The 144,179-nt window shown below is 43.4% G+C and overlaps 2 protein-coding genes across 2 annotated transcripts in view; both read left to right on the top strand.

Annotated features, from left to right (window-relative positions):
• Positions 1 to 31,137, top strand: part of LOC311223763 (exocyst complex component 3-like protein 2) — a 158,382-nt gene extending 127,245 nt beyond the window's left edge. Inside the window, exons 8-10 of the mRNA XM_084308532.1 lie at positions 385 to 540; positions 23,779 to 23,900; positions 27,874 to 31,137. Coding sequence (XP_084164658.1) covers positions 385 to 540; positions 23,779 to 23,900; positions 27,874 to 28,159 — 564 coding nt within the window. The 3' untranslated portion in view covers positions 28,160 to 31,137. The remainder of the gene's footprint in view (positions 1 to 384; positions 541 to 23,778; positions 23,901 to 27,873) is intronic.
• A 25,116-nt stretch (positions 31,138 to 56,253) lies between these two features.
• On the top strand, positions 56,254 to 133,733 carry LOC311230796 (uncharacterized protein). Its single transcript, XM_084317172.1, has 6 exons — positions 56,254 to 56,323; positions 56,714 to 56,860; positions 88,306 to 88,519; positions 92,434 to 93,113; positions 98,665 to 98,725; positions 131,746 to 133,733. The coding sequence occupies exons 2-6, from the start codon at positions 56,729 to 56,731 to the stop codon at positions 133,278 to 133,280; spliced, it is 2,622 nt and encodes an 873-aa protein (XP_084173298.1). The 5' UTR covers positions 56,254 to 56,323; positions 56,714 to 56,728; the 3' UTR covers positions 133,281 to 133,733.
• The last annotated feature ends 10,446 nt before the right edge of the window (positions 133,734 to 144,179 follow it).

The raw sequence follows: 144,179 nt of genomic DNA, 5'->3' as shown, positions 1-144,179 counted from the left end.
CACAAACAAACACACACACACACACACAATCTCTCTCTTACTCTCTTGCCTCTCTCTCATCTCTTTCTCATCTTCCTCTCTCTCCTCTCTTCTCTCTCCCTCCCCCTCTCTCTCTCATCCTCCTTTCTCCTCTATCTCATCTTCTCCTCTCTCTCTTCTCTCTCTCTCAACTTCTCCTCTCTTTCTCATCTTCTCCTCTCTCTATTTTACTCTCCCTCCCCCTTTCTCTCATTTCTGGCTCTCTCTCTCTCTCTCTCTCTCTCTCTCTCTCTCTCTCTCTCTCTCTCTCTCTCTCTCTCTCTTCTCTCTCTCGCTTTCTCATATTTTCCTCTCTCTTTCTCATATTCTGCATCTCTCTATGTCTCTCTCTTTCTCTCTCTCTAGGTTCTGGTAGCTGAGGTCCACAGGCGTGTGTTAATGGAGTATCTTCGCTCTGTGATGCGAGGCAGAATCATCTGTACGTCTCTGAAGATGAGGAAGAGGATGGCAGGAAGACTCAGAGACGAAGGCAAACTGATCAAAACACTCTTCAATGACCTGGTAAGTGTGTGTGGTGTGTGTGAGAGAGAGAGAGAGAGAGAGAGAGAGAGAGAGAGAGAGAGAGAGAGAGAGAGAGAGAGAGAGAGAGAGAGAGAGAGAGAGAGAGAGAGAGAGAGAGAGAGAGAATGTGGCTGTAACAAGTTTAGCTGTAGAAAAAGTTGTTGGTTACAGCAGTGTTAAATCTGCTGCAAGGATGAATAACGCTGGGGTTATTGTAACTGAGGGGTACAATTCCCTGACTGTATTGATAAGTATGGTATTATTAAACCACTACCGCTTGTACTTTAACTTCTGGCCATCCAGTACATGATATAGATATGATGAACACTTTCCCACCTGATGAAACGAAGTCCACACAAATGTATAAATCGAATATTTTATATAGCAAAGGGTATATACAACGTTCACTTAATGACATTTATGATTTGAAATGCACTTGTAAGGCAAATGAGTATTCGTAGGTAAATCAACATTGAATGTCCAATCTCTGGTTACGCAGGGAGCAAGTAAACAACCTGGTTCTTTAGGGAACTATAGCAATGGTACTTAAATGATTATAGCTGGATACACTAAAGGGGGGGGGGTCCCGCTGGTTGTAAGACAGTAGGGGGGGGTTAGGAGAGCCGCTGGCGGTATCCCATCTGGCCGACGATTTCTTGGGAGAATTCAGAGTGCTGAACACGGTGCCCACAGAACCTCGGTCCGCAGATGAATACAGCTGGGCCCTCTGGTGGACGGTAGCTGCCGGTCCACAACGAAGAGACGTGAGGCGACCTCACTCGGGGTAGAGCGCCGTCTCACCTGGACTCCTCTCGGGGGGTAGTTCCAACACTCAGCAGTGTTGGCCGTTATCCATGGCATAATCAAAGCACCCAAAGCACGTAGATAATCCAAGCCGTGGAAGGCTCGCCGTCGTCCGGGTAAAGTAATCCAATGTACAGGTCCACTCGTCCTGGCCCGGAGCTCCTCGGATGCAAGCACCACACGTGGTCTGCCCAGCCTGGTTAAGACTCCAGATAACGTCAGGAACGATGGGGGTACTGCTCACTTTATAACTCTAACCGAACGATGCACCATACATAATAGACTATTATTAACTTAATAGAAATACGTCCCACTCGACGGTATAGTGCCAAACTATGACAATTCAACTATTAATCCACACGATGTCTCAATGCCTATTCTGAGGCCAAGTAGGCCTTACTGCACCACACGTGCGTCGTGGGTGAGGCTTCGCGTCTGTTACTAGGTTGGAGGGTAAAGGACTAATGGACTAAAAGAAAGTTCTACTTTACTTGCGCCATATATATATGCGCTGTGAACAAATAGTACCATTCGTATTTCGCCAGACGTATTCCTACGCGGAACCGGGCTTGTAACGACAAGTCGGCACGATTGAACTTGAACCAAGGGGCTTGGCTGCTGGCGCCAGGTTCTCGTCCAATGGTAGAATGAAACTATTATGGGCTGTTAGTAGACTAAAGGGATATTCAGTGTATATTGTACAAGGAATATACAGGGGATATCAACGATATACAAATACTATTAAATATATATCCATAAATAAATATATATATTCAGTTTAATCTGATCCTTCACAACAGCCGCCCCCTAATTAGTCCCACCTAATTAGCTAAGCAGAGACAGATTAACCGCACTGTCTACCACTCAAGGTCCGCTGTAAGGGTCAGTCAACTCACAAAGTCATGGGGTCATGGTCGTCATCGATAGTGTCTGGGAGTCTGGGCAGTTCTATTAGCCTCGCCACGGGTCGTGTGTAAGTTCGCCCTTGGACGAGCACTTCAGCTGCTCGGACCTTGCCATCGGCACCGGTGATCACTTTGCTTACGCGGCCAGCCGGCCACATAGCTCTGGGTAGTGACTGGTCGATAATCATGACGACTGTTCCTTCTGTCAAATTGTCTCTCTCTTTTACCCACTTCTGGCGGGTCTGTAGAGACGGTAGGTAGTGGAGTAGGAAGCTGTTCCAAAACTTGTCAGCTAGTACTTGACTGTACCTCCACATTCTTCGGCCGTTCGCTTCTTCAGGCCTGTACATTGTCTGGGGTAGCGCGGGGTCTAGCCGCCCCATCAAGAGTGTGTTGGGGGTGACTGGGTCGACATCGGCTACATCACTGGAGACGTAGCCGAGGGGCTTGGAGTTCAATACTCCCTCGATCTCCGTGAGGACTGTCATTAGGACTTCCTCCGCCACAGTCTGGGCCCCAAGCACGGCGTACAGGGCTGTCTTTATAGAACGTACTTCTCGTTCCCAGGTTCCACCGAAGTGGGGTGCGTTCGGGGGATTAAACTGGAAGTCAATCTGGGATGGAGCGAGGTGGGTCTTAAGTTCTGGGCCCATAGCTTGGAAGCTCTCTCTCAGCTCTCTTTCTCCGCCTTTGAAGTTTGTCCCGTGATCAGACAACAATGTAGACGGTTTTCCTTTCCGTGATGTGAATCTTCGGAAGGCCATAAGGAATGAGTCTGTGCTCATGGTTGAAAGGAGTTCGATATGTATCGCTCTGGTGGTCATGCATTTGAATACAATACCCCACCGCTTCTCGGTTCCTCTTCCTTTCTTTATATACAACGGGCCAAAACAGTCCATGCCTGTGGAGTGGAATGGCTTGTCGCCGAGTCGGAGGCGACAGGGAGGTAGGTCAGCCATCCGGGGTATGCTGGGCTGCGCGCGCCACTTTCGGCAGTCTAGACAGGTTCGCTGGAAGTGTCGCACTGCTTCTCTTCCTTGAAGTATCCAATAGCGACGTCTGATCTCCGCGAAGACTCTCTCTGCTCCTGCGTGGTGTACATCCTCGTCGTATTTCTTTATGATCAGCTCTGTGACCTTGTGTCGGCTGTTCAAGACTATCGGGTACTTAACGTCATCCGGTAGATCGGGGGCTCTCCGCAGACGACCACCCACTCTGATGAGATTATGGGCGTCGCTCTCGGGTGCCAGGTGGAGCAGTCTGCTGTCTGATGGGACGGGCTTTCCTCCCTGTAGACAGTCTAGCTCATCGGGGAACGAGTCTCTCTGGGCTCGTTGTAGTAGAAGAAGCTCTGCTTCTTCGTAGTCAGCTGCTGAAATGTCAGTGGTGGACTGAATCTCTGGGTGGCGCCACAGGAATGTCTTTAGCTGCGCACTCTGTAGGGTAATGCAGTCATCTATGTTGGGGTCTGTGGAGGCGACTGTGCTCAGTCCACAGAACATAGGTTTCTTGTTCTCAGCCTCCTCTTTACTTGCTTCCCGTGGGGTGGGCGTAGGCCACTCTTCTTCCGGGAGCTTGAGGAATTCTGGTCCGTCACTGTAGATGTTGCGACGGGTGAGGTCATCCAGGGACATTCCCCGGGTGATGACGTCAGCTGGGTTGTGTTTGGTGTCCACATACCGCCAGCTCGCTGCTTCTGTTAACTCTTGAATCTCGGTGACTCTGACTCCCACGAAGACTTTGTATCTGCATGAATCAGACTTGATCCATGTGAGTACTGTCGTGGAATCTGACCACAAGATTGTTCTGTGCACCGGAATGGTGAGTTCACGTTGGATTAACGTGGCTAGATGCGCTCCTGCTAGGGCTGCGCAGAGCTCTAGACGCGGGATAGATTGTTGCTTTCGTGGGGCTATTCTTGAGCGAGCCAGGATGAAAGCAGTGTGTATCTCTCCTCCCTCTTGGGCACGCAAGTAGGCCACCGATCCATAGGCTACTTCGGAGGCGTCACTGAAGACGTGTAGATCCATCTTGCATGTCTCTGGCCTCACTGTGGGTGGGAAGTAGCTGCGGCGTATATTGACGCCTGGGAGTGAGCGGAGCTCCGTCTCCCACTCTCTCCATGTGGAGGCAAGGTGTGCGGGTATTGGGTCGTCCCAGCCCTGGTCCTTGTCCCATAGTGCTCGTACAATCATCTTTGCCCTGGTGGTGTAAGGTAGAATACATCCCAACGGGTCATATTGTCTGGCGAGTGTTCTGTACACACTCCGTCTGGTGGTCGGTATCGCCGTCGACCTTCCCTGCTCTGTGGTCAGGGGTTTGTGTCTATAGTGGAGCGAGTCTGTTTTGAAGCGCCAGACTAGTCCTAGTGTCATTTCTTGGGCTTCTCCTGGGATGGTCGCCATCCAGGTCTCGCTGCTGGCAGCCTTGTCCGCGGGGGAGAGGCTGCGCAATACGTGCGGGTCACTGCTGGCCCACTGCCTGAGATCAAAGCCGCCTTTGATCAGGGAGGCGCGTAGCTTGATTAGGAGAGCCTCGGCTTCTTCTTGAGTCGAAACGCTTTGTAAACAGTTGTCCACGTAGAAACTGTTCTTCACACTGTGTCGGACCTCTTCATCTGCTGCTGGGTCCTCTGCGACGTGTTTCTGTAGTGCAAATGTAGCACAGCACGGGCTGCATGTGGTTCCGAAGGGGAGGACTTCCCACTGGTAGATGGCTGGGTTCTCATCTCCGATCCTCTCTCTCCATAGGAACCGCAGCAGGGGCTTGTCCTCCTCCACTAGTCTCACCTGCAGGAACATCCCTTTGATATCCCCGCTGATAGCCACCTTGTCCTGGCGGAAGCGTAGTAGCACGCCTAGTAGAGAGGGGCCGAGTGTGGGGCCGGGCAAGAGCTCTTTATTCAGATTTTGGGATCCGATCTGGTAGCTGCAGTTAAACACAATGCGATCCTTGCCGTTGTGGTGGACCTTGTGGTGCGGCACGTACCATGATTCGGTCGTCTGATCGGCCTCTTTAATGTCAATCTTTGTCACGTGTCCCGCTGTGATTAGCTTCTCAATCTCAGCGCGGTACACACTCTTTTGAGCGGGGTCTTTGGCTAGGCGCCGCTCTGTGTTCAATAGATACCGCTCCGTGGCGTCTTTCTTTGCGTGAAAGGTGGGCATTCCCTCTCGCCTCAGGAGTGGAGTTGCGTATCTCATCACTCCGCCGACTGTGACTCTCTTTGTCCCTTGCTCGAGTAGGTTGATGGCGTAAATGTCTTCTTTAGAACGAATGTCTTTCTTTTCGTTCTTAAAGGGCATTGTCTCTAGTGTCCATAGCCTCTCGACATGCTGCAGGAGAGTGGTGTCTTCTTCTGTCGTTCTGGAGTGGAGGCAGCTAGTGGCTGCTGTTCGGTTGAGAGATTTAGCGAGGGGGCCTTGTAGTGTCCACCCTAGGCGGGTCTCGACTGCTGCAGGACAGCCTCGGGGTCCTGTATGGACCCGGTCTATCGGGACGATGAGGTCTGCATGGTCGGAGCCTATCAGCAGGGTCGGGGTGGCGCCGTCTATGAGCGGGATAGGTAGTTGACGCAGGTGCACATATTTATCCATCAGCTTGGCGATGGGGTAGGTGTACTGCGATAGTCCTATTTCTTGGCTGGTGAAAGCATTTGTAATCCTATACCGTCGCTCTGGCTGCCCGCTTGCTGCGATAGTGAAGGAGACATTCTCGCCCTTTATCGTCTTTAAATCTCTTCTTATTGTCCGAATCGTCATTTGGTTCTCACTCCCCCGCAGTCCCAGCTGGGCCGCAGCGGACGCGAGCAGAAGGGTCTTCTCTGACCCGTCATCAAGGACGGCGTAAGTGTCCATGACTTTATCTTGGTAGCTCAATGTCACACGGACTACCTTTAAGAGCACTTGGGCGCCACTGCTGCTGGCGGGGTCAATGTACATGACACTTGCCTTGGTGCCGCTCGATGGTGCAGGTGCAGGCCTTCTTCGGTTACTGTCGTGTAGTACATCTAGATGGGCTCCGTCACACCGACTGCACCTTTTCTTTAGGCGGCATTCGGCTGCCATGTGACTGCGCGCACATCGGTAACAGCGCCTGTTGGACTTTATCCATTGACTCACTTCTTCTGCATTCATCTTTGTGAACAGGTCACATTGTGACAGCCAGTGTTCCTTCTCACAGTAGGGGCACACCATCTTCCACTTCTCTTTTCTCGAGGGGGTACTGTGGCTCTTACTGCTCGGTACTGACTCTGATTGGTGCATGACAGTCACCGATCTTCTTCCATCGTTTATTCTCCTGGGTCCCTCTCTGGAGCTTGGCGTGCTCCGCACGAACGTATCCAGTCTTAAGCTGCTGACTTCTCTCGCCAGGAAGTCGGCTAGATCGAGGAGGGATGGTTCGGGACCGTTAGGATCACGGTGGTCTCTCTGCCGCCTAAAACGCTCTTGTCTTGCGGGTGGCAGCTTCTCTAAAATCCTCTCGACGTTAGAGTTGGCGTATAGCTCGTGCATACCCTTTTCTCGTTGCGCTCCCAGCATCCCTACCAGGGACTGCACTTTTATCGACAGGTCGTCTAATGAGCGATTGTCTGTTGCTGGGGGTAGGCGATCAATATGCCTTATCTCTTGGATTACGTAATCCCATATACGTCCATATCTCTGGTCCAGCGCTGCTAGAGCCGCGGTGTATGGGGTCGTAGAGGTGGCATAGGCTAGCGCTATATTGTGCGCTCGCGGTACTTTCAGGTGCTTCAGTAATATTGCATACTTGTGGCGTTCATCAGCGACATCCACCATCATTGTCTCTAAGCACATCCGGAGCTCCGTGTACTGTGCTCGATTCTCATAGGTGAAGTCTGGAAACGTCGGCGTGGCAATGTATGACGCCGTGGATGGCTGATACATCGGCGAGCGTTGGGGGAGAGACTTCCTAGGCGAGTCTCCTCTTGCGCCTCTCTGTGGGCTGGTACCGACAGGGTACCATGGCCCGCTGGTCCAGGTGCTATTCCTCTGGGCTGGTTGTGCGTCATGCTCACCCGTGAATAGAGTCGGGGGTCTGTAGCGCAGCGCCGCGGGGGTATAGCCTGGGCTGTACTGGACCTCCTGGTCCGGTGGAGTACTGTGCTGTCGTCGGGCTTGGTTCTCCTCCTCTCCCTCTTCTTCTTCTATCAGGTCCTCTAGATCCTGTAGTCGTTTATTTAGCTTCTCCGCAGTGTATGCCGCTCCTTCCTTGTAGCTGGGTCTCGCTTGGACCGGTCTGGGAAGGGGGTCTGCGGGGGGTATAGGCTTGGTCTGTTGGTCAAGTTCAGGGTCGCTTGCTCGGTTAGGAGACGCTGCCCTTGACTGTTGTCTCGACGAGTTCCTTGAACCCCTGGCGGAGGGAGAGGGTGTTGCCTTGAGGATCAGCTGCTCCATTAGCTGCGCTTGTAACTTGTCGCGCTCGGCTTCGCGCTTGGTGAGATCTGCTTCTCTTTGGGCACCGGCAGCGGCGCGCTGGGCGTCGGCCCGGTCTCTTGCCATATTCTCTTCCGTCTGAAGGCGTCTCATCTCCAGGCGTATGCGCTCTTCTTCGCTCCGTTGCTGCGCTTGGAGTTTTTCGCGCTCGATAAGCATCTGTGCTTGGAGTCGATCGCGTTCACCCTGAAGTCGATCGCGTTCGGTAGCGGCTGTCAGGCTGACGAGGAACGCCTGTGATAGCATCCTCTCCGCTTCGCTGGGGGAAGACGGTTGTAGAGGTGAGCCGCTCCTGGGTGAGCCGCTCCTGGCTGTACTCGTTGGGGAGTCCTGGCGCTCTATTTCCTCGGCCCTCTCCTCCTCTTCTTCCGTGCAGAGTTCTCTCTCTGTAGGATTGTCTTCCTCCCGGGGCTGGTCGGGGACTACTTCTTCGGTATTGGCGGGGGGTAAAGGCATGTCAGCTCCCTCCTGGTCCCCACCGTGAGCTTGGTCAGTTACATTAGAACCCACTAGGGCCTCTGTGGTCGGGGAAACCTGGTCGTTAAGGTCAGACATAATTTTACTTTCTACTTTTACCGCGTTTACCGTTTGTAGAAGGCTAGGTAGTTGACTGACAGCGTAATCCTCTAAGTACTGAGGTGGCTGTTGTCTGCGCTGCGGGCGTTCTACGTTAGGAGGACCGTTTCGTGGAGTGTTCATCATAGGCCATTTCAATATTAATAACACTATATTAATATTACACTAGTTACCATCCGGCTCGAAGGACCAATTGTAACTGAGGGGTACAATTCCCTGACTGTATTGATAAGTATGGTATTATTAAACCACTACCGCTTGTACTTTAACTTCTGGCCATCCAGTACACGATATAGATATGATGAACACTTTCCCACCTGATGAAACGAAGTCCACACAAATGTATAAATCGAATATTTTATATAGCAAAGGGTATATACAACGTTCACTTAATGACATTTATGATTTGAAATGCACTTGTAAGGCAAATGAGTATTCGTAGGTAAATCAACATTGAATGTCCAATCTCTGGTTACGCAGGGAGCAAGTATACAACCTGGTTCTTTAGGGAACTATAGCAATGGTACTTAAATGATTATAGCTGGATACACTAAAGGGGGGGGGTCCCGCTGGTTGTAAGACAGTAGGGGGGGGTTAGGAGAGCCGCTGGCGGTATCCCATCTGGCCGACGATTTCTTGGGAGAATTCAGAGTGCTGAACACGGTGCCCACAGAACCTCGGTCCGCAGATGAATACAGCTGGGCCCTCTGGTGGACGGTAGCTGCCGGTCCACAACGAAGAGACGTGAGGCGACCTCACTCGGGGTAGAGCGCCGTCTCACCTGGACTCCTCTCGGGGGGTAGTTCCAACACTCAGCAGTGTTGGCCGTTATCCATGGCATAATCAAAGCACCCAAAGCACGTAGATAATCCAAGCCGTGGAAGGCTCGCCGTCGTCCGGGTAAAGTAATCCAATGTACAGGTCCACTCGTCCTGGCCCGGAGCTCCTCGGATGCAAGCACCACACGTGGTCTGCCCAGCCTGGTTAAGACTCCAGATAACGTCAGGAACGATGGGGGTACTGCTCACTTTATAACTCTAACCGAACGATGCACCATACATAATAGACTATTATTAACTTAATAGAAATACGTCCCACTCGACGGTATAGTGCCAAACTATGACAATTCAACTATTAATCCACACGATGTCTCAATGCCTATTCTGAGGCCAAGTAGGCCTTACTGCACCACACGTGCGTCGTGGGTGAGGCTTCGCGTCTGTTACTAGGTTGGAGGGTAAAGGACTAATGGACTAAAAGAAAGTTCTACTTTACTTGCGCCATATATATATGCGCTGTGAACAAATAGTACCATTCGTATTTCGCCAGACGTATTCCTACGCGGAACCGGGCTTGTAACGACATGTTCGTCGGCACGATTGAACTTGAACCAAGGGGCTTGGCTGCTGGCGCCAGGTTCTCGTCCAATGGTAGAATGAAACTATTATGGGCTGTTAGTAGACTAAAGGGATATTCAGTGTATATTGTACAAGGAATATACAGGGGATATCAACGATATACAAATACTATTAAATATATATCCATAAATAAATATATATATTCAGTTTAATCTGATCCTTCACAACAGTTATCTTTCTGGACCGAGTTGAGAGAGTTAACGAGGTAATTGAACGCGTATTATTGTTCAGGACCTGCACGTTCCCGCTTTGCCACCTGCGCAACCGTCAAGTCAAGTTGCTGAAGCATGTTGTTTCTCATAGAAGTTTTTTGTTCTGAATAACAGGAATGATGAGTTCAACATGAGATACCATGTTAACCTGTTAAGCTGTAGCCCTATTTTCAGAAATCTCACCTAAAGGTACATGCCTAAGTAAATGGAAGATTGCTCCACTTCTACAAGGCCAATTTGCATGTTCTTGGTATCTAGGAACATCTAGGGACCTGGGCTGGGGGTATGTATTTCCAGTGTCAGAAATATTGTGTCTGTTACTAGGCTTGAGTAAATTTTTATGAATAAAGGGAGAATATAAATTATGATTTATTTTTGCATCTGTGCCGGTGAATAACACCATGTTACAATTGTGAGCAAACCAAGCTCGTTCACTGAGCTCATTCAGCACCTTCTTGAGATCAAGTGTAAAAAAGATCTAAGCAAATGAATAAAGGGAAGATGATTAAACAGAAGGATTTGTAGATACAGTAATAAATGATAAGATAATCGATTTAATTATAAATTCATATTTGACCTTGAACTTGACCTTGACCTTATTATGGCCAAATCATACATCTATGGATAGGGAAAATGCTCCTCTTTCCAATGGCAGGGTTGAATCTGGATTTAGTCATTTCCTTGCGGTTTTACGATAAAAGAGATATAATAAGCATTTTTTGTATTTTTGGTAAATCGTATAAAACATCGGTAAAAATGAAAATATACACTTTGACTACTGTTTTGATAGGATTATGGTCTTTACTCTTGGCTACAAAAATAATTATAAAAAAAACATTAACCTCTTAACATCCAAGGGCCCACATGTGGGCCCTCATGAGGACGTTTCGCGATGCCACTTTGCCGACCTCTAGCGGCTCGGGTGTGCATTTATTTTAATACAATATAGATAGAATTAAAGCCCTATTTGTTGCCTGTCGATTGCCCTTTCAGGTGACAAAATCCGTTCAGCGGTTCTCGAGTTACATGCCGATATGTGAGGCATGCGCCAAAGTACACATTACCACCCCCGACCTCCGGGGGTTCTAGCTCCGTCAATCATTTGGCAATCTCGAAAATCTTTCGACAGGGTTGTAGCCAATGAGTGTGGCTTTCCAATGATACCCCATTATATGATAATTGGGGATCTAATACGGTCTATTGATCGATTTATGATAAAGAAAAGCAGGGTCCCCCAATTGGGGGACCTACACGCTTAACAGGTTTTAAAGTAGATGATTATGATTATGTATTGTATGCATCATCAGATACCATGAAGTATTTTGGTTGTGGAGAGGGGGGGCATGTTATTAAAGTTATTTTTTGTTCTTGATTTATTGTGATGTTTCTTCTTGACTTGTTTAAAAGAAGACTTGTCTGGCCCATGGGGACATTGACTTGTGATTTCGGGTATTACAAATACATTTGATTTTATTTGATTTAAAGCATGTCCTAAGAAGCAGGCTCAGGAGGCTGACGCTGAAGCTGGAGAGGGAACTAGTTGACAGGGAAAGGCTGGTGAAGCTGCTTACAGCATTGTAGCTGAAACTAGTGGACAAACAGATGGAGGAAGAAAGGAGTGGCAGGACGATAAAGAAGTGTCAAATAATGAGACTGTTGGAAGAGATAGTAGTGGTGAGGAGAAGGTAGAAGTGGTCAGTGAGGAACCAGTAGAGACAGACAGTGTTGCAGGTGACCTGCAGACAGAAGTGGCCAGTGAGGAACCAGTAGAGACAGACAGTGTTGCAGGTGACCTGCAGACAGAAGTGGCCAGTGAGGAACCAGTAGAGACAGACAGTGTTGCAGGTGACCTGCAGACAGAAGTGGCCAGTGAGGAACCAGTAGAGACAGACAGTGTTGCAGGTGACCTGCAGACAGAAGTGGCCAGTGAGGAACCAGTAGAGACAGACAGTGTTGCAGGTGACCTGCAGACAGAAGTGGCCAGTGAGGAACCAGTAGAGACAGACAGTGTTGCAGGTGACCTGCAGACAGAAGTGGCCAGTGAGGAACCAGTAGAGACAGACAGTGTTGCAGGTGACCTGCAGACAGAGGTGGCCAGTGAGAAACCAGTAGAGACAGACAGTGTTGCAGGTGACCTGCAGACAGAGGTGGCAAGTGAGAAACAGACAGGCAGTGCTGTTGTGTCTGAGAGTAACACACAGGAGAGTAGCAGTGGTCTGTGTGGCAAACAGAGCATGGACAACAGTGCTGCAGTAGGGGAACGGTGGAAATGGAAGATGCTGCTGTTAATAATAAGAAGGGGTCAACACAAGCAAAAAAGGATAAAAATACGTGTGATAGCCAGACAGAGCAAATGGCTTCACAGTCAGACCTGAGTGATAGCGAGGCGTATGAGTCAGTTGGTAGTGACATATCTGAGGTAAGGAAGTCACTTAGCGAAGAGAAAAGATCACTGTCAGTCATAGCCATCAAAACTTTGCTACAAGAAACAAAGAATGTTCGGGGCTTGAAAGTGGAGGAATATATTCCTGATACAGAGGCTTTCTATATGTCTGTCAGGTTTCACATGGGAAACAACAGCTTTACTAAGCAGGAGGTGTACAGACTAAGAAAACTACTGCCAAAGGTTAAAAAAAACTTCATGAAAGGAAAACAAGTGGCAACCTTTCATTTTCTGTTATTGTGTGTTTTAGTCACTCCCCATGGGGCATTTTAAGGTTGGAACTTTAAATTGGAACGGGGCAAGAGATCGGAGAAAACATGCAACATTGTATGAACTGGTAAAGTTGAAGCACATTGCTGTTCTTTTTATGCAGGAGACACACAGTCACCAAGAAAATGAGGTAGAATAGAGGAAGGAATGGGAAGGAAATGTAGTGTTGAGTCATGCCCACGGTGCTGGTCAAGGCCTGCCTTCCCACCCTCTGCCCCATCATAATGGACATCATCAACTCTGTCATCTGGAATAGTTCCCTCCTGTTTCAAAACCGCCTCCATCACTCCCATCCTAAAAAAGCCTGGTCTGGACCCTGAGGTGCTGGATAACTACCGGCCGATCTCCAACCTTCCTTTCCTAAACTTTGGAAAGAGCAGTCGCCGCCCAGCTTCACCAACATCTGTCCAACCATGAGCTCTACGAACCCCTTCAGTGAGCCTACTGAGCACATCACAGCACAGAGACCGCCCTCATCAAGATCACAAATGACCTCCTCCTTGCTGCAGACTCTGGACACATCAGCCTCCTCATCCTTCTCGACCTCTCTGCGGCGTTTGATACAATATATCACCCAGTCCTCCTCAAATGCCTCTCCGACAACCTTGGCATCACCGGTACAGCTCTGTCTTGGTTTCACTCATATCTCGCAAATAGGTCTCAGTTTGTCAGCGTCAGCGGCTCATCCTCCCCCCCTGCCCCAGTCAACCACGGTGTCCCCAAGGCTCCGTGCTGGGTCCCCTACTTTTCACGATTTACATTCTCCCAGTCAGATCATACGTCACTACGGACTCAACTTCCACTGCTACGCTGATGATACTCAGCTCTATCTCAGCACCTCACCTTCATTCTAAAAGAAAAATGGCTTTAGCAGACCTGCTAGGTGTGAAGGCTCAAGGAGCTTTGTTAAGGTCCCATTTTATGAATGCAAATGCTATGGATGTGCCTTCCAGTTACTCCTTCGGTCTGGAGAAGAAGAATGGACAGAACAAATTAATTCACTCTCCTTTGAGAGACGGGACAGGAAATCACTGATGCCAGTCAGATCCGAAGACAGTCTTATTCGGCTTTGTATAGCAGTGAGTATGTTGAAAATGATGTCCTTCTACAGACCTTTTGTGAAGGATTACCTAAGGTGTCCCAGGATTCTAATGTGCTGCTTGAGAGACCTTTGGACTCATCAGAGCTATATTCTGCCTTATAGAGCATGGATGGCAGGAAAGCCCCTGGTATTGACGGTTTGACTGTGGAGTTTTACAAAGCTTTTTGGGACATTGTGAAAGATGATCTTCTTGAGGTTTTCAATGACAGTCTGGCTGAGGGTGCTTTGCCGCTTTCTTGTAGCACTTTGGGATCCTAGTGAACAAAAAGTGGAATACAAATTCAATTTATTATTTTTATTATTATTGTTGCAGAGCAGTGATAACCTTGCTGCCAAAAATTGTGGCAATTTTATGTAAGCTACTGTGAAGTGCCACAGAACAAGTGACACTTTTGGAAATTGACATCCTGATTCGTTCCTATATGACCAGTATAATCTTTAAACTGAACTCTGGAGGATAGCTCTATGATGGCTCTACTTATAAAAAATGGAAATGAGCCTTTAATATCTGCAGGAAAGGTGCCTGTTGTCTGTGAAGAAAAGGGAGTCAACCTGGAGAATGTGCTTCAGCAGAAGAGAGAAAGCTATAAAATATTAACCCTTACAGACGAGAAGGGAATTCAAGGTTGAGGGTTGAGAACCAGGGAGTCCTGAAACTATAGAGGGAATCTTAAAAAAACTATATAACAATTAAATGTTTAATGTGTACAGTAAAGGTTTTCATAAATGGCATGCTTATAATTAACTGTCAGTAGAGAATAATACTAAAAGAATGATGTGTAAAACTGTTTTTCTGGAGGGGATCTTTAAGAAATCTTGATAAGAAATCCTATGGATGGCCTCGTGCATGGTACCATGTCACGTGGCCACCACAGACAAAGCAGTTGTCTGTTCTGAAGGAATAAGGGACTTTCTGTTACTTAAAACCACTAGGTAACTAGAAGTAACGTTAGTACAAAGAAGGAGGAGTTCATACGAATTATGTATTGTATTTTGGTTTGCTAAACAAAAATGACATCCCTGTGACATCACTGTGTTTAGACCAATCGGAAATATGGTACAATGTCGATATAAAAGGGACGGTTGCCCATTCAAGAGGCAGACTTTTTTGAGAGATGAAGATGCTGCTGCCAGACACGGGGCACAAGCCGTGCAATGATGAGATGTTCTGTTTTATGCTTATTTTAACTGAAGTGGAAATTTTCTAATTCAGTCTCTTCTTGTAACTAGCCTTTTCTAATTAAAAATATATAAATATATCCTTTGTATCCTTTTTTCTGACCAGACGGCCGGGTAAGCATTGAAATGTGTTTTGCATTGTAACTTCACCCTTTGCGTTTTGATTAATGATGTAAAAACTTTAGAAGTGTGGCTTTAGCCAGACGGAGTAAAAGGAGAAATATGTCAACCACGCGGTCCAGTAATGTGCCTGATTTATGATGTAAAAAACCTCCTGAGTGTGGCTTTCCCCAGACGGAGTAGAAGGAGAAATAGGATTATGCATTAAGGACTAAAGGTGGGTTCTGTATACCTGGTTTTATCAAGTAATGCCATACAGTGATAATACGTGTAACGGATAAGGGAAATGGACCTCATCTGAATAAAGAGAGTCCGTCCCAGTGCAAATAAAATAAAAGATTCTGCAACTTCAATCACTCGACCTAAGGTCGATGACTGACGGGGGTCGGAACGGTGCATTCGCTATCTCTTGTCGGTCAGTAGTAACAACAACATTTTGTAGACTCGTTCGGTTCTGCATGTCAACCACTTCGCAGTAATACGGCCAACCGAGTAGATTAAAGCAAAATAGAATAAAGTAAATATACCCCGCAACTCTAATCAATCAACTGTATGACTGGAGGGGACGGGGGGGTGCCTGTGTGTGAGCCGAGGTCGGCTGAGTTTAAGCCCTGAAGTTTATAGACACAATTGAGTCCTAGACGTCCCAAACTTCGCAGGACGCTGCTTGAACATGGGGTGTTTGGACCAATGAGTTATGGGATAATCAATCTGACATCGGTTTACGACTCGTACTTAACAGCTACCGAATATAAGATTCTGTCAAAGACCATAGCCAACCGGCTGAGAGAAGTAATGGACCAGAACAGGCATCGGGATCAGACATATTGTAGATAGATAGATAGATAGATACATTATTCATCCCCTAGGGGAAATTCAGGGTATCGCATAGCTCACACAATAGACATATACAGACAATGACAGTTTCTCAGTCGTTCACAATTATGTCCGCATCATGAATTAAAAAAGTAAGCACATGATAAAAATTCAAGTACATTCAAGATTCAAGATTCAAGATTGTTTATTGTCATATGCACAGTTAAACAGACAGTTTACCATACAATGAAAATCTTACTTTGCTAGTCCGCCCTTCACACAAAATCACACAATACTTAACTTAAACATATTTAAATACAAGCGAGTGCTAGAAAATAAGGTAAAAATAGATAAATATATATATACAAGGCACAGTGAGTAACATTGCACGTTCATCATATCTACCAGTAATAATAATTAAAACGTGATCAAATAAAAACAGGTGTATAAACAGGTATATAAAAACAGATGTGGGGAACAGGAAACAAACAATCAAAAGCCACAGGTCAAAGGTCCCCCGCACTAGACTGAGCTGTTGAACAGGCTGATGGCTGTGGGGACAAAGGACCTCCTGTGCCGCTCAGTCCGTGAGCGCATGGAGATGAGCCGTCCGCTGCGGCTGCTACTCTGCCCCACCAGGGTGTGGTGGAGAGGGTGGTTGGCATTATCCATGATGGCCAGCAGCTTGCTCTGTGTGCGGCTCTCCACCACGGTCCCCAGTGGGTCCAGTCTCCTCCCCACCACTGAGCCAGCCTTCTTGACCAGGTTATCCAGCTGCCTGGCATCCCTGGCCGTGGTATTGCCACCCCAGCAGACAGTGGCATAGAGAAGCACACTTGCCACCACTGCCTGATAAAACATATATAACATTTCCCCACACACATTAAAAGACCTGAGCCTCCTAAGGAAGAACAGCCGGCTCTGTCCCTTCCTATAGAGCGCTTCCGCATTTGCAGACCAGGCCAGCTTGTCGTCCAGGTGCACACCTAAGTACTTACATGTCTGCACAGTCGCAATGGTGTTTCCAGGGATGCTGACTGGCTGCAGAGGTAGTTTAGAACTGCGGAAGTCCAGTAACATCTCCTTGGTCTTGGTTGCGTTCCTCACACATGCCACAATCGCTGTCGTCCAAATATTTCTGGATGTGACAGAACTCCGTGTTGTAATTGAAGTCTGCCATGTAGAGGGTGAACAGGTACGGAGCAAGAACAGTCCCCTGTGGAGCCCCAGTGCTGCTGACCACCGTCTCCGAGACACAATTGCCCATCCTGACAAACTGTGGTCGGTCTGACAGGTAGTGTGTACCTGGCAGCTCAATATTATATAATGTATATTTAATTTGTGATGTTTTGGGTGTCTCTGAATTATTGGGCTTGAATACTGGTCTTATTTCAATAGATCAGGGGAAAGCATTTGACCATGTTGAACACAATTATCTCTGGAGGGTTATGGAGAGTTTTGGGTTCAGCGATGGTCTGATTGCTATTGTTGTATCAGAACATTAAGAATGTGTCAAAGTTCAATGGTGCTCTATGGGCTCCTTTTGAAGTACAGAGGGGCAGTAGACAAGGCTGCACTCTGTCTGGAATGTTATATGCAATTTCTTGAAGAATTGAGGAATGAGATGAGGGGGTTAGCTATACCTGGCTTCCAAGAGAACATTGTTTTGTCTGCTTATGCTGATGATGTAGTTGTTTTTGTAAATAATCAAAGTTATGTAAGTATATTGGAGAGAATTGCTGACAATTTTAGGGCTGTGTCCGCTGCCAAAATAAATTGGAGGAAGAGTGAGGTTTTAGCTGTAGGTAACTGGTGTAGCAGATTACCTTTGTTACCTGAAAGCATGACCTGGAAAAGGGTTGGTTTTAGATATTTACGAGTGTACCTTTAAAAATTACACGTTTGTTCACAAGAATTGGGATAATGTGGTGGAGAAAGTATAGGGCAGGCTGTGTATGTGTACAGTTTTTCCACAGCTGTTATCACATGCTTCCACATGTTTCTCAAAACAATAACAGCTTTCTCAAAACTGCACACAAAATGCAACTCCCTTTGAAAGATGAATATTTGCCATAAAATGTCTTAACTGTTCACAAAATGGAACTTGTGTTTTCATTTGGTACACACAGCCATATTTTCAAATGACACACACATATAATTCATTGAGTACACACTACCAAGCATTTACAGCACACTGAAGTGTACAATTTAAAACACAATCATAGAAATGGAACACACCATATGAATGACAATGACTCTGGAGAATGAGCCATTTCTCCTTTTGTAAAATGTCTCAGTGTAGGCCTACTTCTTTCATAGTCAAACATAAAACAGCACACAAATATGCAGCAAAAAAAGTTTTATTTCGTTACACACAGAGAACAGTGCAGTACTGTAAAACTGTACACGTGTTTCATCCACATGGCATTCCTGCGAAGAATACGGTCAATGTAGAGATGCTGAAGGTCTGGACGTTCCTGAATGAAGCATGGTCAGCCAGGATCCTAGTTTGTATTTGTCGGAGTGTGATAGCGTTGTTCTCAAAATTAACCAAAGATTTAAGTATGGTATGGATTTAACTGTGTAAAGATAATCAATAAGAAATGGCTAAATAACAGAGTGGACACTGTTTGCAGGCAGTGAAGCTCAACCTGTGTGGAGGGTTTTATACAAGCCTCCTTTATAATAAAAAAAACTGCGAGAATTCCACATGGTGCTGTAGCACTAGCAGTGAACGCTTTTGTTTCTATCAACAATCCAATGGTAGAGAATAAATGTCCTTTTCCTGTGGGTTAACTGAGACTGTTTTTCATGCGGTTTTAGAGTGTAAACAGGCTTTCAGGGCTATTTGAGCTGCTTACCAATGTTTTCAGACATTTTGGTTAAACCTTTTCTGTTATCAGTTATATTTCTGGAGCAGGATATAAAAAAAAAAAAAGACAAAGAGAAAATGGCAACTGCTTAACTTTCTGGTGGGGGAAGCAAAGCTTGCAGTATTAGCTTTCTCCCCAATGACATACGGACAGACACAGGTCGGTTCTTTATAAAACGGCGTTTATTGTCTTGGACTCATCATCACAATCCTCATCCCTCTCGCGCCGTCAGAACTATATTTATTGGATGAACACAGCCACAGTACAAATGCAACGGTTACAATTTACATTTACATTTACATTTAGTCATTTAGCTGACGCTTTTATCCAAAGCGACTTACAAGTTCTGTACGACAAGCCATCAGGAAGGGCACAACTCTATCAGCTGAGCAACAATGTTCATCAAAGTGTTGAGTGCTACAGTGTAGGTTAGTTTATTAGGACAAGTACGGTTAGTTAGGGTTAGATATTTGTTTTCTTTTTTTAAATTCAGATAATGGTTGAAGAAGTGCGTCTTTAGTCGACGGCGAAAGATTGGACGTGTTTCGGCTGTCCTAACTGGGGTGGGTAGTTCCTGCCACCATTGTGGGGCAAGGACTGAGAATAGGCGACTTCTCTTGGATGACCCTCCCGGAGCTTGGATAGGAGTAGGTCTGAGACGGCCAGAAGATGCAGAGCATAGGGGTCTTGAGGGTGTGTAGTTAGAGACCATTGACCGGAGGTAGGCGGGAGCGGTTCCCTTTGCCGCACGGTATGCTAGGTCGAGGGCCTTGAAGCGGATTCGTGCAGCAATGGGGAGCCAGTGCAGGTCCCTAAGAAGTGGGGTGACATGGGCCGACTTCGGTAGGTTTGAGATCAGGCGGGCCGCTGCGTTCTGAATGAGTTGAAGAGGCGTAGTGGCAGTGGCCGGGAGGCCAGCGAGCAGTGCGTTGCAGTAGTCGAGGCGGGAGATGACTGTTGATTGGACGAGGAGTTGGGTGGCTTCTTTTGTCAGGAAGGGGCGGATCATTCTGACGTTGCTCAGGAGGAATCGGCAGGTTCTGGTTGTCGCTGCGATGTGAGCAGAAAAGTTCAACTGGTCGTCGAGGACAACACCAAGGTTCTTGGCGGTCGGGGACGCGGTCACAGCTGCATTCTCGACTGTGATGGAAAGGTCGGTCAGGGGGGAGGATTTGGCCGGCAGGTGGAGCAATTCTGTTTTGCTTAGGTTCAGTTTGAGGTGGTTGGTCGTCATCCAGGCGGAGATGTCGGACAGACAGGCCAAGATCCGCTCAGAGACGTGGATATCTGAGGGAGGGAAGGAGAGGAAGAGTTGAGTATCGTCGGCATAACTATGGTAGGAGAAGCCATGAGACGTGATAATGTTACCCAGTGATTTAGTGTAGAGGGGGAAGAGAAGGGGTCCTAAAACCGAGCTTTGGGGGACACCCGTCCACAGGGGGCGGGTGGCCGACAGGGTCCCTCTCCATGACACTTGGTAGGAGCGGTCATTGAGGTAAGATGACAGCCATGTCAGCGCAGAGCCAGCCACTCCCATTCCTGCGAGGGCCGCGAGGAGGATCTGGTGGTTGACTGTGTCGAAGGCTGCAGATAGATCTAGGAGAATCAGGACAGAGGAGAGGCCTTTCGCTTTTGCTAAGTGAAGTGCCTCTGTGACCGCAATGAGGGCTGTCTCTGTGGAGTGACCAGTCCTGACGCCTGACTGATTAGGGTCTAGGAGGTCATTCTGTAAGAGATAAGCAGTAAGTTGGTTGGATACAGCACGTTCAAGTGTTTTAGAAAGGAAGGAGAGAAGAGAGACAGGACGGTAGTTGCCTATGACGGTAGGGTTCAGGGTTGGTTTTTTTATGAGCGGCGTGACTCTGGCTTGTTTTAGGGAGGTGGGGACCACCCCCGAGTTGAGTGAGGAGTTGATGGTTGCAGTTAGGAATGGGAGGATGTCTGGTGCTATGGTCTGGAGGAGTGGGGAGGGTAGCTGGTCCAGCTGGCATGTAGTCGGACGGTTCGACGTTACCAGTGTCAGGGTCTCGGCTTTTGTAATGGGAAAGATGACAGAGTGAAGGATGAGGTTCTCGATTCAGCATTTGGAATGGGTGGGGGTTGGGAGAAGGAGCTGCGGATGTTCTCCACTTTTTCCTCAAAGAAGATCGCAAAGTCTTCGGCAGAGAAAGATGAGGGAGGTGGGGGTGGGGGGGGGAGTGAGGAGGGAGGACATGGTAGCATGCAGTTTGCGAAGATTCTTGGCAGAGGCCTCGATCCTATGGTGAAAGAAAGAAGCTTTGGCATTAGTAATGGTTTTGGAGAATGTTAACAAGAGGTTGTGATATGTGTCGATGTCAGCAGTGAGGCGTGACTTTCTATACTTCCTTTCAGCTGCTCTCAGGACCTGTCTTTGTTCTCTCACTGGATCTGTCAGCCATGGACTGGGTGGGGAACGGCGGGCAGGTTTCTCAACGAGGGGACAGCTTGTCGAAGGAGGTTGCAAGGGCTGAGAGGAGGGTGGAGGTTGCCATCTCTGTGGAGAGAGCAGAGAAGGTGTCACTCAAAGGTAGAGCGGATAGTATGTCAGAGGAGAGGGTGGAGGGGGATAGGGAGGGCAGGTTGCGTCTGAGTGAGACAGTTTGAGTTGGGGTGAAGACCTTTCGGTTAAGCATGAGAGTTAATGAGAAGGATATGAAGGAATGGTCAGATACATGTAGGGGAGTTACCGTGGTGTTAATGATGCTGGAGTTACGGGAAAATATGAGATCCAAGGAGTTGCCTGCTTTGTGGGTGGGAGGCATGGCAGTGGGAGTCAGGTCAAACGATTGTAGGAGGGAGACCACTATGACTGACTGAGATGAGTCAGGCAGGTTGAAGTCACCCAATAGAAGGAGAGGGGTACAATGCAACGGTTACAACAATACAACGGTTACAATACAATGGCGCATCAAACAAAATGCATTTACTTGTCCTATGGAATACCTTTGTTTTGACAGTCTGCTACAACACCAGACACAATATCAAATAAAGACTGGTCGAGCAGCGTATACTCTTGCTCAACTGTCGCCCGCTCTCCCTGTCTACGGTTAAATGTGACGGTTAAATGTGACATACTCTCGTGACTTTGTGCCTATCACGTTTAATTGTTGACCAATGAATTTAGCTTTTTACATCAAATAATTTATGCATCACATTATTTATCTAATTATTACTTTATACATGCAAATAAGAAATCAATCATTAATCAATGAATTATAAAATATATAATATGTATGCAACAGCACTTACACTATGTTACAGTTTTTCTCAATTGCTTTGGTGCATTTCTCTGATCAGAATTAAAGTTCTCATAACAGTTAGTGCATTTATCAAAACAATTAGTACAAACTGCAAAACCTAGGTGATAACCTGCAGAAGCGTGTCACTTGCTCAAAATGGATAATTCATTCCTCAAAAGCAAGTATTCATGTCAATGAAAGTGTCACTGTCATCAAAATGAAAAGTCCTGACACCATTGTTTATGAACAAGATAGTCAAATGGCTTTGCCATGTTTTCGTTATGACAGTTCACTCTGTAAGTGTTTTCCAATGCAAAAAAAGTCAGATCTTGGTGACACTTTCTGAAAATGCTCAAGACAGCACTATACACTATTTTCACAGCCATTTGAAATCTACAGTTACACATTGCTGTATTTAGTGAGGTAAATTAGTACAAGACACGTATGTTTCACATTTTTACTGCATATGCTCTTGCAATTTTAATTTGTTCACAGCATTGTGCAAAAGAAAAATACAAACTAATTTACAACAAACATAAGAAACACCCTTTGGCCTTTGGGTAGAGCTGTGCACAACTGTAAACAATATTGCAGTACATATTGGAACTGAATTGGAACATACAACATACACAGTACTGTAAATAATTCATTCACATCCAGACGTTCCTGTCTGTCTGGCTATTGGATTCAGGAATGGGGAGTAGGGAGGGAGATATTCCACCAGCATCCTTTCATGTGCTGCAAACCACTGTGTGACCAGAATTGCGTAGTGAAAACGCACATTATCCCATACAACAACGTACTTGGTCAGATGGTCGCCATTTAGACCCCTCTCATTCTCAGGGATTATGTCCCTGTAAAGAGTGTCTAAAAAAGTCAGCAGATGTTGTGTGTTGTATGGACCAATGCGGGGCATATGGGTGAGGACGCCGTTTTCTGATATGGCTGCACACATTGTAATATTCCCTCCTCGTTGGCCTGGGACATCCAATCCCAGTGTCCAATGCGATTCCTTCCACGCCTTCTACCTTTTGCCAGATTGAAACCCGCCTCATCAACATATATGAATGTGTGCAGCGATTCCCTGGCATCCAGCTCCATTCAGGAAAAAAATTATAAAGAAATGTATAAAATTTGTTTGACAGATTTTGACAACTAGTTCAACATATTTGTATGTAATGACTCAAGCAATGAAATGAGGACTATTAGTTTTATAGGGAATGACTATTCAGCAGTCATAAGTATAGTTCATTTTGACTGACATGACCTAAGCAAATGATAATGTTATAAAACAGCAGAGAATTGTATGAAAGCAATTGATGCATGTCCAAAAGCATTTGCAATTTGTTCGGAGGAATGAGAAACTGCTACTATGATGTGCACAAATTACAAAATGTTGTGGAGGTTGAACTAACAGTTATGAGAACTTTAATTCTGATCAGAGAAATGCACCAAAGCAATTGAGAAAGTAACAGGAGAAATAGAGTGGAAGATAAGCCGGACCAGGATACAGTATTAGTGTGGTGCAGAAGGCTAGAGTCTGGCTGGAATTCAGGTTTTATGAAGCTATGTGCAATTTAGAGGTCTTTGTTCAGGAATGGTGTTTTGGAAATGTAATTTGTGATGTCATTGATGATGAATTGGTGTATAACAACATTGTGATTATTTTAAATGGTTGTGTATTTATTATTATAAAAAAAATTATCTTGTAACTGTAGTCTTTAAAAAAAAGTATTTTAAACGCTTTTGATACAATCTCTCTCTCTCTCTCTCTCTCTCTCTCTCTCTCTCTCTCTCTCTCTAGGAGTCTCCTTCAGTCTGGCTGGACAGTGCTCTTCCTCACCTATCAGAGATCATCGTACTGGAAGACATCCCTTCCATTCAGATGGAAGTAGGAGTCCTGGTCAGAGAGTTCCCTGATATAAGGTATGGAGGGGTGGATGGAGGGAGGGGGGAGGGAGGGAGAGAGAGAGAGGGAGAGACACCAAAGTCTTTAGAAAACCATCAACAACAAAACAATCCGGCAAACTATGCTGGAACTCTAAAGTTTGGGATGAATGTATGGATAGACTGATTGATTGATTGATTGATTGATTGATTGATTGATTGATTGATTGATTGATTGATTGATTGATTGACTGACTGACTAACTGGCTGACTGTATGACTGTGTGACTGACTGACTGACTGTATGACTGGCTGACTGACTGACTGATTGAATGATTGACTGACTGACGGACTAACAGTGAACTGAGAGAGTTCTCAGATAAAAAGCTTTTTTTCTTTGACAGCGTGGGCAGAGCGTTCTCAGAGCTCTTTTCTTTGACAGCGTGGGCAGAGCGTTCTCAGAGCTCTTTTCTTTGACAGCATGGGCAGAGCGTTCTCAGAGCTCTTTTCTTTGACAGCGTGGGCAGAGCGTTCTCAGAGCTCTTTTCTTTGACAGCATGGGCAGAGCGTTCTCAGAGCTATTTTCTTTGACAGCGTGGGCAGAGCGTTCTCAGAGCTCTTTTCTTTGACAGCATGGGCAGAGCGTTCTCAGAGCTCTTTTTTTTGACAGCGTGGGCAGAGCGTTCTCAGAGCTCTTTTCTTTGACAGCGTGGGCAGAGCGTTCTCAGAGCTCTTTTCTTTGACAGCGTGGGCAGAGCGTTCTCAGAGCTCTTTTCTTTGACAGCGTGGGCAGAGCGTTCTCAGAGCTCTTTTCTTTGACAGCGTGGGCAGAGCGTTCTCAGAGCTCTTTTCTTTGACAGCGTGGGCAGAGCGTTCTCAGAGCTCTTTTCTTTGACAGTGTGGGCAGTGTTCTCAGAGCTCTTTTCTTTGACAGTGTGGGCAGTGTTCTCAGAGCTCTTTTCTTTGACAGTGTGGGCAGTGTTCTCAGAGCTCTTTTCTTTGACAGTGTGGGCAGTGTTCTCAGAGCTCTTTTCTTTGACAGCGTGGGCAGTGTTCTCAGAGCTCTTTTCTTTGACAGTGTGGGCAGTGTTCTCAGAGCTCTTTTCTTTGACAGTGTGGGCAGTGTTCTCAGAGCTCTTTTCTTTGACAGTGTGGGCAGTGTTCTCAGAGCTCTTTTCTTTGACAGTGTGGGCAGTGTTCTCAGAGCTCTTTTCTTTGACAGTGTGGGCAGAGCGTTCTCAGAGCTCTTTTCTTTGACAGCGTGGGCAGAGCGTTCTCAGAGCTCTTTTCTTTGACAGCGTGGGCAGTGTTCTCAGAGCTCTTTTCTTTGACAGTGTGGGCAGTGTTCTCAGAGCTCTTTTCTTTGACAGTGTGGGCAGTGTTCTCAGAGCTCTTTTCTTTGACAGTGTGGGCAGTGTTCTCAGAGCTCTTTTCTTTGACAGTGTGGGCAGTGTTCTCAGAGCTCTTTTCTTTGACAGCGTGGGCAGAATTGACAAAATTATTTAGGAGCACATGTGACAGTCCGATGACCTAAACCAGGGGTCTCAAACTCGCGGGCCAATTGCGGCCCGTGGGATGATATTTTGCGGCCCCCTACTGGACATCAAAGTGTAGTGTTAATGCGGCCCGCGCGCAACTGTTTGCTGAGTCGTTGCGCGAGAGTTGGAAGTTTTATTTATTTTATCACTTGTAGGCTACCATAGCGCAGGCTCATGACAGCAACGTTATGTTAGTGACTTGGTTGAAACGTGATTCCGGAGTGATATCAAGTAAAGTGGAAGCAATGCATGTCCGGCAGCACTGCCACTGTCTGTGTGTACGAGTCTGGTCCAATCACATACGCGTCCCGTCAGCGTTTTTCCCCCTCACCCACAGTCTGCGAATCAGAGGCAGAGTAGGGGAGTAGGGCAGGTCTTCACAGACTGCATGTCGTCTCTCTCTTTCAGTTCAAGTCGGAGCAGAGTTGACAGCGCATCTATAGTAAACTCGCTCCCAGTTTTATCTCTGTGAGATAAATGTAGCTATTAGCCTATTTTCGCCAGCAGGCAGCCAGCAGAAAAATATGGCATTTTCAAAGATGGTCAGTAAAAGAAAAGTCGACTGCAATTCAAAGGTGAATGGACGGAAAAATATGCGTTCATCCTGAGTCCCAGCCAGGGGCGTAGCTGGAGATTCTGGGCCCAATGAAAGAATCAATTTGTGGGCCCCCAATCTATTAAAAAATGATTACCTATTCTTTTAATAATACAGGCAATTATACTTTTGAGTCATCTACATTAACTTACTTTAGGATAATAATAAAACCATATTAATAAAAAGATAATAATAGTGTTCTCTGGGCCCCCCCCAGTGCTGGGCCCTTGGAATCATCCTAACCTCCCCCCCCCCCCCCCAGCTACTCCCCTGGTCCCAGCACCAAACCAATTATGTGACTATATGCCAAGAAACGGTAGCTATTTGAAAATAATGTATGACTGAAGTGATGGAGATCATGTTTGAAGGCAAACAAAAGCAAATCCCCCTCAGATCGCACAGCAACCAGAATAACTGAAATACTGGCTGGTGATTTGATTAAACAGCTTTGTGATAGAATAAAAAAAATGCACAGTGCATTTCCATAGCTGTGGATGAGTCCACTGACACCACTGAGAAGCCTGAAGAACCGTTCATGTTCTGAAGAACTGTTCATGTTCTGAAATGTTATTGCTAAAGATTGAGAAGATTGGATCAGTTGTACTTTTTTTTTGAATACTTGAAACCCTTTTTTTGTGGAATATTTGATGCGGCCCAGCCTCACCCAGACTCTACCTCCAGCGGCCCCCAGGTAAATTGAGTTTGAGACCCCTGACCTAAACTAACGTTAGCTGCTAACCAAGCTGGTCCCCAAGAGGTTACTTTCTACTACATTGGTGGTTAGTGTGAGTGAGTCTCTCTCTCTCTCTCTCTCTTTTTTTTGCATGATTAAAAACGATGGTTCGAAGGTCCGTTCGAAAAACCCTGCCAAAGTTTGAATCCTAAACACACAGACAGAGTGGGAAGAGCGTTCTCAGATATATTTTCTTTGACAGCGTGGGCAGAGCGGATGGAGAGGAACTTGTTAAAAAGCAACACACAGCCGTGGAGCAGTTTCCTTGTTTTTAAGGGAAGTCTTTGCTCCTCTTGACCCTCGCTGGTTGGCACATATTAAAAGAAAACATGTGTGTGTGTGTGTGTGTGTGTGTGTGTGTGTGTGTGTGTGTGTGTGTGTGTGTGTGTGTGTGTGTGTGTGTGTGTGTGTGTGTGTGTGTGTGTGTGTGCTTGTGGCCAGGGCGAAGACAAAGCACAAACAGTTAGCTTCCTCTCAGAGCATGACACATAGGTCAACCTTCTGCCTGTCGAGCAGCTACTCCGAGAAGCCCTGTAGGAAACTCTGTGTCGTGTAGTGCATCCGTGCATGCTGGCATGTGTGTGTGTGTGTGTGTGTGTGTGTGTGTGTGTGTGTGTGTGTGTGTGTGTGTGTGTGTGTGTGTGTGTGTGTGTGTGTGTGTGTGTTGGCAGGGCAGTCCTCAGTGGAATGTGTTCTATATTAGACCCAGAACTCGTGTTATTGTATTCCCACTACTGAAGGTTGTGGGGTCAGATCCCAGGATCAGCAGGAAGTCTGGGGATTGGAATAAAAAAAAAAATTGAAATAGAAAAAAAGGTTAAGGGTTGAGATCCATTCTTTTAAACAGTAGCCAGTAGATAAACATCTCTCTCTCTCTCTCTCTCTCTCTCTCTCTCTCTATCTCTCTCTCTCTCTCTCTCTCTCTCTCTCTCTCTCTCTCTCTCTCTCTCTCTCTCTCTCTCTCTCTCTCTCTCTCTCTCTCTCTCTCTCTCTCTCTCTCTCTCTCTCTCTCTCTCTCTCTCTCTCTCTCTCTCTCTCTCTCTCTCTCTCTCTCTCTCTCTGTCTCTCTGTCTCTCTCTATGTCTCTCTCTCTGTCTCTCTCTCTCTGTCTATCTGTCTCTCTCTTTCTCTCTCTCTCTGTCTCCAGGAAGAAGCACGTGTCAGCCATCCTGAACATCAGGGGTATGACCCGTCAGACGGAGCGTCAGGAGATCCTCAACGTGGTGAAGGACATAGAGAACAGCGACAGCGTTCCGACCTGCCTCTCCCGCGACCACACCCTATTCTCCGAGATCCCGGTGACCTCCGAGGTCCACTGCCTCAACCTGGGCTTGAGCCGCATCGCTCTGACCGCCTCCTCCTGCTTCACCGGGCTCCGTCCACGCCGCAAGAGCAGGACCCCCGTCCGAGAAAACCCTGATGATGTTCTCTGAAGAGCCTGAAGAAATCACCTGACCTGTATTATTCCAACCTACCCCCCCACCCCTCCCCACACACACACACACACACACACACACACACACACACACACACACACACACACACACACACACCCTCCACACACACACACACACACACACACACACACACACACACACACACACACACACACACACCCTCCACACACACACACACACACACACACACACACACACACACACACACACACACACACACACACACACACACACACACACACCCTCCACACACACACACACACACACACACACACACACACACACACACACACACACACACACACACACACACACACACACACACACACACACACACACACACACACACACCTAGTATGTCCCTGGCTGGGCTGATGTTTTAATTGTTAACCCCTTAAGCCTGACGGGCTCGGTACTGGGCCGAGATTAATATCACGTCATAAATTGATCAATACAGTCCGTATTAATTAATGTTGCGTTTGTTTTTCAAATGTAAAGAGTAAACACCCTAACCCTATCAAAACAGCAGTCAACGTGTATATTTTAAGCTATTATTAGCAAAATATGAGTTTAAATAATTATCTGTGCATTGCATCGGAAACCAGTGGATATAGACATGAGGAAATTACGCCATCATTCATGTTTGTAGTCCTATGAAAGAGGAGACCCAGGGCTTCCGATGGGCTTTCGGATTTCATAAAACTACACTACCCAGCTCACACCAGCCCCTGTCAAACTTCTGACGTCTGAAGTGAAAGTTATTTTTGAACGTTATTTTCGTGATTATATCTCACAGGTCGAACAAACCTGAACGCTATTGCCATAAAATAGAACGTATATTGTTTCTTTAGCTTTCTGTGAACGTCTAGAAAAAAACGGGTTGCAATCTGGTGAAAAATGGCGGAGCTATTGACATGCAAAAGTAATGCAAAAGTAACTGTATTTACAGTAGATTTCATTCACAGTCTTTGCTGCCCTGTAACGGGAGCCTGGTGGTACTAAATCCAGATTTAACCATCTGCCATTAAAAAGAGGAGATTTGGCCCAATCCATAGATGTATGACTTGGCCATAATAAGTTATTTTATAGGCCTGATATTCTATATTCTATATTCATATTTCGAATTGCATGTGTCCGGATGGCAAAATTCAGTACTGTATCTATAAAAAACCCTGTAAATCATCTGCCCTTTATTCATTTGCTTAGATTTTTTGGACACTTGATCTCAAGAAGGTGCTGAATGAACTCAGTAATAATTCACGTCTGGTCAATGTTAGCATGGTGTTATTCATCATCAAAGATGAAAAGATTATAAATAATAATAATAATAATTTATATTCTCCTTTGGTTCATTACAATTTACTCATGCATAGTAACAGACACAATATTTCTGACACTGGGAATACATTCCCTGAGGTCCATAGATGTCCCTAGATACCAAGAACATCCAGAAGTGGAGCAATCTTCCATTTATTTGGGTATGTACTTTTAGGCGAATTTTCTGAAAATATGGCTAGGGCTTAAAAGGTTAATGAAAATTATCCTTAACATTCACATGTGTATAGCTGCTCTATCATTGTCAGTCAAACTGACCCTTTTGAGTTTTCTATGAAAGAGGTGAAAAGAGGATAATAATAATAATAATAATAATAATAAAAATACTACATTTTGGGGACGGAATAAGCCGTTCCAGCTTCTGACTGAGAACGATAGAACACATGCTTTGTAGCAAGGCTACACTTCACGACTCCAGTGTCTGATACGGTAGAGAAGCTTTGGGAAGCCTTGCTGAGATACAGTACAAACTATAGCAGTCACTGACCCCTCCTGGGTTTCTGTTCCTACTATAGCAGTCACTGACCCCTCCTGTGTTTCTGCTCCTAGGTACTGTATGCACCAGAAGTGTATACAATGTACAGTACGATGGAACCATGGTTCTAGAATAGAGTGGAGAACACACATGATGGAACCACAGTTCTAGAGTAGAGTGGAAAACACACAGGATGGAACCACGGTTCTAGAGTAGAGTGGAGAACATACACAGGATGGAACCACGGTTCTAGAGTAGAGTGGAGAACACACAGGATGGAACAACGGTTCTAGAGTAGAGTGGAGCACACACAGGATGGAACCACGGTTCTAGAGTAGAGTGGAGAACACACAGGGTGGAACACAACACTACGATACAGCCCCCTGTCTCATTCTGCCTGGTGAGGACACCTGGACACGAGCCCTGACTGAAATGAAGGCTTCCTATTGGCCCAACTGGCTGGGAGGATGTGCATCCCTATTGGCCCAACTGGCTGGGAGGATGTGCATCCCTACGCAGACAGAATAAGAAGCCTGGCTATTGAAAAAATATCCTTAGTATTTCAATATGATCATTTTGCTCCTTTGGAATTCCAATCAGAAGAGATTTTCCGTCTGCTATACGGAAAACCAGGAAAACCCTATCCTTTGCTCTGTTATAAATATGGAATTTGGTGCAGAATTCCAACAAGACACTACAGTATATCATCTCCAGCCGAACAATGTGAGGAAGAGGAGGACGGCCTGGATCACATCACGAGTGAAACTGGAAATTGATAGTTTTATTATTGTTGCACATGATAAATATGACCATTTCAATCCAAGGTACTATGCAATGTTGATTTACCTGTACTCTCTCAAACAGGAAGTGCTCACTGTCAACAACACACCTGAGTTATGTACTCAGGAACAACACAGATCTGGGGTCAGTTCTGGACCCAACCTATTAGATCAGGTGGTATAAACACATTACCAGCGTGTTGTGGTGAAACACTGGTGTGTTGAGAACCGCACGCCCCTATTTTATGCTGATTCTGTCTTTGTATTTAAAGGAGTGATTATTGTTAGTATAGTTAGTTAGCTAAGTATAGCTATTTAGCTAGGTAGGCTATAGCTAGTTAGCTAGGTTGGTGTAGTTGAATGCTTGGGTGTGATGGGATTGGGGAAAGGGGGGGGGGGTATTGATTTTGTGATATACTTCATATGTAAATAAAGTACTAATCCACCACAGGACAAAAGGTACATCATGTATGTTATGTTATCCATACGTAATAATAATAATACATTTAATTTATATAGCACACTTTAAACTCAATGAGATCTCAAGGTGCTTCACAGCTAAAGGAAAAATAAAAGGTCTAATAAAAACATTAAAAACTAATAAAATAAAAAAAAACATAAAAACATAGGAGCAGTAAAAACAGGCAGCGTAAAATAAATAGGTTTTAAGGCTGGCCTTGAAGGCAGCAAAGGAGTCTGAGGCCTTGACGGATCCTGGCAGCTGATTCCACAGCCGTAGCCCCAGTGCGGAAAAAACATGGTGCCCCATGGTTGACAGCCTGACATAATACATGTACGTATTGTATCGAAATTGTAAAGTGTGCACATATTACAAATAGGTACATATATTACATATTCAATCAATGTTTTACGTTTTCAGAAAACGTTTAATTTCCCCTGCTAGAGAACCTAGGAACCTAACCTTAAATGTAACTTTATGTCTTAACCAGGCATGCGTTGTTCATGGGACGGGGTTGCACTCCGTGCAAGCACAGATAAGTACTCGCTATTTGCATATCAATAGCGCCGGTCGTCAGGTGTGTTAAATACGTTCTCAGATACATTCACACCTAACTTGTTGTGAAGACATGTGTTACATTCCATTCGTAGAGGCAATTAGGCACTGTCTTTAGTCTGTGCCCAAGCGAGGGGACATTAAATGCGCATTCGCGGGAGCGCGCCGGGAGCGCGCGTGCACGTGGTACGTGCAAGCACAGATGATTTCAATAACGCACCACTGGTCTTAACCATAACCATTAAGTGAATGTTAAAACTAACCTCAACTCACCATAGTGGTGAGAGCACCACGACTGCAATGATTGTTGGTTCAACTCCTGGTCGCAGCATTTGTTTTGGACTTTTGCCGATACAATATGTAAATATTACTTATGTGCCTTTTTTCCTGTGATCGATTAGAACTTTACGTTTTCTGATACAGCGTTGCAGCCACGGCAGCAGAGAACGAGAGGTGTGAGACAACACTGAATTATACAACACACATTTTGAGAGCTAATTCTATGATTTCAACTCAAAAGACGTGTTTTGGACGTTGAAGTAGAGTTTACCTAAAAAACGAAGGGTCTATAGAGTATAGCCACTTAAAGGTAGAATCTGCAATGTCATCAAAAAGCGAACTCTAGGCAAAAGAGCCCCTCTTGGTATTGTGCTTTGTTTACGTTGTTCTGTTGTGGTCTGATGTGTGGGTTGAGTGGATAGGGGTGAGGGGTTACTGCTACCTCACATCGGACTCTGCCAAGAAACGTCTGGAGAAATTCACAATAAGTTACTAAACTCCAACCCACACGTCAGACCAAAACGAAACAACAGTAAACAAAGTGTAGTACCAAGTGGGGCTCTTTTGCCTAGAGCTCGCTGTTTGAAGACATTATGATTCTACTGTACCTTTAACCCAATAGATCATGGAAATACAGGAAGGTGGTTTCCCAATTCGCCCACCTCCTCAACTATCATCTAATCAGCCATCTGGCAAGTCCAGGGTTGGAGTAAATTACTTTCTATTTAGTCAACTCAGGAAAGTCTTTAGCAATAAAAGCTTCTTATATTAAGTCTAAACAGAAATGATGGGAAACAAATGCTCTATCCTTAAAGTTAATTGTAATTTCTATTTCTATATTTCCTGTATTGAAAGTGAACTGAGCTGAAGTTTGTTGTACTTCTTTGACCCAGCTCTGCCTTGTCCAATCAAAACTGCCTATTTATAGAACAACTTTATGATGATGAATGTATTTATTGTAGTTTGATTTTTTTGTAATCTCTGTCAAACTCTAAAATGTCACTCCTATGAATGTATATTAGCTATAGTTATTTCAAGTTAACAAGTGTTTCCTAATCAACGATGATGACGATGACTGATGAAAAAAGGACATTTATAGACATTTAGCCTCTTAAGCAAATAATAATTTGTAATGTCTGTTGTGTGATTTGAGTTCTGTGAAAATATCCTGATGACTGATATTATTACTGCACTTATAGATGATTGGCTGAGACTAAACAACTCCATTCAGTGTTTTCAATACTGGGGTCTGGGGCCTTACAAAAACTCTGTATCTCGGAAAGTCAACTTATGTTTGGGGTTGATTTCCTCATTGGTGACCAAGGAATATTGGTATTTACAGTACAATTGATGGTTTGACATTCATACACGTCCATTTGGTTGGTAGACATCATAAGATGGGTGCCGTTGAATGTTTGATAATGTCATCGTCAATGAACATTCTTTCTTTTGAGGGGGGGGGGGGGCGCATGAAACTCGTAAAGTCAACTTCTCACCACGGCAACGGCATAATTTGGATGAACATTCCAGTGGCGGTTGAGTTTAGCATTTGGACTTTCTGAGTCTCATTGTCCACACAACACTGAGTGATATTCTTGGCAGCCATCTTGTAGTGTGACAGTAATTGTGTGGTTTGGGGGTTTGTTCCATTGTGGCGATCACTTCACAACTACTTCACAACTGTCAGTTATGGTGGAAGGGGGGGGGGAGGCAGAATAGAAAGCCTTTCACTGAATGTTTAGAATGCCCATTTGTCCTCCATGTTGGAAGAGACGGCGGTTGCTATGCGTTGCTATATGAGAAATATGTCAACAAAAGTCCTTATTACTGGATCTTGTAAACAAGTCTCAGTGGAACAGTGATATCATGCTTTGCCAGTGTTTTACCTGCTCTACCACTGCACAGAAATCTGTAATTTTCTTTTGAAAGTAGTTACCAATGGTTACGCGCAGCCATGTTGGAATAAATAGAACTACGCCAACATTCTGTGCAAAGGCCTCTATTGCAGATGCAAGGTTGTTGGTTTTGTCATGGCTCGTCTCTTTTTAATCTCCTTATCTTAAATGTTTCTAGTGAAACAACATATTGTTCACAAACATCTCTGTTCTCAAACAACACAGACACATCTCCATCGTTAAGGTGGACAGATATAGATATTAGAATCAAATCATTTAAGAATATTCTATTCTATTCCACAGTGTCTGGAGTGTTTGTTGTGTGGTAATCTGGACGTATGAATTGATCATCTTTTAATCTGTACACTGTAGTTCATCTAATGACACAACAATAAAATTCTGATCGTATGCTAGTGTTGTTGGTGCTTGTTTCAGAGTCACAATACAGGGCCGACATTGGCTCAGGAGGTAAAGCGGTCATCTGGCAATCGGAAGGTTCCCGGTTCATTTCCAGCTCCTCCCAGCGGTGTATCGAACCCCTAACTGCTCCCGATGAGAGAATGTGAGGCATAAATTGTAAAGCACTTTGGATAAAAGCTCTATATAAATGCAGTCCATTTACCACTGAGAAGAGGCAGTATTGCAGAATATGTAACGCTATGATAATGCAATAAACAGCCTAAATCCCCCATTCAAAAAGATGCTTGTAAAGCGCTTTGAATAAAAGCACTATAGAAATGCAGTTAATTGACCATTTACCATCTTTTCTACAGGGATTAGGACAGAGGTTCTAATTTTTTTTTTATTTGTGAAACCTAAAAACAGAGGCATGCCTTTTTGTCACCATGTTTTATCAACATAGTCAAGCATAGAAAAGATTATGAACTTTGGCCCCTAATAATTACTTGGACTTTTCCACCCCAGGCTATTTAACTTGATTAAAGGGGAACACCAGCCAAATTAAGTTATTCCAATCTGTTATTTCCATGGCCTGAGACAGTTCAATTGATATTTGTGAACATGAGCTACTCTTCCAAAGCCAGAAACCAGAGAAGTAAGAATCAAACTTGTGATGTCATCAAGTATAAAATCGCGTGAGCCGTTCAGCCATTGTGTAGCGTGATGTGTGCCTGGTGCCAGTGTATGGCAGCCATTGAGCCTGCATGCGTAACCCAAGGTTGGGTGCTACCTGTGGTGCAGGGGCGGGGCTAGGGGGTGGCTACTTGGGCTCAAGCCCAGAATGTTTTCTGAAAAGCCCAGAATCTATTTAAAAAAAATAAAATAAAAAATAAAAGAAATGTTTTTTTTTATTTATTTTTGACAATTCATCATTGTTACATGAAAATATGTTTGCACCAGATTTAGCAGAAGCTAATTTCCATCTGTGGTCTATCCAGCTGCTAACTGTATTTGAGTGAGTTAAGTCTTGGTGTAATGGTAGACTCAGACCTAAGCTCAAAGCTCAAAGCTCAAAGCTCAAAGCTCAAAAGGCTGGCTGCCACAAAACAGTCACATCTAGAGACCTTAAAACCTACTCTAGCGAGGCCTTTAACCTTGAACTGGAGAGCCTGGACTGGTCAGATGAACTCAATGGTACACTGGTTGAAGAAACATGGCTTGGTTTCAAAACCAAATTCTCAACAATACTAAACGACATGGCCCCCCTAAGAACCACCAGGGTAAAAAATCGCGCTGAGCCGTGGATGCACTCCGAAATACTGGCCGCTATGAAAACCAGAGACAAAAAATGCTCTGAGTTTCGTAAAAATCAGTCAAAGCTTACTAAAAGCACGAGCAGTGAACTCCAAGCCCACGTGACTGAACTCAAACTAGAAAGAAACAGACTAAGAAACGACGTAAACTCCATGATCAAAACTGCAAAAAAGAATTTCATCAATGACAAAACTGAGGAAAACAAAAACAAACCACGTGAACTTTGGAAATTACTCAATAATCAACTAGGATGCAGTAAAAAACTTAAAACCAGATTCTCAAACATAAACATAAAAACGGACAACACGCTCATCACAGACAAGCTGGATGTAGCCAATTACCTAAACATTTTCTTCACAAACATAGCCACAACACTGGTAAACAAACTACCCTCCCACTCAGGGCTTTATGGGGTAGAACACATAGTAGCTTACTACAAAAACCTAGGGGTCCGCAAGGACGACTTCAAGCTGGAAATGGTAACAACAGATGAGGTACTCAATAAACTGAGCGCCCTCCAACCTAACAAGGCCACTGGCCATGACAACATCCCCTCCAAATTCCTCAGAGACTCAGCAGCCGCCATCACCCCAATCATCACACACATAATAAACCTCTCCATAAAACAGGGACACGTCCCCAAGGACTTCAAAATTGCGAGGGTGACCCCTCTGCACAAAAAGGGCAGCAAATTAGACCCAGGCAACTACCGCCCTGTTTCTATTCTCACCTCCATCTCGAAAGTCATGGAAAAAATAGTCTACGAACAGGTCGAAAAGTACCTAGCGGAAAAAAAATCTAATCTACGAATTCCAATCTGGCTTCAGAACATCCCACTCCACTGACACATGCCTTCTCTATTTGAATGACCACATCAAACAAGAGGTGGACGCAGGCAAATACTGCGGCATGGTCATGCTGGACCTACAAAAGGCCTTTGACACGGTAAATCACTCCATTCTGATTGACAAGCTAAAAGCAATTGGTTTTGATAGTCTATCAGTGAGCTGGATGCAATCCTACCTTGAGGGGAGGGAACAGATGGTGGAGGTAAACGGTACCCTATCCCCCCCTCTCACAGTGAGCTGTGGTGTTCCACAAGGAAGCATACTAGGACCGCTACTGTTCCTAATTTATGCAAATGACATGTCGTCAGCTTGTGACTGCAACTTGTTCCTGTTTGCGGACGACTCAGCCCTGCTGGTCTCTGACAAGAACAAGTTACAGGTTGAAAAAACCCTCAGCTCGGAACTAGGCAGAATCTGCATATGGCTCGCTGATAACAAACTATCATTACACATGGGCAAAACAGAGTCCATTCTCTTCGGTTCAAATAACAAACTCAGCAAGACCGACGGCTTCTCAGTTGCAGTGGGTGACAATATTGTCACAAGGAAAGATGAAATTACCTACCTGGGTTCCATCCTAGAGGCTAATCTCTCCTGTGACAAAATGGCATCCAATGTAATAAAAAAAGTCAACCAACGAACTCGATTCTTGTACCGGATCTCCTCTCTGGTAAACAAGAATACCCTGAAGACTCTGGCAGGAGCACTCATTCAGGGGTACTACGACTATGCTTGCACCTCATGGTACCAAAGCACCTCAAAGGCGCTAAAAACAAAATTACAAACATCTCAAAACAAACTGGTCAGACTACTGCTTGACCTTACTCCTAGAACCCACCTCACCCCTGCCCACTTTGACAACCTAGGATGGCTTAGAGTAGATGACAGAGTACAGCAACTTGCAATGGGCCTGGTCTACAAGATACACTACACGACCAAGGTACCCATGTACATGGCAAAATACTTCCCAAAGGTCAGTGAATACCACGATCACAACACCAGAGGGAGCTCCACAAATCATGTTAAACCCAGATTCGGCTCAAATAAGGGACTAAACACGTTTCGCAATTATGCCACATCAATGTGGAACGCCCTACCCAAAGCTGTAAAGGAATGTGGATCACTACCCACTTTCAAAACCTCTCTCAAGAGACACCTACGGGAGACTGCAATTCAACACTGGCCCCTGTAAATATCCTAACCCAACCCCCTCCAATGTACAGTCATTTACCTAGTATGGTTTTGTCAATAGTCCAATGTACAATTTTGTTTGTTTGTACAGAGTCTCCCCCCCTCAATGTACAGTTTTGCTTGTTTATACAGTGTGCCCCCCCCCCCCCAACCACCTCCAATGTAAATTACCCAGTATGGTTGTCAATATCCCAGTGTACCCAACCCCCCCCACCCAACCTCCTCCAATGTACAGTTTCTACATCAAATGTATATACTCCCTTTTCTTGACTCCTTCTGTATCACAAACAGTACTGTATTTGCAAAACTGGTATGTCATAAATGTATAGATGTAGCAGTACTGACTATCTGTATGTCATGTATGTCATATATGTCCTGATGAATTGAAAATGGGGGACCCTGGTGGAAACAAGACGAAAGTCTTTCTCTGGTCTGCATCCCCTTAACAATTGTGTGTATTGAGCTGTACTGTATTGTACCCATTCTGCAATCTGTTAATAAAGTTTTCAATCAATCAATCAATCAAAGCTTTAAATCACAATCAACAAGTTGACAAAAACTTAATTCTTCCACCTTAGAAACATAGCTAAAGTACGGCCATTTATAAATCAAAAGGACGCTGAAAACCAGATCCATGCCTTTATCTCAAGCCAACTCGACTACTGTAATGCACTCCTTACCGGCCTCCCGAAAAAATACGATGATAACTATTTTATTGCAATGCACTATTGCATTATTTTATTCAATTTTACTAACTATTTTATTGTACTGCACTATTTTACTTTGTATCAGTGAATCATAGACGCCTGGCCATAAGAGCATTCGGAGCATCTCTGCTCTCCCACTATTGAACTTGGGGGAGCAAAGGTATGCTCTTGCTCCACCACTTTTTGATCATATGAAAAATATGATATACCCCTCCCCAATATATAAATCTAACCATAACTACCAAATTGCACGTACAGGTTAATTAAATTCAAAAGAAATCTGCCGTGGAGGGGGTCAGGCACGAACCACCCCTTGCCTGCAAATAAAAAAAACAAAAAAAATTGAAATTAAAAAAAAATAAAAAAGCCCCGGATCTCCTATAATCCTAAATCCGCCCCTGCTGTGGTGGTGAAGGAGGCAATTTCCACCCTACATTGTAAATCGCTTTGAGTGTCTAGAAAAGCGCTATATAAATGCAAGTAATTATTAAGTATAAAATCTGGAGCTGCTCCATTGACAGTGAATGAGAGACTGATTTTGTGGACCTACACAATTATCTTTTTTATACCCAAATTAGCTGTATTCTATAATAGTGTTCTCAGTTCTGAAACAGAAAATGTACCCATATACTCAGAACATTCTCCTGAGTGCTCTCAGTCTCATCTTTACCATCATATCAGAACATTATCCTGGTGTCTCTCAGTCTCATCTTTACCATCATATACTCAGAACATTATCCTGGGTGATCTTAGTGTCATCTTGACTTTACCATCATATACTCAGAACATTATCCTGGGTGTCTCTCAGTCTCATCTTTACCATCATATACTCAGAACATTATCCTGGGTGTCTCTCAGTCTCATCTTTACCATCATATACTCAGAACATTATCCTGGGTGATCTTAGTGTCATCTTTACCATCATATACTCAGATACATAATTTTATTTTACTAAACATTGCACAGTTCACAATGAAAAGGACAGTAGAAAACAAAATGGAACAGATTTTCTATTAATTTAGACACAATCCACTTATCTTCTTCTAGATTAAAGGAACATGCCAACTTTTTGGGAAATTAGCTTATTTGCCATCTACCCTGGAGTTATCTACCCTTTTCTTCTCTGTGCATGTGTAGCAGGGTGGATTATCCCTGCTTTATGGGAGTGGTTGTACACGGCCACCGGGTAGCGGGATGCAGTAGAGTTTGATCTAACTGAACCCCCATCTTTGGGCCCGGAACGTCGAACTGGAGGTCGGGCAGCAGGAGCGGATGGGGCCCAGGATTTACTAACCTGGGGGTGGTACTCTGGTCCTCCTCGCCCTCCAGGGCGGTCAGCAGTAGCTCCCCACACACTCTCACTTCCCCCAGTACCTCCGTTAGCCCTCCCACACCTGGTGACTGTTAGATGACTAATGATTTTCGCTCCCCAAAGCAGTACCCTTCCTTAATGACCTGTAGAGACCTTTAACCATGAAATACGAGTGGGGCGGCTACGTGGTGTAGTGGGCAAGGCGCTCGCCACGAATGACGGAGACGCTGGGCTTGCCTGTTCGAGCCCTGCGCTCCACATTGCTTTCAGTTTAGCTGGTCGTTCATACTAATACACATTGGCCGTATTAGGGGGTGGGAAACTGATGGGTGGGGATCGGGCGTTGTGGACAGCGACTCCTACAGGTCGGTTGGTGCGCCTGCGCAGTAGAATCAGGAAGTGTCGGGGGCAGCGTGAGCCTCCCACGCGTTACTCCTCGCCACTGAGAGATCGAGCTGCGCAGGTGAAAAGATGCGACTGCTGTTACCTCAAGTACCGGAGGGGACTTGTGCTATGTATGACTTAGTCCACATTGCAGCCAGCTTGTGGGAGGCAAGAAACAGCATTCGTGACAGGGGAGGGTTGAATTGGATGATACGAAATTGGGATGGGAGAAAATATAGAAAAAATGGGAGAAAAAGTGGATACAAAAAAAAACATGAAATACAAGTATGGTGGGGAAAGGGTTAAATAATAATAATATTACCCGGACAACAAGGGTTAAGACACGGGCTCAGTAACAGACACACACACCATGTTCCCATCTACGTCTCCTTTATATAATACCTGGTCAAGTCTCAGATACAGGGTTATATCTTAATACACGGGTAATATACAATATGTTCACACTAGGCACCGGGTGCTCTCACTCAACAATACAGGGGGAACGTTATTCCAAAAAAATAGGCACCTTGTGCTCGTTCCGTTAATACTACTGCCCCGCTTTGCGGTGGGGAAGACCCAGGTACATGTTAAAGGAGTTCAATGGGAAATTCAATGCAGGAACACAGTTATTACACTCAAAAGAAATGACATGTGGGCCCACGTTACCAAATAAAAGGTCCTAGCTAAAGCCGCTTAAAATGGTTGGGGTACCCCTAGACGCTGCTGCTAGCGTTCGTTTCGAATTGATATTGTTTTGGCACTCGGAGCGCCGCTGTACTTAACAGAGATGGCGGGTCCACTCTCACCACCACTCGTCCGGGTGATAAGATGGCCGTCGGGCGATCCCGCGATAACAGCCAGCGGGCCGGGGTAGACAGCAGGGGCTGGAGGAACGTGCTGTGCTGTGGCGGCCTCTGCTGGAAGAAGAGGTGTCCTCGGCTGCGTCGACGAGACGTCCACTGCGGGGCTGAGGGCTGAGCTGGCGCGCGCTAATCTGTGGGCTAACCTAAACACAGCTAAACTGTGGGTCTTGGTGGACCCTCCTGCTGTCGCCTATATAGCTAACGCAACGTGGCTATGTACACCGCCTGTCTTCGGCGACGCTCGCCTAGTGGTACACTCAGAGTCACTATAGCCGTTAGCCACCGGCTAATATACCGCATAAACTTCTAGGATAACCCGAGGTATTACTGAAGTTTGTTCCTCTTTCCGTTTCACTATTCCCACACCTCATTATCGCTTGTAATTCTATGATAACCCGTTTTATAGCAGAGTTTCTCTATCTCTCCCGTTGCTCTTCAACGGGGCTCTTCGAGAGCACACGTCTGTCCATGTTCGAGTTCACTGTCGAAGAGGACTTCCTCCTGTTCCGCCCTCCAGGTAACCAGCGTCTCGCTCGCTCATCTCCTTCCTCCTCTGCTCCGCCTGCTACCACCGCCCCCTGCTGGCGACCGCAAACTGGTCCCACAATGGGACACTCAAGACAGGAAGAAGGATGATTTAGTGTCACGTTAATAATCCATATTGAAGCCGGAGGGAAGAAAGAGAACCTTGCGTTATTGGTCCGGGCGAGGTATCAAAGAGAAACACTGGTTATCATGTCTTTGTGCACACAGGGGAAGTAAAAGGTTACGTCAGCACTTCTGAATAATAGAAGAATATTCAGGATGCTACATTTCCCCCCACTTTAAACTTGCCAAGTCCTCTGCAAGTTACCTCAATGGAACACCAGTTTAATACATGCATGAATACGGTCCTTAGACCAACAGTTTCACACACTCATAAATTGCACACACTGTTCAACAAATACGCTCTTCAGCACGTAGTCCTGGCGATACCGAGCGGGTAGCCGACCTCTGGTGCTCCTCTGGGGCCGGGTTGGCTCGACCCCCCTCATGTCTGACCCCGTGTCAGACTCGTCGGTCCCTGACGGCAGGTCATTTGCTGTGGCCTCGCCCTCCGAGGCCACCGGTTGGCCGCCAGCGGCGCCCTCCTCGCCCCTGTCTCCGCCGTCCTCGCCGGCCTCTCCTCTCCTCGTCCGGCGCGGCTTCAGCGATGACCCGAGGGGGTCCGGGTGGGTTACACGCCCTAGGACGCGGTTCCCGAGGATAATCGAAGGCGCCTCCCACGTCTGATTTGGATGAGCTCCGCGATCCCGTAGGGGTCCTCCGGGGAACCCGCGCCCGACTTCTTGCCCTCCCGGGTAGCAACACGACAGGATGTAGGAGGGGTGGAGTAACCAAGGGGGGAATCATCAGACTCGGAAGAGCTCTGTGCAGGTTCATGCATCCTCCGGGGGATCCGCGCGCGCTCCCCCCCGCCTCGGGCAGTCCCGTAGGTGCATGTCCTGGGGCCCAAGCCTTCGGGACCACGTCTCGAGCCGGGGCACACCGTTTACACTGTTGCCTCCAGCCCTTCACCTTGGCCGCCATCCCTGTCCAGTAATAGCCCCGCCCCATTAACCCTAGTGTCCCGCGTTCGCCCAAATGTCCCCCAAGGACATGTTGAATCTCATATACGTGCCGCCGCAGCACCCCCGGCACCACCAACTGTAGTATCTCTTCTCCATCTCGAGGGTCACTAACTCGCCTGAATAGCACCCCATTCTGCAGACGGAACCGTTCCCACTGCCCGTAGAGCTTACGCATGAGCGGGCTCGCCTCTTGCAGTTGCACTCCGGTGGGGCGGATCCCCTTCATCACCGCCTCCCGTACGGGTTCCACCTCCAGGTCTTCCACTTGGAATTGCCGTATCTCGTCCCAGCCATATCCGCCGTCTCCCTTCTGGACCGCTATCTGCCTTGCGCCGACCACTGGGAACCCCGACGGATCGGTCCGCTTCTCTGGGCTCCGGCGAGCACGGACGGAGGCCGGCCGACCCCGCGCAGCCCGGAGCAAGCAAGCCCGAACTCCTTCCGCCGAGATCGTTACGTAACCTTCACTGTTGACTTCCGGCGGCTCCCGTGGGCTCACCTCTTCGGTTTTTTTTCCGAACCACTGCTGCCTGGGCGCAGTGATTTCACGCATCACCTCAAAAGTCCAGCAAAGTTACATCCTATTCATCAAGTCTCACAATATTAGCTAACATTAGACAGATGGAATCCATCTAAAAACATAACAGAACACTTACCACAGCCATGGTTGGAAAGTATAGACGCCGATGGGATCGCCGTATCGTTCAGAAAAAGTCTCATGGTTCGGGTTCTAAGTTCCATTTTTTCATAATAGTCATCTTGTGCAAAATGCTCTGAGCAAACACGCTGGTTCTTGATTATTTCTGTTGGTGTATTGGGATCTATGTTCAGAGCAAGTAGCCATAGCTTCAACCGGTCCAGATATTTTGTTGGAATTCTATGAAACAAGAAATTAAATCCTGGCTTCGATTGTCTATTATCACAACTCTTTACAACACACCAAGACATGATAGTAAAGTTGTGATTTATCTAGATACTATTAGCTAGTCTATCTGATGATATTATCCACTTCACTCAATGAAAGCGTGTCCTGTCACTAGCTACTAGTCCCATAGGTTTTATTTTTATTTGGCGATGTGTGAAATCACTGCGCCCAGGCAGCAGTGGTTCGGCAAAAGATAGTTGGATACCAATTTCCTCTCTGTGCGTTCAGTAGAAAGTTATCTGGCTGCAAGCTAGCCTAGCTTAGTACAAATTAATGGAAGCGGATATGGACCAGCTAGCTTAGCTTATGGCCAAAGACAACTCTCCTGGAGTTTTAGCTAGCTTGCAGCTGGATTTCCTTGATACCATCCAGTTTCAGCAGTCAAATGTAAAATGGGCATGTAGAGATCTTTGCTTTTTAGACTAATCATAACATAATTATCTGTACCATATTCAGTCTTCATCATTGTGAAAATTTCCATATACAAGTGTGACAGATCGTATTGGACTCCTCTGCGTTGTGTATTAAATGCTGATGCCCAGAGGGAGAGTTGAACCCCGGTCTCCCGCTACACGGGCGATGACATAGACCGGTGCACTAAGAGGTGAATTCACCCCTGGGTACCGTACCTGCGTCTATTAACCCTGTTATGGGGAAGTGAGTTTAACTCGCAGCCTGCTTACTGCCACAGTCACTTCTCAACACACGCGTTTATCGTGACTGTGGATATACTCACGGACCTCCGTTACACGAGCAAACTGATTTTTTTTTTTTTATCAATTCTTTTTTATTATTATTTACATGAAACAAGACAACACATTAATCACAATCACAATACACAGAACTTCACAGGAAAATAACAAAAACAATAATAATACAGAAATAACAATTTATAAATTATAAAGACAAAAAGAAAAGAAAACAGAGTTCAACCTTTTTAAATTTTAAATTCAAGGGGTACTATCTAATAAATGGCCTTTCCCAGTATCCAGCCCCGATTCCCGGCCATGTGGCCATATATTAATAAAACGTACATCTCTAATTCACAACAAGGCCCACTCTTCCAATTCACCTCACAGCATTCACCCTCACCGAGCTGAGTTATCACAAAATGTGCATATCAGTGATGTTAGAGATCTCCCAGCTGCATAACAATGTGGCAGATGCCACCGGGTCACACAGTGGTTGGAGCCCCGCCTCAAAATGGCCTAAGGTCCTGAGGTAGAAAAACACCACTTTTGAGAACACGACTCGAAAACAGAGCAATGAACCTTCATGAAAAACAAAAACCTACAGAGGTGTTCCATACTCACAGGAACTGTGTAAAAGTGACCAAATAGTGAAGAAATAGCTAAATATCTGCCCCCCAATAAAATCCCCAGTTAAATTCAAGAGGACAACACAAAAGACAAGACAGACAAGACATTTCCTCCTCCCTCTCCCACGAGACCGCCGGACTCCCCCAAACAAGCACCCCAACCCCGCTCAGCCGCACACGACGGTCCTGACCTTCTCAGCTGCTGCGAACCACAGGTCAATCCCAGCCTGCCCCACCCCAATCACCCGCGCTGTGGATATCTCAAGATAAATCACATCCAACAGTGTTAGGGACCAGTTAATCACTGTGAGCTTCTCAGGCTCCTTCCATCTCAATGCTATTAGCTTCTTCGCTGCTGTGACGCCCGCTAGGACAACCCTTTTTAGTTATACGGACGCGGTAGTGTTGTTATATCGTTCAGGAGTAGCGTAACAGCTGTGAATGGGATAGTTAAGCCACACAGATCTGAAAGTTTGTCCGTTATTGACCTCCAGAAGCGTGCCACTGGTGGGCAATCCCAATACATATGCATATAAGTGCCAGTGGCTTTTTGAGAGCACAAAGTGCACAGAGAGTCAGTTATCAGTCCCATAGCAAATAGCTTCCTAGGTGTAAGATAGGTCCCATGAATATAATTAAAATTAATTTGCTGGTGATTGGGGTTGCGGGAAGACAATGCCACATTTGCCCAAACATAATCCCAGTCAAACTCGGGGTCCAACTCCGGGATATCCACACGCCAGATTGTATCCAATGATACATTTTTATACGTGGATTGAATTAAGAGCGTATAAAAGTCTGAGACAAACCCTCTGGAGGTCGTCCTGTCCACTATGAGCCTGAGGAAGGGGTGTGGTTGCAAAGCTTGAGCCCACGGCATGAACTCCCCTCCTTTGCCATTGAGGAATACTAACCGGCTTGTGCCCAACAAGTAGTTGCTGGTTATTAAAAATTGGAGAGTCCAGGTGCCATGGGCATTTAACCCCACATGACTTCTGTACATTACGCCATGTTTGGATCACGTGAGTTATGATTGGTCCATATCTCAGTCGGCATTTCGAAATAGGGACAGTGGAGTACACTACATCCTGCAATCTTAGCGGTGAGACCGCCGCCGCTTCTAAGGAGCGCCAAGATACAGCCTCTACAGGGTCTAGCCAGCACATCAGAGGTCTCAGTGAAAAGGACCAGAAATAAAGCTTAAAATCAGGGATTGCGAGGCCCCCATTTTGTTTCCTACGTTGAGTAGTAGCTCTTTTGATTCTCGGGCGTTTGTTATTCCAGATAAACTTAGATACCATCGATTGTACCTTGCGCCAGTGGTCTATTGGAGGGGGCAGGGGGAGCATTGAGCTAACAAAATGTATCCTAGGCAGGATGTTCATTTTGATTATGGAAGCCCGGGCTTGTAAGGAGTTAGGAAGGGACGACCATCTGTCTAGATCCTGGCGTATTTTATCATAAGTACCCGTGAAGTTGTACTTAGTAGTTTGACTCAGCGTGGGGAATATCTCTATGCCTAAGTATTTAAAATGTTCCACTATGGGGATATCAGCTGGTAGTCGCACCGCCTTGGCCAGCTCATTAAGAGGTAGGCAGGCTGATTTGTTCCAGTTAATCTTAAAGCCTGACAATTTACCAAAGTCGTCGATTATTCCCAGTAATTTTGTGGCCGACCGGGAGGGGTCATCCATAAAAATCAGTAGGTCATCCGCATAGAGAGCAATTTTGTGTGGTGTATTATTGACCATTATGGGGACGATGTCCTCCGATTGCCTAATAAATTGGGCCAATGGTTCGAGGGAAAGCGCGAATAGTCCTGGGCTCAGAGGACAACCCTGTCTAGAAGATCTGGAGACTGGAAAAAGTGTGGAACAGTTTTTGCCTGTCAGTATCATTGCCGACGGCGAGGCATACAGGACTTTAATCATATGAATAAAATTCTTTCCAAGACCCATAACCTCAAGTACCTTCCACAGGTATGACCATTCTAGTCTGTCAAACGCCTTCATGGCATCCAAAGACAGAACTGTGGACGGAGCTGTATTGTCTTTACTGTTATCGACTACATGCAACAGCCTCCTAAGATTATCTGCAGCCAGGCGCCCCGGGATAAAACCAGTCTGATCGCAGTGTACCAATACCGTCATAAATCTCTGCAGGCGGCGGGCCAGCACCTTGGCAAACACTTTTAGATCGGCCCCGAGAAGACTCAAGGGCCTATAGCTACCACAATCATTGGGTTCTTTATCCTTCTTGAGAAGTAAAGAAATCAATGCCATGTTGACATCCCTTGAGAACTCCCCTTGTTCGATAGCGTAATTGATCATATCGAGCATCAATGGACCCAGTTGGTCCCAGAAAGCTAAATATACCTCGGGTGGAATCCCATCCCAGCCTGGTGCCTTACCCCTCTGCATTTCAGCAATCGTCTCCCTAAGTTCCATAAGAGTGATTGGTTTCCCCAGTTCCTTAGCCTCTTCCTCAGAAATGTGGGGTATCTCAAGCCCGCCAATGAACGATTCAAATTTAGAGTTATCGAAATTAACCTCTGAGCTATATAACTGTGAGTAAAATTCTTTAAAAGTGTCGTTGATCTTTTTTGAGTCAGTAGTGACTGTTCCCTGTCGCGTCTTGATCGAAGGGATATCCGAGAAATGATCATTCGAGCGTATCTTCATTGCCAACAGATGGCTAGGCCTGGAACCGTGAAAGTAGTAATTTTGCCTTGTCCTATGTATCAAGAACTCAGACTGTTGTTTAAGTATGGAGTTTATTTCTTTCTTGACTATCTTACGTTGTGTGTTTAGTCGTTCACTATAGTTAGTTTGCAAAGATGCGTATAGGTCCGCGTATAATGTTTCCAGTCCTTCTAGTTTTTTTGACCGGGATTTACGCAAATTGGAGGCGAAAAGTGTGACATGACCCCTGATAAATCCTTTCAATGCGTTCCACAGGACCCTAGGGTCTTCGACCGTGCCGACATTGATCTGCAAGAATTCAGCTAGTTTACTCCTGAACTCAGTACAGAAATCATCATTCTTTAATAAGGTTGAGTTAAAACGCCACCTGGGAGCTCTCGTGGAGAGCCTGCCAAAGGTTGCCACAAGGAAAATCCCCTTGTGGTCCGAGAGAGCCAGGGGAACCAATGAGACGTCGAAACTATCAAACATATTAGGGGACGCGAATGCATAGTCTATTCGAGAGAATGTTTTGTGTCTGGCTGACAGGTGAGAGTAATCCTTGAGGGTGGGATTGGATATGCGCCATAGGTCTGCGAGCCCCATGTCCTGGGCCCACATCCTGAGGGCCTTAGAGGACAGTTTTTGGTCGCTTGTTTCAGAGGACCCGGACCTATCCATCTCCGCATCCCAGCACGCATTAAAATCGCCACCCACAATGAGAGCGTATCCAGTAAGTTCCAAAATATTCTTTGTGATTGTATTATAGAACGCTGAATCAAATGTGTTAGGGGCATACAATGCTATTAATGCCATCTTCCTATGAGAGAACTCAACTTTTGCTATAGTAATCCTTCCCTCCGTGTCCGACCACACATCCAGGACTTTGATATCAAGGTTACGTCTTGTAACTATGACGACTCCTTTTGTCTTATCGTCGGCTGAGGAGGATGAGGAGATAACGTGATATTGTCGATTTGCTAGCCTTGACACATCACCCACCAATAAATGCGTCTCACTAAGGAGAGCAATGTCAATATTTCTTCTCTTCAATAACCAAAGGACACTGGCACGCTTATGTGGGGCGTTAAGACCCCCTGCGTTCCAAATTAAAATATTCAATTTAGCCATGGTCGAACTTGTCTAAATGCGTGGAGAACATACCAGTGCAGCCAGGCTGAGGACAGAGGCGCTGATCCAGGCGGGCCCAGACGGTCAATCCCAAGAGTTCAGAGGAGGAACAATTACACACATACAGGACAACAGTACATAAAACACAGAAAAATACCACCCCAGTTACAACCCCCCCTACTTCTACTCTATACCCTAACCCACCCGTCCTAATATTAACCCTCCTATACCCATTCTCCAATCCCCTCCCTATGCTCCATCCACTAAGGATGGTCATCTTCCTATCGTTTCCCACTGGAATCATGGATCCAATAAGACGCTCTCCACTCCGACCCCCTCTCTAGATAAACCCCTGATTAAACCCCCCACTAGTCCAATAAACACAAATAAAAATAAAAAATTTAAATTCAATAAAGTTATCGGTCGAAAACCACCGTGAGCCTTGGCCCTAACATGAGACAACTATAAGGGAAAAAATAGCTATTATTATATAATAACTCAACATCATCCCTGTAACCAACTACTTCCGAATCTGCATATCAATGTCGCAATGCTATAACACAAATGGATAAAGGAAAATGAAAAAAATTAAAGCATACCAGAAGATAGTCTAAGGCAGGACCCGATCACAGGTAAATTGTGCAAACAGATGCCATTTAAACAGCAACAATAAAAAGAAAAATTAAAAAGGGTTATGGTCAAGGTGCAAGCATTTAACCGTCTCTCTGGTCAGGCACAAAGGCTGGAATGACATAATCCTATATAAGAATAGAAGTAAACTCCTTCATTAACCCAGGGATAGTAATAAGCTATACCTGACACAGCCTGTTATTATATATTGCATATATATACTTAACCGACCTTCTACGACTGGAGCCTAAGGCTCAAAACAGCCAAACCCCGTTTAGACAAGGAAAACAACAAACGTGAGCCTTGGCCCTAATATGAGCCAACTATAAGGGAAAAATGAGCCATTATTATATAATAACTCAACGCCATCCATGTAACCAACTACTTCTGAATTTGCGTATCAACGTCGCAAAGCTATAGCACAACTGGATAAAAGAAAAATGAAAAATAAAAAATAATAAAGCATATCAGAAGATAGGTAGGGCAGGACCCAATCACAGTTAAATTGTGCAAACAGATGCCACTTAAACAGCAACAACAGCCAAAATACGTAAACATTAACGGGTCCCGAATGATTCGGTGTGGGCGATATTAGCCATAGCATGTTAGTTAGCCGAGGCTAGCGCGCAAGCTAGTGATGAACCAGCCGTCACGCTCGTATCTGATATGAACATTGTCCAGCTAGCTCGCTAGCTTCCATAGAGGCGACACACACGTACGACCTTGAGGTCAGCATTAGCAAATAACAGAAGTCATTGGGATGCCCCGCTAGCTTGGATGGGCAGTGGCCAGTTAGCCTGTTTGGGCATGACAATAAGCATTTGTGAGTAGTCCGCCCTATCAATGTATTTAGGCCCACATCGCCACGTCACTCACCCGACATAGTTATCAAGCTACAGTCTCGGCTATCCCCCCGAGATATTCCTCCGCTTTAGCCAACGACCAAAATGAACGACGATCATCGCCCTTACACAGCACAGATAATCTCGCGGGGGCGAATAGCGTAGGCCTCAGGCCCAGTTTCCATAGCCTGGCCATGACCACTTTGTATCCGCCTCTCTGTGCTTGAACCTCCGGCGTAAAGTCTTCGAAAATGGCCACTTTGTGATCGCCGAGACCTAGTTTACCCCTTCTGGCACGGGCCGACCGCATGATGAGCTCCCTCTGTTGTAGCCTGTTTAGCTTGACAATGATGGGCCTCGGCTCCTTGTTCACTCCAGGACTGGCCTTGCCCGCTCTGTAGGCCGACTCGCATACGGGTGGGCTGGGGAGGACATCTTTCCCCAGTATTTTCTGCAACAATTCCGGCATGGTCTCCGAGAGACGACCTCCCTCACTGCCCTCCGGTACACCAACAATCCTGATGTTGTAGCGTCTCTCCCGGGACTGCATTTCCACAATTACCGACTGTAGTTTGGCAACTTCAGCCTGCCTAGCCTGCAGGGAGCTCTCCAGACACGCCAGCCTCTCGCCCTGTTGTGAGGCCTCTGTCGTTAGCGTGGCTAGTTCGTTAGCATTAGCCGAGGAGGCAGCGTGTAGCGACTCCATCTTCTCTCTCAACGGGTCGACCGCCAACCTAATTTCCTCTGTCATCTCTCGATGAAGGGTATCAAAAAATTCCGCCTGTACTTTTCTTTGTGTTTCAGCGAAGCGTACCTCAAAGTCTGCATGGAGTTTGGTCATGACCGAGAGAACAGCTTCACTTATCTCACTGATTCCGGGCGACGGCGAGGGTAGACCCGGTGGCAGTTTGCCGGCTGGAGTGCTCATGGCTCTGGTCTCCATCGACATCGCAGAAAGTTGAAAAAAGTCGACGAAAGTAGTTGAAACTCGACGACTCAACAAGAAGACCAATAACAAATAAAAATAAAATAAAGACTAATGGGGAGAAAAGTGTATTTTGCACGATAGAAGGGAGCTCTCGTGAAACACCTCTCACTCCATGAACGCCTGGCTCCGCCCCCCCCCCCGAGCAAACTGAAATCTAAACATGATGGTGGATTTGTATATGTTTTCGCGACCTCCTGGGGGTCCTATTTCCCAGCTTGAAACCCAGTGAACTGGACGATGAATTCCATACTTGGGGTTTATTTGATTGAATATTGACTTAACTGGTGAGGTATGTAGTTTTATACAATGGCATGCACATTTCTTGATTCTGATTAGCTGAAACAGTGAAGTTGCCGGTTGTTATTTAGTATAACACACTCCATGTGACCCCAGACCCCTCCCACAACCGAATTACTTTATTTTTTCTGTCTGAATCAATCCGCCATAGATAGAAAAATGGAAGTATGAATAGCTTTTGAACGAATCCTCCAAAAAAGATACACTCAACTGGAATATGTTAGTTTGTTACATACACATGGACTATGTAATTAATTTGTCATGACTCATTGTGAAACAAAAGAAAAATCGCGAAAATAATGCAAAATGGCCGATTGATTGACAATTTTATTACCAGATTGCAGAATGGGTACAATACAGTACAGCTCAATACACACAATTGTTAAGGGGATGCAGACCAGAGAAAGACTTTCGTCTTGTTTACATCAGGGTCCCCCATTTTCAATTCATCATAACATATATGACATACATGACATACAGATAGACAGTACTGCTACATCTTGTTTAAGAAGCACAGTGAAGTTACCTAGTAATATTTTCAATCAATCAATCAATCAAACCGGTTGTTATTTGATTGATTGGTTGATTGATTGAACATCTTATTACCAGATTGAAGAATGGGTACAATACAGTACGGCTCAATACACACAATTGTTAAGGGGATGCAGACCAGAGAAAGACTTTCGTCTTGTTTACATCAGGGTCCCCCATTTTCAATTCATCATAACATGACATACAGATAGACAGTACTGCTATATACATTTCTGACATACCAGATTTACAAATACAGTACTGTTTGTGAAACAAGAAGAGTCTAAAAAAGAGAGTATATACATTTGACAAAGAAACTGCATTGGAGGAGGTTGGTAGGTAGATTGGTAGGTGGGGTGGAGGGGGGGTATTTCGTATAACACACTCCATGTGACCCCAGAACCTCAATGTAAATAAACCCATTGTTTAGTATTTTCGATGCTCTGCGAAGATCATTTAGTAACAGATTGCTGATGCCTCAATGCTCTACTGAGCGATTGAGAAGGTCCTTTGTACCTGCTGCGGTAAAAAAAAAAATTAACGAACACCGATAGCACTGTGTTAAGAGGCTCTCCTATTGTGTTGTGTATCCTGTAGTGTATGTAACTGTGTCTTTCATGTTTGTATGTGTATTCGCTCTGGTGGCAAACCATGTTTCCCCTCAGGGAGTAAGAAATAAACCATACCATACCATACCACCCTACAAAAACAGTACTGTATTTGTAAATCTGGTATGTCATAAATGTATAGATGTAGCAGTAGGGGAGAGTGGGGTGAGTAGTGCCAATTTTTACTTAAAGTGCCTTTAAAGCAAGGGGATTACAGTAATGCCCCCAACTAAAATATGTACATATAGTTTAGGATGTTGTGCATCCCTGGGGACAATCACTTTGGATCTTAAATAAACTGTTTCATAAATATAGCTTTAGAAAAAAAAGTGGTTTTGTGGCACAACTTGCCCCCGGTGAGGGGTAAGTTGTGACATTAAAGAGAATACACTGGGGTAAATTGTGCCATTGATAATTTTACGTAAAACAGATCATTTGAATCTCAAAAGCGGTAAAAGCATCCTGCAGATCTTCATCTCCTTTCCAACCTGACGTATAGTCTTCCCCTGTTGCACCTTTTTCACTGCTCTTTCCAACTTTTCAAGAGGAGTTGAAACCCTGTCTGTCTTCCGTTTGTATATCTGCGTGGCATGATGGATTTTGGTCTAAAATTAAGAATATCACATCGTTTTAGTGATCAAATGTAAGAATACAATGTACAATAACAATAAAATACAATAAAGTAATATATATATAGTTAATAATTATAAGTTGGGGCAACTTAACAAACAGAACACCTGGCACAACTTAACTTTGGCACAAATCACCCCAAGCCTACCATTTTGAAAAAAAATGCATCCCCCAGCTATTTTGAGCTAGCATCATGCTAACTGTATAGACTCATGGTGTAGCTTACTAAAGCACTAAAACATGTGTGAACTGTTTTCAAAGTTGTCTATAATTGTTCAAACACAGCAATCAAAAAACCTTGATCATACAAATTTTACTTTGGAGGGCAAAAAAATGTTTTTTGAACTTAAATGTGCTTACCTCTCAAGTCAGGTGTCTCCCTTCTCTGCAGGTTGAGTGAAATGGATGCCTCTTCAAAAATATGTTGTCACATGACCAACTTCTTCTATGGTTTTCTAGATAACAGGGGTGGCACTATATTGCCCCTTGGTTGGCACATCTTACCCCACTTTCCCCTACTCTCTATCTGGGTTTAACATTTGTGGAGCTCCCTCTGGTGTCTACTAGTGCAGTGTTTCTCAACTGGTGGGTCACGACCCAAAAGTGGGCCGGGGGCCATTTTGAGTGGGTCGCGGATGTGTGTGTAAAAAAAATTTAAAAACTTTTTTTTAGCACTACCTATCTTTGTGAAAGTGGCTTCTCAGCTCTGGTCCAGCTGAAGACAAAGCAGAGGAACAGATTGGACATTGAGCATGACCTCAGAGTTGCTTTGTCTACCATCTGTACCAAGCACTAAATGGAACAGGACCAAGCTACATTGCAAGTTTTCTACTAGTGGATCTACTATTGGATCTACTTTCTCTGTGGATGGTTGTGAATAAATCTCCATTATGCTTCAAGTTTCAAGTTTCAAGTTTCAAGTTTCTTTAATAGTTGTCATACAGAAGTACAGAATACTTTTGTACAAAATGCTTCTTACTGTTGCGCTCCAGAGACTGTGCATGACAAGATAAGTATGAAATAAAAACATAGTAAAAATTAGAAGTAAAAAAAGAGGTCACAGTGTTCAGTTTAGACATATGTACAATGTTCGTAGACGTAGTTACCATACAATATACAATACTGTGCAGTGTACTAATATACAATACTATATAGTGCAAGGCATAAATGGACGAGGTGCAGTTTAGGTACAATTCACAGTAGGTGTACGAGTTGTAGTGCAAATCCTTTATCAATAAATATAAAGTGTAAGTGTGTTTGTGTGATCTAAAGTGTGGAGAGTGGGTGCTGCAGTGTGTTGTTTGTTTGAGTGAGTGTGTGCTTGTGGGTGTGTGTGCTGTGTGCATTTGATGGTTGTTGCATAGTGATTATTGTTCGTTTAGCGATTATTGTTCGTTTAGCAGCCTGATGGCCTGGGGATAGAAGCTCCTTCTGAGTCTTTCTGTGCTCGCCATAAGACTCCGGTATCGCTTGCCTGACGGCAGCAGTTCAAAGAGGCAGTTGTTCGGGTGGCTCGAGTCCTTAATAATTCTCTTAGCCTTCCCCTTGCACCGCTTGTTGTAAATGTTCTGGAGGGTGGGAAGCCCCCCTCTAATTGTGCGTTCGGCTGAACGTGTCACTCTTTGTAGTCTGCTACGGTCTTGTGCAGTGCTATTCCCAAACCAGGAGGTGATGTTGCCGGTCAGGATGCTCTCTATTGTACATGAGTAGAAGTTCCTAAGGATCTTCTGACTGACTTGGAACTTCCTTAGGCGCCTGAGGAAGTAGAGGCGTTGTCGTGCCTTCTTCACAACACTGTCAATGTGTGTGGTCCATGTCAAGTCCTCGGATATGTGGGCTCCGAGGTACTTGAAACTGTTCACTCTCTCAACTGGTGCCCCGTCGATGCTGAGGGGGCTGTAGTCCTTGACCCCCGACCTCCTGAAGTCCACAATCATCTCTTTTGTTTTGCTGACGTTCAGGGAGAGGCAGTTCTCCTGACACCACTGTGACAGGTTCTCTACCTCTTCCAGGTAGGCCCTTTCGTCGTTGGCAGAGATCAGGCCCACCACTACTGTGTCATCAGCAAACACTCAATTACTGTGTGTTTATTCTATAGCAATACGGTTGGGTGAATTCGGCCATTGTATAATTCCTATAACACACTCCTGCGCGTGATGTAATGCTTAATTGTTGACTGACTAGTAGCCTAGTTTAATAGGAATGGATCTGTGAATCTGCCTGGCAGTCACGTGGGAATCAAACTGATCCGGTAGATTACCCATGCGGAAGATTACCTTATAGACGAAGAGCATGCTGCTTGGATGAAGTGTTGATATTATAAACTGTAAGACATTTAAGTTCTATAATGGACCTGGCGAAATGCCTGACTTGTAAAAGGTTGTAATTCAAACTAAACAAATCTCAGAATCCTGAGAGTCCCTCAGGGAACCCTACACTTCATAATAGGTGCAGGGGTCTGAGAAATGTGATGAGAAGTTGTACCCTCCCCCCTCAAATGGATAGTGTTTTAGTGACGTTTATTTGGATCATTTGAAAGGGTGAGATTGGGTACTGGGTTGTATTTACATGTTCTGGTGATTGGCTTATGCTTCAGGTCCCCAGAGTTTGCACTGAATTAGGAAAATAGGCTTTTAGCTTCTGTGCCCCAGGAACATGGGATGTTTTGCAAAGCACTTTAAAACTCAATACTTAAGTAAAGTATACATTGGTCAATTTAAAGCTATACAAGCCAACCATTTCACCTCAGTCTGTAGTTGTTTTAATTCAATTGTTTAATTTATTGACTTTTCTGTTTCTAATTAGTTTTTGCATTATGTATTATACCTCTCGACGTCATTGTAAATGAGAGCCTGCTCTCAATGATCTTTCGATATTAAATAAAGATTGAATGCTGCATTATTATTATTATAAATGATGAATGATGATGAATGAATACTACCACCACAGTGTGATACACTCCGGCGCAGAAGGGAGCGCTGTGTAACATTTAAAGTTGGGTTCGCGCATAAACCGGAAGTTATCTATGTGACTGGGCATCACACTGCGCGTGTGCAAGAACTGAAACAGAAACAGCGAATTAAAGTTGTTTGACGATTCTAGTTTGTGCGACGCTATCCCTACAGTAGCTTAGCAAGAAATAAAACCTCACCGGTACGTCAGCCCAATCAAATATACCTATTTCGCAGAAATACTTGTTTTGTCATGAATTTGTGACGCTAGTAGTAGCTAAATTGCTACTTTACCAGCCGGTGACGAAAGAAAACAGGCTAGAAGTGATGGCGGCTTTGCCCTCTCGACTCCCTGTACTCTCTGATTCTGTTGATAATAATGCTTGTATTTTATGTCTCTTTATGTCTGCACTGTATGCATTGCTTTTATTTGGTCAATGTTATGCTCATTTTATGCACATGTCTATTTTATGACTGTCTACTTGTATGAAAGGTAATATACAAATAAAGTTAAAGTTTATTATTATTATTGAACCACACCCGCTGACGTTAAATGAACCAGTAACGTTTCATTGTGTTCGACTACCTGTAGTGTTTGTTAACAGCCATGTCCATGGATGAAGCGGCAGCTAGCAGGACTTTTGACTGTGAGACCAGGCTGATTGTGCTGGTCGCCGTCAGGTCGGTGGTCGCCGTCTTCACGGAGTCCTTGGGAAACGACACTCCAAATAAACTAAAGGTGAGCAGAAAAACATGAATGAATGAGAACTTTATTTAACAGATTGCAGAATGGGTACAATACAGTACGGCTCAATACACACAATTGTTAAGGGATGCAGACCTGAGAAAGACTTTCGTCTTGTTTACATCAGGGTCCCCCATTTTCAATTCATATAGACATTTATGACATACACAACATGCATGACATTTATGGCATAGGGACATATAGGTATTTAGTACATCTAACGTAATTAATCAGATACCTGGTTGAAAGTGAAATGCTGTGAACAATCATCCCTGCATTAAATGAATGGAAGTGTAAGACAAATTCAGTATACATTTACTTTATGTAGTAGTATAGCATTAACATGTTCATATTTATTGAAATCTTACAATGCATACATAAATGTTATGATGAATTGAAAATGGGGGAAGAAGTTATTAACAGATTGCAGAATGGGTACAGGTACAGTACAGTACAGCTCTGATACAATTGTTAAGGGGATGCAGACCAGAGAAAGACTTTCGTCTTGTTTACATCAGGGTCCCCCATTTTCAATTCATCATAACATATATGACATACATGACATACAGATAGACAGTACTGCTACATCTATACATTTATGACATACCAGATTTGCAAATACAGTACTGTTTGTGAAAAGAAAAGAGTCCAGAAAAGAGAGTATATACATTTGACATAGAAACTGTACATTGGAGGAGGTTGGGGGGGGGGAGGTTGGGTAGGAGGAGTGGGTGGGGGACACTGTACAACTGAACAATAGTGATGGCGAGATGAAGCTTCATGAAGCATTGAGGCTTTCCATCCAATAGTACCACACATGTGTTGAAGCTTCATGGTGTATTTGCTCTACTGTGCCATCAAGTGGACAATAAATGTAGAACAGGCAGAGTGATGATGATGCCAATAAACAAATAATAATGAGTCTGTTTTTCTAACAGAATGATGGCAGGGACAGATGAGAAAGTGCTTGTGTTACTACAACATTCTATAATTTAATATAGTGTGTTTTTCTAACAGAATGATGGCAGGGACAAGTGCTTGCTTCATTCATTTTTATTCAGAAAAAGCAACTCAAAATCGACATGCCATCCTGCATTTGGATCATACAGATGTGATCAGATTAGGCACAGCAAGTTAGACATTACAGCAAGTTTATATGTAACGGAGATGATATGGTCACCTTTTTTGCGTTGTGTTTAACTTTCTTCGATGCCCCGAGGGAGTTTAGAACCCGGGTCTGCCGTGACACGGGCGACAGGTGACAGCACAGACCGCTACACCAAGGTGAATTCACTCTTCATGACGTGTAAAGTGTCTTTTTAAGTGGAGTGAGTTTAACTCGCAGTACCGCTACTCGCCAGTCACTTCACAACGCTTGAAGTCCATCGTGACTGACAGTGCCTCGCGCTACCATCTGTTATATATATGTTGGGATCAGGGGAGGAAACTAACTTTTTGGCTTACCAGCCAACTGGCGGGTATCTGATTTTTTTTACCAGCCAAATAGATTTTTTACCAGACAAAAAAAATCGCTAATTGTGATAATTACTTCTTTGTACGTCTTCGTCTAAATTGATTTTCAATCATAGTAAATTAATCACACTGTCTCTACTCTTCAAAATATTACATCATTAAATCACATATTAACATGAAAGAGGGAACTATTCTGGACTGGGTTGGGCTGAACTGGGCAGTGAAAGATGCTGGGTTGGGCTGGTCTAGGTTATACTGAATGATGAATTGAAAATGAATTGAAAATGGGGGACCCTGATGTAAACAAGACGAAAGTCTTTCTCTGGTCTGCATCCCCTTAACAATTGCATGTATTGAGCCGTACTGTACTGTACCCATTCTGCAATCTGTTAAATAAAGTTTTCATTCATCACAGCTCAACTACTAGGAATGTGTGTCTGACTCTTAAGTGCAGGAAATATTCATCAGAAAGGGGGGACATGATGGAGGGAATGGAAAGAGCAGGTTTGACAGGAGCAGGGTTGAAGGGATTGATTGATTGAAAAGTTTCTTAACAGATTGCAGAATGGGTACAGTACAGTTCAATACATACAATTGTTAAGGGGATGCAGACCAGAGAAAGACTTTCGTCTTGTTTACATCAGGGTCCCCCATTTTTAATTCATCATAACATATTGGAGTGTGGAGGAAGTGGACAAGGCATTAAGCAAACAGGACTGAAATGGGGGACCCTGATGTAAACAAGACTAAAGTCCTTCTCTGGTCTGCATCCCCTTAACAATTGTGTGTATTGAGCTGTACTGTATTGTACCCATTCTGCAATCTGTTAATAAAGTTTTCAATCAATCAATCAATACTGGGTTGGGCAGTGAAAGAACCAAGCATTTCACTGTAATGTAATAGCTAAATAAAACAACTTGAACTTGACTTGTTACATTTGCACTCTGGTTGTATGCCAAATGTATTCTGGTTGTACTGTATTTGTGCTGTAAGATGACAATACATTGGAACCGAATCGACAACGCTAGGGGTTCAGCAGGTGTGTTCTGAATGCCAAGTATGACAACATCACCGTTGTGAAGGGCATATGGGCGAGTGGTGATATGCTGGGAAACCCGGTAATAATAAAATGTCACTCGGCTGCATTTAAGCAAAGCCGCTCAGTATAGTCGTCCACTATGTTGAATGCGCGTTATGGTAGCTTGTTACATGCTAGGTAGCTAGCCGGCTAATGCTGGTTGACTGTCATTCTCATCCGACTCGAAGGAGACGCGTCGCGTGCTGTTGTTCGCCCCCATGTCAGACCGCACCGATATCCGAAAGCGACGACTCTACATGCAATTATTTTCATCCACTCATGTGTTTTTGTAAGTTTGTCTACGTTGTCAAGCCGGCTGCCGGTGGCAGGAGTTTGTAGGTCTGCGCGCAGTCAGTGGTCTGTCCACTTCCCCTAGATGGGCGGCATCTTCTAGAAAACGAGTGTTCATTGGAGGAGCTTAGAGCGCATCTGTACAACGATGATGTTCATTGGTTATGGTCTGATTATTATGTGGCGCAAATGGGAGGAATCAAGGGGGGAGTCAGAGTTCGGTTTGTGTCAGTGAGCGAATCAGCAGATTGCAGAATGATTTTTTTGTTTTGTTTTGTAATTACTAGTACTCGCCAGACTGGCGAGTGCTCTTCATGAATTACTCGCCAAACGTAAAAAATACTCGCAATTGGCGAGTAAAGTGGCCTAATTTCCTCCCCTGGTTGGGATTATTAGGATACACATTTATTTGTCTTTCCCAGTACTCCACGGGATTCTCCAACGCAAAGAAACTCGTAATGAATTCCTATGTCGACACTTGTGTTGCGGGGATGTTCCGGGGAACATAGGGATGATCCCGTGTTGGAGACGCGTTGCGCACCAACCCCGAAGCCATTTCCTGAATCAGTGACGCGGAGTGGGGCTTCGGGGGCGGTACCCCCCCGACCGAGGCTTCGGACGTCATCAGTACGTCACCTGATACGCGCTTCGATACAGGCTCCACTTAAAAAAAACTGAATTACCTGACACAAGCTCCGAAGCCTCGCTTCAAACGTCACATCACTACTGAACAAGCAAAACTGTACATTGGAATATTGACAAGTCCATACTTGGTCATTTACTGTACATTGGGGGGGGGGGGGGGGGGGGGGTTGTGTCAGGACATTTACAGGGGCCAGTTTAGAATTGCAGTCTCCCGTAGGTGTTTTTTGAGAGTGTTTTTGAAAGTGGGTAGTGATTCACATTCCTTTACAGCTTTGGGTAGGGCGTTCCACATTGATGTGGCATAATTGCTAAACGTGTTTAGTCCCTTGTTTGAGCCGAATCTGGGTTTAACATGATTTGTGGAGCTCCCTCTGGTGTTGTGATCGTGGTATTCACTGACCTTTGGGAAGTATTTTGACATGTACATGGGTACCTTGGTCGTGTAGTGTATCTTGTAGACCAGGCCCATTGCAAGTTGCTGTACTCTGTCGTCTACTCTAAGCCATCCTAGGTTGGCAAAGTGGGCAGGGGTGAGGTGGGTTCTAGGAGTCAGGTCAAGCAGTAGTCTGACCAGTTAGTTTTGAGATGTTTGTAATTTAGTTTTTAGCGCCTTTGAGGTGCTTTGGTACCATGAGGTGCAAGCATAGTCGTAGTACCCTTGAATGAGTGCTCCTGCCAGAGTCTTCAGGGTATTCTTGTTTACCAGAGAGCAGATCCGGTACAAGAATCGTGTTCGTTGGTTGACTTTTTTTATTACATTGGATGCCATTTTGTCACAGGAAAGATTTGCCTCTAGGATGGAACCCAGGTAGGTAATATCTTCTTTCCTTGTGACCATATTGTCACCCACTGTAACTGAGAAGCCGTCGGTCTTGCTGAGTTTGTTATTTGAACCGAAGAGAATGGACTCTGTTTTGCCCATGTGTAATGATAGTTTGTTATCAGCGAGCCATTATGCAGATTCTGCCTAGTTCTGAGCTGAGGGTTTTTTCAACCTGTAACTTGTTCTTGTCAGAGACCAGCAGGGCTGAGTCGTCCGCAAACAGGAACAAGTTGCAGTCACAAGCTGACGACATGTCATTTGCATAAATTAGGAACAGTAGCGGACCTAGTATGCTTCCTTGTGGAACACCACAGCTCACTGTGAGGGGGGGGATAGGGTACCGTTTACCTCCACCATCTGCTCTCTCCCCTCCAGGTAGGATTGCATCCAGCTCACTGACTATCAAAACCAATTGCTTTTAGCTTGTCAATCAGAATGGTGTGATTGACAGTGTCGAAGGCCTTTTGTAGGTCCAGCATGACCATACCGCAGTATTTGCCCGCGTCCACCTCTTGTTTGATGTGGTCGTTTAAATAGAGAAGGCATGTGTCAGTGGAGTGGGATGTTCTGAAGCCAGATTGGAATTCGTAGATTAGATTTTCTTCCGCAAGGTATTTTTCGACCTGTTCGTATAAAATTTTTTCCATGACTTTCGAGATGGAGGTTAGGATAGAAACAGGGCGGTAGTTGCCAGGGTCTAATTTACTGCCTTTTTTGTGCAGGGGTGTTACTCTCGCAATTTTGAAGTCCTTGGGGACGTGTCCCTGTTTTATGGAGAGGTTTATGTGTGTGATGACTGGGGTGATGGCGGCTGCTGAGTCTCTTGAGGAATTTGGAGGGGATGTTGTCATGGCCAGTGGCCTTGTTAGGTTGGAGGGCACTGCATCCCCTTAACAATTGTGTATTGCGCCATACTGTATTGTACCCATTCTGCAATCTGTTAAAGTTAGCAATCAATCAATGTATTACCATAGTGTCTTTATACCTTTCATCACTGTACATATTAATACTACAACTCAAGAAGAATCAAGAGGTTTATTTGTCACATACATACAGTGAAATGCGGATTGATTGTGCAAAATACAATAAAAATAGGCATAGAAAAAAGAATAGGTAACACAAGATATGCATGATAAAAAAGACATGCCAAGTTCCTGAAAAACTGGTTCCTATGTACACTACAATACAAGTGTAACTCTTAATGTATCTAAACTATGTACAATACCTCCTTCCTTTAAAGTGACATTTTGTTTAAAGTGATCTGTACTGTACATACATCTGATTAGTATTGTATATTACTATTGCACTTTACTGTTACATTTGTACTCTGGTTGGATGCCAAATGTCTTCGTGGTACTGTATAATGACGATACATTTTAATCTAATCTAATTAGACTGTTTTATCACTCTGGAATGGATGGGGGATACCACTTCATTCCAGTGGAGGCTGCTGACAAAATTTTTAGGTGAAGCACAAATTATTATATTATGTTATATATTAAATTATATTTTTTAAACATCCCCAACGCTGCAACACCCCCATTCCTCCCAGGTGTCAGGCTCCTCATTCGCTTCCATTCATTTTGGGGACCATGTTTAAATATCATACTTCTGAAGTATAAACAAACTATACTGCTGTGACGATTTCAATAAAACAGACCATTCTGAGTCGATGGTATGCAAAACGTAAGGTTATGTATATAACCTAGTTATATGAGTACTGGCTAAGCGTCCCGCTCTTAAGCCTATCGAGATATACCTCATCTCATGTACCTATTGTACTCCATCAACGAAAAAAACAAGTACACCCACACCTGCCGGGTCCCGCCCCTATGGAGGCGTAGCCTATAAGACAGTAGGCATGGTCACCAAACACTCTTCCTCGCCAAAAATCCCGTTTCCAGTAAAAGATCCCTCAATAGGGAACTCGGGGCCCCTTAAGAGCGGGCCGCTTAGCCAGTACTCATATAAATAGGTTATATACATAACCTTACGTTCAGGGGGCGAAATTAAAGCCCGCCGCCCGCCATGGGCGCTCAGTTTTTACCTTTGGCGCTTGCCACTGAGAGCCGTGCCCACCGTGTGGCGTGTAGACGTGTAGTTCATAACGATACTCTTATTTTGAAAATCTGTGCGGGTCTCATTTCCGGCCCAAGCGCAGCTAGAGTCATAATATCGATGGCTCCGGCAGTTAGCAGCATTCGGTTCGTATGATATTCTTATTTTGAAAAAAAACGTGGCAAAGAGTCATATCCGCCCAGCCGGGCCAGCCCTGCAGCGGGATACTATTGGCTTCTGCTTGTATCAACACAGAGCGGCCCGCAGCTCTAGTGCCACTGCTAACGTTAAGCTCTCAGAATGGTAGCAGCTCGCCCGCAGCATCTAGTGCTAACGTTAAGCTCTCAGAATGGTAGCAGCTCGCCCGCAGCATCTAGTGCTAACGTTAAGCTCTCAGAATGGTAGCAGCTCGCCCGCAGCTCTAGTGCTAACTAGAGTTGTGCCGATACCGATACCGGTATCGGAAATGCCGCCGATACTGGCTAAAATGGTAGTATCGGTATCGGCGAGTACACGTAAATTCTAGCCTCCGATCCCATGACGCGCAGCTTTTTTTTTTTTTTTTTTCACAGGTAAACAACACGAGCGGCGCTAGCGGTGTGTAACATGAGAAGCTAGAAACACGAGCGGCGCTAGCGGTGTGTAACATGAGAAGTTAGAAAAATCATTTGGGAATATTTTACACTGGAAAACCCCACCACTAAAACGGCAACGTGTAAAATATGCAAGACTTTAGTTTCGAGGGGTGGCACAAGTGTTGCCAAATTCAATACGAGCAATTTAATCAAGCATTTGAAGACTCATCACGCGAACGAGCATGCGGAGTTCATCAAAACAAAGGGGAAAAAAAGTGAAGAGCTGCAGCAACAAACGCTGGTAACCGCATTCCAGCGACGTGAAAAGTACCAAAAAGACAGCCCAAAAGCGACAATGATAACCGACAAACTCATTGAATTTATTGTTCTGGACGACCAACCCCTGTCGGTCGTTGAAAATGTGGGATTTCGCCGCTTGATGGAACATTTGGAGCCACGGTACAATTTGCCAGGTCGCAAATATATCTCTGAAACTGCCCTCCCCAAACTATACGAGACGGTGAGGGAACACATTTCAGCAACGCTAAAAGACGTTCATGCTATTAGTTTCACAACTGACATTTGGAGCTCCGACGTGTGCCCAATGTCTTTGCTCAGCTTAACCGCACACTGGGTGGACACGGCTTCGACAAGTTTTGCTCTTAAAAGTGCGGTGCTGCAAGCTAATGAATTCCGTGGGTCACACACTGGCACTGCAATTGCTGAAACAATTGAAGGGATGTTGGCCAAATGGAACATCCCCAAGTCCAACGTTCATGTTGTTTTGCGCGACAACGCAAGCAACATGAAGAAAGCGATGGACGAGCTGGACGTGTCAAGCTTGGGATGCTTTGCCCACTCGATCCAGCTGGTGGTGCATGAAGGGTTACTATCCCAGCGAAGTGTGAGCGATGCGCTGGCAAATAGTAGGAAAATAGTTGGGCATTTTAAACATTCGCCACTGGCTACTACACGCCTGGAGGACATCCAGAAAGACCTCCAAGTGCCCACCAAACGTCTGCACCAAGACGTAGCGACGAGGTGGAACAGCACGTTCTATATGGCCCAGAGTCTACTGGAGCAGAAGCGGTCTATTTCATCTTATGTAGCTGACTACGACCTGCCAGCGACCCTGACAGCCAACCAGTGGGCATTGCTGGAGAAAACCATCGCTGTTCTGGCTCCATTTGAAGAGCTGACGAGACAGGTTTGCTCCTCCACCTCCTCTGCAGCTGAAGTGATCCCCTCTGTCACAGTGCTGAAAAGGCTGCTTGCTCGGGAGAACCCGGAGGACACCGGTATAAAAACAATGAAAACTACCCTTCTAGAGGCTGCCAACAAAAGATTCCGAACCATAGAGGATGAGCCATTGTATGCAGTTGCCACTCTCCTGGACCCGCGTTTCAAAGACAGGTATGTCTAATAGTATGCTTATTAAATATAATAGTTCTTGTGTTAGAAATGAATGTGGATGTAAATATGAATATTTAAATAACACAAGTAGTAACAGGGCTATATTTTGGCTAGGCTAGAAAACTTGCTAGCTAAGTATGAAACATGACATTTGTGTAACTGCAGCTGTGTCCTAGTGTAATTCAAGTTAAGCTTCAGTATGATGTCATAGTAGCACCGGTTAGTAACTTAGAACAGGCTAGAACGTTCTGGAACGTTGTGATGTCATAGCAGACCCTTCCAGACTTGCGCTCCAGTGTTTAAATAAAGACAAGTGTTATTGTTGTTTGAATCACATCTATGTCCATACACTGGCCATGTTTTAGATTCACTGTAGGCTACACAAACAACAACATATAAAAATGTTGCATCATAGTCTACTCTATACAATAACAACAATAATCCTAGTCTACATTTAGAAAACAAACAATTGTAAATATTATAAACAAAAGTAAAACTTAGAAATGGTGTTCTAGGTAATAGACATTGCATTGTTATTATTTTATGCACATGCATCATTCATATACATTACTATTTATTTACTAGTGCATTAACCTATGTGTCACCATCAAGAGCTACTGGAGGAGGTTGTTGTTTATTTTTGACATTTATTTAATTATTAATTATGTTTTTATATTATTTCAGATACTTCACAAGTGCAGGCAGCATCCAGCATGCAAAGGAGGCACTGAACCAAGAGGTTGACAAGATGGAGGCGTCACTGAGGACGAGGAGGACCACAGCTGAGGCAGCAGAGCCAGTGGAAAAGGCCCCACGTATGGAGGCACAGCCAAGCAGCAGCTTCAAGGGCCTGTTTGAGGAGATCCTGCAGGAGCATGATGATGAACGTGGGGGCAGGGCAAGTACTAGCTCAAGCACACAGGTTCAACTTCAAATACAGACATATTTGACAGAGCAAACTATCCCGCGCTCAGACAGCCCATTCCAATACTGGGGAGGCAACCAACTTCGGTTTCCCACCCTGGCTGCAACTGCTGCAAAATGTCTCTGTGCTCCTAGTACCAGTGTGGATAGCGAGAGACTGTTCAGCACAGCCTCCAACATTGTAGATGCAAAGAGGAACAGGCTAGGAGGAGAGAGAGCAGAAATGCTCATCTTCTTGAAGAAGAACCTGCCATTGCTCTTGAAATTAAAATAGTGAGCAACACTGAGCATTGCAATACTCAGTTCAAGTGCAATGTGAACTTATTTTTATTTTACTGTGTAACTGCTGCACATTTGATTTGATTTGATTTAACTGCTGCTATTTTTTTTAACCAGACTGTTATTGAGGAGGTGAGAATGACCCCCAACCAGACTGTTGTTGATGTTGCACTACTGTTTTATACTGTTACTATAAAAGAGCCATTGCTCTTGAAGTTTGTGAGCAATGTGAACTTATTTTTTTTTTTACTGTTTAACTGCTGCTCTTTTCTTAACCAGACTGTTAATTGAGGAGGTGAGAATGACCCCCAACCAGACTGTTATTGATGTTGTACACTGTTAGTATAAAAGAGAAATTGCTCTTGAAATTTTAAATTGTGAGCAATACTCACTCAGTTCCTACTTGATGTGAACTTATTTTTTGTTTACTGTGTGTAACTGCTGCTCTTTTCTTAACCAGACTGTCTGTTATTGAGGAGGTGAGGATTACTGATCAGACTGTTATTGAGGAGGTGAGGATGACTGATCAGACTGTTATTGAGGAGGTGAGGATGACTGATCAGACTGTTATTGAGGAGGTGAGGATGACTGATCAGACTGTTATTGAGGAGGTGAGGATAACTGACCCCAACCAGACTGTTATTGACGTGAGGGAAATTTATTTTACACTGTAATTGTAATTCGTTTATTTTGAACGTTTTGTTTTTAAGTTGATGTAGCACTACTGTTTTACTGTACTATTTAAATCTTATTTTACAAAATTGTGGCTGCACTTTAACAGTTTTTTAAAGGAATTGTTATTCCTATTTATTTATGTTCTTTTTAGCTGCGACCGCAGCTCTATAGCTCTGTCAGTCGGTTTGTCCACAAAAGTGTCCCTGGCACATACGGGTACATGGTCGCAACTCGCAACTTATCACGTGCTAAGTGCTAACATGCTTGTTCATTTATGACTGACTGTCAAACTTGATAATAAAAGAAAGTTCTATCATGTCATTCATTCTCTGTATGTATTTGTTCATGTTTTACAAAGGGTTTAACTGAGCCAGGCCATACAACAATGATGGCAATCATATCACAGGGTTAGTAGTATACTGTAAAAAAAACAACAGTATATGTAGTAGTGTCTAGTTTAAGTTTATTTAGATTATAAAGGGCAGTGTATAATGACAATCGTTTGCATTAAACAAATATGGGTGCACCAGATTTAGCTAGAACTTCTAGAAGCTATCATTTCCATAGATAGTCCTATAACGTTACATAGCTATTTAAGTGTATTTAGTTTATAAAGGGCAGTGTATAATGAAATGGATGGGTGCACTAGATTTAGCTAGACGCTAAACGTCCTAACGTTATAGCTATTTAATCACAATAGTGTCGCAAGTGTTTTTGCGGGTCCAGTCCACGGAACGTTGACAGAATTAGCAAAACACCTTATCACCGGAGGCATAAAAGTCATTAGGATACTGTTCTGCTCTGAATTGAGGGCTTATTGTGGAATTGTTTAGCTTCTTGGCGATGTTAACACTGAAGCAGCCAGACGCTTGAGCACCGCGGCTGTGTTGTGTGTAACACGCTGTAGAGTCCCCGCCTCCCCGGTCGCGTGTGCACCAAACGTTCCACCCAAAAACAAAATTTCAGTCCAGATTAGGCCAAATTCTGCAATATTCCACGTTTTGCAGTTGATTCCATTTTTATTGGTTAATTCCGCGATTCCGTCCGCGATTCCGTGAACGCGGATTTCATATGGCTCTATCAACTATTCACTTTTAGTTTAATACATGACGAGGCATTGTCTAACGGTATCTAGCTGGCTAGCTACTGATAGCTGCTGATATCAACATGCTCTAGCAATAGTCGACTCGAGTGCATAATACCTCCGTTCCCTCGTTAGCTAGCTCACGTTAGCTAGCGCACGTTAGATCGATCTGTCCCAGTAAACTAAATTGTCTTAACGTTATCTAGCGGGCTAGCAGTAGCTACAGATAGCTCCTGATATCAATGTCTTATAACATTGATTCAACGCGTATTCTAGCTGAGGGCTTGATGAATGTGATTAGACCAAAGAACCGCAATATTATACCAATAGGGTCCAGCTGCAGCGCCGGAGAATCCTTGCATGCTGAATGTAGAGTATTAGTATAGGGTCTAGCTGCATCGCCGGAGAATCCTTGCTGGAGCTGGAGGCTACTCAAGTATACACAGACAGTGGAGCTGTTTGCAGATAGCGAGCATTTTGACTTATTGCGTGGTGGCGATGTCTCGCAGATAATACAACTACAAGTATGATTATATAATATATATTTTATTTAAAATTTTTTTTTTATATAAAATATATATATATATATATATTTTTTTTTAATCAAAGAAATTTGGCAGGTAAGAAATATGCTTGGCGGGTAGATTCTTCCCATCTACCGCCACTGGCCGGTGAGTCAAAAAGTTAATTTCGCTCCCTGCTTACGTTATATTATTGTACTTGGCCATCACGTCCCGCTCTTAAAGTGGAAATGAAGCAGTGCGATAAATACATATTCATTAGGGATGCCCCGATCACGTTTTTTGCCACCGATACCGATCACCGATCGTCGTGAGCCATATCGGCCGATACCGATCCGATACCGATCGTTTTTGATTAAAAAGAAATTAAAAATTATTTTATATACTTTTTTTTTTTTTTTTTTTTTTTATAAAATATATATATTATATAATTAGACTTGTACTTGTATTATCTGCGAGACATCGCCACCACGCAACAAGTCAAAATGCTCGCTATCTCCACTGTCTGTGTGTACATACTCTGCTTTGATCAAATCACATTCGGCTCTGCAGATTTACCCTAGGCTCTGCAGATATACCCTACTCCCTCAGCTATCCCCGTTAATGACTGCGACGCAAGCCGGGCTTCGAATATGCATCGAATGAGTGTTATAAGACATTGATATCAGGAGCTGTCTGTAGCTACTGCTAGCCGGAAATATAACGTTAAGACAACGCCTCAGTGAACTATTTAGTTGAATGGGACATTTCGTTTTGAACAGTGAGCTAAGCTAACGTGAGCTAACAGAGGTAACATACACTAGTACTAGATAACTAGACTATTGCTGGAGCATTTGTTGATATCAGGAGCTATCAGTAGCTAGCCGGCTAGATACCGTTCAGTTAGACAATGCCTCATCATGTATTAAACTAAAAGTGAATAGTTGACTGGGTCATTTTGTAGCGGTAGCTAACGTTAGCTCATGGAGGTCCCGTCCCACTAGACTAGACTAGACCCGTGTTTACATGCGTGCGGGAGGAGCTGGAGGAGGAGCAGAAGACGCGCAGCACTGTGTGCAGCTCCCGGTGTCTGAGACAGAACTCAGCGAGTGAGATCTGTTTTGACGATCGGCGAAAATAAAACAGTAACGATAGCTAGGTAGCTAACGTTAGCTCAGGTCGAATGCACTATCTAGACTCAGCAGAGGAGCCGCCTCCTCTGTGTTTACAAACTCTACACGGGTGCGGGCGGGGCTAGGGAGGAGGAGCAGTTTGCAGGTCCTGTGCGTCTGAGACAAGCGAGTGAGATATCCACTTGATCAGTTTCCGCGATCGGCGAATATGACTCATTATCGGAATTCCTTGATCGCATATTTATACTGAATATCGGCCGATAACGATCGGTGGCCGATCGATCGGGGCATCCCTAATATTCATAGCATCACATTAGTATTTAGATAAGCCACAGAAGAAATCACGTTATAAAAATAAGCAGTTTCTAAGAAAAAACGATTTGTTGTGTGCATTTCTGAAGCATTTAGCATTATGGGCGCGGCCATTTTGTTGCTGACGTCATGGAGCTTGTTTGGTGTATACACTGCTGGTTAGTTGCCTATAGTGAATGGGTCAGTCGGTAAATAAAATGTTGCCTACAAAACAACGGGACCGCGGTGGTTCTGTTTGTATTGCTCCTGGCTGTTCAAACTAATTTTACCATGTGAGAGAGAGGAAAGTTGGTTAATTTCCACAAACTACCAGTGAAAAAAACAGTGTTGTTGGCATGTTGGCTCAGGCTGGCTGCACTCAGGCGGCGTGATCAGCCTGTTGGACAGGGAATGAAGATCCCCAGAGAACACTTCATTGCCTCGGATTATGTTGTTGGGGGTGGAAGGTTTGTCCAGAAGACCACTAATCAGCTGAAGCCTGATGCGGTTCCCTCGGTCTTCGACAGACAGACCGGCGTTAGCTCTCGGGAGCGATCGCTAGCTAGTTGGCACCAGCCGGGGACCGGTGTTAGCTCTCGGGAGCGATCGCTAGCTAGTTAGCACCAGCCGTGGACCGGCGTTAGCAACCGGGAGCGTCGCGGAGCATTCAGCCTGCTGGCTACCTAGATCCACTTCAACCAGCCGAGCGTCGGGAGCTCCAGCAGCTTGTCGATGTGCTAATAGCCTGGAGCCAGCTACCGTTAGCTTGCAGAGGCTCCAGCACACCGACAAGCTGTGTAGCCAGCTACCGTTAGCTTGCAGAGGCTATTAGCACACCGACAAGCTGTGTAGCCAGCAGGCTGAATGCTCCGCGACGCTCCCGGTTGCTAACGCCGGTCTGTCTGTCGAAGACCGAGGGAACCGCATCAGGCTTCAGCTGATTAGTGGTCTTCTGGACAAACCTTCCACCCCCAACAACATAATCCGAGGCAATGAAGTGTTCTCTGGGGATCTTCATTCCCTGTCCAACAGGCTGATCACGCCGCCTGAGTGCAGCCAGCCTGAGCCAACATGCCAACAACACTGTTTTTTTCACTGGTAGTTTGTGGAAATTAACCAACTTTCCTCTCTCTCACATGGTAAAATTAGTTTGAACAGCCAGGAGCAATACAAACAGAACCACCGCGGTCCCGTTGTTTTGTAGGCAACATTTTATTTACCGACTGACCCATTCACTATAGGCAACTAACCAGCAGTGTATACACCAAACAAGCTCCATGACGTCAGCCATGACGTCAGCAACAAAATGGCGGCGCCCATGTTGAAAACAGGGATATTTGATTTTTCAGACAAATAAGATAGATTTCACATTTGATTATAGAACCCTGTCTTACACAAGGTACACAACAAACAAACTAGGATCACATTGCTCACTGCTTCATTTCCACTTTAAGCCTATCGAGATATGGGGTAGAGCGGACGCGAGGCCCGACAAATGTACCCCCTGAGGACCCGTAAGCCCACATCAAGGGGTTGGGGAGCCTCGTCACCCCATCCTTCCTAATGAAAGGGGGGCGCAGTCAACTCCACCTGAGTACGAGCAAGAGGGAACTAGAACCCCTTGAACACACAGCACAGGCGGAACCACGTGTGCCCTAACACACTGTGGCCCATACCCACACACTCCTGCTACCCTACCAAAGGACGGGAAGCAGGAAAGGCCACAGACCCCAGAACCGCCTGGGAGACGGAACCCCCGGTCATGTCCATGAGGTAAAACCTTACAAAGGGGCCCGGGGAGGACCATGAAGCTGCAGCACAGATGTCCTCCACGAGGCCCCACCCAGGAGCGCGGCAGAGGCAGCCACCCCACGACTGGAGTGCACCCTGACGCCCCCAGGGGGATCCAGCCAACGTGTAGCAGAGGGCAATGTCCTCGCACAACCAATGGGACAGGCGCTGCTTCGATAGTACCTTACCGGCACGAGAACCACCGTGACAGACAAAAAGCTGATCGGTAACCCTGAGGTCCTGAGTACGGCTGAGGTAAATTCCCAAAGCACGGACCGGACATGACTGGTGAAGGCCCGCATCTAACTCACTAGCGTGAGGAGGCGGATGAAACGCCTGAACCACAATATCCCTGGAGCGGAAGGAACTCCGGATATTCTTAGGCATGAAAGCAGGATTAGGCTGCAGAGTGGCACCGCAATCGGAACGAAAAGACAGGCACGTACCGAAAGAGCACAGAGCTCACTCACGCGTTTAGCGGAGGTGACAGCCAGCAAGAACGCGGTCTTGAAAGAGTCCCAGGGCTGTACACTGCGATGATATCATCGCGAATTGCCCCTTTAATTGGCCGTTGCGATTGGTAAATATTATCTGGGGGCGGGCTTGCGAGTAGTGCTTTCAAGCCTTGGATTCGCATTTCACTCCTAAATTATCCAAGGCGTGTGATGACGCCACTCACGCGAGCTGAGCAGTGAGCACTCAGCAGGTATGATCAGCGGGAACAATCGACTGAGCACTCACTCTGATAGGGCAAAGTGTACCGGTGGAATAAGTCCCTGCGTCGGCAAAATGTCAGGCTGAACTCGCGATGCATCTTGTTGTAGCGTCTTTGCATCATCAAAAACCGATGCATTGATATAATTTCCTCTCATCCACTTGTCAGCAGTGCACTGTGACTGCACACACACACAGCAGATACTATTGCTTCGCTACTACATATAAGGCGAGAGCCGCGTCACAGTTATCAACAAACAGTGGAAGTCGAGGAGACATGAATAGAATTGCTCAACATGCTAACGCTAGTAGCCTCTGGCTAACGCCAGTTAGCCGTTCAGCTAACGCTAAACTAGTGTCTAACTAAAGTGACTCTGCAACACCAGTACCATTAGTGAGGAGGGGGGGGTATATTGAAGACGCTTAACAACAGGGGTTCAAAGATAACTTCACATTTATTGGTTTATTCATTTCTTAATTATATCGCTTCATGCAATCCATCCAGGCTGGCTGCCTCCGTGTTGTTGACATAATGGAGCGGTCGGAAAGTATAGACGACGCATCCTAGTGACCTAGTCTAGTGTGTGACATCATCAACTGTCGACGACAGCTCAGACGGGGATGGTCTCTCTCTCTCTCTCTCTCTCCCTCTCTCTCTCTCTCTCTCTCTCTCTCTCTCTCTCTCTCTCTCTTTAAATCAAAAACAATCGATATAAATAATGGTAAAATTGTTATTTAAAAATTTGCCCCTAAAAAATATTTTTTAGGGGCAAATTTTTAAATAAGTGTGCCCCTAGTGAAAAAGCTTAGCGTACAGCCCTGAAGACAGCAGTCCCAACGGCGCTTGCTCGAGCGGCTCAAACGGGGCCAAGGACAACCGACCGAGGACCAATTGAAGATCCCAAGTCGGAGCCAAAGAGCGTTGCACCGGCTTAACGCGTCGAGCGCCAAGCAGGAAACGCTTCACAAGAGGGTGGCTGAACAAGACATTCCCCTCAAACCCCTCATGATAGGAGGATATAGCTGCCGCATATACCCTCACCGTCGAAGCCGACAGTCTACCAAGGAGAGACTGGAGATAACCAAGGACAGCATCCAGGGGGCAGGAGACTGGGTCCCAGCCCCCCGCCTTACACCACTCTTGGAACATACGCCATCTGCCTGCATAAAGCGCGACAGTGGAGGGAGCATGCGCATTCCGGATGGTAGTAACCACAGAAGGGTCCATCCTCTCCAGACTTACCCTCCCATCAGCCACACCAACAGGCGTTGGCCCAACACCGGGTACTGGAACAGTGACCCGTTTTGCTGCGAGAGGGCCGTCGCCGACCAAGGAATAACCCAAGGTGGAGCGACCAGTAGCTGGATCAAGACCGGGAACCACACTGCCGTGCCCCGGTCCGGCGAGACCAGGACCACCGTCTGCGCTCCCTTCGTATCCGCTCCAACAGCTGACCCAACAGCTGTACAGGAGGAAAGGCGTACAGAAGACCGGGCGGCCATGGAAAGATCGAGAAGGCATCCACCCCCAAGGGGGGATGATCTGCTCGACTGACCGAGAACCACAAGGGGCACTTGTGAGAGCGTCGGCTCGCAAACGGATCTACCGAGGCCTCCCCGAACCGATCCCAGATCTGTCTGACTATGTCGGGGCGGAGTTCCCACTCGTCGTAACGAGGACCGCCCCGAGACATCATATCCGCGCCCACATTCTCTGCACCAGGGATGTGGACCGCCCTCAGACTGCGCAGCCTGCGAGATGCCCATAGCCAAAGTTCGACCGCCACCCGGTGCAGGCGGATGGAACGAGTCCCACCCTGCCTGTTGATATACGCCGCTGCCGTCATACTGTCTGTCCTGACCAAAACGTGCTCGCCTACCACCAGGTGGTCGAACCGTTTGAGGACCAGGAGGACTGCCTTCAATTACAACACATTGATGTGCGGGGTAGACGGGCCAGCATGAACCTTCGTCCAGCTGCCCCCCACTGCGTGGGTCCGACACGTCCCTCCCCAACCCGCGAGAGAGGCGTCGGTGAAGACCGTGACGTGTGAGCGCCTGCCGCCCATGGGGACCCCAATGGTGAGGATACCCAGCCTCCTCCAATGGGCGAGATCTCCCCTTATCGACAAAGGAACCGTCAACTGTTTCCATTTGTCCCTCACCGGATCTATTCCCATAGAGGAAAACCACCTCTGTATCCTCCTCATGAAGAGGAGGCCAAGAGGAACCACCGTGTGAGCAGATGCCATCATACCGAGCAGACGCATCACTTGCAGCGCCGTGACCTCCCAGACGGAAACCCCCGAGTGCGTGAAGGATAGACACCCTCCGCTGCTCCGAGAGGGTTACAATCATGGGCCTTGACCTCAGCGTCAAGCCCAAGTACTCCACCTGTTGACTGGGAAGAGGTGTACTCTTCTTCCAGTTCACAGCAAAACCCAGCCTGGTGAGGAATTCCACCACCAGCCTGGTATGAGACCTGGCAACCTCCTCCGAACGACTGAGGAGTAGAATGTCGTCGAGATAGAATAGAACCCGTATCCCCCGACGACGTAGAGGCTCCAGCGCAGTCGCTACGCACTTGGTGAATGTGCGGGGAGCCAGAGAATAGCCGAACGGCAACCTCTGGTACTCGTACGCTACGCCCTGAAACAGGAACCGCAGGAACTTCCTGTGAGGAGGGAAAATCGGGATGTGAAAATACGCATCCTTCAGGTCTATGGAGGTGAACCAGTCTCCCCTTCTGACAGCAAGCAGAAGGAGTTTGACGGTCAACATCCTGAATGGTCTCGCTACAATCAACCGATTGAACGCGGACAGATCCAGTATAGGTCTGACCCCCCCTGTTTTCTTGGGTACCAGAAAATAACGGGAGTAGACGCCTGACATCGCGTCCTCTCTCGGGACCACGACGACGGCCTGCTTCGCCAACAGAGATTGGATCTCGTCGGCCAGGGCTGTCACTGCTTCTGACCCTGACAATAGGGTCGGCACCAAACCTGAGAACGGAGGGTGGGGTTGTGCGAACTGTAACACAAGCCCCTCCCTCAACGTTCTCTCTATCCACCCCCCCAAACGGCATTCTTGTCGCCATATGTGAAAATAATCCCACAGCGCCCCCGCCGTCAACTGACGCTGGGCCGCAAGGAACAGTAGATAGCTGGCCCGGTCCCTCCCGCTGTGCGACGCACCCAAGGGGGGACCCCGACAGAAATGGCCGGTTTGATACGGGAGAAGCTGTCATCAAACTGTTTGACATAGGGCTGGGCGATAAAACGATAACGATAACTATCGCGATAAATTATTTCCTCGAAATAAACATGAAACGTGGTCGCAAAGTTTCGATATATCGATTTTCCAAGCTTGGATATGAGCACGCACTAACAACCAATCAGTGAAGGAGATGGCCGACAGTGAAGGAGACCCGCGGTGCACCTCTGGGTAGAGAGGTAGGACTCTAGTAGTAAACAAGGCTTGCTAGGATAACTAGCTTGCACGGCACTATTTTATATATTTACGTGCCGAGTATGTGTGGAGTGAATTCTGAGGCCACGTTTATAGTAGTGTGGGGTATACAGTGGACGTCGTTTCAATATATTGGGGCGGAAGAGAGTATTTTAGGGTAATATTTAGTACATATTGTCATGAGATACTCCGCTTGTCGGCTAACTGCTAACGTGCGCGGACTGATGACGACATCAACATTCGCAGCAGCAAAACAAGTCTATTATATATATCTATGCTATTAATAGCCCGTCCATCGCCGCCGGGCATAAGAAGTTAATTAAACTTGACAGACATTATATCGACGATAATTATCGATATCGAGTTATATGAAAATAATTTTATAATTTTATCGCGATAACGTTTTTGGCCATATCGCCCAGCCCTAGGTTGACACACCCCCCCCCCCCCCCCCTGAACACCCCTCTAGCGCATGCTGAGGAGTTGTTCTGCAGCTAGACACGCAAGGCATGAGGACCCCATGAGCTCCTACACGCCGAAGCCCTGCAGTGATATTGCTATCACCCAAATCACGCTCGCCTCTTCTTTGCAGACCACTGCCGCTCTCACGGGAGTGGGGGGCATCAGCGTGATACCCCGCCTGGCGAAGGCGAGGCCGGGGTAACCCTTGCTGTGCATTCAACAGAAGAGGCCTCGAGTCCCCCTGCTGACCACTGTAGCTAGTGGCAGCTGTAACACCAGGCTCATCCATGACAACGTGTGGTGCAGGAGCCACGAGACAGCACAACATTCTCACGGACAGACCCAGGCTCAGCCATCAACTGGGTGTCAGCCCCTGTCCCCATGAGAAGTGAAGAATGGGGCCGCATGCGCTTCAAAGAAGGTTCGCGGCCCGCAGCCAAAGAAAAACGATCAGAGCCCCGCTTCCGTGTGTAACAGAGTGGATTGAACGGGGAGCGGGCTGCTCGCGGCAGAATGACGACGGCTTGTTTTATCCAAGCCGAATTCACCCAAAATGGCCGATCCCTCGGCCGCCAAGGCTGTCGGCCTTGTGGAACCCTGTTGACTCTCCGCCCAGGGCACCACTGGCGGGGGAAACATGGCCGCCTGTCGAGGGCCTCGCCACAGTCGCTGACGAGACCATGCTCCCACCTCTGGCTGCACAGCGTGAGGCGGTGTGGGACCCAGATCAACAACCGCCTGCGCCTCCACAGAACGACCAAACAGTCTTTCCGTGGAAAAAGGAGTCATGAGGAGAGAAAATCTATCCTCTTCCCCAAGAGGAGAGTGCTCCAACCAAACGTGCCTAACAACAAACGTTGATAGCATCCTAATCCTCCCCGCAGTTATAGCTTGCGACTGAGTCAAGATCTCTATAACACCACAAACATGCAACATGTTTACAATGTCGGCTGGACCCATAGCCCCACTACCCGACGCCAATGTGGATAGGAAACTAGCCAGCTGAGCCATAACACTGGCCGCCGCTACAAACCATCCTGCAGCAGTATACCACTCATCCGTCCATACTGCCACCCTCCGAGCCGATTCGCTCTCAAGCATCGGCCGGGTGGGACATCGTTCATCCCCGCCGGGGCACAGGAACAAAGCTACCTGGCTACGTAGCCACAGTACACCCGGCCTGCACCCTGTTGTTAGCCCTTTTACCCGTAAAAAAGGTAAATAAGACTCAGCGAAACCCCCCACATTAGCAACCGACTGACCTTCATCAATGAACCGGGCAAGAGGAGGGAAAAGCGGCAACGTCCCGCGGCGGGAAATATTAGAACAACGACCCATTTCAGCATCAACATTATCATTAGCAGTAGCATTAGCGTTAGCAGCGTGCTCCAGGATCGCCAGGAAATCGTCCACTGCAGTGGAACGTTCACCAAGCCACCCCGGCCCTGGTGCCGAAGCATACTTCACAGCATTACTAATACCGACATTAATGCCTGATGACACAGGGCCTACCCCGTATCGATAGCCAAACCTTGTACGCTGCTCCTTGGCCTGCTGCCGTCAGACGAGGAAACATCAACATAGGCCCGACGTGTCGCTGAAACATGCCCCGAAGATTCCAGGGGTAAGCAAACCTCCGGTAGGCCTTCAACATTACGCAATTTCTCTAATCTTTTCATAACAACTAGTTGCATAAGGTGCACTGCGACCGTTATGATGGAAACGAAATAGAGGAAGAGTGTTTGGTGACCATGCCTACTGTCTTATAGGCTACGCCTCCATAGGGGCGGGACCCGGCAGGTGTGGGTGTACTTGTTTTTTTCGTTGATGGAGTACAATAGGTACATGAGATGAGGTATATCTCGATAGGCTTAAGAGCGGGACGTGATTGCCAAGTACGATAATATAACTGTACATTGGAATATCTAACATGTATTTACAACCTTCCTCTGCACGCGACCACAGATGGGTTTTATGTAACACAAGGACAATGAATGAATGAATGAATGAATGAAAACTTTATTTAACAGATTGCAGAATGGGTACAATACAGTACGGCTCAATACACACAATTGTTAAGGGGATGCAGACCAGAGAAAGACAGAGACCACGGCAGGTTTATATTAACACAACACAACAGAACAGAATGAGAGAGACAGAGAGAGACCACGGCGGGTTTATATTAACACAACAGAACTGAATGTGTGTGTGTGTAATAAGTATACTATAATCACAGGTGTATTATGGTGCACTGCGGGTCCATGTGTGTGGCTTGTGTCCAATAACAATAGTCCATGTATCTTTTGTGTGTGCGTGTGTTTAAGACTGTAGTCTTTGAGAATGTTATAGTTCTTCTTTCTACACATGAATGAATGAATGAATGAATGAATGAATGAATGAATGAATGAATGTAAACTTTATTTAACAGATTGCAGAATGGGTACAATACAGTACGGCTCAATACACACAATTGTTAAGGGGATGCAGACCAGAGAGAGACTTTCGTCTTGTTTACATCAGGGTCCCCCATTTTCAATTCAGTGCCACATACACACAGTTAGGGCTGGGCGATATAACGATAACGATAAATATCGCGATATATTTTAATAATCGATATCGAACATCGAAATTAAAAAAAAAATCGTTTTTTTTTTTTTTTTTTTTTTTTTAACCTGCAACAGGACAGTGGACAGACTTGTCTTTCTTGCCTGCAACTTAAAGTAATGGCTTTGCTTGTCCAAATGACAATACTGACCAAATTCAGATTTCTTTTTCTCTTGTCCATTTATTTTGTTTGCTTTCTAATTTAAAATACATTTTGAAACCGTCTGTACACAGTAGGCTATGTGTGCTAGCAGAACTAGACTCCAGTCACGAGTCACAGTGCACATGTGCGGTGGTTTGTCCACCAATAAAGCGCCAAAATATCGAAAATAAACTAGCAGAGCCAGAACTGTTCAACTCCTCTGGAGCCACAGCCAGCAGAGAAGCCGGTTTACTTTAGCTTTTAAACCAGCTGCAGCCTGAGAACTGGAGTGTGAGGGGATGTAACACTAAAGATGGCGGCAATGACAAAGAATTGCTGCAAAATAAACATACATCTGTTGTTAAAAAAAAAAATGTTTTTTTTATTTTTTTTTATACTTATAACAATTCGATAATTATCGATATCGAGAAATAAAATAAAATTATCATATCGTTATCGCGATATGATTTTTTTCCATATCGCCCAGCCCTACACACAGTCCTCATATCCCTCCTAGTTACACACAGTCATCATATCCCTCCCATACAATACGCACAACACAACAGACTAACTCGTCTTGCTCAATACTTGTTTATGAGTTTTAAGAGACAGCACTGTAATCTCTCTCAACCAAAGCTCTACTAGTCAACAAAGATCTCCACCTTGCTATCTGAAACACTGACACCATTATCAACCTAATAATATCAACCTGATAATATTGAAACATTATCAATATAACGTTAGCTACCAACTTTAGCTAACGTTAATGTAGCAGGGCTCCTAATAACACAAGATACATTTCACTATGAATTGAAAATGGGGGACCCTGATGTAAACGAGACGAAAGTCTTTCTCTGGTCTGAATCTCCTTAACACATTGACGACCAGCGTCCCGTGCCGATTAATAGGCCAGAGGACCGAGCGTTGTCAACAAACCGATGTACTTTCTAACAGCTATATATATACTTTATAGTATTGCTATCTGTCCATTCTCATTGTCACTTGAGTGCATAAACCGTGCCTTCATAATGGCTTAAAGAAAATAAAAATCCATCGGTTGGTTGTCATTTTATAGCGCCGTGAATATAAGGTTTATCGCAGTTTTCGCCTAGTCTTTTTTCTGGGGAGCTAGATAATAGGCTAAAGGCTAGTCACGTTATATCAAACGCCATTTCTGCTGTGTATATATACGAATGAAATAAAACAAACTGCGTAGCATCCGGACTACTACAGAGCATCTATGGATGAAATGGCGGCAGCGGGCGACGCCGATTACTATTATTGAGCAATACAGTGTGCGTTCAATTAGCCATTTTCACTCATCGATCACGTTGCGTTTTAAAACGATGTCCAATCCAGCTGTAATTTGGGGGAATAGTATCCTACCGTCAGCCCATGTGATCGCCGGCAGAATTTCGTCATTAGTCATCGGAATCTGGTAGATCGATATGTCCATTGGTTGATCATAAATCCCATTATTCCAGGCTGAAATCTGCGTTCGGTAACGGGATCAAAGATGGAGGGTGTTCGTTTGGGATTGAGGCTCATATGAAATGCCCACAGACAGTAATTTTTTTTTCAATCGCCCTCAATGATACTGCAGTGGAGCGATGGCGCCCCTAAGCGGATCTGGCCGGTATTGCATGTTTTGAAAATCAAATATGCGGGTAGGTCCTGCAAGTCGATCGCGGATGTTAATAGCGTTATTAATATGGAATAAAACAATAACAACTTGCCACAAGTTAACTCGTGGCTCTGGTCCACAACGCATGCCACCGAAACACGAGTTAACTCGTGGCTGGTCCCTATAGTGTTAACCCATTCTCTGCCACCACTTTGATCATCCTAAACCATCCTCTGCCAGCGCTATTTGTCTATGGAGATGTTCACCTTCTTTGCAGGCCTATAACTTTTTAAATTGTATTGCTAAATTGACATTACTATGGCCCATTCAACATCAATTATCTATCGTTCAGGATGTAGGAACGTTTTACTTTTTCATTCACACATTCATACTAAAATACCGTCTAGAGTATAAATATGTTTTTATCGTTTTCTGCAGTATTTCATAGAACGTGAGATATAGGCATAAATGCATATATTAGATTATCAAATGCAGTTTGATACCGATCCATGCTATATTAAAAATGTCAACTGTACATGGTCCTAAACGTCATGACTGATCATCTGTGGGTGAACGGAGGGGGGGGGGGGGTCGTTTATAATTCAATGACCGACGTTAAATGCTTTATGTAGTATGGGTGATATATTGATCAGAGCGGTTTGTATCGAAAATGATAAAGAAAAACACTGAAACTCACGTCAGTCTCCTCGTAGCGTTGGGCGATGAGAGTGGAGCAAACAGATCCCAATTATGTGATGTTGATTGATGCGATCCATTTCCGGTTTGTATATTACTAATACACGTCCAAATCATGTTGATTATTGAGTTATGGCAAAGATCCATATCCACGGTGTCTGTATTGAGCCCCGGGACGATAAACGAGTGGCCGGACGAAATTAGGGGATGGACCGAGCTCCAACGGGCACTTCCGGTTTCGCAACTCGCCGATCGGCCACCAGGTGGCAGTATTGAAGCGTTGAAGAGTTGTGCTGGCTCAGACAGCATCAGCCAAGACTCCGTGGGTGAAATATGAATACCATGACGAAAATATGAAATATTGATCTCAAACACGCCTTACGGCGTGATTGGCAGACAACGCATGGCGGAGAAACCTGCCTTAACACGTGATTGGCAGAGAATGGGTTAATAATTATGTGTATTGAGCCGTACTGTATATTGTACCCATTCTGCAATCTGTTAAATAAAGTTTTCATTCATTCATGCCTTTTGAAAAGTGACATGGTCGGTGTAGGAGTTATGATGCGGTTTCAATTCGGTTACAGTAACGTTACACAAACTGACATTCTAACGCCAAGACACTTACTGTTGTGAAGGGCCAGATTAAAGCTGAGAATCTACATTTATTGTTTTATATACCTTGTATATTATTTATATATACACGTTATATCCCTTTAAGCCTGCGTGTAAATCCTAGTAATATTCGCTTTCCTTATGGATAATGCCCCCTGACGGCAGCGCCAGGCAGTCTCGCACTCAGACAGGTTCAAGGGCGAGTCTGGGCAAGTCAGGACATGCCCTTGGCAGCGCATTGACTCCGGGCAAGTGGTTAGGTTTGGCACTAGAAATCCACTTAAGTATATATATCGGCGCAGGTGCGAATAGCAGCAGTGTGACCGTTCAGTGTGATTCTAATGTAGTGAGAAGCAGTTCGTCTAACAGAGCGTTGAGAACCATGTGCGAAGTGAATAGTAAAAGTGTCAGATTTAATGCAGTAACGTCAAGTTCGACTTAGCTTAATGTGAAGTAAAGAGTCGTTATTTATTGTGTATCGTGCCAACAGCAGTTTGTTCGTGTGCAGCACTACCCAGCAGTTCGTTCGTTTAGCTAGTGGACCTTAGCCAGTGCGCGTGGACTAAATACATTGGTGCCAGCACACGAGTAGGCCTAGTCGGAGAACCTACTGGACATGTGCACATTGGAACCGACGGCGGCGATTGCAGAACCAGTATTGGTTGGATTATATTGATTGTGGAACGTACTACTTGGAGAAGAGCATCGTTAATCTCCACTGTCGTTTGGATTTAACCACCTTGAGGATCTACATTCGGGCTGGCCTCATGGACCGAGGCTAGCTGGCTATCATCATTGCTATCGTGCAATTGGATTACAGTTATTGCTTTGATGCTGAGCTTTGGATTACAAGGACTGGATTCTGTTCGTGAACCCCCTTCTTCTTCGATTGATCAGACTGAGTATCCGAACATTCCTCTCTCCTCCAGAGCTTACAACTCTGGGAGGAAACCCATTGTCTCCAGCGGTACCAGCGTTTCCCCCTATAATTGCCAGGCGGCGTTAGCCTAGTACCCCATCGTAGGAATTATTCTATTCCCACTGACTTCTGCTACTGACTGACTTATGCATATTCTTCGCCATACAAGCGCGACCCTAATTCTCATATCTGTACATTTACTGCATAATAATAAATACCCTCAAATGATATTTCTTTGTCCCGTGCCGTGTTATTATGAGTGTCTGCCATATTTAGATGTACTGTCTGGCCAGTAATACTAAGTACATAACTAGTAGTGGTTTAATCTATCACAATCTTTAATACAGTCAGGGTTTTGTAACCCCTCAGTTACACTTACCCATAAAGACGGTATCTCGATCGATCTCATCTTTCGTTGAATAGTGCAGCTTCTCCATGTGACGAGTCCGACTCAAGACGCGTGCATTAATCCCATGGAAAATGTAAACAATAGCCATGTGCATCGCGAGCCAGCTTGTTGCATCAAATTGATGTTTGGCTTTTGTCTCCTGAGTGAAGTTAGAACTACACTACTGTCTTCAACTGAGATAAAAAAAAATAAGATATATCATCCAAGTAAACGATGCAGTGCACAACAATAAGTGAACAAGTGAATAAAGATCTTAAAATATGAATGATTATATTAGGCAAATTAATGTTCTTCTTCAGACTCCAGTCTCTTTCAGGCAAATTGCACACGTGAGATGATGCAACACAACTTCTAGAACACTGACGCCAGTCCAGCTGCAGCTCCGTAGGTATATTTGCCAGGCATTCTCTGATTAGATTTCAAGGCTGTCAATCATTCAATCCCCCATTCAATGGCAAGAGCTTAAATGCACGGACCGGGCTTAGATGACGTTAATAGCCTATTTTGATTGGCTATTATTTAATCCCGGTCAGCTCGTGCAGGGAACGTTGCACCAGATTGATTGACAGCTAGCCATTACTGCAGTGCAGGGAAGGCCTGATCAGAGAGCTCAGAGCTGTCAATTTTGGCCATTTTCGGAAAGAAAAAAGAAATTCACTGAAATTCTTTTACAGAGGAAACATTTCTAATAAAAAAATTATAATAATAATAATAATAATAAAAAAAAAATATATATATATATGTAAATTAATAATAATTATGAATTATGAGTGAATTTGTGTTTCACGTGTTGTCATGGAGAAACCTCCACTGCTTCATTCCCTGTGGGGGTCTCTTGCATCGGCCAGGGACCTGTTGTAGGTATAGGTTGCAGACCTCGCATTTCTCAACACCTTCTGAGAAGGAGTGTATTTGTGAAAAATGTTCATAGCCTCTATGCCTCGCCGATTGGTCATGATGACTGACGTTGCTTTTCCCTCCGTGTGCGACATTGAACGTTGCTTTTCGTGAGGTACGGGAACGTCTCCTCCCACTTGGCGAGATATTTGCAGCTCTTCTTGGCTTTCTTAGCTGCTGGTGGAACCGCACAATCCTCTCAAGTCCATCGTAGAATGTAATACATTTCACACTGAACCCCTCCTCTTCTTCTTCGAGTCGCAACCGTATTACGGTCTGACTTCCTGTGCTAACGTTCTAATCTACACTGCTGCCATCTGTCGTCACGGAGGGAAATTTCAGCCATTTTGTAAAAATGTATAAAAAAAATTAAAAACTGGAAAAATACGTGAACCGGGATGAGGGCGGGAAGGAAGGTTGAAATACGCATGCATTAAAGCATTCCGTCTCCAGACGGATTTCCGTCAATTTGATTGGGGAGATCCGTCCATTTGATTCGCAGTCTGACGGAAGTATTTGCATGATTTGTAGATGCATACAGATTGAAACAAAATTGAGCCAATCAGAGGCGCCAAATATGGAAAAGGGCTTTTTTTTCCTATCGCGCCAAGCAGTCATCATCACTCAGCGACTCGAGAGACGGGTCGCCTTTTTTGCAGCCTCACGCGTCAACTGCTTGTTTACCAACGTCACAGCCACCACGCTGCTTGCACTCGCTGCTATATACCGATTAGCTAACGTTAGCTTAATAGCGTCTGTTAAATGGAAGGAGTAAGCCGGCCACTAAAAAGAGAACCCACCGCGGGGTTCTCAGATGAAAAGGATCAGCGGGACCACCTAACAAAAAGTTTCGAGAGGAGAGGACGTTTGAAGAGACTGGCTAGGCAGCGCTACTGGGGGCTGTAGTGGTGAGTTAACTTGTTCCGTGTGCCGCAACGATGTCAAAAAGAAAAACAGAAACAACACGTTTGTCATTGTCGTGTTACTTCACAGTACAATATGTGAGTCCCCTGCTGTGGTTGTGAGTATACGTTTATTAGCTTAACTCCGTAGCAACATCACACAGGTGTATCTGTAGACAGTCTCCTCCCCACCGTATATATTCTCTCTGTCAGGATCTATGGGTAACATTACTGTATATTTGCATATCGTATATGTCACAAATGTAACAGTACTATATACCTGTAGTATGTCCCTATGCCATAAATGTCATGATGTCAATGTCATGCATGTCATAAATGTCACTGAATTGAAAATGGGGGACCCTGATGATGTAAACAAGACAAACGTCTTTCTCTGGTCTGCATCCCCTTAACAATTGTGTGTATTGAGCCATACTGTATTGTACCCATTCTGCAATCGGTTAAATATTGATTGATTGTTATAACGGATTGCAGAATGGGTACAATACAGTACAGCTCAATACACACAATTGTCAAGGGGTTGCAGACCAGAGAAAGACTTTCCTCTTTACATCAGGGTCCCCCATTTTCAATTCATCATAACATATATGACATACATGACATACAGATAGATAATACTGCTACATCTATACATTTATGACGTACCAGATTTACACAGTATTGTTTGTGATACAATAAGAGTCTAAAAAAGAGAGCATATACATTTGACGAAGAAACTGTACATTGGAGGAGGTTGGGTGGAGGGGGGGGGGGACTGTACATTGGAGGTGGTTGGGGAGGGAAGGGTTGGGTAGGCGGGGTGGGGGGGTAACTGTACATTGGATTATCGACGAAACCGAAACAAGTAGGCTCCCTTAAAACGCCAACGCTATTAAAAAGAAATACAGTGGAGGTTAAAATAAGAATATGACTTGGCCTGAAAAAAATTTCAGTCAGGAGATTTTTTTTTTGCTTTAATCCCTGAATACGTGACAATCCCAGGAAAAACGGGATGGTTGACGGCTATGCTTCTCTTCTTAGTCTTTTCAGGTGTTATTATTCAGGTTATACACCTGCATATACCCACATAACTCTGTATGATAACATGTACAATAATGCTGTATATACCGTATATATATATATATATTATTATTATTTATACTTAAGCAAGACACTTAACCCCTAACTGCTCCAGAAGAGCAAGTTGCCACCTTGTATGGTTGCCTCCACCATTGGTGTGTGGGTGAATGTGAGGCATAAATTGTAAAGCACTTTGGATAAAAGCTTTAATTAAATGCACTCCAGCAAATTACAAACCCTAAAATACGATTAAGAAAACCGACAAAACAGCTTTTTACTTCATTTCTGGTCATTTCACTGCCACACGGCAAATGCTTAACCCTTTCACTACCACACTACAGAAGGTTAACCCTTTACTATCACACTACAGACTGTTAAGGGTTAAGTGACAATCAGTGCAAGACATACAGTATGTAATAAAAGAACATCATCTATTTTGATTTCATGAGGCCTTTAACACAATCTCTGCCACGCAGTTTGACCATCTTATACCACTCTCTGCCAGTGCTGTAAGCCTATGGAGTTGCTCACCTTCTTTGCAGGGCTATACCTTTTTAAATATTATAGCTATATCAACATTACTATATGGCCCATTCAACATCGGGTATCTATCGTTCCGGATGTGGGAACGTTATATTTTTCCATTCATACATTGTCGTGTTAATACCGTCGTGAATATAAGTATGTTTTTAGAGTGGTCTGCAGTAATTCCTAGAACGTGAATTATAGGCCCGAATCTATTCTACATAATTGATTGGCGTTTCGTCCCTATACACGCTACATTAAAAAATTCAAATGTATATGATCGCGGTATACTTTATGCTCCATCATGCATGAAGGAAAGGGGGGGGGGGTCGTTTATGATTCCTTGATTGTCAGTAACGGCTTTCTTTAGTACGACATCATACGTTGATCAGATGGATTGCAATGAAATAAATGGACAATCGAGCTGGAATTAACGTTAGATTCCTCTTACCTGTGGCCGATGAGTCTGGAGAAAAAATATTCCAATGATTTGATTTCCATCTGCTAGGTCCGTTTTCCGTTTGTATGACGAAATAAACGCCGAAAGCATATTGATTCTTGCGTCTCGAAAGCGATCCAATGCACTAGAGTGTTTGTCTGGATCCACATAACAAGAAAGCTCTGCCCGGAACATATTCACCGATGCACAGAGCGCCCCATCCGGTTTAGAGTGGGTGCAACATCGCCCGAAATCCACCAGGCGGCGGTATTGAGCCGTTGAAATATCAGACAGAGTCCAGAGTCTCCCAGAGCCTTGCTGGATGAATTATGAATGGCGAATAAAGGAAATAACGATCATAAAAACGAGTAAACTCGTTATTGGCGCAATTCGATTACCGGCCAATAACGAGTAAACTCGTTCTTGGCGCAGAAGCAGTTAAGAATGGCAGGCGCATACTCATCCATGCAAATCATTTGGTGCAAATCATTTATTCAGTCAACGTTTCTAGCACCTACAATTTTTTACTGCAAAGTTTTCCTTAACATATTATCCAGTTGCTATATGTGGGGGAAAAAATATTAGTAAAATCGTTACTGGCCTCTTTACCTTTAGATCACTGTCCACTTTACCCTTAGGTTACTGCCCTCTGGCCTTTTTACCCTTAGGTTACTGGCCTCTTTGCCTTTAGGTTACTGACCTCTTTACCTTTAGGTTACTGGCCAGCTTCTTTATCTTTAGGCTACTGGCCGGCTTCTTTATCTTTAGGCTACTGGCCGACTTCTTTATCTTTAGGCTACTGGCCGGCTTCTTTATCTTTTAGGCTACTGGCCGGTCTCTGTAAATGTTCCAACCAGAGGCGTTTAACCAACGTCAGCTCCATCTCACAAGTTTGCACTTTATTTCCCAGACCCAGTTCTCACGCGTCATGGACGCGATGGCGAGGGAGGCAGTCCCTAAAATCAGCAGAGTGTTCAGAGAGTTGTACTCCACCGTGCTGAAGGAGAACCAGGCTCTGAAAGACAAGCTGGGACAGTTGGAGCAACAGCTGAAGACGACAGCGCTTCATAATGTCAGTGCTGCGTCAGTGACGACACCCACATTGTTTATAATGCAACAACCAGGTATGCTGTAGCCACACAAAACGCACTCAATACCAAGACTCGGTACCAAGACTCACTACCAACACTCATACCAAGACTCTATACCTTTGACTTGACCAGTAGTCATTAGGGATGGGTACCTTTCACATTTGAACCGATACCGGTACCGGTACCTGTGAATCGATACCGGTACCCAACGGTACCTTTTTTCGGTACTTTAGTCTCAAGAAATTTAATTTACCTACCAAACTTCAAATAACTACAATTTCGACAGTTTTCGGCTTGTCATTGCTCCGACTGCTTTGTCGTTGAATCAAGTAAAATCCTATGTAAGCATATATTGTGCGTGTGAACGTTGACATGAAAAGAAAAAAGTAAAAAAAAAAAATTTATAAAAAATATTTTTTTTTAATTTTTTTTTGGTTTCTCACTTGATTCGATACTCGGTAGTACCGACGTGTTTCGGTTCGGTACCTCAAAAGTACCGAATTCGGTACCCATCCCTAGTAGTCATACCATACCACCAGTTAAACATTATGCTAGTAGCAGTAGTCATACCAGGGCTCTATGCTAACTTTTTTCCCAAGGAGCACATGTGCTCCTAAATGAGATATTTAGGAGCACACAAAGAAATTTAGGAGCACAGTGAAACATTTTCAAGTAACAGAGTTTATTAACAAACTATTTATTACATGCATATTATACTGTGCGTCTGCATACTAAGGAACACATCTGTGCAATAGCACATACCACCAAAATCACACATTAGCCCATGCCTACTAGACGCAAAGGATATCGGTTGTCCAGCTGCTTTTATGTTGTCATGATGGCAACATTTTTACTTTGATACTGATAGGAAAGGTAATGGAATATATTATTAGATGACAGAACATGGAAAATCCTTTATACAATTCTTTAATTAATTATAATTTAAATTAATATTTTGACGTGAAACGTAAATAATCACAGAGCTGACGAACGCAGGGCTGAATAGCTAGATGTCATAGCTTCTAAAATTTAAGGTCCGCGCTGCTGTGTCTGTTATGAAATGACAATTGCGCGTTAAACATGATGCTAATTGAAGTAGCCATACCACCAGTTAAACATTATGCTACAGTAATAGCAGTAGCCATACCACCAGTTAAACATTATGCTACAGTAATAGCAGTAGCCATACCACCAGTTAAACATGCTAATAACAGTAGGCATACCACCAGTTAAACATGCTAATAGCAGTAGGCATACCACCAGTTAAACATTATGCTAGTAGCAGTAGCAGTAGCCATACCACACCACCAGTTAACATGATGCAATAGCAGTAGTCATACCATACCACCAGTTAATCATGCTAGTAGCAGTAGCCATACCATACCACCAGTTAAACATTATACTAATAACGGTAGTCATACCACCAGTTAAACATTATGCTAATAGCAGTAGTCGTACCATACCACCAGTTAAACATGATGCTAATAGCAGTAGTCATTCCATACCACCAGTTAAACAGTATGCTAATAGCAGTAGTCATTCCATACCACCAGTTAAACAGTATGCTAATAGCAGTAGTCATTCCATACCACCAGTTAAACAGTATGCTAATAGCAGTAGTCATTCCATACCACCAGCAGTGCATGTGAGAGGATCGGAGCGTGAGCGGCGCGGGCGGTTTTGACGTGAGCGAGGAGTGGGTTTTAAAATGGGTCGGCGCGACGTCCGGAGCGAGAGTTCTCCTCCGCTCCAATCCGCTCCGGGCCGCTCACAGTGGTTTAACACTGATGTAATATACATGTAGTACAATGCCAAAGCAACAGATGGCGATGTACAAACATGAAGGCCATTTTCAACCAATGAGAAGGGTGAACCTGTGATATCCTGTTCAGGCTTTGTCACTCACATCCTGTTAGAAAAAGTTTTGACGCCATTGTTGTTGTCGTTAGCTTACATGCTAACGTTAATGGCAGCGACCATAGCATTGTGGCTAGGCTAGCTATCATCGCTTAACTCTTTCAGTGCCACTCACGAGATTTCTCTGGTTTTTTTATAGGTGGTTGCGTGCCACTCACGAGATTTCTCGGAATTATTATTATTATTTTTTATTTTTGCGATCTGAAAAATTATTGCATCACCCGAGCCTACCCGAGTATAGCCGAGCTGCGCCGGTGATCACTGTGGAAAAAAGCGCCCCCTGTCGTCTCCCAGATGACATAAGTGATTTTGGAATGGACTCAATGAATGAATGAATGGGGAAAAAAATCCGGTACTCCACATTTTCCAGTTCACTGATCCAGTCGGGGTTACCACAGTTCATTCTGGAGCCTCAGATCCCCGCGGATCATGGAGATCTACAGTGTCGCGTTGGATCCATACACGTATCGATTTTTTCGAATGGTGATCAGGAATTGGAATATACCAGTTGGATACCATCTGATGTCAGGTAAGGACTCTATGTTATCAGTGGTAGGATAATCGGAGTAAGTTTGATGAAGTTATAAGCTGTTTTGTGAAATGTCTTCTTTCGGTTTCACTGTAAAAGTCTGTGAGGAAATCAACGGAGCGATTATCAGTGCGCGGCCGTAATGTGCTTGCGTGCACGTATAATATTGATCATCTAGCGTTTATTTGAAAACGATTCATAAAAAGGCAGACTAATATCAACGTTGTGGAATATTCCACTAAAAGACTATTTTCATAGAATGCTCCAGAATGAGCTGTTTTTTATATCAAAACGGGGGCTTTTCTAACTGCTCTGAAACGGAAACGACGCGATAAAAAAACAATCTGCCTTCACAGCACTGACTGGAAAATAGTCTTTGATAATGCGATGGGCAGATTAGACACATAGCCATAATTTAAAACATAGATTAGGCGATATTAACGTTAACATTGGCGCCGATGGTGGCATTCAAGCAGTAAAACGGAAAACCAGGCGTGGCACTGAAAGAGTTAATAGAGCTAGTGAATGGATAAACAACGTTATTTAACATTGCAGAATGGGTACAATTACAATGCGGCTCAATACAAACAATTGTTAAGGGGCCCAGGGGGTGTAGACTGTTGTAGTTTGAGCTAATTTACACCATGCTCCAAAAAAAATAAAAAAAATCTGCCGAGCGATGTGGTGCGGGGAGCGGGGAGCGCTCGATTCAAGGTGAGCGGTGAGCGAGCGGAGAACGACTTGGGGGCGGGGTCAACATGAGCGATTAGCGGAGCGGACCAAGCTTTAAAGAGCGAAGAGCGGATTTCTCGCCCGCGCCGATCCGCTCACGTGGCCTGACCACCAGTTAAACATTATGCTAATAGCAGTAGTCATACCATACCACCAGATGATGCTAATAGCAGTAGTCATTCCATACCACCAGTTAAACATGATGCTAATAGCAGTAGTCATACCATACCACCAGTTAAACATGGTGCTAATAGCAGTAGTCATACCATACCACCAGTTAAACAGTATGCTAATAGCAGTAGTCATTCCATACCACCAGTTAAACATTATGCTAATAGCAGTAGTCATACCATACCACCAGTTAAACATGATGCTAATAGCAGTAGTCATACCATACCACCAGTTAAACATGATGCTAATAGCAGTAGTCATACCATACCACCAGTTAAACATGATGCTAATAGCAGTAGTCATACCACCAATTAAACAAACTCTTCTCTCTGCACTCCTTCTTCTCCACTCAGCACCTGTTCTGCTAATCCTACCCGTCCGCCTGCCTAATTTAATCACAAAGAATCCATCTGGATTATCATCCAACACAATGTAAACTGTCATTGGGGAAAAGTATTTTACGTGTAGAAAAGTTAAAGTGTTTAACACATTCTCTTTTAAGAAATATTTGAACAAAGTCCATCTGAAATTTCAATTGAGAATAGTTGGGCATAATGCATTTCCTTTCTCCATTTTGTGATGTTTTTAAATGATACAGGAACTTCTGCCATCTCACTCTACACCAACCAGACCATGTCAGACCCTGCTACAGGACACACCAACACCCTAATCCCACTAGCAACAGGACACCCCAACACCAACACCCTAATCCCACTAGCAACAGGACACCCCAACACCAACACCCTAATCCCACTAGCAACAGGACACACCAACACCCTAATCCCACTAACCACAGGACACCCCAACACCAACACCCTAATCCCACTAGCTACAGGACACCCCAACACCCTAATCCCACTAGCTACCAGACAACCAAACGCCAACCCCATAATCCCACTGGTGGTTACAAATCAGCCTATCCCCACCCTGGCACCAGTGCCTGTGCATAGAAGTCTTGTCATCTCAAGAAAAACCACTCCTTCAGTATCTACAAGTCAAGCTGCCACCAACGCCCAAGCTCTACTGATGTCTACAGGTCAAGTCGTACCCAATAACCAAGTACCGCTGGCGAACACAAGCCAAGCCAACCAAGCAGCCCTGCCGATGTTTTTACTCAGATCTGCCACGAGTCAAACTATCCTCAAAGCCCCAGGTTCCATGTTGGCTACAAGTCAAGTTCTCCCCAAGTCCCATGTAGTGTTGATGGATGGAGGTCATGTCATTCCCAACCTGATCTGTCTGCCTGTGGCTACCAGACAAGCCAGCAGCACTCCTCAGGTAGGCCTGGTTCATTTATTTGTAGCCTATGTACCTCAGATGGGCAGATCATCTTTTTGTCCCTTGACCAGTGGTTGGTGGATCACAGAAATCACTTGCACTATTTTATATATATACTGTATATATATCAGCCCAATAGACATTATTCATCTTTATTCTAGGGATGCACGATAATTATCGGGCCGATAATTATCGGGCCGATATCAGCAATTATGACGTCATCCCGATAAACCAGATAACGTTATTAATAGCTCCGATAATATAATATATTTTTTGGTAAAAAAAAATGCGGTGTGGGTGAATTGGAATGAAGTGCGTTTGTTTTGGCTGTAGGCTCCTCCCGTTGTGTCAGTACTGTGGTACGACTGACAGCGTGTGGTTTAGGAACAGGGCGTTTTACACAAATCCAGCGTTCCCTTTCTTGGCTGTGACGTAACCATGCAAGTTTCTGGAAGCAGCGCGGACGTTTTAACAAAGATGGCCGCGTCGGTACTCGGATTTTCAGAGGAAAAAGTTTGCTTGCTATTTGTAATAAATGCAATGCAGAAGTTCCACAAGGAGGGAAAAGGGCAACAACTTGCAATACATCCAGCCCGACGGGTCATCTGCGGCATCACCACCGCCACGACGGTGTGTTATTGTGTTAACTTAGAAGCCCACGACGACGCGAGGAGCTAAGCAAAGCTAGCCCCTTTCGTGGCTGTGATGCAACCCTTGGTTGAATACGCAGTCACTTATTGCTCCGTAGTAGCCAGGTTAATTTGCACCACCAAGGACTGCTTAAAAGCTAGCGGCTTTCAAACTGCTTTAATTTAGCAAACGACTCGTCAATAGGTACAAGCGTGCTCGCGCCGTCGTCGCGGGCCCCCAACACCGTGGCGGTGGTGATGCCGCAGGTGACCCGTTGTTGTGGTGGTGATGTGTCCACTCAAAGCCTCTTTTTCAAGGCTCCGCTTTGAAAAAAGAAAAAAAGCTTCGAGCGTCTTAGGTTGGATGCACCACAAGCTGTTGACGGATTGTGAATTTTCATTTGGAAAAATAAATATGGTCACTTTATCAGTCAAAACTGTTGTCTTGGCTTTTGTTTCTGTTGTCTGGTTAGGTCACATTTAAGTTGGTGTTAAGTTATTGTCCTGGGAAGTCTTTTTATGTATTATTATTGTATTGTGATATGTTTTGTTTCATGTTGAAAATAAATAAATATCGGTTATCGGCTTGAGGAGCATAAAGTTATCGGTATCGGTGTCAAAAAAGCAATATCGTGCATCCCTACTTTATTCACAATCTTTTTTATACTCTACAAATAGGGAGGTGTAGTCGGGCTGTCGCGGTAACCGCATCACAGCAATCCCGCGGTGTGTCAAGGCGAACAGACAACCGCGGCAACCGCGGTAAAATAAAAGGGCCGTGATCATTTTTAACTCTGTTAATTTAATGACGAGACGTCCGTTTTCCAGTAGCATGAGCTAACTTCACATTTCCATATAGTTTACAACTCACAGATGAAATCAGGATTTATTTTCATATCCCGGACCCGAGCCCCCAATGTTTACCTGTTCCTGTATTAATCTGAACCGTAGTAGAGTACAGGGCAGCATTCTCCCTCCCGGGCCGAAGTGCCGGTCATGTAACTTGCTCAATGTTATTGACTAACGTTACACGCAAATGAAGTGCTGCCTCTCTCTACCGACCCCGCTACACTCTGACTAACCCCTACTCTCACTTCGTTAACGTTATCATGGCTATTATGGTCTGTAATGTCAACTGGATAACATTAGCTTTGTTTGCAAACGTTAGCGTTCGCTATCTATAATGTTAGCTATTAGGCTAGCTATCTATAACGTTAGCTATTGGCTAGCTATCTATACCGTTAGCTATTGGCTAGTTTCCCCCAATGATTGATGATACAAGTTGTGATATTTAACTACCGGTAGCTATGTATGTGCATTCAAATTCACTAACGTTAAAATAGTGTTATAATAACGTTAAATGTTCGCTCAAATAACGTTAGTTTTAAGTTGGAGAAGGGATGTGTGACTGCTTGCGTAGACCTACACAGTATATATCCCACAACGCATCACTCTTAAAGGAGCAGGCAACACCCTACTACTTTGATCACATTTCAGAACGTTGAGGGACAAATGGATAGATTATCAAACATGTTTAAAATAGTTTCGGGACTCCTACGACCTTAGAATCTTTGTCTAATCACGATTGCGGGTAAACTCTCATGTCTTAATAATAAAAGAAAAATATATATACAGGTATATTAACACATTCGGGGCCATTGGGCTGAGTTTAATTAATGGCAAGAGGACCAGGGAATGTAAACAAACGTGGGGCTTTTTGTACAGCTAAATCTATACTTTATAGTATTGCTATCTGTCCATTCTCATTGTCAATTGAGTCCATAAACCGTCGCTTCATAATGGCTTAAAGAAAATAAAAATCCATTGGTTGGTTGTCATTTTATAGCATCGTGAATATAAGCTTTATCGCAGTTTTCGTCTCATATTTTTTCTGGAAAGCTAGTAAAGGCTAATAACGTTATATTGAACGGCATTTCTGTTGTATATATACGAATGAAATAAAACAAACTGCTTATCATCCGGACTATTCCAGAGCATCTATGGATGAAATGGGGGCGGCGGGGGACGCCGATTAGTATTATTGATTACCAATAGAGTGTCCGTGCAAGTAGCCACATTCACAGATCGATTGCTTGCGTTTTACAACAAGCTCCAATCCGGCTATAATTTGGGTGAATAGGGTCCTACCGTCAGCCCATGTGATCGCCGGCAGCATTTCCCCATTATTCATCGGCATCTGGTAGATCGATATGTCCATTGGCTGATCATGAATCCCATTATTCCAGGCTGAAATCTGCGCTTCGAACCGTGATCAAAGGTGCAGGCTGTTCGTTTGGGATCAGGCTAAAATGAAACGCCCATAGACGGTAAAAAAATATAAATCCACTCGCCCACTGATACTGCAGTGGAGTGATGGCGCCCCTAAGAGGATCTGGCCGGTATTGCATGTCGCCGATTTCACAGAGGCGGGTAGATCTGCAGAGTCGATGGGGGATGTTGATTCGGTTATTAATATGGAATAAAACAATAACAACTTGCCACGCGTTAACTCTGGTCCTCAACGCATGGCACCGAAACCCGAGTTAACTCGTGGCCGGTCCCCATAGTGTTAAAATGGAATAAAAGCAATAACAACTTCCCACGGATATGTCCGTGCCTCTGTCCACAACGGGTGGAATCAAAAGCCGGATATATCCGTGCCTGGGCGGGAATGTGTAAAAAAAAAATGAAAAATGAAAACTTAAAAAAAATAAATAATAGAAGTGCGGTACCACCATGTCATACCGCGACAGCCCTCTTACGTCACTTTAGTTTCCCAGGCGGTCCACCCGTATATGGATTTATCATTGGGAAAATGTATTATCGGCTATTGTAATAATTCTGCCTCTTGAACATTGGCAAGCTTTCCATTTTTGCACAAACTGAGTTCCCTTCTATCACTAACATTATTGCTTAAGCATTTTTGTTTGAAATAAAATGATACGTAATTAATTGCGAATTGTTTCATGTTGAGCTATAGATTGTGGATGAATACACACAGAAAGGTACACCATGCCAATGTTCATGCTTTATTTGTTTATTATTTATTTATTATTATTATAATAATATATAATATAATAAATATTATTTATATTTATTTATTTGTTTATTTCTAGACGATTTAGAACTGTGTCCATTGGAAATACATTGCAATTTCAAGCGAGGGGTACCGGCCGGAAAACAACAATGACGTAACCACTACACCTCCCTATACACTGAGTATTTAAACTAATTAACAGTGTGGTCGAGTTGTTAGATTCACAAATGCCAGTGCGTAATAAATACAGAAACAGACAATTCAAGCATTAACCTCTTAACCCCTAGCCATATTTTCAGAAAATTTACCTAAAAGTACATACCCAAGTAAATGGAAGATTGCTCCACTTCTACAAGGTCCATTTGTATGTTCTTGGTATCTAGGGACATCTATTGACCAGTTCCCAGTGTCAGAAATATTGTGTCTGTTACTATGCTTGAGTAAAGTGTAATGAACCAAAGGAGAATATATATATATATATACTAGGGATGCTCGATATTGGCTTTTTTACCGATACCGATATACCGATATTGTCCAACTCTTAATTTCCGATACCGATATCAACCGATACTGATATATGCAGGGTCCCCCCCCCCCCCCCCCCCCCCCAAAAAACGGAATAATTTCAGGTAATTAACATTACATATTTCTTGTTGTGGAATTAACACAACATTATGCATACTTTTGACAATAAATAAAATCAGAATTTGTTTTCTTACTTGCTTGCCTGGGTAAATAAAGGTTATAGAAATGTAAAAAATAAATAAATATATATATATATATTTTTTTAACAGATACCAATATTTTCCGATATCACATTTTAATGCCAATATCGGTAGGCCGATAATATCGGACATCCCTAATATATAAAAAAAAAATTCATCTTTGACAGTGAATAACACCATGCTAACATTAACCAAAAGCTAAAAGATCAAGTGTGCAAATGAACAAAGGGCAGATGATTTACAGGGTTATTTGTAGATACAGTTCTGAATGTTGCCATCTGGACACATGCAATATGAATATACTGTAGAATATCAGACCTATAAATGACCTTATTATGGTCAAGTCATCTATGGATCGGGTCAAATCTAAATTAAAATCTAAATTAAATCTGGATTTAGTACCACCAGGCGCCCGGTAAAGGGCAGCAAATACCGTGAATGAAATCTAATGTCCAGATTCTATCGGATTGAGACGTGGTTTCTTCCTAGACGTTCACAGAAAGGTAAAGAAACAATATACGTTGTATTTTATGCCAATAATGTTGAGGTTTGTTCGACCTATGGGATATAAACATGATATTTCAGTCAATACTTGTAAGAAAAAGAATGTCGTCAGCTGGTGTGAGCTGGGTAGTGTAGTAGTGCCCTGGGTCTCATCTTTCTCTGGACTACAACGATATATTGAGTGCTTCCTGTTCTACCGTCTAAATCGTCAATTTTCCTGTGCAATGCTCATATTTAGCTAATAACACTTACAATCATTGCTAAACAAACAGTGCTGAAAATATACACGTTGGCTGCTGTTTTGATAGGGTTAGCGTATTTACTCTTGGCTACATTTAAAAAAAAAACATCACTTAATACGGACTGTATTTATCTATTTGTGTTAAGAGCACATTTGAAAAACTAAAACCAGAGTTAACAATTTAGAAACAACTACATTGGTCATCAAGTTTAGAAACTGACCCATAGACACTAGCATGCCTAGTTTCAAAGTTTCCTGCAGGGTATTCCATGAGGTAGGGGCAGAGAAGCCAACTTCAGTACAAACTCTATTGACATGAGGGAATACAATCAAAAAGTAATTTTTAACTGATGTGTTTATTCAAGTGTATACTTCCCTGTGGAGAAGACAACATTTTCTTGTATCTCCTTCATAGGAAACTGTAAGGATCAGTGAGGGGAGGCTCCTGGCTGAAGCTGAGATAAACAGAGGAACAGGTGAGGTCACATCAGAGTACCTTGGTAAGACGGCATGTCATTCAATGAACCAACTAGTGCTGGGCCATAATTAGTGTGGGTGACCTGGCGAAGCCAGGTTGCAACCCACACTATAGATATCTATACTCTTTTTATTTATTTATTCTTTATTCCACCGATTTTGACAACAAACTCCTCCCAGACCGTTTGCGCCCCATACACGTGAAAGGTATCAAAACGACCGGCTTGCTCCAACTCGATATGCTATTCGAACTCGTAAAGTTTCACCGCACCGTCTGGCTACGAATCGACTTTAAACGGTAAAATGTCTGTCCCATTGGGAATGCATTGCAATTTAGAGTGTAGCAGCTGAAATAATCTTTTTCCCCCTACCTTGGGTGAATTGCGAGTGTGATCTCAATTTTGGACGTAGAAATAAAACAAACACATCAAAACGATGACACGGCTGTCAGCCCGCTCACAAAAGAAAAATAAATGGAATTGGACATTTCTATCTCAACTGCCGACCATTTGTTTGAAGGTTCTCCCCCCCCATTGACCGCCATGCAATCGCACTCTAGAAATCTATTTTTTCACACTATTTTTTAGCCTTCTGTTCCGATCGCCGAAGGAGTGCCACAATATCGCACAAATGCCACAATGTCGCGCACAACCCTTCGCCTACTCGTTGTAGTGCTTCTGTGCGAGTCACAACGCTTCATCTCTTATAGTTTTCTTTTAATCAATGTGACAATGCAGTCATGCATCTGCCTCCATAGAAATGCATTGGATAGAAAATATGCAAGTCATAGTGATTGCTTCACCTGTGTGGCTCATGGCTCACTCATGATTGGTTCAGCTGTGTGGCTCGTGGCTGAGCTGCCAATGACCTCATCCACTTTAACCCATCATTGCCCATCACTGTGTTGCAGTACTGAATTGCTGGACAGCGCCCTCTGTCTTGCGGGTGCCATTGTACTCAGTAGGGATATCCTCTTTCATTTTTCATTGGTCCATGTTGACCACCTTTCATTGGTCGATGTTGACCACTCCCCCGATCATTAGACCACGCCCCCTTAGGCCACACCCCCTCAGTGTATCTCTTGAACCGTTTGTCGTGGAGACTTGCGGATTGTGCCATTGGTCGATGTTGACCACCTTTCATTGGTGGATGTTGACCACTCCCCCTGTTGACCACCTTTCATTGGTCGATGTTGACCACTCCCCCGATCCTTAGACCATGCCCCCTTAGGCCACACAGTGTATCTCTTGAACCGTTTGTCGTAGAGACTTGCGGATTGTGCCATTGTACTCGGTGTAATAGTGTAATAGTGTGTAATAGTGTAAGTGTGTAATAGTGTAATTGTGTAATAGTGTAATAGTGTGTAATAGTGTGTAATAGTGTAATATTGTGTAATAGTGTAATAGTGTGTAATAGTGCAAGTGTGCAGGTGTGCAGGTGTGCAGGTGTGCAGGTGTGCAAGTGTGCAAGTGTGCAAGTGTGCAGGTGTGCAAGTGTGCAAGTGTGCAAGTGTGCTAGTGTGCTAGTGTGTAATAGTGTAATAGTGTAATAGTGTAATAGTGTAATAGTGTGTAATAGTGTAATAGTGTGTAATAGTGTGTAATAGAGTGTAATAGAGTGTAATAGTGTGTAATAGTGTAATAATGCTATGCGACTTGCGGGTTGTGTCATTGCACTCAGTAGGGATATCCTCTTTGATTGGTCTATGTTGACCACTCCCCCGATCCTTAGGCCGCGCCCCCTTTTTTTATCCTTTGAACCGTTTGTCATAGACTCGCGAGAGACCCTCTCCCCCGTTGGCCGGCGGTGCACAGGCGTCACCCACACTTTCACAATTTCCCCCGCGCGGAATTGTCTAGTTTAGTATTATTATTCATCATATCGGGGTGATATTGTTGAGCACAATTCTGATCTAAGTCAATGATAACAACCACATATTATATTAACTAAAATCTTTTCAAAATGCAATATTTGAGTAGCCTTGCAAGCCAGAAGAAACCCCCAGTATAGCGCCACCATCTGGCCAAATGGCACCAAATTTGAATAGGAAGAAGCAAGATGCTTATCGGGTCCTACCCCTTATTACAATAAACCCTTAACACATTGGGCGCCATGCATTGTGCCCATCATTATGCCCTCTCTGCCACGCTGTAAGCCTATGGAGATGTTTACCTTCTTTGCAGGGCTATAACTTTTTAAATATTATAGCTATATCTGCATTACTATGGCCCATTCAACATCGGGTATCTATCGTTCCGGATGTGGGAACGTTATATTTTTTCATTCATACATTGTTGTGTTAATACCGTCAAGAATATAAGTATGTTTTAAGCTTTTCTGCTGTAATTCCAAAAACGCTAGTTATAGGCCCTGAAGCATATGATAGATTATCGATTGGCGTTTCTTTCCTATACACGCTATATTAAAAAAATTCAAATGTATATGATCGGTATACATTATGCTTCATCATGCGTGAAGGAAAGGGGGGGGGGGGTCGTTTATAATTCCTTGATCGTCAGTAACGGCTTTATTTAGTATGGGTTGATATATTGATCAGACTGATTGCAAACAAAAAAATGGACAATCAAGCTGAAAGTAACGTTAGTTGCCTCTTACCGTTCGCCGATGAGACTGGAGAAAAAATATCCCAATTATTTGACGTCGATCTGCTAGATCCATTTCTGGTTTGTATGACGCAATAAACGGCGAAATCATATCGATTATTGCATTTCGAAAGCGATCTAAATGCATTCGAGTGTGTATATTGATCCACGCCACAATATATCTCTGGCGGAGGAATTTCCTCGATGCACCGATCGCCACTTCCGGTTTGCCGTGAGTGTAACTCGCCCGACCATCCTTCAGACGGCGGTATTGAGGCGTTGCAATGTCAGAACAGGGTGCAGCTGCAGTCCGGAGGGAGGCTGGATGAATTATGAATGCCATGGCTAGTACACCTTCAAACAGTGTTCAATTGTCTTCCAACGAAATCATCTGCAAACCTGCTAAATCACCTAAGAAGAATAAATCTAAAAGGCCAGGGTTTACAAACTGTATTGCAGTTGCATAATAGTTCCAAGTTCAAAATGTACAGGTGCAAAGTTAAATTGATGTTCAATTGCAGTGTCTACTTCACTAAAAACCTGTAAAATTCCAATTTTAGTTTTTCTTGTGTAAAAGTTTTATTCACACTCAAAATATACAGTTTTGAAGTTAGTTAAAGTTAAAACAATAACAGATATTGAAAGCTGTTGTAGTTCTGAAAAAAGGGTGAAAAGCACTTACTCGCAGCACATTCTCTGACAATTACATAGCAATAACAACTACATATACCCATTATACATTCATTACTGTTGATGAATAATAAATTATTTTACAATCAATAGGCTACTGCCCATTCAGTATCTTTAGAAAGCAAAATGTATGACTAGATCAGAACAAAAACGAACAAATGAAAACAAGACCAGTCAATAATTTCAACATCTCCATTAATGAGAGTTACAACCTCCCTCTTCTTTACTGTACCTTTCAAGAATCACTCTTTTCTTTTTTTTTTAAAACTCAATTTTTATTTGCATTTTTGGATTACAAGCATACAAACAACATCATCTTTGAATATTATTATCATCTCAGTCGGTCTTCCAGGTACATAATACATAGACATAATGTACAACACCGTTAAACATATATAAACAATAAAGAAAATATTTTAATATCCAAAAACAGAAATAAAAAATACCGACTTAAGCAAAAGTTCCACAGACATAAATAATAAATTGTAAAAACATAAAACAATTGTCCTACCCAAATGATAGAGATAGAAAATACTAACTAAAGCAAAAATGTGCGACATGGGTTCAGAGACCCTCCTTGAACCTCTTTCCTCCTTTACCCTTCTCCCTCTTGTGTTGCATTTGTTTCTTCCTCTGTGATGTCGTTTTCGTTCCCCTTATAGTCCTCCCACTTTCCCCATCTTTCCCCAAATTTCTCTTCCTGTAACCTCAGCATGTGTGTTATCCTCTCCATATCCTGTATATCTTCCACTATTCCTACCCATTGTGCTATTGTCGGTGGGTCTTCCTTGTACCACAGTCTCGTTATTGCTTTTCTGGCCGCTATCAACATTATCTTTATTAAATATTTGTCCCCCCCTTGTATTCCCTCGTGTGTCAGGTCTCCTAAGTAAAGCACCAGTCCTGTTTGTGGTAATCCGTATCCTAATATTCTGATCATTGCCTCCCCTATCTCCTCCCAATACCCCTTCAGCTTCTGACATCCCCAGAATATGTGCGTGTGATTTGCCCCCTCCTTCCCACACATCCTCCAGCAAGCTCTTTGTGTTGGTGCATATTTTCCCTTCAGTTCTGGGGTTATAAAGAATCTGATTATGTTTTTCCATCCAAACTCTTTCCATATCCTCGATCCTGTTGTTGAATGTTGCACCTCGCATATGTTCCCCCATTCCTTCCATGTTATTTCTATCTCTAGCTCTCTCTCCCATTTCTCCCTTATGTAATCGGTCGTGTGTCCCTTGCTGTTCATTATAGCCCGGTATATTGCTGATATTACTCTTCCTTGCCCCCCTTCGTATGCCCATACTATCATCTTTATTATTCCATTCTGTTTTTCGTCTTTGGCCCCCCTTATTTCTTTGTTGTAGTAGTCTCTAACCTGTAGATATCTGAAGTGGTCCCTGTTTTCTAGTCCAAATTTCTCCTTTAATTTTTGTAGTGTCTGCATTTCCCCCTTCTCTATCATTTTGCATATCGCTGTTGCCCCCCCCCCCCCCCCCTCTCCCACCTTCTGAATCCATGGTCTAACCTCCCTGGTTTGAATCTCTTGTCATGTGCTACCCATCTCAGGACCCCTGACTGCTTCTCCAATTTGTGTGTTTTTACTACTCTGTTCCATATGGTCAAGGTGCATTTGGTGATTGGATCTAATAGTCCCTCTTTTTCTTTAAATAGTTCCCTATCTCCCACCAGAGCCTCCCCTTCTTTTTCAATGTCTTTCCATCTTGCCTCATATCTGTCGTTGCACCAGCACGTCACTGCTCTCAGTTGTGCTGCATAGTAATAATCTTGTAGGCTGGGTACTGCCATCCCTCCCTCTTCCTTTGGTAGTTGTAGTGTTTTATATCTGACCCGTGGTCTTCTCCCCGCCCATATGAACCTCGATATCAGTCTGTCCCACTCCCTGAATTGATTCTGTGGTATTTGTATCGGTAGTGACTGGAATAGGTACAGTAACCTTGATAGTATGTTCATTTTAATGTTTAAAAATGTTTTTAGCTCTACTAATTGCCTCTTCCAGTTCTCGTTCCGTAATTATTTTATTTAATTCTTCATTCTGTTCTTTCCCTATCGATGGTAACTCTAGCTTCTCCAGATATGCTTCTATTTCCTCTTCTCCCGCTGCTTTTGGCTGTGTATATAGTTTCTCATAGTATTCTCTAAATGTCCTCTCTATTTCAGCTGGGTCTCTCAATATTTCATTAGTCTTTGTATCCCTTATTGTGTGTATCGTGTTCAACTTCTGTTGCGTCCTAATTCTCCTAGCCAACAGTCTGGTCGCTTTTGGTCCACCTTCATAGTACGTTTGTTTCATGAACCTCGCTTTTTTTTCTATTTCCGTCAATAATTCCCTATTTATCCTGGCCTTTACTTCTTTGATTTCTCAGAGCGTTTCCTGTTCTTTTGATATCTGGTGTCTCCCCTCTAGCTTCTTCAGCTTCCCTATCAGATTGTGATATGTCTCCGTTCTGGCCTTCTTCAGCATTGCTGTCTTCTTCATCAATTTCCCCCTTATCACCACCTTCAGTGTGTCCCATAGAATGTTCGGATCTACCGCCCCGTTGTCATTTTCTTCCTTATATCTGGCTATCTCCTCCTTGATCTGACTCACCACCCCCTTGTTATTTAATATTCCTACATTTAGTCTCCAGATCGTGTTCCTCCGTCTCCCTTCTAGATCTACTGTCCGATATATGGCACTGTGATCCGATATGTCCGCTACTCTTATTCTGCTCTCCCGTACCCTGTAACTGTCCCCCGTCGTCATCAAAAAGTAGTCTATTCTCTCATATGTCACGTGCGGGTGTGAGTAATGTGTGTATTCCCTGTCCATGGCGTGCATCCCCCTCCAAACATCTGTAATTCCCATTTCCGTCATCTGAATATTCATATATCTACTGATTGGTGCCCGTCCTTTTCTAGTACTCGTGGTGTCTAGGTCGTGATTCAGTACTACATTAAAATCTCCCGCGCATATCAATATCCCTTCTAGTTCCATCACTATCATATCAAAAATGGTCTCATATAAATCCCTCTCACTCTCTGGTGGTTCATAAACATTCACTAACGTAACCATTTGGCCCTCCATTTTCCCCTTCACCAGAACAAACCTTCCCTCCTTGTCTCTTACTTCCTTGATCAATTCAAATTTGACTGTTTTTGATTAACGTGATTACTCCTCTCCTCAGGTTCCGTTTAAAGGAACTATAGTATGCATTTTCATATCCAAATCTCTTCAGTTTCTCATGCTCCTGTGCTACCAAATGTGTCTCCTGCAGAAAAATCACTTCCATCTCACTTTTTTTACATTTCAACATCACTTTGCCCCTCTTTATCGCATTATTCATTCCATTAACGTTTAACGACATCATTTTTATACCTTTAACCATTGTCATCTTTCTTCTTCTTTCGTCTGTCAGTCCCCCCCATGTCACATTCATTCCCCCCTCCGGTTGTAGCCTCCGCTCTCTTCACCGAATACATATAATGATTAACATAAATAAAAAACATAAACTTTACATAAAGTGCTCCCAAGGCGTTCGGGGGGTCCCTGTGTCCCCCCCTGTCCCCTGCTGGTGGGTGAGGAGTAATTGCTCTCCTAGTGAGAGGCCTCCTCCTGACGGCTTGGGGGTTTGAAACCTTTGCCCCCAACCGCTCGTCATATTTGTCCAGCATTCTTACTGTTTTTACTGCTGTCGTGCTCCTGGTCATTAGCGCTCTGTCCTTCATTCTGAGAGACCCCCATTTCCTAGGTCCCCCTCAATGCGGCTTGTATGTTCCAATGTCCCTCTTTCCTCCCAAACCCGTGTGTGGTGTCTTCTGTGTACCCCTTTTCATTTTATTTTCCTCCTCTCTATTTTCTATGTGATGTCCATTTATCCCCTTAATCCCTTCCAACTGTGTTACTCTCAGCGTGTGTCTATGTACTTGTTTCATTATGTTCTGTGTTCCGTCTATCATACCTAATTATATTTCCATTTATTCCCTCCGTCGGCCTGTGTATTATGTGTCCATGTATACGTTATGTTCGTTCCTATATCCTGCCTCTACCTGGGAATGTGTGTTTATGTATATGTTATTTCAGTTTCTATATTTTGTCTCTATTTGGATAGTTTTTCAATCTCTTGTGCGTGTACTCATCCGTTCGTTTCCTCCCGCCTCCTCTCCCCTCCTTCTCCGTCTCTGGCCTCCTCGTCCGTCTCCGCTTTCGGTCTGTCACGTCTCACCTCGGCCTTCTCCTCTCTCCTCCCTCCTCTCCCGGGCCTCGATCTCCCACTCTGGTCCATCTGCGTGCCCCCTCCAATCTCTGCTGCAGGCTCCGCGTCTGGCCCTCCTGTCTCCTTCCCTCTCCGTCCTCCGTCATCTGCATCCCCCGTCTCCTCCGCCGCCTCCCGCGCCGTCGCGTATGTCACCGTCCCTTCCTTCCAGTGAATCCTTAGCGAGGTCATGGGTGACTGGAATTTCATTCCGTTTTCTTTCAGAATTCTCTTCAGTCCCACGTAGGACCTGCGTGTTATTGCCACCGCTGTCGAGTAATCTTGATCAAACGACAGTCTTTTCCCCTCGATTTCTATCTTTTTGGTCCACGCGGTTCTGAGTATCAACTCCTTAATCTCAAACCTCAGAAAGTTAATAATCACCGCCCTCGGAGGTCTGTCCGGTTTCGGTCTCGGAGCCAACGCCCTGTGGGCCCTCTGTATCTCCATTTTTTCCAGTCCCGTCTCCTTCAGTTGTTCCTTGATAAGCTCTTCCACATATTGGATCACCGATTCCCCTTCGACTCCTTCTTTCAATCCCCATATTCTGATGTTATTTCTCCGAGACCTCCCCTCCATGTCCGATATCTTTGTCTCCATCTGTTCTTGCTTTTGAATCGCACACGTTAACACCTCGTGTATCTCTGTGCTCCATTCCTCCATCTGCGCCGTTCTAGTCTGTACCTCTGTCACGTTACTGTCCTGTTCCGCCATCTTCTCATCCACCCTTTTGATTTCTGTATTCATTTCACCTCTGAAGTCCTCCTCATTTCTTATCGTGTCCGAGTTCAGTTTCATGTTCGCCTGCACCGTGTCCGAGTTCAATTTCATGGTCGCCAATATCCCGGCCTGCATGAGCACGGCCCATCCTGGCATTTCCTTGTCTGTCTCAGCCGAGACTCCCCCTTCCTCCGCCTGCTCCTTCTCGGTCTCGCCTCGGGGGTTTTGCTCCATCGAACTCTCCTCTTCCTGTGAGTTCTCCATTTCTCTTTCCTTCATATTTGTTTTCTCCTCCTTCCTTCTCGTTTGCATCTTCATTTTAAATCTCTTTTCGTCACTTTTCGGGTCCTTATTTCTCCGTTTTTCGCTCTTTTGACCAGGAGCCTCATACCGGAAGCCGCAAGCGTTTTTCAAGAATCACTCCTTTCTATTTCATTTTTACTCAATTTAATTTGAATCAGCATCCAAAGTGAATTGGACCTGCACAATTCTGGCCAGACCTAGCCACTGAATAGGGATAAAGGCCAGACGAATCTTCAGTTGTGAAATCTCCCTGACTCGTCTCTCTCTTACAAACCTTTGACCTGACTCCCACTGTCATGCCTCTCACTCACTCAAACTGAACCTAAGCAAAACAGAATTGCTTCACCTGCCGGCCAAATCCTCCCCCCTGACCAACCTTTCCATCACAGTGGAAAATGTAGCCGTGGCCTTGTCTCCCACCGCCAAGAACCTTGGTGTTGTCCTTGATGATCGGCTGAACTTCTCTGCTCACATCGCCGCAACGACCAAGGCCTGCAGATTCCTCCTGAGCAATGTCAGACGGATCCGCCCCTTCCTGACGAAAGGAGCCACTCAACTCCTTGTCCAATCAACTGTCATGTCTCGCCTCGACTACTGCAATGCACTGCTTGCTGGCAGTGTTAATTTAGGCAGCTATTTAAATTTTTGTCTTAGTCATGTGTCAAATGCTCCTTTTTCGTTTTCATCACATTTAGTCAACTAAATGTCTGAGCATTTTAGTCTTAGTCAGTTTTTGTCTCAATTTTGTCTTTTTTGTTTTAGTCTAGATTTAGTCGACGAAAACGGATGAAATCTTTTTCTATTTTTAGTTAATGGAAAAAAAATTGTCAAAGTCAACATGGAACATATTCTGATTTACATTGCATATTTATTTTTTAACCTAGGGGAATCTGAGTCAGCGGCACAAGTGATACACTGGAAGGGTGCGCTGTCGATCTGTGAATGGAGAAATAACTTTATAAGACACATTAGCTCTTCTTGCCTTGCTCTGCTGGCAGCGGTTTATTTGATAAATATTAAATAACAGTAACCGCAGAAACAGTGTAACAACACTAACTAACAGGATACTGTGTAAACAAACACACAGTACAGTAGATAGTAGTGTGTGTATAGTACACACAATAGCAATCTGATTGCAATCTGCTTGCATAAAAACATATAAAATGATAAATCACATTTTGAGGTTGGTGTAAAGTGCCACATGGAAGAGGTCTGGTTAGGGGTTAGATTTAGAAGTGGTCTAGGTCTGGTTAGGGGTTAGAGTTAAAGATGGTCTAGGTCTGGTTATGGCCCCTATTAACCAGACCTAGACCACCTCTAACTCTAACCCCTAACCAGACCTAGACCACCTCTAACTCTAACCCCTAACCAGACCCCAGGAGTATATGTTCAGCCTTATTATCTTCTGGAAATAACAAGCACTGATTGCAATGAAGGATGCAGTGAGACCCTTTTTGGACCATATGTCTAAACCTAAGGTTATTTTGCGTGCCATGGACAACCTGTGCCTGCATTTCTCTTGTTGTTCCAGATACACTTTGTCCACCAGGTTGGATACTTTAGTCTTTTTTGGCACTCTGAACCTTTTATCAAATGTTTGCAACATCATTATGAAATCCTCATCTTCCACTGTACGTGCAGGGAGTGCTGTGCGGCCGATCCAGGCGGCGACTGCCTCCTCTCTGCTTAGTTGCTCGAGGGAGTTCTGTTTGTACAAGGCGCCAAAGAAATCACCTGCGGATGGAGGCTTTGGCTTGTCTAGTGTCTTGGGTTTCTTCACATCTACAATCTAGGACAGGAATAAATAAAGTCAGAACAGATGCAACTTCTGAAAAGTCTAACTCTTCCACTATAGGTCAGAGGTTACGTAGTAGTACCTCTCTGGACTAAAAAGGACTGTATATTCTAGGGTGACCATATTGTGATTTCCAAAAAAGAGGACACTGCCCACAGCCTCAAGATACTTAAAGTTGACTCAAAGATGCATTATAATTTTAATATATTTAAAGTATGCCTCCTCTGTAACTGTATGGATAGAAAATTATTATTTATATAACAAAATAATATCTCTATAACCAAAGTTACTCAACATGCTTTATTATGCCTAGTCATCTGACAAATCTCAAGAAAATAACTTAAAATCAACCTATAACAAAATAGCTTTTTTTTAAAGCCTTACTAAATATGAATTCATGTTCTAAATAATACCTCTTCTGTATAAAAAAAATGCAGCTTTAAAAAATATAGCTTCGTATCTTTTCAATGTAATGTAAATTATAACAGTAACCTCACAAAGATACGAATTAATAAAGTAACTAATGTTAAAGTGTAATATGTAATGCCACACAACGTTACGTATGCCTTTGTTAATCATAACGTTGATGCAGTAGCGTATGGCATAGTGTTGGCTGTAACTGTAGGTAAGCCTGTAACGGACATTGAGAATAACAGCAGCACTACTGCACACATTAAAATTGCGATTATAATCGATTCTAACATTTTCAAATTGATGCAGTTGAATTGTCACCTTAGGATCTATGCATTTCGATGCATTGTCACACCCTAGGCTACTGTTAATCAATCTGTTGGTCATTAATTGTGTCCGTCTGGCTCACAGTCACAGTACGTTAGCTAGGTTTAAGCGTACTTTATACTTCGTGAGCCAACCCCGGGCCCTGTTAGCCGTCACGTGGCCTTGCTCTGAATTGTAGGAAAAGGTCAAACATAGTAAGCATGCATGAAAAACTGTCATGGTTAATGGTAGAACAAAGACTAAATGTAAATATCATAATGTTTTTTAGAAATATATATAAGAACAAAAAACCTGCTTGTCTATATGATGAGATACAATTCACAATCAACAGACACAGTTACTCCACCAGGCATGTGTCAATGGAAAGATGTACTGTAAAGATGCCAAGAACAAATGCAATGAAAAGGACTGTGATGTATAGAGCCATGACTGCATGGAATTCCTTACCACCTGCACTAACTAGGGTTGAAGACAAACAGACATTTAAAAAACACCTTAAAAATCATATAAGAAAGAGTGGTACTGTCAGTTAAGTAAACATAGTGGGTGATTGAGAAGATGGGTATGTGTGATTGTTGAACTTAGATTTTTAATATTTGTATATTGTATTGATGTATTGTTATGCTTTAAGTGAACATATATGCCTTGAAACATGATTGAGTAGATGGGTATGTGTGATTGGTGAACTTAGATATTTTATGTGTGATAGGTGAACTTAGATATTTTATTATATAATATTTTTAGGTGTTATTGAGGTGTATTGTATTGTTTTATTGTATTGTATTGATTTTATTGTATTGATTTGTGTGGACCCCAGTAATAGTAGCCTATGCCTGTGGCAATGGCTAATGGGGATCCGAATAAACTAAACTAAACTAAACTAAACAGGGGGCTAGCTAGCTAGTAGCTAGCAACAGACTGGCTAATCCACCACAAATGGCTCCATGATATACTAGTCCATACAAATGCACTCACTCATATGGTGCTAATGCATTTTTACATTTACCTGGATTTCCTTGTGGAAGGTCTTCAGATGTCGTTTGAGATTAGTGGTGTTTTTACTGGGGGTGGGACGGTTCACAAAATGGACGGTTCGGTTCGTATCACGGATTTGGGGTCACGGTTTTCGGTTCGGTTCGATATACGTTAATTTGTATTAAAAAAAAATGTAACACTCAAATCTAAACCTGCTTCATTTATATTTATATATATATATATAAAAACCTATTAAAAAAAGGTTTACAGTGTTTACAGCCTTAAATAATGTTTGGCACACAAAGACCGAACTGACTGAAAAATATAGGCTACATTTGTCAAAGTATTAACTGGCAGCATACATCAAACTAACACACACACACTGTACTGTTTAAAAACAACACTGCTCTGTTCATTCTATTTTTAAAATACGTACATTATCTGTCTACATTTATTTAGACTAACATTATTGAAATATTGAGTGCAACTGTGGTGGATTACGTAATTCGGTGAGTTTGAACTATCTATGGGTTGGCGGGTCCCCACTGACATTTTTGCGTGTGGGACCTTCAACTTAGGAGGAGTTCATAACATCAACAAGCAGCACGAAAGCGGCAATAGTCCCGGTTGGAGTTAGTAAAACACAGTTGTATGTTAGCCTTCTTGGATGTTGAATAAACGCCTATCATTGTCTTTAAACACCCCGCCTCTCAGACTCTCATTTCCTCCTCTGCTAGCTAGTAGCTATGGTAACATTTTGTTGACTGTATTAGCTGGGGCTAGTGCTACCATAGTTAAAACGTGCGTTGTGTTGTACAAACTGCTAACGCTGTGGCAAGATGTGTGTAGGCCTATGTAATGTTAATGGCTATGTTTTTAAAGTCGTAATGAAGATTGATTTATATTGTGCTTGCCATTTTTACACAAACTGACTAGCACCTGGCTGCAGTGCTGCTGCTGCTGCTGCCTGCAGCCAGTGCTCACCTCTCCCGGCTGCGTGCCGGCTCCGCCAAATGATTTTTTTTTTTTGTTGCGCGTCATCTGAACCGTACGATACACAGACGCCCCGAACCGTGGGGGTCGTACCGTACGATACACGGTTCGGATGCGTACCGTCCCACCCCTAGTTTTTACCCTTAATTCGATGACCACATTTCTCCGCGGGCTCCCCTTCTCCTCCTCGTGTTTCACTTTTTTCAACAATACATTCTGTAGCTCCTTTGAGTTCTATATATCTAAAGTAGGGCTGACCTTCGAATTTTTTTTTGGCAATCGAAGCTTCGAATAATTTTTTTTTTTTTTTTTTTTTTTATAATATATATATATATTTTTTTTTATCTTATGTTGTGGGACTTGTACAGCACTTTGGTAAACTTTGTTGTTTTTACATGTGCTATATAAATAAAGTGGATTGGATTAATGAATTAAGTAGCCCCTTTCGTGACTGTGACACAGCCAACACGGCTGTGTGATTTAATTCAAGGTGGATCGCTGTTGTGTTGTGTAAAGCGACTTATAAGTTCTGTACGACAGGTCATCAGGAAGGATACAACTCTATCAGCTGAGTAACAATATTCATCAAAGTGTTGCGTGTTACAGTGTAGGTTAGTTTATTAGGACAAGTGCATGACAGTAAGGTTAGTTAGGGTTAGATTTATTTTATTTTATTTCAGATAATGGTTGAAGAAGTGCGTCTTTAGTCGACGGCGAAAGATTGGACGGGATTCGGCTGTCCTAACTGGGGTGGGTAGTTCATTCCACCATTGTGGGGCAAGGACTGAGAATAGGCGTGTAGGTGGTGTATAATGTGTTTGAGGATGATATCCTTCAAACAGGCAATAGTAATATAATAATAATAATAACTTTATTTGTATAGCACTTTTCATACAGAGGTTGCAGTTCAAAGTGCTTCACAACAGTAAAAAAATACAGGCATAAGCGAGCATAAAAAGATAGACAGGTAGAATCACAGTGTTTCACATTAGGATCTAGCATCCCAATAGGCTCTCCGCTTACAGTTTTCAGTAACACAAATAGTAAAAATAGTTTAAAATGATTCAGTTTAAAAATAGTCAAAAAATTATAAAATAGAACGGACATAAAATATACAGGCATGAGCGAGCATAGCAAGATATGGCAAATCACAGTGTTTCACATTAGGATCTAGCATCCTAATAGGCTCTCTATTCAGTAATACAAATAATCACAGTGTTTCACATTTGGATCTAGCAAATAATAAAAAATAGTTTAAAATGATTCAGTTTAAAAATAGTCATCAGTAAGAAGTAAAAAGTGCAATAACCGACACATGAATTTGATAGGCAGTGTATAAGAGTAGGCAGGGTAAGAATAGTGCAGGTAAATACAAGTTGTGTCAGGATATCCCTGATGTTTCCTCTTGCCACTAGGTGGTAGCAGATATCTATCAGTGAAATGCCTGAGCAAAGAGATAGGTTTTAAGCTGTCTTTTAAAGATGTCTAGCGAGTTGGCTTCCCTGATGTTTTGGGGTAGTTTGTTCCATAGTTTTGGGGCATAGTTGATAAAGGCTGCATTACCGATCCTCTTTTGACTGCTTCTGGGAGCCTCTAGTGATGATATAATTTGGGCAGTGCTGAGCTGGGTTACTTTCCTCCAGTGTATTTGTCCCCCGGCCCCACCCAATGGCCCCATGCACACACACACACACACACACACACACACTGAAGTAAAAAAAAAATATTGAAAAAAATTGATTTTTTTTAAATGTTCGAAGCTTGTGCCATCGAACAAAGCTTCGAAGTATTTAAGACAGCCCTAATCTAAAGTATGCCCAGAGGTCTGGTCTTCATTTTCTTCCAAGCCCACGGGATAATAGATCATTGTTGAGTCCCTGTTGCTGTTGCCCTGCCATCGTCTGAGGCTCAGGCTGAGCTATTTTGATAATGCTAGTATGCCACCTACTGGGCTTTCGACCTCTGTGTCTGTGTCTGTGCTTGTGCTGTGAGGGAAAGAATGAACCAAAGCATGTGCGCTGCAGTCACAGCCGGAAACGGAAATACTGAAATAATAATGTGAATGATTCGAAAAGTTATAATTATTTTGTCTCGTCTTGTTTTAGTCAACAATATCATCATACATGAAGAGACATTTTGTCCTGGTTTTTGTAAATTAAATTGGTGTCCTCGGTTGTGGTCAACGATATTTAATTAACTATTTAGTCACGTTAATGTCACATGGTCTTCATTAACACATTGACGACCAGCGTGTCACGCCGATTTATAGGCCAGAGTACAGAGGTTTGTCAACAAACCGATGTACTTTCTAACAGCTATATATATACTTTATAGTATTGCTATCTGTCCATTCTCATTGTCACTTGAGTGCATAAACCGTGCCTTCATAATGGCTTAAAGAAAATAAAAATCCATCGGTTGGTTGTCATTTTATAGCGCCGTGAATATAAGGTTTATCGCAGTTTTCGACTAGTCTTTTTTCTGGGGAGCTAGATAATAGGCTAAAGGCTAGTCACGTTATATCAAACGCCATTTCTGCTGTATATATACAAATGAAATAAAACAAACTGCGTAGCATCCGGACTATTACAGAGCATCTATGGATGAAATGGGGGCGGCGGGCGACACCGATTACTATTATTGATTAGCAATACAGTGTGCGTTCAATCAGCCATTTTCACTGATCGATCACGTTCCGTTTTAAAACAATGTCCAATCCAGCTGTAATTTGGGGGAATAGTATCCTACCGTCAGCCCATGTGATCGCTGGCAGCATTTAGTCAGTAGTCATCGGAATCTGGTAGATCGATATGTCCATTGATTGATCATAAATCCCATTATTCCAGGCTGAAATCTGCGTTCGGTAACGGGATCAAAGATGGAGGGTGTTCGTTTAGAACCGAGGCTCATATGAAATGCCCACAGACAGTAAAAAAGTTTTTTTTTCAATCGCCCTCAATGATACTGCAGTGGAGCGATGGCGCCCCTAAGCGGATCTGGCCGGTATTGCATGTTTCGCAAATCAAATAAGCGGGTAGGTCCTGCAAGTCGATCGCGGTCGTTAATAGCGTTATTAATATGGCCCTTAATGGGTGGAATCGAAACACGAGTTAACTCGTGCTTGGGCGGCAAAGTGTTAACGTGACGTCACGTCTCGTTGTCGTCATGAAAAAAAGCTTTGTTGACGAACATCTTTAGTCATAATTTTCGTTGACAAAATTAACACTGCTTGCTGGGCGGTCAGGTGGCGTAGCGGAGATTGTGCTCGTCACCAATGCAAGAGGCTGCGGTCTCGACTCCCGGAGAGTCAGCATTGCCTTGGCTCGGGCTGATCGCTATACTAACTCGTTTGGCTGAGTTAGGGGGAGGGGAGCCATGGGTGGGTCCTCAGCGTTGTGGACAGCGACCCCTACAGTTCGGTCGGGGCGCCTGCTCAGCGAAGGTAGGATCTGGTGAGAGGTAGTGTGGCCTCCCACACGTTACACTCTCCCAGTGAGAATCTGCGTGGCCAGGCTGGCTGCACATGCGTCGGAGGAAAAAAATTAAAAACACTGCTTGCTGGTCTCCCGACCACCGCCACCAAGCCTCTTCAACTCATCCACAATACACATACAGTTGCACATTATAGAGTTACACATTATACATGACACAGTTACACATTGCACAATAAACATTACACATTATACAGTTACACATTACACATTGTTGTCTTCTCTCTGTTTATCTGTTGGTGATGTTGTCTTTTCTCTGTTTATCTTTTGGTGATGTTGTCTTTTCTCTGTTTATCTCAAGATTCAAGAGTTTATTCATCACATACATACCAGGGCATACAGTGAAATGCGGTTGGCCATGCCTGCTACGATTGTGCAATAAAACAATAGTAATAGTAATAATAATAAAAAGATAACTAGAATAGACATGGTAAATAGACATGTTGAAAATCGCTTAAAGGCACTGGATCCTATGTACATTCCTATACAATGTGCAGTTTTTCTTCTATGTCCCTATGCTATACTTGCTGTTACTAACTATTAGGGCTGTCTTAAATGCTTCGAAGCTTCGAACGTTCGATTCGATGGCACAAGCTTCGAACAGTAAAAAAAAAATCGAAGTTACATTTTTTTTTTTTTTTTTTTACACTTTTTTCAACGTATTTTTTTTTTTACTTCGATTTGTGTGTGTGTGTAGGTGTGTGTGTGTGTGTGTGAACTACCCATCCCAGTTAGGACAGCCGAATCCCGTCCAATCTTTCGCCGTCGACTAAAGACTCACTTCTTCAACCATTATCTGAAATGATAAAAAAAAATCAAAAATCTAACCGTGCACTGTAATAAACTAACCTACACTGTAACACGCAACACTTTGATGAACATTGTTACTCAGCTGATAGAGTTGTACCCTTCTTGCTGTCTTGTCGTACAGAACTTGTAAGTCGCTTTGGATAAAAGCGTCAGCTAAATGACTAAATGTAAGTGTGTGTGTGTGTAGGTGTGTGTGTGTGCGCGCACCTTGTAGAATTCCACACATAAGAAAGAAAGATACTGGGATGAATAAACAAAATAGGAAATAAAATGTAGAAATGCATGCAATACATAAATAAATATGAATCTCCATATATGAAATATAACATTTAGATAAGGTGCTACTGAGATGTTTTGGTGAGTTCTTTGTTTTTTTGTGGAAGTTGCCCTTCTTAAAAATGCATGAACATTCACTGATAATTGGTCTGTAGTGGAGTCTACAAGGTCTACATTGCCGGACCATGTAGAATCCGGACCTTGTAGACTGACATAATTCTGTGCATAGTTTAGTCTACACAGGCCATATTTCAAATAATCAAAATGTTACTTCATTCATCTTAAACATTCTTGATTTGGGGGATTGGTAGTTCCCATGAAATCTGAAGTTGTTCAAACGACAACAGCGATCCACCTTGAATTAAATCACACAGCCGAGTGAAACCTTGTTGGATGCGTCAGTCACGAAAGGGGCTACTTAATTAATTAATCCAACCCACTTTATTTATAGAGCACATTTAAAAACAACAACGTTTACGAAAGTGCTGTACAAGTCCCACAACATAAGATAAATTTTTTTTTTTTTTTTTTTTTTTTTTCTCTCGAAGCTTCGAATTAAAATCGAAGCTCGGCCCCGAAGCTTCGATTGCCAAAAAAAGCTTCGAAGGTCAGCCCTACTAACTATACTATACAACAATCACAACAAGTTATTTTCTTAGTGTCCTTTTCCTTCCTTTAAAGCAGGGGTCTCAAACTCAATTTACCTGGCGGCCGCTGGAGGTAGAGTCTGGGTGAGGCTGGGCCGCATCAAATATTCCACAAAAAAGGGTTTCAAGTATTCCAATTTTTTTTACAACTGATCCAATCTTCTCAATCTTTAGCAATAACATTTCGGAACATGAACAGTTCTTCAGAACATGGAACGGTTCTTCAGAACATAGGCTTCTCAGTGGTGTCAGTGGACTCATCCACAGCTATGGAAATGCACTGTGTATTTTTGTATTCTATCACAGCTGTTTTATCAAATCACCAGCCAGTATTTCAGTTATTCTGGTTGCTGTGCGATCTGAGGGGGATTTGCTTTTGTTTGCCTTCAAACATGGTCTCCATCACTTCAGTCATACATTATTTTATTATGTGTGCATCAGAGAGAGATAATGGCTTCTTGTGTTTAGCCAACACCCATGCCACTGAGTGAGGACTTGGTTGCTTTTTCTCGTTGTGACATAGATTTAACAATAATTCTGCTTGCAGCTTGATATGATGATTTCATTCCATTTTTTATTTTATTTTTTTTAATTAAACATAACATAAAATTAGACACACAAGCATTAACAGTAAACATCCAATGTAAATCACCATTTGAATCAATATAAATGTAGTTTACGAGATATATACCTAATACTTGCTATCTAATACAATACATACATTATGCTCTTGCTCGCTCACCCCCCCCCTGGACCCCCACTTGGATAATCCATCCATTTTCATTCGTTTCTAACCAGGCACTACAATTCATATGCTAGCTTTTATTCTCTCCACCACTTCTAACCAGATTGCAATGTTGGTTTCACTGACACCTAAAATTCTTGCTGTAGATATTTCTAGATAAATCACATCGAGATAGGTAAGAACCCATACCTTCCGGCTTCCGGCACATTTTATCCGGTTGAATCCATCGTGATGCTATCAGCTTTTTAGCAGCTGTGAGACCGGATAAAACTAGTCTCTTTAGCTGTATAGGGGCTGCAAACTGAAAAACATCATTCAACAGCAATACAGAGGGATGTACAGGTATGTTCAGAAATAAGAATTCTAATAATTGCTGGGACACTTTTTCCCAGAATATCTTAACCGGTGGGCAATCCCAATACATGTGCATAAATGTACCCTCATCCCCATTTGTACATAAGGAACATAGAGAATCTTGTTTAAGTCCCATTCTGTTCAATCTTATAGGAGTCAGGTATGTCCTATGAATATAATTAAGATTAATTTGTTGATGGTCCGGGTTGCGTGATTCAATTCGAACGTTTGCCCAGACTTCTTGCCAATCAAAATCTATTTCCAAGTCTGGTATATCCCTCCTCCAGACTGAGTCTAGGGGAAGGATTCCATACGAAGACGTTAGTAAGTGATGATAAAAATCAGATACGAAGCCTCTCGATGTCTCTCTTTCATAGAAGAATTTGTGATATCTGTGGTGCTCAATTGGTATCCTTAATGGGACTCCATGAGCCTTCAAACAATCCAATAACTGTGCGTAAAAATAATATGTGGAACTGGTGAGGTTAAATTTGTTATGTATATCTTGATAGCTACCAAAACTCTGAAGGAGTGCATTGTTATTGAATAGGGGAGTATGGCTATGCCATTTATGTTGGTTAGAATATTTTTTTTGTGTTTCACGCCATATCCGGATCACATGTGTAATAAGGGGGCCAAATTTCAATTCGCATTGCTTAATTGATAATATGGTGTATACTATGTCCTGCAGTCTGTGGTGCTACTATATTTTCTTCTAAGTTTCTCCAGGATACAGATGCTTGGGAGTCAAACCAGGTTGTCAGTGGTCTTAAAGAGTACGCTTTAAAATAGTGGTAAAAGTCTGGAAATGCTAAACCTCCGTCGGCTTTGTTTCTCTGTGCGGTGGATCTTTTTATTCGTGGAGGTTTGTTATTCCAAATAAATGTATATGCGGTGGAGTGTAATTTTTTCCAGTAACCATCAGGAGGGGGTAACGGTAACATTGAGCTAATGAAGTTGATTCTAGGTAAAACATCCATCTTAACTATTGATACTCGTGCCTGTACTGAGTTTTTAAGTTTGGACCACCTGTCAAAGTCGTATTTGATCTTATCTTGGAATTTTGTGTAATTGTACTTCACCGTTTGGCTTATAGTAGGGAATACCTCAACTCCTAAACATCTGAAGTGTTTTAACATTGGTATTTTTTCTGGAAGGAGTATATTCTTTGCAGGGGTATTAAGTGGTAGGAAGGCCGACTTTGGCCAATTTATCCTAAATCCCGATAGATTGCCAAAGTCATCAATCAACTTGAGAAGATGAGGCATTGAGGTGGTAGGGTTTTGCATGAACAATATTACGTCGTCCGCATATAAACTAATATGATGTTGTGTGCCCTTAATTGCGATTGGTTCTATGGATTGGGATTGTCTTATATATTGTGCTAAAGGCTCTAATGATAAAGCGAATAGTCCGGGACTAAGAGGGCAACCCTGTCTGGAAGAGCGCGATGCCGGAATGATTTCGGAGGTGATTATACCTGTTGTAATCATGGCCGATGGGTCTTTGTATAATACTTTTATCATATCAATGAATCCTTTTCCTAACCCCATCCTTTCTAGTACTGCCCATAAATAAGACCATTCCAACCTATCGAAGGCTTTCATCGCATCCAGGGACAGCATCGCTATAGGTGGGGTGTCATCCTTGCTGGCATCTAGCACATGTAATAACCGTCTTATATTATCCGTGATCAAGCGGCCTCTTATGAAGCCAGTCTGATCAGGATGAACTAAAGACGTCATATGCTTTTGAAGTCTGATGGCTAATACCTTGGAATACAGCTTGATATCGGTTCCGAGGAGGCTCAAGGGTCTATAACTACTAGGGATGCACCGAATGGGAAATTCTTGGCCGAAACCGATACCGAAAATAGAAAACAGTTGGCCGAAAGCCGAAAGGCCGAAAATGATTCATAGAATAGATTTTTTTTACCAATGTTGTGGAACATTATGATTATGGAAAAATATATGATTATGGCAAAACTTAACTTAAATAATAAATAATCACTATTATGGGTCCATAAAACATTTATTCAGCACTTCTGAATGCATACAGTACATTAATTCCATATTTTCTCTGGCTGCGCAGCGGACATCTGTGCTCTACTGAGCGCACCTTTCTAGTCCCCAGCTGAATGTGCTCGCTTGACTCGGCACAGTAGACGCGCGACAGACAGACAGCGTCAATGTGAGAAACACAGTCCCCCCCCCCCCCCCCTCTCGCTCTGAATAATATGCATATTAGATCACTCAGTGATTAACCGCGATGGGCATATAGTAAATAAGGATATAAAAGCATGTTAACACTTTAACTGCCGAAAACGCCGGAACTCGTCATTCCCCGCCATGCTCAAGTTGCAGAGGACGCCGTAACTCGTCTTTGATATCAATATTTCAAAAATCTGTGATCAAAATCATATTTCCGTTCCGGAGCCTTGACACACAGTGCTGATCTCCTCTCAACCCTCTAGCGGTTCAAGAGCGCCATCTGGTGGCCGATCGGCAGATCGAAACCGGATATCAACCTTTAACCCGGCAGGACTCACTCCATATGCGGTCCGGGCACTCGCTAATGTTAGAGAGACTCTGTCTTCACACAGTGAACATCAATCGGTGGAAATAACTCGAAAAAACAACATGATTTGGACGTATATACTATTATACAACCTGGAAATAGATCGGGCATTTCAACATCCCACAATCTAGCAATAGAATTTAAAAAGTTATAGCCCTGCAAAGAAGGGGAACTTCTCCATGTTAAATAGAGCTGGCAAGGGATGGTATATCATGAATTTAACCATGGGCAATCAAAGTGTTAACACTTTGGTTGCCTAAGGTTAAATTAATGATATACCATAGATTGCCAGCGCTATTTGTCTATGGAGAAAGTCCCCTTCTTTGCAGGGCTATAACTTTTTTAATTCTATTGCTACATTGCCATTATTAGGGCCCATTCAAAGTCCTATATGTATTGTTCATTGTGTAGCAACGTTAAACTTTTTCATTCACATATTCATAGTAAAGTATGGTCTAATGTATAAGTATGTTTTCATCTCTTTCTGCAGCTTTCTCCAGAACGTGATATATAGCCCCAAATGCATTATATTGATGATGAAATACAGTTTGATGGCAATCAGCGCGATATAAAAAATTCCAACTAGACGTACTTCTAGAAGTTACTACACGTCATCTGATGTTGACCGGATGGGCGAGGGGGCGTTTATAATTCCGTGGGCAGCGTTATACCAATCATCTAATGTGGGTCAAATGTTGATAATATCAGTTATTATCGAAGACGGTAACGTTACACGCTGAAACTCACCCCAGTCTCCGCGCGCCGTTGGGCGATCATCGTCGAGTAGAAATTTTATCATTATGGGATATATTATTACCCGGTCCATCTCCAGCTTGTATAATGGTATATACGTCCAAATCATGTTGTTTATCGAGTTATTGGCAATCGATCGCTATGTAGAGTGACGAGCTAGAGTCACGGGACATGTACCGAGTGGCCGGAAGCAATACGGACGTCTAGCAAAACCTCTAGTGCGCTTCCTGTTAAGCGCTTGCGCCGATCGGCCACCAGATGGCGCTCCTGAACCGCCAGAGAGCTCAGTGGGTCCTGCTGGTGGATCTCAGGCCAGCGGAGGGACATTATGAATCCGATCGCAGATTTTTGAAATATTGATATAAAGTACAGCGTCCCCCGGCAACTTTAGCATGGCCAGCAAAGACGTCTAAAGACGGCTCCCGGCACCCAAAGTGTTAAATACGCATTTATTGGACGCGTTGCGTGCAGAGTTTACATAGAAACAGCGCGACTCCCGACAGCGTGACATCATCACAACAACATGCGTTACAGGTTGTTTCTGTTTCGGTGAAAAAAACTTTCGGCCGAAAGGCCATTTTCGGCCGAAAGTTTCCGGCCACCGAAATTTCGGTGCATCCCTAATAACTACCGCAATCGGTGGGGTCTTTGTCTTTTTTAAAGAGGACTGTTATGAGTGCAATATTGTCGATCTTATGGAAATTCCCCTCCTTGATTGAGTATAAAATCATATTAAGTAATGGGGGTCCAATTACATCCCAGCATGAGAGGTACATTTCTGGTGGGATACCGTCCCTTCCAGGAGCCTTACCACTTTGCATTTCAGATATGGCCTCCCTAAGTTCATCTAGTGTGATGGGTGTTTCTAACTGTTTAGCGTCATCCACTGATAGTTTAGGAAGGTTAATTTGATTAAGATATATGTCCATTTTGTTTTGATCGAAGGCCATTTCTGATTTGTACAAGTTGGAGTAAAACTTTTTGAATGTCTCGTTGATTTTCTTTGGGTCTGTAACAAGTCCTTGCTGTGCCTTAATAGTAGGGATATCTGCAAATTTTGCGTTGGCTCGTATCTGCATAGCTAGTAGGTGACTTGGTTTAGAACCATGAAAGTAATACTGTTGTCTTGTGCTACGTATTTGAACTTCAGATTGTTGTTTTAAAATGGCATTAATCTTTTTTTTTAACACATTAATTTGAGATTCCAATCGAACCGATTAGTTGTATTGTAAAGAGGAAAATAACGTAGAGTAAAGCGTTTCCAGCTCTGCCAGTTTTGAACAGCGATTCTTGCGTATTTTGGAGGAAAAGACCCTGGTGAAATCCTTGATAAATCCCTTTACCGACATCCATAATATTCTGGGGTCCTGTACCGATTGCGCATTCTCCAGCAGGAATTCAACAAGAGCTTCTTTGAATTGTGTATTGAATTCCTTGTTTTTCAGCAATATCGAGTTAAATCGCCATCTTGGGGCTCGGGATGACAGTATACCAAATTATCCTTTTAGGAGTAAATAACAGTGATCTGAAGTGCATTGGGTACCATTTCCACGTCATAGTTATCAAATAGTCTAGGGGATGCAAAAACATAATCTATTCTGGAGAATGTATTGTGTCTTGCAGATCGACAAGAGTACTTTCGGGCCGTTGGGTTGAGTGAACGCCATAGGTCATTTACACCTGTATTCTTAGACCAATCCTTTAGTGCATTAGATGAATTTTTCTGATCATTGGAAATGGTGGGATAAGATTTATCCATCCCGGGATCCCAAATAGCATTAAAATCCGCGCCAATTATAAATGAGTATTCAGGAAAGTTTAACATTGTTCTGGTAAGTGTAGCGTAGAAGTTAGCCTTGTAAAGATTTAGGGCATATGCCGCTACCAACGCTATTTTCCTGTTACTGCATAAAATTTTAGCTATGGTTATCCGACCATCTGTATCAGGGTTTCCGTTAGAAAAAATTGTTGCCGGCCTCAGTGTCCGGTAGATTTCAATCTACCGGTCAAATGAGAGAAATTCCGGTCAGAGTTTATTGAGCTTAAAAACAATTGATAGGCAAAAGAATGACAACAAAACAAAAGAATGACATCATCAAGGCATGTAGATTTATAATATTTTTACTTAAAACTAGGCTACTTTTGCGTATAAAGTCATTATATTCCAAATAAAATAAGTCCCGAGACTCGTGCTACTGCCGACTTTAAATCAAATGGGTGTCTGTGGGCAGTCGCCCGACATTAATAAACAACAGTCTGTTATAATCACATTTTTATGAGCTAACGAATTCCGTTATATTGGACATTTGTATTAATTATATCAAGCGAAGAACTGAGAAATTTGGCAGAGAGAGACGGCAACATTATCGTGGGTTTGCGTGACGACTCTCTCTCTCTCCACCTCCCAATGACTTATTTGCGAGAGTATGTCGATGCAGAGCAGCAGATTCAGCTGTCATTGGCTCTTTTCTGGGGACCGCACAGCAGCGCCCCCCACCCAACATTGAATTGAAAATGGCTGAATTGGAGTACTGCTGGAGTACTGCATTGTGCTGCTGCTGCTCCGGCTCTGCAGCTTCACAAAAGTTCGCACACCCAGCACTAAGCTCTTGCTGACAACGTCGTTGTCATTATTAGAAGCAACGATGAAACAAATGTAATGATTGTTTCGTTCATCGCATAGGCTATTTAATTTTAGCCTATTTTAATACAATTCAAATTGTGCTTAGACTCAGGGAATTATTTTCACCGGACATTAAGACCGGAGAGATTAAATATGTCGGACTTCAACAGATTTTGCCGGTCAAATACCGGTAATTACCGGCTAACGGAAACGCTGATCTGTATCAGACCATACGTCCTGCAATTCAATATTCAACTTCCGTTTCGCGACTATAGCAACTCCACGGGATCTCGTTCCAAAGGAAGAGTGGCTAATGTTATGATATAAGTTCTCCGCTAGCATTACTTTGTCTTCCACTAAAAGGTGCGTTTTGCTTAGAAGAGCCACATTGTCCTGTTTGTTTTTCATCAGTGTGAGCACGCTTTTGCATTTATGTTGTTTATTTATTCCCCCAGTATTCCAAATCATTATATTCAAACTAGCCATAATCTATACAGGTTGTTGTGTACTTGTTAGTAATGCGTCTGGAGTACGAATTCACAATGGATATATATCCAATTATTGAGGTCCCGTTGAGAGCCGAGCTTAAAAACATACATATATACAAATAATCCCCTAAACCCCCCTCCCTCAAAGAGCTGTACAAGGTACCTGTGTTCCTTTGACACCCCTTCGCATACAACTCCACCCTCCCTTACACCGCCGGTTAGCCCAGAATGAGCCATTTAACCTTAACTTTCCTATGCAAATTGCCATAGGATCTACAACTTTAATTCTAATTTAATAGAATGTCACCTGTGGCCTAGCCACTCTCCCGTTAATGTAATAAAATAAAATGAAAAATATGCCTCAATTAGTATACTCATTTGAACCTTCTACTAACATGTATAGGTTGGAACATTTCAGAAAACAGAGAAAAAGAAAGAAAGATGTTTAGAACTAAATTATAGAAATCCCAAAAATTAGGGAACAATTAAATTATAAAATAACTTTGCCAAGCTTACACATCTAGATGAAAAGGAGGTTTTTAAATCCTTGTATGCAGTTCGTCCCCCGACAAGGGTGGGCATTAATCTGTTATGAAGGTTTATTGATCTTCCATATCTGGTTCATGTGCAGGTCACCTATCGATGTTATTGTTCCAGGGCCTTCATTGAAAAAGTCCAGTGTATTCCAGAAAGTTAGCCACTGATCATGACTTGTGGAAAACTGTTGTTTATGTTCCAGGGCATTCTTCCTGCCATAGAGTTATGTCATTCCAGTGTATTCCAGTATATTCCAATATGACACAGAGCGTTAGAAAAAATCCAGAATGTTCCAAAATGTCAGATCAGATCATGACCTGCACAAAACCATGAATCTATAAATATAGTGTCTAGCGTTTCGTATTAAACTATTTGTACCTCAATGTTGTCAAAAGCTTGTTTGATGCCCCGGAATAGAAGGAGGGGAGTATCTTCCCTGATACTCTGAACTTCCTTAATTCCTTATCTGTTGGTGATGTTGTCTTCTCTCTTTCTGTTGGTGATGTTGTCTTTTCTCTGTATCTGTTGGTGATGTAGTTGTCTTCTTTCTCTCTGTTCATCTGTTGGTGATGTTGTGGTCTTCTCTCTGTTTATCTGGGCCCCCTTCCTCGTATGTGGCTAACTGAGTTAGCTGGATAATTTTCAGGATAACTTGACATAAGTCAGGCTTTTCGATTCCACAAAGCAAGTTTGGCTAAATCACTATAGCAACACATCCATAAACTTGAACCTGCTCCAGCACAGGCTTACTTAAGTTAGCTGGATAAGCTTGCCACTCCCTCGGAAATAAATGGCAGCTCCCTTCCTCATTAGATCCCATTATACCATTCTGAATAATGTTTTTGTGCTTAGTTTTTCTAGAGGGGTCGCAAGCAGCCGCGGGGGGGTTGCGAGATGATTTCCAGAATGTATTGATTTCATAGAATGTGTGAAATAGGCCTATAATTAAAAACAATTAAAATACATTAAACTGGATAAGTGCTTTTGAAATGTCAAATAGACCTAAAATGCTGATAATAAATCATATTTAGCCTATGGATTTACTTTGTCCTACATAATGCACGTCATAGCTACAGCATGTGTGACACCTGTTTGAGCTGCGGGATGAGGCGCGCTTGTTTCTGATAAGAATGTGTCCCAGCTCGCTGCCCACCTCCGATGCCGATTGGATAACAAGACTAGCATATTTGTCTTGCATATTTGCTCAAATTAATGGACTTAATCTGTCACTACAGGGTGAAAACGCAACCATCTTGTCATTCAATGATAAAATACAAGCGTTCACGAGGAAACTTGAGCGCTGGAGTAGAAATGGGCCGGATTTATGTTTCCAGAGCTTGATGAATTTATGGAAGAAAATGAACTGAGTGTGAACACAGTGAAGATCAGGGGCGGATTTAGGATTGTAGGAGATCCGGGGCTTAGCCCAGATAGCAATCTTTTTACTTCGACACCACAACCTTTAACTTATACCACCACCTTAAAGCGGACAAAACGCACTAGAGAACACTTAAATTCACGCCCTTTAACTCTTTCAGTGCCACGCCTGGTTTTCCGTTTTACCGCTTGAATGCCACCATCGGCGCCAATGTTAACGTTAATATCGCCTAATCTATGTTTTAAATTATGGCTATGTGTCTAATCTGCCCATCGCATTATCAAAGACTATTTTCCAGTCAGTGCTGTGAAGACAGATTGTTTTTTTATCGCGTCGTTTCCATTTCAGAGCAGTTAGAAAAGCCCCCGTTTTGATATAAAAAACAGCTCATTCTGGAGCATTCTATGAAAATCGTCTTTTAGTGGAATATTCCACAACGTTGATATTCGTCGGCCTTTTTATGAATCGTTTTCAAATAAACGCTAGATGATCAATATTATACGTGCACGCAAGCACATTACGGCCGCGCACTGATAATCGCTCCGTTGATTTCCTCACGGAGTTTTACAGTGAAACCGAAAGAAGACATTTCACAAAACAGCTTATAACTTCATCAAACTTACTCCGATTATCCTACCACTGATAACATAGAGTCCTTACCTGACATCAGATGGTATCCAACTGGTATATTCCAATTCCTGATCACCATTCGAAAAAATCGATACGTGTATGGATCCAACGCGACACAGTAGATCTCTATGATCCGCGGGGATCTGAGGCTCCAGAATGAACTCTGGTAACCCCGGCTGGATCAGTGAACTGGAAAATGTGGAGTACCGGATTTTTTTCCCCATTGATTTTCATTGAGTCCATTCCAAAATCACTTATGTCATCTGGGAGACGACAGGGGGCGCTTTTTTCCACAGTGATCACCGGCGCAGCTCGGCTATACTCGGGTAGGCTCGGGTGATGCAATAATTTTTCAGATCGCAAAAAAAAAATAATAATAATAATTCAGAGAAATCTCGTGAGTGGCATGCAACCACCTATAAAAAAAACAGAGAAATCTTGTGAGTGGCACTGAAAGAGTTAATTAATGAAGCAAACAATATTAATAATAATATACTGTATTTGTATAGCACCTTTCATACAAGAATTGCAGCTCAAAGTCCTTCACAGCAGTAAAAAAAAAAGACGGACATAAAATGAGCACAACATTGGCAGATCAAGAGCAATGCATAAAGTGCAGACATAAAGCATAAAATAGATAGCAGCAAAATAGACAAAGTCAAGGTAAGACATAGAACATTAAATCACATCGTTTTTCATATTAGGATCGAAGATCTAGGGTTAACTCGCCGAACGTTGAGCGCCAGGACCCCCGAAAACCAGTGTATAGTCGGGTTTTCATCGTTGTTTCTTTTATTCGATATTTGATTTGAGAACAGTAGCTAGTCCAGGGAAGAAACGATAACGCGTTTACTAGAATACACGTTGCCGGCCATTACGAAGCATTTTGGAAATGACACCAGACCACCCTGAAACTACACTCATATTCACGACGGTATAAAACGGAAATGTATGGATGGGAAAATGATCTGTTTTTTGCATCTTGACCGGAAGAAACTCTGACAATCGACTATATTATTAGATCCATAGCTATAATATATAATATTGCTTTAGGCCTGCAAACACAGCCACGTATCCCCATGTTAAAAGGCGCTGGCCTTTCAACAGTAACAGTAAACCGCCATCTGGCGCTGAAAGTGTTAACAGGCGTCTTTGTTTACGGTTTGATTATCACTGATACAAAGTAAAATAGTGCAGTGCAATAAAATAGTTAGTAAAATAGAATAAAATAAATAATGCAATAGTGCATTGCAATGAAATAGTTATCATTGTATTTTTTCGGGAGGCCGGTAAGGAGTGCATTACAGTAGTCGAGTTGGCTTGAGATAAAGGCATGGATCTGGTTTTCAGCATCCTTTTGATTTATAAATGGCCGTACTTTTGCTATGTTTCTAAGGTGGAAGAATTGTGTTTTTGTCAACTTGTTGATTGTGATTTAAAGCTTAGGTCTGAGTCTACCATAACACCAAGACTTAACTCGCTCAAATACAGTTAGCAGCTGGATAGACTACAGATGGAAATTAGCTTCTGCTAAATCTGGTGCAAACATATTTTCATGTAACAATGATTAATTGTCACAAAAAAAACAATTATTATATATTTTTTTTAAAGTCGATTCGGGGCTTTTCAAAAAACATTCTGGGCTTGAGCCCAAGTAGCCACCCCCTAGCCCCGCCCCTGGTGAAGATGTCTATAACTCACCTCCAAGCCCTTCTTGAACGGTTTAAAAAGTATTTCCCAGAGGAAATCAAGCGACCGAACCTTAAAAACAGTGTTTCAGTCCAAGCCGCTGGCTGAGTTCTGGATATCAATTGAGGGGGAATACGCACAGCTATCCGCCATTTGGATCTACCTACTGTACCTATGCGAAAAAACATTTTCTGCACTGACTTATATAAAAAATAAGTACGGATCACGTCTGAATGTCGAGGATGATCTCCGAGTTGCTGTCTCCAAAATTAAACGCAGACTGGACTTGTTGTGCTCTAAGCATAGTGCCCATCCATCTCATTAGGTGAGTTGAACATTAGCCTTCTAAATTAAACACGCTATATGTATTAATTTTATGGTTGTTTGATTATTGTGTTATTTTGTGTAGTTATTGTGCGTGTTAAAAGCCTCCAATGCTTATTAGTGATTGTGTGAAAGTTTGCTTGTTTCAACCACCTCCTATAATAGTGGGGGTCGCAGCTCTCTGACACCGTTATTTCGGGGGTCGCGGCCTGAAAACTTTGGGAACCCCTGATCTACACATACTTATTTCTGTAGTACATGATACCTAAGCGCATACAGTACATATATACTCATAAGTATCTTAATTCCTATCAATTAGATACTCTTTGGGCTTGTTTTTATCTACTTATTCTGAAAGAGTTGAAATAAAAATGTCCGCGAGCAAGATCTCATTCGATGATTCATTCCATTAAGCCTACTGCCAGTAGGCACATTTAAAGAAATATAATCTGATTGATTGAGGTAATGAGGCACTTAAAATGTGCCTTTACATTTTCCCAATACTTACGCATTTAACTTGTTAGACCGTTAGAAACTGTTAGAAAATCATGGTTTCGTTGATCGACTCATCCCCCTTTTGAAGTAGGACGGACACGCGCAATTATCCTCATTACTGAAGTCTGGTTCGAATTAACAAGATTGTTAGAGCGCAAATCAGCCTTTGAGAAACTGAGAATCAATCATCGGGTTAATTTAGGCTGGCTAATAGGACATTTGATCGTCTTAGTTGAACCACGTACAGGGAACGGGGCCCTGTTGGTGATGTTGTCGTCTCTGTTTATATGTTGGTGATGTTGTCGTTAGGGGTGCACGATATAGATTTTTTTTATATCGATACCGATAACTTTTTGCTCCTCAAGGTCGATACCGATAACCGATATATATTTATTGTATTATAATATTTTTTTTTAATGTATATTCCTGTAGTTTTGACCTAACCAGATTATCATGACATGAGCGTTACTACTATGAACAAAACAAAGCCAAGAGAACAGTTTTGACTCTTCAAATAAAGTGACTTTATTTTTCCAAATAAATATAATTTGAGTCAATCACAAAATTCACAATCCGTCAATGTCATTAACACTTTGATTGCCCAAGGTTAAATTCATGATATACCATCCCTTGCCAGCTCTATTTAACATGGAGAAGTTCCCCTTCTTTGCAGGGCTATAACTTTTTAAATTCTATTGCTAGATTGCCATTATTAGGGCCCATTCAATGTCCTATATGTATTGTTCATGGTGTAGCAACGTTAAACTTTTTCATTCACATATTCATACTAAAATATGGTCTAAAGTATAAGTATGTTTTCATCTCTTTCTGCAGCTTTCTCCAGAACGTGATTTATAGCCCCAAATGCATTATATTGATGATCAAATACAGTTTGGTAGGAATCTGTGCGAGATCAAAAGTTTCAACTGGACGTACTTCTAGAATTTACTACACGTCATCTGATGTTGACCGGATGGGCGAGGGGGCGTTTATAATTCCGTGGGCAACGTTATACCATTCATCTAATGTGGGTCATATGTTCATCATAGCAGTTTATATCGAACACGGTAATACTACACGCTAAAACTCACCCCAGTCTCCTCGGGCCGTTGGGCGATCAGCGTGGAGTAGACAGTTTTCGATTATGGGATGTTGAAATGCCCGATCTATTTCCAGGTTGTATAATAGTATATACGTCCAAATCATGTTGTTTTTTCGAGTTATTTCCACCGATCGATGTTCACTGTGTGAAGACAGAGTCTCTCTAACATTAGCGAGTGCCCGGACCCCATATGGAGTGAGTCCTGCCGGTTCAAAGGTTGACATCCGGTTTCGATCTGCCGATCGGCCACCAGATGGCGCTCTTGAACCGCTAGAGGGTTGAGAGGAGATCAGCACTGTGTGTCAAGGCTGCGGAGGGGAAATATGATTTCGATCACAGATTTTTGAACTATTGATATCAAAGACGAGTTACGGCGTCCTCTGCAACTTGAGCATGGCGGGGAATGACGAGTTCCGGCGTTTTCGGCAGTTAAAGTGTTAACAATGTGTTTCCCTGAACAATGAGTGAACTAAAAACCAACAGGTATTGTGCTTTGTCAGTAGGGATGGTTACCGGTACCTGTGAATCGATACCGGTACCCAACGGTACCTTTTCTCTGTACTTTAGTCTCAAAAAAATCTACCTACCTCAGTTGTAAAAAAATTTAAAATCCAAACTTCAAATAACCACATTTTCGACCGTTTTCGGCTTGCCATTGCCCCGACTGCTTTGTTGTTGAATCAAGTCAAATCCTAAGTAAGCATATATTGTGCGTGTGAACGTTGACATGAAAATAAAAAAGTTAAAAAAAAATAGTGTAAAAAAATAAAAAAGTATTTATTATCAGAGCTATCAATAATTTTATCGGGATGACATCATAATAGCTGGTATCGGCCCGATAATTATCGACCCGATAATTATCGTGCATCCCTAGTTGTCGTCTCTGTTTATCTGTTGGTGATGTTGTCGTCTCTCTGTTTATCTGTTGGTGATGTAGCTGTCTTCTCTGTTTATCTGTTGCTGCTGTTGTCGTCTCTCTGTTTATCTGTTGTTGGTGATGTTGTTGTCTTCTCTTCCTTCCTCCCAGGCCTGACAGAGGACCAAGAAGAGCGGAACAGGAGGAGGAGAGAGAAGTATAACCAGAAACTTGTCTTCTGCGACGTCTGCAAGAAGGGCTTCCATTACGCACATAACCTCAACACACACATGAAGCTTCACAACAAGCCTTTCTCCTGCAACCGCTGTGAGAAGAAATTCCACCAAGAGGCGGCTCTTGAAAAACATGTCTTGGCTCACGAAGCCAAAGAGTACAGAGCTCAGAAGCTTTGGCCGTGTGACCAGTGTCGGCGAAAATTCAGACGCGAGAAGAACCTACAAAACCATCACCGTTTGCTTCACGAAGAGAAAAGGATGTTCGCGTGCGACGTGTGCCAGAAGACCTTCAATCAGATGAGAGCTCTGAGAAGTCACGAGCTGCTGCACTCTGATGTCAAGCCGTTCACCTGTGAGACGTGTGGGAGGGGCTTCACCATGAAGACCAGTCTGAAGTTACACATGTCCATTCACACAGGCGAGAAGAACTTCAAATGCGCCACGTGCGGAAAGACTTTCCGAACGCATGTCAACCTACGTTCCCACAAGCGGGTGCATTCGGACCAGCGGCCTTTCAAGTGTGCCGAATGTCCCAAGGCCTTCAAGTCTAAGGTGGCGCTGGGGAAACACACGGTCGTTCACACGCAAGAAAAGGCTTTCATCTGTCAGCTTTGCGGATCTCGGTTCGGCCTGCAGGGAAACCTACAGAGACACGTCCGATACTTTCACACGGGAGAGAAGCCACTGAGCTGCAGGGTGTGTGGAGAGAGATTCACAGGTGGCTGGGCGCTGAAGTCACACATGCTCACTCATGGAGCGACAAAGCCGTTCATGTGCGACCTGTGTGGTAAGACCTTTTTCTACAACTACGCGTTGCTGAAGCATCAAAAACTGGTACACGGTGACACCAAGGAACAGGAACCAGGAGCTCAAGGACTACGACGGAGGAGAGGCGGAGGAACGCCGGCCAAACCATTCAACTGTAAGATCTGCATGAAAGGCTTCTGCACACCCACCTCCCTGAAGATACACGAGAAAAGTCACCAGGAACACAAGGAGTTTAACTGCGACCTGTGTGGGAAGTCTTTCCACCTCAAGAATACGTTCGACTACCACATGAAAAACCACACAGGGGAGAAACCCTACGGCTGCGGTGTCTGCGGCAAGAAGTTCATCCTCTGGCTGCATCTGAAGAACCACGAGATGATTCACACGGGAGAGAAACCATATAAGTGCGAGGAGTGCGGAAAGGCCTTCAGGACCTCGTGCAACTTCCACAGACACCTGCGGGTCCACACGGGAGCTAAACCATACGGATGTAAAGTCTGTGGCAGGTGGTTCAGACAGTCCAACCAGCTGAAGTCTCACATGCAGATCCACACTGGAGTCAAACTCTACTCCTGTGACCACTGTGGGACGGGCTTCTCCGAGTCCAGGCAACTCAAGAAACATGACTGCTCCAAGAGTTATCAGAACTCTACCACCACCACCAAACAGAGGAGGCAGAAAGTGTTGTTTTTTAACCAGTGATCAGCGAACCGAATGCTATTTGAATATTCTATTTTTGTATCTAGGAGTTTTTCTTGTACTTAGTTTGTAGTTAAAACAACAGCCAATACTGAGCTCGTAGACCAGTGATAATAAACCAGTGTTGCTGATATAGGCCTTACAGTACCACCGTTTGTGATTTAGTAGATGCTGACTGGCTTGAGACAAGAACGGTTGCACTAGAGCACCAGCATGTCATTTATCCAATCGGGTGCATTCCACACGGGGTAAATGGGAAGTAGGGAGGGCATACATGCCTGCATGATGTAAACAACATTCATTTTGGACCCGCAAATATTCTTTCAATGATAAATGAATTAATCAAAAGTGTTTGAGGGGAAAGCAATACTTTTATTCTGCACCTTTCTCAAAGCTCTGTGGATGTATTTAATATATATATTACATAGAAATGTTACCTATAGCACCTTTTTAGGACTAACACCCAGGGGCGTAGCTGGGGGGGGGGGGGGCTTAGGATGATTCCAAGGGCCCAGCCCAATTATTTTTTTATTTAATTTTTTTAAACTAGACATCACTCAGGTGTATTATTGATGCTCTCATTGATACTATGTTTGTTTCTGAAGTGTGTGTGAGATATATATATATATATAGAGAGAGAGGGGGGGGCTTTGGTAATATATATAGAGAGAGAGGGGGGGCTTTGGTAGACTATTGCATTGGTCCATTCATTGAAGATGAACGCAATGCGACATCCTTTACTACGGCTCACCCACCAACAGTGCAGGTGCTGAACTGCTGATCCCAGTGAATGCGCGCTCGCATTCACTGGGGGTCTACAAATACATTCTTTCATGGGGCCCAGAATCTACAGCTACCCCCTCCCAATATCACGTTTCATGTTTCAAAGGTGCATTAGTGTGATTGAGTATTTGTTTGTTCATTTTGAAATATCCCTTCCTCTTCACCAAACCAGATAAGATGAGATATTCCTTTATTCATCCCCTTGGGGAAATGCAGGAAGATCAGAAGGTTAGAGAGATGTTATTAAAGTCTGTCTCCCTCTGTTGGCAACTCTCCTACTCCCGTCTGTTGCAGTTAAAACACCTCCATAGGGTGGATGACATAATTTTGATTTCTGAAATCCAGACTGAATAAAGTGGGAATATCTGAGCAGCATTGGGCTTTCCAATTGACCTCTCACGTGTGGTGTAATTTTTCTGCTCAAATAATAATATATTCAATCAGGTGTGGAAAGTGACATGTCATACTGGGAAGCCGTACTAGCCAGGTATGGAAAGTGACGTGTTCTACTGGGAAGCCGTACTAGCCAGGTATGGAAAGGACATGTTATACTGGGAAGCCGTACTAGCCAGGTATGGAAAGTGACATGTTATACTGGGCAAATATGTTGACATGCTGTCGCCCAGAAAACAATAGTTACATTTCACCATATGGCTATCACTCGAAGTCAGCCCCTTTAGACAGTGTATAAGAATGACTATTCTGGAAATAGGTTTCACTCCTCTGTTACCTCACCTACAATGTAGATGGTTATGGAAATCGACAATAAAGACCTGCTAAAATGGCTTCACATCTGTGTAATTTTGGGGGTTGGGAAGCCTGGGTATAACTGGCTGTCTCACTAAGAAGAGCCAGTAGAGGGAGACAGAGTACTGTGTATTAATGCAGTATTGATTGATTGATTGAAAAGTTGATTAACAGATTGCAGAATGGGTACAGTACAGTACAGCTCAGTACATACAATTGTTAAGGGGATGCAGACCAGAGAAAGACTTTCGTCTTGTTTACATCAGGGAGTATATACATTTGGCATAGAAACTGTACATTGGAGGAGGTTGGGTGGGTGGGTGAGGGCTGTACATTGGGGGGGGGGGGGGGGGTTGGGTAGGGGACACACACACATTTTACACTGTACATTGGAATACTGACAAAGCCTTACTTGGTCATTTACTGTACAACTAGGTTAGGACATTTGTAGGGGCCAGTTTCGAATTGCAGTCACACGTAGGTGTTTTTTGAGAGTGTTTTTGAAAGTGGGTAGTGATTCACATTCCTTTACAGCAGTGGTCACCAACCTTTTTAAGCCCAAGATCACTTATTTTTTTTTTTGGTGAAGGCAAGATCTACCTATTGAAGCGTTGAAAGAAAAAGACAGCCAAGATTGTACTTTAAACTAAATTACTTTTATTTGCCTGTATTCTAATTACATGCAATGCTTTGGTCCAACATTAAAACGTCAAAGTAGAACTATTATGTACTTTCTCAGTCAGTGCTAAGTGCAGTCATCTTATGCAGCATCACTTTTCACATCAAAACAAAAGTAGAACTGTAATGTGGACTTTCTCATATTATTAACATTGACAAACATATTTACAATTAGCATTTTATAAAGTAGAACTGTAATGTGTACTTTCTCAGTCAGTGCTAAGTGCAGTCAGTGCTAAGTGCAGCATCAGTTTTCACATCAGAACAAAAGTAGAACTGTAATGTGGACTTTCTCATATTAACATTGACAAACATATTTACAATTAGCATTTTATAAAGTAGAACTGTAATGTATACTTTCTCAGTCAGTGCTAAGTGCAGCATCACTTTTCACATCAAAACAAAAGTAGAACTGTAATGTTTACTTTCTCAGTCAGTGCTAAGTGAAGCATCATTTTCACATCAAAACAAAAGTAGAACTGTATGTGTACTTTCTCAGTCAGTGCTAAGTGCAGCATCACTTTTCACATCAAAACAAAAGTAGAACTGTAATGTGGACTCTCAGGGTAAGATAAAAAAAAAATTATTTTTAATTTTTAATTTTCATGGAAAGATCTACAGGGACAGTCTCAAAGATCGACCAGTCGATCAAGATCGACGGGTTGGTGACCACTGCTTTACAGCTTTAGGTAGGGCGTTCCACATTGATGTGGCATAATTGCGAAACGTGTTTAGTCCCTTGTTTGAGCCGAATCTGGGTTTTACATGATTTGTGGAGCTCCCTCTGGTGTTGTGATCGTGGTATTCACTGACCTTTGGGAAGTATTTTGACATGTACATGGGTACCTTGGTCGCGTAGTGTATCTTGTAGACCAGTAAGTCAGTTAGTAAGGTTTCGCCATGATTTCAACAGCTGTAATTGGTAGCGTTTGAAATGTGTTTACAAATGTAATGCCGTTTCAAAATGTTAAAGATTGATTGAAAATGTTATTAACAGAGAATACAGTACAGCTCAATACACAATTGTTAAGGGGATGCAGACCAGAGAAAGACTTTCGTCTTGTTTACATCAGGGTCCCCCATTTTCAATTCATCATAACATATATGACATACATGGCATACAGATAGACAGTACTGTTACATCTAGACATTTATGACATACCAGATCTACAAATATACAGTACTGTTTATCAGTCTAAAAAGAGTATATACATTTGAGGGGGAAGAAACTGTACATGGGGGGGGGGGACTGTACATTGGAGGGGGTTGGGTTTGGACATTTACAGGGGCCAGTTTTGAATTGCAGTCTCCCATAGGTGCTCTTTTAGAGTGGTTTTAAAAGTGGGTAGTGATTCACATTCCTTTACAGCTGTGGGTAGGGCGTTCCACATTGATGTGGCATAATTGCGAAATGTGTTTAGTCCCTTGTTTGAGCCGAATCTGGGTTTAACATGATTTGTGGAGCTCCCTCTGGTGTTGTGGTATTCACTGACCTTTGGGAAGTATTTTGACATGTACATGGGTACCTTAGTGGTGTACTGTAGTGTATCTTGTAGACCAGGCCCATTGCAAGTTGCTGTACTCTGTTGTCTACTCTAAGCCATCCTAGGTTGTCAAAGTGGGCAGGGGTGAGGTGGGTTCTAGGAGTAAGGTCAAGCAGTAGTCTGACCAGTTTGTTTTGTGATATTTGTAATTTTGTTTTTAGCGCCTTTGAGGTGCTTTGGTACCATGAGGTGCAAGCATAGTCGTAGTACCCTTGAATGAGTGCTCCTGTTAGAGTCTTCAGGGTATTCTTGTTTACCAGAGAGGAGATCCGGTACAAGAAACTAGTTTGTTGGTTGACTTTTTCTTTTTTATTACATTGGATGCCATTTTGTCACAGCAGAGTAATACTTAGTAGTATATTAAATGTTAAGGCAGAGTAATACTTAGTAGTAGGCTATATTAAATGTTAAGGCAGAGTAATACTTAGTAGTATATTAAATGTTAAGGCAGAATACTTAGTAGTATATTAAATGTTAAGGCAGAGTAATAGTACGTAGTATATTAAATGTTAAGGCAGAGTAATACTTAGTACTAAATGTTAAGGCAGAGTAATAGTAGTATATTAAATGTTAAGGCAGAGTAATACTTAGTACTAAATGTTAAGGCAGAGTAATAGTAGTATATTAAATGTTAAGGCAGAGTAATACTTAGTACTAAATGTTAAGGCAGAGTAATAGTATATACAATTTAGATGTGACACACAACTTCCTGCTCTGCTCATGCAGCTTGATTGACGGCTGATGGGATTGGTCCAAAATGGGACTGTAATCAGGGAAATTAAGTTGATTTGCTTTACACTTTTTATGGTGTAATACTCTTCAAGGCGAGACAGTACCCCCAAAATCGCCTTTTTGCTATTTTTTTTCGACGATATTGAGATTGTTATATTTTGCTTCTTAAACATGTCTTATATGAAACTAGTGACAATAAAACGTCAATAACACACATTTAGTTGTTTATTTAACTTAATTTGGCCTGATTGCATCCATAAATGTGTGCCTATTTAATGGAGAAGTGCCTCATTTGCATATATAAATAAAATTCAGAAAACTTGGAATATATCTTTTCTTAGTTTATATGTACATAACAAACTGGGAAAGTTTCATAGTGATATCTTCAATTTTCTTTTTGCCTATTAGGGCGTACTGTTATGTCCTTCATAACAGTACCCTTCACTGTTATGTCCTTCATACAATGAACAGTACACTTGAGTTCTAATTTGGTGTGTGTGTGAGTGAGAGGCAGAGAGAGAAAGTGGTTCTATTCAGTGAAAGTCAATACAGTGCAGTAATCGGTTGTGTTGAGTTTGTTACTACACTGTTTGTAGCCTGTGTGTAGTTCTGTTCAGTTCAATAACATCATTATTATTATTATGTTATTCAGTTATCAGGCATGTGTTTAGGATGTCTATTACTAATGGTTTGATTGGGTGTTGTGTTTGTAAATAGCAGTTTCAAATAAAAATGCATGGCATTTTACAATACAAAACTTTGAGGTCGTTTTCTGACAAACTAGTTTTTATGCATTTTACTTACACACAAAGTCTTGGAACTCCATTTCCCTAGTACCTAGTACCTACACACACCAAACTTTCCACATTTCTTCCCATCCATATTATGCTTCTCTGTATGGAGGGGTTTGTTGATATATCATTCATAGCCGGGTTTATAGTAAATTTTATACCAAAACTAGGCGAAATTCTTTTTTTTATGACAGACATTTCCTGATGATAAGAGGACATAGCCACAATCCCCTCTATAAGAAGTTTCGTTTTGAATGTATCAACAAAATGAAACCAAGTTTTTGAATCTGGCATTATCCATGTTGGTGATGCGAGTCTTGGCGATACATGCAAATGTATGCATATTTAATGGGGAAGTGCCTTATTTGCATATATAAACATAAAATTCAGAAAACTTGCAATATATTTTTTCTTAGTTTAAATGTAGATAACTAACTAGTTGAGTTGCAAGTCTTTTATGATGTTTTCCACCCCTCTGGTTATTGGTGTGTTGAATAGTAACAGCATGTGTTAATAACACATGTTTCATCTGTATGTTAACTAACATCCTCTCTGAGAGTAGAGAGAAACATGGAGTAATTACTTTTTCAAAAGGGGACTTTTATTTTTTAGCTTGTGATTATTTGGCATGGTGTACTTCCATAATAATAATACTTAATTTAATAAATAAATCAAAACAATGCTGTATTTGCGGATTATGCTATTGTTGGTTTACAACATGTTGCAGGTTTTTTCCAGCCTCTTACAGCCAGGATTCTAATTTCAGGGGAATTCATATTTAGGTATATAAATTTGACTACAATTCAGGGGAGTGTTCTATAATATTTAGGGTAATTTTGATACATTTCAGGGGAATTTCATGATTTTCAGGGGTATGCCAATTATAAGCTGGAAGAGGTCAGTGGGAATCTACTTGCTCCTCTCCTTTCTGTTTATCTGTTGGTGATGTTGTCTTCTCTAGTCTCTTTTCCTTCAAGCCCAAAGGGCTGAAACCATATTGTTTTTAAATTTATTAATCTCCTTCAGCATTCCCGTGAGATGGTAAATGGTAGCAACATGACATTTGACCCATATATTGGAAGTTGTGTGCAAATGCTGTCCAAGAAATATGACCTCAATTGGCCTGATGATTAAAGGTCAAACATTTGAAATTTGAAAGGTCATAAATCCAATTTACACAAAACTACAGATACAGACATCCATCTATCCTGCTACAAATTTGCCTCAAGGACCCATAACGTCTGCCATATTGTAAGTCCAATTGCTACCAAATTTGCTGTGTATTCTTAGTGGATACAAGTGGCTCAGTATGTAAATACGTCCATATAAGGACCTGACACATTCTCTTAAAATCTCATTCAAATTTACCACTAGGGGGCGCTACAAATGAAAAATGGTTGTGGCATAACACGAATCAAACTTAATCAAACGTTGTTTGTCTAATCATTACAAAACTCACAGGACATGTTTCATAACACTGCTGAACCATGTATGTGGATGTATTCTAATTCGAATCATAATTATCCATATTGCCTTAACCCACGGAAATTGCTGCTTGCGGCTATATTTTGGTTTTCTCCCTGTCTTTCTTGATGCTTATTTTTCACTTTATATTCAGTCTTGTGTCTCCTCGTTTTCTGTCTGTCTCCTTCCACAAGTGTCACTCTCCCGCTCTCTTCCCCCCCCCCCTCTCTCTCTCTCTCTCTCTCTCTCTCTCTCTCTCCCTTTCTCCCTCCTCTCTCTCTATTGCTCTCTCTTTCTCCCCTCCTCTCTCTCATTCTCATTTTATCTCTGTCTCTCTCTGATCTTAAAACCAAACACACTCTCTTCCCGGCATCCCGAGACTCAGTCACCCAGAACGGACGGACACACACACACACACACACACACACACACACACACACACACACACACACACACACACACACACACACACACACACACACACACACACACGCACACACACATGCACACACACATGCACACACATGCACACACACTCTGTCCTCTGTCCTGCAGTAATGTGAGTGTCGTCCTTTGGATGAGACGTTAAATCAAGGTCCCAACACAATACCTGCAACACATGCAGGGAGACACACACACATGCACAGGCAGAAATATACACACAAATATACTAGGGCTGTACTCGACTAAAGAAATGATTAGTCGACTAGTAGATTGAATCTACAAATCTGTAAGATTCTGTTTCTCACATGTAAATGTGTGTTCAGCATGGACAGTTTAAGTAACAAACCAATTAAAACAATTAACTAACCAAAGACTGACAAACCAACAAATGAATACAATTAAACCTATTAACCAACCAAAGACTGACAAACCAACAAATGAATACAATTAAACCTATTAACCAACCAAAGACTGACAAACCAACCAATTAACCACCCAACAACTAACAAACCAACCAGTTAACCATCCAACAACTAACAAACCAACAAGTTAACCATCCAACAACTAACAAACCAACAATTTAACCAATTAACCAACCAAAGACTGACAAATTAATTGAGTGACTGGTCGTCTAAGAGAGGAGATCCCCTAAAATATACCAATACTATATAATATAAATATACACAAATATATGTGTATATATGAGTGTGTGTTTGTATGTTTGGGTTGGGTTACCTGTCCCTGTGTGGCAGATGCTCTATAGGTGAGAGCCAGCTGGCCAGTCAACCAACCAGCCAGCCAGCTGGTCACAGATGTGTTAAGTGCTGTAATTTCAAGCAGAGTGGAGAAGAGAGGAGTCTCATTCTCACTGGGTTTTAAAAACAGACTCTACTGACACTGTTGTCAAATGGTATATACTGTAGTATTGTGAATGTATTTGAACACCATAGGTAGTGTATTAAACTACGTGACTGCTGTATGCTGTTCTCTCTGGATGGGAGGGACACAACACAGAACCAGCTCATTAGGGACATAATATCACCAAAATATATCACCAGATATCCTATTTCAATCTAAATGGTCTAATTTCTTTGACTTTTTTTTAAATACTGCTGCAAGGGAAAACATTTTGATGAACTTAAAAATATACATATGATGGACCACAGTATTGTAAAAATCCATACCTCTGTATTGAGATGGTTACACAACCTAGTATTATCCTAACGCTGAATGTAGTTTGACACCAGTACTTAACAGGTCAGTGTGAACAGGTCTGATGAGGCTTCTGTTTACTATAAACATACACTGTCTGATGGAGGAGATCAGCAGGGGACAGATGGACCACAGACACACACACACATTCTATACCCCCAGGCGCACACACACACACACACACACACACACACACACACACACACACACACACACACACACACACACACACACACACACACACACACACACACACACACACACACACACACACACACACACACACACACACCAGAGGGACTTGATTTGAAGCCCCAGGTGATGGTATAGTGTGAGTCATAGGACCTGGTTTTGTTGGTATGGCTGTTAACAGTAACCGCACAACACAGCAGCAATAGAAGGCTACATTCAATGCAGTAGTCGATTCTCTAGGTCTCTCATTTCCCCCTGTCTGTCTGTCTATCTGTCTGCCATCCAATCTGTCTGGCTCTCGACCTGTGGCTTACGACCATCAAGGGGGTCATGAGATGATTTATCATTATCTTTGGTACAGATGCATTTTCCTTGTGAAATAAAGAATATTTGAAATTCAAAGCTCAACCTCCAGTCATTAAAGCGGCACTTCACCAAAAAACAATGCAGATTTATCTTGCACATGATCTCACACATTTTATTTTATTTATTTAGCCTTTATTTAACCAGGTTTGTCCCAATTGAGATCCAGGATCTCTTTTACAAGGGAGACCTGGCCAAGAAACAGCAGCAACACAACGTTTCAACATACACACATAGACACTACAGACAAAAGCAACGTTACAAAATGGTCAAACAAAACATCTGCACACAGAAAACGTGGTTACAATAGGCTTCACCAAGCCTTAAATACATTTAGTGTTACCAAGCTTGGATCTTCAGATCGGACTGGAGATTGTTCCATGTAGTAGGTGCGGAAAACCTAAAAGCTTTCTTTCCCATTTCTGTTCGGACATTGGGAACAGCAAAGTGCATAAAATCCTTTGAACTTTAAAAGAGATGATAAATAAATCGGAACCAAACCAAGAATGGCCTTGTAAATCAAAACATACCAATGACTGAGCCGACATGCATATAAGGAAGTCCAGTTCACTTTTGAATATAATACACAATGGTGAGTACGAGATCCACAGTTTGTAATAAATCTCAGAGCCCCATGATACACGCTATCCAGCATGTGGAGACAGTGAGCAGAGGCGTTCATATATACAGTAACACATCACCATAATCAATCACAGGTAGAAAGGTAGACTCCACCAGTTTTTGTTTCACACCAAAAGAAAAGCAAGACTTATTTCTAAAATAAAATCCTAGTAAAAGCTTCAGCTTCTTTTCAACATAATGGATATATGCTTTAAAAGACAAGTGGTCATCAATAAAAAATCCTAGGTATTTAAAAGTAGATACCAACTCAATTTGTTGTCCATCTCTGGTAACAATTTTATCAGACAATGTTGATCTTACTGTTCAAGAATTAGTAAAAAACATAAGTTTAGTTTTTTATGCATTTAGAACAAGTTGCAGTTGACAGAGCTGCTCCTGTACTCTATCAAATGCATACTGAAGATACACAAAAGCTTTAGCAGGAGTAGGTGCAAAGCAGTAGATGACAGTATCATCAGCATAGAAATGAAAGGCTGCGTTTGGAATATTCTGTCCAACACAATTTATATATAGAGTAAACAATAATGGGCCCAGAATGGACCCTTGTGGGACCCCCTTGTGGACTTTCAGTACCTCTGAGGTAGCACCCTCTAACTGAACAGCCTGGGTTCTGTCGGTGAGATAATTTGCAATCCACCCATGTTCAGAAAAACCAATAGCTGTCAGACGTCCAATTAAAGTATCGTGGTCAACGGTATCAAAGGCCTTAGAGAAGTCTATAAAAAGAGAAATACAGCACTGCTTGTTATCTAAGGCTTCAGTTATATCATTTATGACCTTCATAGCAGCAGTAGTAGTACTATGGTTTTTGCGTCAGGTGTTCTTTTACTTGTTTACTGACTAAGCGTTCAAGTACTTTAGCCAAAACAGAGAGTTTAGAAATAGGTCTATAATTATTTAAGATGGTTGGGTCGCCTCCTTTCAAGAGGGGAATAACAAAGGCAGATTGATTTGAAGCCCCAGGTGATGGTATAGTGGGTCATAGGACCTGGTTTTGTTGGTATGGCTGTTAACAGTAACCGCACAACACAGCAGCAATAGAAGGCTATGTTCAATGCAGTAGTCGATTCTCTAGGTCTCTCATTTCCCCCTGTCTGTCTGTCTATCTGTCTGCCATCCAATCTGTCTGGCTCTCGACCTGTGGCTTACGACCATCAAGGGGGTCATGAGATGATTTATCATTATCTTTGGTACAGATGCATTTTCCTTGAATTTGAAATTCAAAGCTCAACCTCCAGTCATTAAAGCGGCACTTCACCAAAAAAACAATGCCGATTTATCTTGCACATGATCTCACACATGTCCAAACG

Source organism: Notolepis coatsorum (genome assembly GCF_963971535.1).
Source record: "Notolepis coatsorum genome assembly, chromosome: 1".
Taxonomy (NCBI): Eukaryota; Metazoa; Chordata; class Actinopteri; order Aulopiformes; family Paralepididae; genus Notolepis; species Notolepis coatsorum.
This window is presented reverse-complemented; position numbering and strand designations above follow the sequence as displayed.

Excerpts from the sequence above, each read along its gene's own strand:
- LOC311230796 (XM_084317172.1), top strand. The coding sequence starts at position 56,729 with ATGTCCATGGATGAAGCGGCAGCTAGCAGGACTTTTGACTGTGAGACC. Across the intron at positions 56,861-88,305 it reads ACACTCCAAATAAACTAAAG|ACCCAGTTCTCACGCGTCAT; the intron begins GTGAGCAGAAAA and ends TTTATTTCCCAG. Across the intron at positions 88,520-92,433 it reads GTTTATAATGCAACAACCAG|GAACTTCTGCCATCTCACTC; the intron begins GTATGCTGTAGC and ends TAAATGATACAG.